Source organism: Nuphar pumila, chromosome 9 (genome assembly GCF_984573655.1).
Source record: "Nuphar pumila chromosome 9, dmNupPumi1.hap1.1, whole genome shotgun sequence".
Classification (NCBI taxonomy): Eukaryota; Viridiplantae; Streptophyta; class Magnoliopsida; order Nymphaeales; family Nymphaeaceae; genus Nuphar; species Nuphar pumila.
Window position 1 is genome coordinate 126,696,957 of NC_143257.1, and position 127,239 is coordinate 126,824,195.

Consider the following 127,239-nt stretch of genomic DNA (forward strand, 5'->3'; position numbering starts at 1 on the left):
CAAGGAGACTGCATGCATGTTGAATGCCTTCAATTTCTTTCCACAGGCCATCACAGATTCATCTCAAGAAGCCCAGGGAAAACTTAGCAGGTGGGGAACCCACCCGACTGCAGTACAACAGTTGGCAAGTCCAAGGCTTGCAATGAATTTGGAAAAGTTGACAGTTTGTACGCCATGCAAAGAGAGAATGTGAGCTGGGAAAATCTAAAAGCACACAAGCATGTGAGACAACTCAGATCTTTCGTTTGACCTGCACCACGTTGAACAAGTAGGTAGAGTTGGTTGGTTTCAACTTGACTTCTTACATCTGACACAACTAACTAGTAATGGCATTTTCTGAAAGTAGCATCACCTTTAAATTAGCACCTTCGAGATTAGCTCCTTCAAGGTTGGCATCTGTAAGATCAGCAGTCTGAAGCAACAAACAGAAGGAAAACACAAGGACGTTCAATATCGTTTTGCACTAACAAATAGAATGATCCGGCACGTCAATTAGTAAAGCAGAACTTTTCAAAAACAAGAAGTATCTAGTATTTCTAAATGTGAAAGCAATACAATAATAGCAAAATTACCATTTAGTATCTGGATGAAGATGTAAATTAAGTTAAGATGGCCCACATGCTATGAAATTTTACAGAGAGACATGGTAGACCGCAGGCTTAAGCCTCTAGAGATTGCCAATTAAAATCCAAAAGCAAGAAACATAGAGAATCATGACATAATGGTATGTATGGTAACAAATTTAAAAAGATGGAAAAATTTTACTCTGGTACCACATGAATCCTCCATGCAATCCAGGAGATCCTTGCCTGGACAACCTCCTGTATGTCCCTACCAAGTTGTGCATATATAACTAGATGCAGAACTTATGCTAGCACATCATTAAGTCATTCCAAATGCCTATTCAGCCAGTAGTAAAAACTGTAACCAGGTTCAGTGGAAACTACTACCATAAAAGATGTTAAGATGAAATATCTTGACATGAAAAGCAATCAAGTTAGCATTTTGCACTTCAGCTTAGAACTTGTGGTCCTATTAGTCCAATAGGAATACCGAATACATAGTATTGAAAATCAGTATTAAGTAAATCAAATTACAATTCATGCCTTTCAGGTGGCATAAATAGAAAGATTTGCAAAACAAACTCTGCAAAATGTAACCAATAAAGCAGTTTTGTTACTCAGAACTAAATGGAAGACATCTTTTTACGTTTTTAATCAAGCATGAAAGAGAGAAAAAGCACCTGCAAGTGTGCACTACGAAGGTTTGCTCCATGGAGGCTACATTGTGTCAAGCAAGCATCTGAAGAAAATAATGAAACATGATTTACTGAGATGAACGAAATGTATTATGTTTACTATCACAAGTATGAACTGAAATAAAAAAAAAATTATTCCTATAAATTGCAAGGAAACCGGATAGGTTTTATGACAATGGAGATGCTTGAAATGAGGTACATGAGATACGACAAAATAGTGAATGCTTAGTAGGGCAATGGACAACCAGAAAGATTATCTTGAGTAGAAATTATCATATCAAGCAGTTTATCACTTATCTGGTTTCCGAAGAGGACATCCAGTGGCACTAAGGGGCTGTTCAATATGCAGGACAAAATCATCTGGGAGATGATTGTGTCCCGCAGACGGGGTTGTCCCACATTTGCAGGCCCCAGGGTGTGCACAAAATGGCCCCCGCTGGGGCCACTTTGTCCCCAAATCATGGGAATAAAAGTTAAACCCCCTTGGGATCTGACTTTTGTGTCCCTGGATGCAGGCGTCCCAGCAGCCTCGGTCCTGTCATGCAAACACCCTCTAAAAAACCCCTATTTAGCAAGTCAGAAATACCAAAAAAACTGACTGATGGATTAGATTGATGCTTAGTTCCATAAAAGTATACTGATGTGATATGCATAATCATAATGCCAATATTGCAAAAATGTACCAAGAGATGGGTCCAGAAGCTTCATGAAATGATAAAAAGTAAAAACCATTTCACTATGAACTAGTAAGAAAACTAAGCCCCCTTTTGGATCCCTTTATAAATGGCTCCATGCCATTTATAGTTATTTTAAATAGCAAGTTTTGGTGTTTGGATCTTCTACTTTTATTTTTTTTTAAAGAGCTTTTATAAATTTAGTAAGAAATCATGTGATGTTTTCAAAAATAGGGAGCGACCTACATTTTTTTTACAATTACTTATTTTCTTACATCTCACCAACATCACCACCACCACCATCATCAATATCACCAACACCACTACCACCACCACCACCATCACCATCGCCACCACCATCACCATGACCACCTCATCACTACCATCACCACCTCCTCCATCATCACCAACATCACCACCACTACCTCCATCACCATCACCACCTCCATCACCATCACTATCATACTTGCCTCTTTTTCTTTTCATTTTAGTTTAAATAATTGGTAATCCAAACATTCACCTGGTTAAAAATAAAGGCAACATTCTTCTTTATGAAATGCGATTTAATTTATGCATGTAAACAATAAATAAAAACAGATCCAAACAGGGAGTAAGAATACCAAACATTTGGAAGCCAAATTGCTGGGAAAGGTGCTTCAACGATTACTACGTATAAATGAGCACTAAAACAAATGTCTACAGCACATTTTACAAAGGGCAATAGATGCTGTTGAGATGACAGTAGCCTGAATACAAGAACCACTGGAGAAGACCAAGACTCGAAAAACCTTATTTGGAAAATGAAAAAAGTCATATTTCATAATTATGATTCTTTTTTATTCTTTGATTGGTTTAGTTTTCCTCAACCATCTTATAACTGAACATTCAAAAATGAACATAATTAAAGGAAATATATTATCAACCATGGTGAAAAAGGATCTGAGCAGCAGGAAGGGTATTGTCATTCATGAAAGTCTCGGTCATGATATCCATCTTTCACAATCAAGGAACCAGCACAAACAGAAATGTATAGGTTCGTTACCTTGCAAATTTGCACTCTGAAGGCAAGCACCAGCTAATACAGCTCCTTGGAGATTCGCTCCAGTAAATTCACACCTACCCTAGGCAACAATATAATTTTTTTAATAATTCTATTTTTGAATGAACATCTATAATGGCAAGTGAAGGAATCTAATCATTGTATCATATTATAAGATGGTACAAGATGTTCAACAGTAACACTCTCAGCAGTAGCCTCATAATTCTGTACTAAGACTTCCAAGAAATTTAGTAGTAATAAATTTATTACATGCATAAATACTGATAACAACAGCTGTTACATGCATAAAGCAAAGAAGATTAGAAGTCAAGGACTCCAAGATAACCAGTGAAGTCAGTATGCTCCTTAGGACAGCCAGTATACTTGGCATCCTCAATCATATCAAGATATGATGCACATCAGCTGCATTCAGATGCCCTAGAATGACAACAGGATTGTTACGAGCAAATGATTGCACACACACACACACACAAGGGTTGCCAATATTAGAGCCATACAAAGCAGCAATTAACATTTTTGTTATTAATCGAAATAAATAAGAGCTTGTTAACACTCGATGGTTTTAATGGAAGTTAACAAGTTCACCAAAACTTTCCCTGTTAACAGCTTTCAAATACCACATGGTGCCCCACAATTAGGGGTGCACACAAGCCGAGCACGAGCCAAGCTTGGGCTCTTCAAGCTCGGCTCGGCCAGAAATATGTCGGATCAAACTCAGCTTGAGCTCAGAGTCGAGCTTGAACAAAATTGTCCAAGCTCGGCTCAGTTCCGAGCTCGAGTTGAGCCGAGCTTGACCGTATTACAAAAAAATGTATTTTAAGGTTTTCAAGGACGGGATTTAACCTGACACCTCTACAAAAAGGTACAAGGCCTCACCACTAGAGTAGGTTGTCCTTTTCTGATACAAAGGACAGAGAAAAAGTACATTAAGTAACGTTATTCACCTTTTTATATAAACGGATACAAGGCCTCGTAGGGTAGGCCTCCTTTTCTGATACAAAGGACAGAGCATTAATTACCTTTTGACAAAAAGCATTAGCCCTGCTCATTAAGGCAAAAATTGATTTTTGTATCACATACACAATACCAGACCAAGCCTAACCGAGCTTTTCGAGCTTAGTGCCTTGATCAAGCTCGGCTCGTTTATCTAGGCCGAGTCTAGTCTGACGTTCAAACTCGGCTCATTTATCTTCACAAACAAGCTCGAGCTGAGCTTAAACAAGCTGAGCTCGGGTTAGATCAGCTCGTTGTGCACCCCTACCCACAATAACTGACACGACCACTGGAATTTCAGTAAGTTTAAAAGAATATAAAATTAGATATCAATTTTCCATAGAGAAACATAAGACCGATTTGTACCGTTGAGAGAAATTAATAAGGGGCCATAAAACTTGAACTTCCTAATGTCCACCAATGACTAAACATTATCCCCAGAACCACACCAAACATAAATACACACATAATCAGTAGTACCATACACTCAAGAAGAGAAACATAGTTGCAAGTGTTATTAACTTATTCAAACCCTGTAGATCTCTGTCACACGGGTACAGGTGCTGGCATGTGATACAACAGAAATATTGCTGGTATGGGACAGTTGTTTTACAAAAAAGGTACAAGGGCATGTCTGAGTTGTGCATATTGCATGCATAATATGTAAATGAAGAGGCCAATCGACATATAAAAAAAATGTAGAACACAAAATATTTACAGAAACATGTAATCCACAGGGCATATTATACAGTACGTCTGTGTAGCAGCACCCAGCACCAGCAGCCAGAAGTACCAGCACTGACACATATAACGGACATTTTTGAAGTACTCATATACACAGCTGTAGATGTGTTTATCAAACACTTCATAGAAGCTATAGATGCGTGCATCACGGATTTTTTACTAAAAAAAAATGCTTTAGATCAAATCATTTCCATGTGAAAACCCCGACTTTTTAATTTTCAATTTTTGGTCAATACCAACCATTCATTTTTAAATTTCTTTAGAGACCTGTCTGAACATCAAATTTCCTGATCTAGTACATGTTTTCCACAAAATAAAATATGGAGATCATATCTATGGGTCCAATTCAGAAGCATGCAATACGGTGTTGGAGAAATAATGGGGCTTACTAGATAACATGGCACTATTAGCAGCATTAAGTCTAAGCCCATAAATAAATAAGTACAGAAATATACAGATGTATAGTCTACATACATATGAAGTGTTTGCTGATATGTAGTGTCAATAATATATCCAGATTCTCAATTTGGAAGTCTGTCAATGAATACTGTACTAGTAAGACAATCATTGTGCATGTTAAAGAGTTGGAAACTCTTGTATATATGGACCCTTTAGTGGGAAATAATTACGTTTGGTTAAAAAGATACATAAGACCTGTCCCATAGCAGTTCCATAACAGCAAAGTGACATTAGCAATTCCTTGAACACAGAGGTGTTTGAAAGCCTAAATGACTGTTTATATAAAGGAGAAGAAATGAACATGGTACTTGTAATGAAAATAGGCAAAAAGTGCAGAAACACAAGTCAACTATGGGAAGTGCACATAAGCCACTAAGGGCAAGAACAATCACTCAAGAGCACACACACAAGCCACTAATGGGCTTAATACACAATATAACAAATATTATTTTATTAACCATAAAATGCTCAAGAGAAGCATGTTATTACAAGGGGGTTTAACCCCATATATATACAAGAAAAGAGAGAGGACTAGACATTGGGCTAGTCCCAACGGCTTAGCCGTTGGCTTGGTCTAGCGGCTAACTAGCTAGTCATTAGACCTAGCCTAATGGCTAGCACATAGTGAGTAAAAATCCCCTAAAAAAGAGGATAAAAAACAAAAATAAAAATAAAAAACAGAAATACATGAGTTCCTAAAATACAATCTACAAGTATATCATATACCAAATATATGTATATATAAGAAAACACACACACACACACACACACACACACACACACACACACATATATATATATATATATATATATATATATATATATATATATATATATATATATATATATATATATATATATATATATATATATATATATATATATATATATATATATAACAATACTACCATCAAATACCTAAAAATATGCCAACCATATCACAGGAATAGTTTCAGGAAATGCAACCCCAGAAAAAGAGCAGAAAATGCCAACATGGACAAGCAAATCATGGCTGTTTCAATGAAACATGATAGAGTGACTACATAAAGTAATGAATATCAAGGGACAACAATATTCTGTACTGTGACTGATTTCCCTACAGAAGACTTACCTGACTAAGAGATCAAACTCATTAATCTAGAGAGAAGAGGGGACCACATGCTATATAATAGATATTGGTAGGGATGACAGTGGACCGGGAGGAACGGGGGCCCGCCTCGCCTCGCCTCGCCCCGTTTGGACCGGGGATGGAGGACATGAAATGGAAAATGGACCAGGGATGGAGGTTAAAATCAAAACTCGTGCGGCGATGGAGGTGAGGATGGACTTACTCTCACCCCCGCCCCATCCCCAATCCCCGTCTTAGTTGTCAAAAGTTGCGCCTAGGCTGGCTAGGCGTAGGGCCACCGCCTAGGCTTATGGGTCTAGGTGGTAGGGCCCTGTTTTTTTTACCTAGGCTGTTCATGCCTAAGCCACAGGGACATGGTAATCTCTCGGTCTGATGTGCAGTTGCACACACATAATGTTTTTTGTGTAATTGCATATAATTATACATATTAATATATCATAAACATATATTATAAATTTACAATATTATATGTTTATATTAGATATATATGCACTTAATTCATATATAATTTAAAAGTGTATGAGTTATCTGTTTGACTATTTTTATGTAATATAATTGTTTTACAGTGTTCGACAACATGTTATTATTTGTCTATTGCTTATTGTTAATTGATTTTATGTTGTATACATGTTACCGCCTAGTCTTTTTAGGGGCTCACCACCTAGGCTCTGCCTAGCACCTATGACAACTAAGATCTCCGTTAAGGAAATTACTATTATACCCTTATACATATTATAAAATCTTATCTATATATATTTTTAACCCTAACGTAAAACCCTTTCTTGAATTTGTCTTCTCTCCTTCTTCTAACGAGCCGTGTGAGCTCACATTTTTCTCCTCTCCCTCTAATGGTGGAAGGCGGAAGGCGGAAACGACGGAAGGACCGGGGAAACGGGGCCCTGCCCCCGCCTCGCCCTGTTTGGACCGAGGATGGAGGACATGAAACGGGGAATGGACCCGGGATGGAGGCTAAAATCAAAATCCAAATGGTGATGAAGGCAGGGATGGAGGGCAAAATTTTGAGGCGGGGCGGGGTGGAGACCTTGTCCCCTGCCCCCACCCTGGTCCCACTGCCATCCCTAGATATTGGGCAGAGTCAACATAACAATATTATTGATGGTGATACATATTCTAATTTATTATCAGTATTGCTGCTGCTGTTATTATTGTTATTGCTAATAATATTGATTCAAACCACAACACACTGTGATTAACCAAATAAAGTGGCATTGTGTAACTTTGGCTATACTAGCACATTCAACTCATGACTGTAATTGTACCATCCCCTGGCACCAGGGGCGTAGCTAGGATTCATGTGAGGGGGGGGGGGGGGGGGGGGGCAAACAGGGGTGTAGCAAAAAAAAATTTATTTGTGCGATAGTCGGGGGTTCAGGGGCAGCGCAGCGCCCCCGAAATTTTTTTTTTTGAGATAAAATAAAAAATGGCTAGAATTATTAATAAAAATCTATTTCATATGGACAAATCAAACTATTTGCTGCAGTCAGGGCTGGGCTAGGACTGGACTGGGCTACAAAAATGGATAAAAATCTATTTCATATGGAATCAGGGCTGGGCTAGGACTGGGCTTTTTAAAAAAAAAAAAAATTAACTGTTTCGGGAGGCAGGACTGGGCTACAGCCCAGTCCTGCCCCCCCCCCTAGCTACGCCCTTGCCTGGCACCTTGCAGTTCTTAACATGAAAGATCTTTACTGGACCTGACTTTCTATTTCAAGTACAAGAAGTCCCTTATTAAGATAATCCGTTTTTAAGATAATGTGTGCATCAGTAGCTAATGATAAAACTATTCTGTCAAATTTGACACAAAAACACAAGTTCATCTTCATAAGCCGTAATGTGTGCATCAGTAGCTAATAATAAAACTATTCTTCAGAATTTCACACAAAAACACAAATTCATCATGATAAACTGTGTGGAAATAAGAGTAATGTTCCATGGGATCAGAACAGAGTCTTACTCACGCAGTGTTGCATTGAGAAAAATGGATCCAGCAGCTTCAACATCCTGTTAAAGACGTGACACAAAATATCAAGTGACTGTATGAGAAATGAATCAAAAAATCATACAATAACAATCTACCTTTTCTGGAAAGAAAACTTTAAATGAAAAGAGAGAGAATTTATGGAAATTTTAATACAAATTAATCTCTTATGATATAAACTAAAGAAGATTATATGGAGCCCTTCTTGGTTAAAGAGAAAGGTGGAATGCTTATATTAACCAACAAACCAACCCGGAATTTAGCCGCTTGCAGGTTGGCATGAGAGAAAAACACATTCTGAAGACATGCAAAACTGAAGTCAACCCCTGAAAGGTCCTGCAGAAGTAGAAAACATTCAACAAATTGAACATTTCTCTTGCAAAGCAGACAGAATTAGTAATCACAGCGAGCAACAGTGTATGAAATCCTGCAAACATTCTTTTATGTACAATTGAAGTCTCTTCAATTGAATTACAAACATCCTCTCATCTTACCAATTTTGAGAGATCAAGCGCAGAAAGATTGACACCTCGCAACCTAACATGATCTGATTGTATACATTTTATAACATCTGTGCGTGTCAAATCAGTTCTGATGGTACCATCCTCTTTCCTTCTATTCAGAAAATCATTTATACTCTCAATAAATCCCTGAAATTGTTAGGATAAAAACTAGTTAAGGAAATCCTTAAGCATCATCTATTTTATATGCTAAACTGATTTCAACATTTAAAAAAGAAAAATTACTTAACGTCAGGCCAGACTAGAAAATGAGAGTATAGATCCAATCCAAAGCCTGAAATATGGACCAAATGTACTCTAGAACATCATAATGCAATGCATATGCTCATATCACAAAACCAGTACACTTTCCTTACCACTCCCAGTATGAAGAGGTAAAAGAATAATCAAAGAATGATCTTAAGAGAAACTACACTTTCTGGGGGTAACCCGTTGACATTTAATGTGTTTCCAAAATATACACCATTAACAAGCGTGCATGCTTTATGCACCTTACATGATCAGAAGCATGAACGCGGACCAAAATGGATTAGACCCGAAACTTATAGTGTATAACTGATGGAAAGTCCATGAGATAATATTACCGATATTTACTTAATAGTACTCCTGAATTGTAAACCAGGAGTCAGTTTTAACCATAGTCACAAACATCGGTCTCAGCTATATCAGCAAGGCAATTTCTCGTGATAATATAAGTTTAGTTGATAAATCATGGGCAAAACTCAATGCTTAAAAATATTAAAATGGCATAAATAAATAAGAAAATAACATGTTTAGATAATAATGTACACATATAATAAAAGAGATGAATAAAAATATAAAAGAAAAAGAACAAATATTTAAGATATAGAAAAAAATTAAAAAAAAGTAAAAATAACAGCTAATATCATGATATTATCGCAATAATATTGTGCTATATATAAATTTCTGATATTTTCAAAATATTGCCAGATTTGGCCTTTAATTAGTGTTATGACTTTACAGCAATATTATCACTATATTTTCAAAATATTGCCCATATCTGTGACTATGGTTTTAATAACTCCATGTGAAAAGTCGGTAAGACTATCAAATACTATAAGATTCATGGAAATTGGAAACTGCAGAACCTTACAGGAACATCTAACTACTTCCATCAAGTCAACCCAGTCTAAAGATTTAGGAAAATGGATTAACTTCCAACAAATTTTTTTATTGGTATCACGAACTTTGCACAGGACTCCAGAGTTTCATCACTGCTTTTGGAAACATACAAGAAAAAATGACAGGACAGCTGTTTTGTTATAATTTTCTTTGTTCTTTTCCTAAAAATGTTGACATTATTTAGAATGTCTTTGTTTCTCTAGAAAAGCAAAAGCAGAACACATGGACAGTCAGCTTTGACTCAAGATATTCCATTATTTCTGCATCATCAAATTTTCTGTGACCATGCAGTTCTACTAAACCCAAGCGAGGTCCAAGACCTCACAAAGAAAAAGGTCCTAGTGACCAAAAATAGACAATGTCAACGTCACATGCGTAAGTAATCAAAAGATTGACAGTCCACAAACCCAAACGATATTAGCAGTATGGCAGCAATATACCACTGTAAATTGTAATTAATAAGTTTTCATGAAGCATCATGTCTGGAATATAACCATGCTAACAAATGACCCAATTACAAAGGGCAAGCATCATTAAAAAGAAATGCCATCTACACATAAAAATTATAAAATAATACTTACAAGCAACTGATAGTATTCAGCTTCTCGAAGAAGCTCTGGATACTCAGAGTCTGCAAGAACAGGAACTACGCCATCCCTCAACCAGTTTAAAATGTGCCTAAAATGGGTCCCATCCCTATCAATGAAGACATAACCCTGCAAAAGATTCAGTAATAATAGAAAAATAAAGGTGCAAGATAGCTATCAATCTCTCTCAATAACCTCAAAAGTGGAAGATTGAAATATTCACAGTACATGCAATGATGCAACCACAGACTCCATTTGAAAAAGGACGTACTCAAATTTACAAAATTAACCAAAATATTTCACAGAGAACTAGTAGAAGCACTTGTCATTACATTTTACACTACAAGAAAGATTTCCAAATTGTGCTAGAGATTTAGTTAAGGAAAAAAAGGCGATTATCTTTTCATTATATGTTTAAAAAATTGCTGCATCAATGGTGCATTTGAATGCACTCCACTGATCCATATAAATGGCATAAGTTATGATATGTTGCTCTCTTACACAAAGCATTTTTTCATGTAAAGGGAGCAGCCAAGAACTAGAACTTAATAAGAAGTGAACAAAATCAGCATTTTCATTACTGACGACTACAATTTATGGACAAAGAGGATGCTGCTGTATAAAACAACAAAACAACCAATAACTGAAAACATAACAATAGACTAATACCTCCCCTGGATCCCTGTTCACAGTATGACGGCCACTAAACATTGCAGCAAGCATCGAGTCCGGTTCATGCTGAGTTAGTGTCTCCATGGTAGTCGAGAATTTCTTCCCTCCTAATTATAAGAAGGACCACCACAAGCTTAACAAAATTGAAGACCGTATCCTTGATCATCACGCAAGCAAAAACTACAACAAACTCAACCAAAACTACCATAATGGCATGTTTGGCCGCACTACTTATCCAAACAAACTGGATAATCTGCGAATTGCAGTATAGTCCATAAAACGATATCCCAACTTATCCCATTCATCTGAGCAAATTGGTACATCTAACCACTCTACTTCTGGCATAAGTCCAGGATATTGCATTATGGAGCAAAACACAAAAACCCAACTTATCCCAGTCTTCTGGATAAGTGGGTACATTGAAGCACCCCATAAATAAGAGAAAAAGAACATGAATTTGAACATCTCAGGCATGTTAAAAACAGACATATGAGTTTCACTTTGATCAATTCAAAGGCTTATGGAATTCTAAATATGGTGCACCCGTATCGATTGCGATTCGTGCATCCAAACGCACCAGCAACATGATTTTTGCAATGCCTGCTCTCCATCAACGAATTTCCTACTAAATAATGCTAGTTTGATATTAAATTCTCAAAATTAAAATTAAGATTAAAAAGAAAAGATCAAATCATCAACATAACATAGAAAAAATGAAACCCCAACTTACCAGAAGTCATGAAATCATCAATGTTTTTTTGAAAAAAAATTATCGAACCATCAAAATAAAATACATGAAAAAGTCGAAACCTAATTCCCAAAAGAAATGAAAATATTGAACGTTAAATGATGGGATTTGACACCGTTAGATTAACTCCACCACACATAAAAAAAATCGGTTTTTCTCAATTTCACTGCAGGTGATTAAAATGCCCCAATTTTTTCCTCGATGAATTCCGAAAAAAAATCACATAAAATGACAAATATTACGAAGAAGGAAATTGGAGAGAAAAGATAGACGATCGAGCGGCGAGCTCACCGATATCCAGACGAATTACCGAAGGGAACCCCGTGGCCATCCTGCACCGTCAATCTCCGACGGCGGACGGGATCTACCGCGAGAAATGGATCCCGAGAAAATCATCAAAAACGGGGAGGCATGCCCTGTTAAGCCCGGAGTTTTCCTGGGGGGGGGGGGGGGGGAGGGAACCACTTAGGCTTCAGCAATCAAGAGCCGTTCATCTCAGAGATGGACCGCGATGGTGGGATCATAGAAGAAAAGGACCAGGAGGGCGTGTTTGATTGCCTCGGACCCGAGACTCGACAGGCCCTTTAACAAATCGTGCTAAGGATTTTATTTTTTTTGAAAGGCAAGTTGGCTGACCCCTACCATATACAACTATATCATTGGGTTTTGAACCTGCAACGTCCCAACCAAGGTGACGTGCACTAGCTGCTCCTACCAGACAAGCGGAGCCTTGTTGGTCATGCTAAGGATTTTCTTAGCAAAAAAAAATCTCCTGACAATTATTTTTTATGATGAAGAAAAACCGTCACTGAGAACCGGGTAACTAATGAGCCTGCCGCCTCCCTTCACTCCGGGTTGAGGACACGACCACCTAGTCTTAGGTCCCCTAAAAAAAACTCATGACGGTTAAAATAATGTGTTTTCTGCAGAAAATATCATTTACAGTTAAATGTTAAAAATATATAAGAAAATAAAAACAATTTTTTTTTAAGTAAGCTGGGGTTGAGATTCCATATCTCATAGCTCGGGTCTTTGTTACGAATTACCCGATGTACTTTTAGGCTATGTTTGGAAACTACCCGTCAGAGGAAGCTGGAGTGGACTTGAGGAATACTCAGTGGCATTTCTGTTTGGGAAGAAAAACAAAATGAGAAAAGAGGAAACTGGGGTGGCATTTCCCAGTTCCTCGTTTCAGCTACCACATCCATGATGTGGTAGTTACACCAATGGGGTCTCCGCTTGTCTGGTAGGAGCAGCAACTGCACGTCGCATTGTGTTGTTAACTTTGCAAGTTCGAATTTCATTAGTAACGTTGTATAACTGGTAGGGGTCTGCCCAACCCCCTGCTTGCCTATCAGAAAAAATGATGTGGTAGTTGTCAACTATTACCCCACTTTCCACTCAAACAGAGCCTTACATTGTTCAAAATGCAGCCTTAAAAAGGAATTCCAAACAAGCAACCGGTTGGAAGTGGTAAATCCCCAGTAGAGTTATACTGGTGGTATAACTATGCACATGGATTTGCTAAAACCATGACTTATGTGGATTGCATTCTTGCATCTTCAACTGCTTTTGAGTGGCAGTTTCCAAATAAAACCTTGTAAATTGCAGAGTAATTGCCCATAAACTAAGTGTATCAGCTTTAACCAACTGGGCTCTGCTTGTCGGGTAGGAGCAGCTAGTGCACGTCACCTTGTGTTGGGACGTTGCATGTTCAAAACCCAATAGTATAGTTGTATAACTGGTAGGGGTCTGCCTAACACCAGCTTTCCTTTCAAAAAAAAGCGTCAGCTTTAAGACTTTTAAACCGAGGACATCGAGAGCTGGATACACAGAATGCACGTCCCTTCCTGCAATGCCAAAGCGATGGAAAGGCCAAACCTGTGGGCAAAGAGAGGGTACCCACTCGAATGTGGTCGATGCAAACGCTGGACAAAGAGACCTTGTCACTGTGCTAGACAGGGTGAAGACAGAACTGGACTGAATATGGTGTCCTTGTCCAGTAGTGTCCGTGAATCAAACACCCCCTTAAAGTTTTACATCCACAAAGAGCGATTGAGGAAGAAACAGTCGGCACCATGAGGCTTTCCCAACTGTCCAGCATGGGTGGTTTTCTTAATGAGCCTCTATCATAATTAAATGTGAGCCCCACTCGAAATAGAAATGTGTACATAAGGTAGAAAACCGCTCCAGACGCAGAGACATAGCGCGCTGGCTCAGCCTGCCGTACCTACGGTCTCTGTCCATGTCAGCGTAAAACGCCTTTCATATTTAGAAAGCGTGAAAGTTCTCAGTTTGTGCATCCAATCTGGTGTGAGACATGTGAAGTGAACCAACGCTAAATTTCATATTTAGAAAACGATGAACTAACATTTATATTTTAGCTTAAATTCAGGTACTTCTAAGTTCTAACTCAGTAAGGGACAAAAAAAGAAAGAGGTGTTTGATTACCTTCAATTTGAGAGTCGAGGTACAGATTTAGTGTGGGGGCCAGCCCATGCAAGATCCTTATTTTCTAGAACAAGGTTGAGAGGTTCAAGGATCTGAGATTAGGGATGAACAGCTCATGGCCCAACTCATGTTTGGATAGCAAAGAGCCCGTTCGAACTCGTAAAGTAAACCCGGCCAGCCCAACATGAATAACCAATGTTCAGTTTGGCTCAGCTCATATAGGCTGGTTATTTAATAATAAATATATATTACATATATTTCACATCATAGAGTGTAGATGGTTGAAGCGTTTGGCTTGCAAGCAATAAGTTTAGAGCTCAAATCCTATTTCTTACAAGATTGAAACAATTATTTATTTTGTAAATGAGCAAGTTGAGATTGGATTAATAGGTTAGAGTCCCAATTTCATCATTTTCAACTCTGAAAAAATATATTTTTTTGTAAATGGGTTGGCTCATGTTTTGCTCATTCAGCTCGGTCTCTTCATGAGCTCAAGCTCGGCTTGGCTCGGTAGAAGAAACAAGCCGAGCTTGAACAACCTCGTTTGGTTCGTTCAGCTTGTTTACCAGCCATATCTGAGATCCTCAAAATGCCCAAAATACATGGATCCATTAAGAACCTGAAAAGTATATTTAATTGTCCTTTTCCATTTTGTTTTCTGAAATAAGTGAATAGATCAAAAGCAACTTTGATAACCTAACGAGTAAGAGCCCTCAAAGAAATTAGACGTTAAGACTAGCACATGCAAAACTTCCATCTTAAATAGAGCTACTACAGCTTGTACATACTATATATGTAAATTAGATTCATACAGCCACCGTGTGCGCTAAATGTTCTAGCTACAAATTTCTGTATTGGTTATATCATGTTTAGGAGCAAAATAAACATTGTTGTTGGCATCCTTTTGTGTACATCTGCTGCTATCTTCATCAAACACCTATGTCAGTCACATATTTGAGCATATCCTCCCAGATCAATCACCTCTTGCCTTCTCCAAATCTGGGAGATCTGTAGAGTAAAATGTGAGCAGGAAATGAGCATAAAGAACAAGTCAATGAAACAAGACGTTCTGTGACCATTGGGTTAATGAAACAGCTGCAGTTGAGTGTGTCAGGAAGACATACGGCAGAAAAATACAGGAATATCATCAGATAGTATAGCATATGGGGGCAATGAATGCCAAGTTCATAAGGATGCTCCAGAATGAACCTTATTACAGTCACCAACAATTATTGTGTTCCGAGTGGTTGAGTGATTATGCAAATATGCTCAATAACGGAATACATGGGCGTGCATTCATACTTAAATAGCAGAATATCAACACAGAAAACATATTAGCATCACAATGGCAGACACATAATTAACATAAACATATGCACCGATGGTCTTTGCTTGGAGATAAGATCTGCGAGTGTGCATGTTCAATGAAACTTGCAACTGCAGATATGCATAAGGCCTGCAACAAAGCCAAGCAATTTCCAATTTGGCATTTTCTTATAGCTCCTGGACATTCTGATGTTTCCACAGTTGTTAAAAACAAATGGACAAAGAGTGCCTTTTCGCATACAAAGCACTATGGCATCTTGAAAAAACAGGTTTCTAAGTGTTTGAAAACAAAAAGACACAAAACTAGTAGCTAGTTTGTATAGCTTGAAAGGGAGCAGAGGGGGAAGAGAGGGTGGTGTTGGGTGCATGCAGACACTCATTGTGGTTGCAAGTATATTTGTGATTGTGCATCATGCAAGGCATCTAGATAGCGTGTGCATCATTAATAATGAGAGCACACTCTGTATAGTGTATAAAAGAATCAACACCATAAAGAAGCTGCTTTGACTTACAGAGCATCCCTTCGTCATCACTATTCTCATCATCCTCGACGTGTTTCTGCATCATGTGTGATGTGTAAGCATATAAAAGTAGCTAATCTTATTACAGAAAGGCAGGAAAAAGTCAAGGAACAACACTCGTACCAGAGAGCCATCACCGTTATCAAGAACAGGAACATCAGCTGCAAGAGAAGATATGCTAAATCAAAACACTGAAAGTGTCGTCAAGCAATGTACTTTGCAACTTCCACAATAACCAAATGTACGTTCAATTTTAAGGTAAGACATGCATGATCAGTTTCAAGGCTAACAAAGTGGAGAGAATTTCAGTAAAACAATCTGCAAACAAAAATCACTATCTAATGATTTGGTTATGCCAAGTACATAAACAGTGAACAAAATTAGGTGCCATGTTTATTAAGATCCAAGGATCCCCTTAAATGATTGCAATATTTAGTCACTTCTTCATGACTGTTTATGACTATTCACCCGGAGGCAGTGATAAATGGGCAAGGGTTGCTAGGTCGTCGCCCGGAAGCGACGCGTCACACCGGCGCCCGGGTGTGGTGTCAAATAGGCAAGGGTTCCCTCACTTTGTTGGACGGGTGGGAGTAAAGAAGTTAGTCCAAGACCATAAAATTAGGTTAGCCACTTGGAACATAGGGTCTTTAACTGGTAAGTTGGTAGAGTTAGTAGATGTTATGTGTAGGAGAAAGATTGATATTTTATGTCTACAAGAGACCAAATGGGTAGGTGAGAAAGCAAAAGTGATAGAACCTTGGGGATATAAGATTTGGTATACAGGAATAAATAGGAATAGGAATGGAATAGGGATTGTTATGAGTCGTGAGATTATAGATAATGTAGTTGAGGTCCGTAGGAAGGGTGATAGGATTTTACTTATTAAATTAGTATTAGGTACGGATATTATTAATATTATTAGTGTTTATGCACCTCAAGTAGGTTTAGATGATTCCACTAAGCGTCAATTTTGGGAAGATTTAGATGGAGTAGTACAAGGGATATCTTATGGAGAAAGGCTTTTCATCGGCGGTGACCTTAATGGGCATGTAGGCATTACTAGGGATGGATTTGAGAGTATCCATGGAGGCTATGGTATAGGAGAAAGAAATGATAGTGGAGAAAGGATTTTAGATTTTTGTTTGTCCTATGATATGATCTTAGCAAACACTTGGTTTAGGAAGAGGGAGTCTCACCTAGTAACATTTAAAAGTGGGGTTAATACGAGTCAGATAGATTTTTTCCTACTTAGAAAGAGAGATAGGGGTTGTTGCATCGATTGTAAGGTTATACCGGGAGAAAGTGTAGCTACACAACATAGAGTCTTAATTTTAGATCTTAGAATTAGACAATGCCGCAAAAGGGATAGACATAGGATAGATCCTAGAATTAAGTGGTGGGCACTGAAAGGAGCTAAACAAGGAATGTTTGTAGAGCGGGTAGTTAAGGAAGTTGATTGGTGTCTCGAGGAGGATTCAGAATCTATGTGGAATAAGATAGCGGGTGACATGAGAAAGGTGGCTAAGGAGGTATTGGGTGAGTCTAAAGGCGGTGCACCGCTAGGTAAGGATACATCGTGGTGGAACGAGGATGTCAAATTAGCTATTAAGGTTAAAAGAGAGTGTTATAAAAATCTAAGTAAGAGTCGTGATAATGAGAATTTGGAGAAGTATATGATAGCAAAGAAGGAAGCTAGAAAAGTAGTTCGGAACACGAGGGATAAGGTATATAAGGAGGTTTATGACAAGTTGGATACCAAAGAGGGTGAGAAGGATATTTATAGGATTGCAAAAATGAGAGATAGGAAATCGAGGGATCTGGGTATGGTTAGATGTATCAAAGATGAAACACAAAGGGTTTTAGTCAAAGATGAGGAGATTAAGGAGAGATGGAAAGATTATTTTGATAAGCTATTTAATGAAAGTCATGCTCAGGATCTTGGAGACTTTTCATTCCTTTTCATGAGATGAATCGTGACTTCATGCGCAAGATTCAAAAGAAAGAAATTGCAGAGACTTTGAAGAAAATGAAATCAAGAAGGGCAGTTGGCTCATATGGTATACCTATCGAGGCTTGGAAATGCTTGGGAGAGAAAGGTTTAGAATGGTTGACAAATCTTTTTAACAAGATTTGGCGGACAAATAAGATGCCTAATGAGTGGAGGAAGAGTACTTTGGTGCCTCTATATAAGAATAAGGGTGATATACAAGATTGCACAAACTATCGTGGTATAAAACTCATGAGTCATACTATGAAACTTTGGGAGAGGGTGATTGAGTCTAGGTTGAGGAAGGTTGTCATGATATCGGAGAATCAATTTGGTTTTATGCCTGAAAGATCAACTATGGAAGTTATACATCTTCTTAGACAACTTATTGAGAGAAATAGAGAGAGGAACAAAGATTTGCATATGCTTTTTATTGATTTGGAGAAGGCTTACGATAGAGTACCTAGGGACGTTCTCTAGTGGACAATGATGAAGAAAGGTGTTTCTCTCAAGTACATTAGTATAATTAAAGATATGTATGAAGGAGTAGTAACCAATGTCCGCACTTGTGGAGGGATAACAACCAATTTTCCTATAACGGTGGGTTACATCAAAGATCTGCTTTAAGCCCTTTCCTATTTGCTATAGTGATGGATGAGCTTACGAGATCAATTCAAGAAAATGTGTCGTGGTGTATGTTGTTTGCTGATGATATTGTTTTGATTGATGAGTCTAGAGCTGGGGTTAATGCTAAGTTAGAATTATGGAGACAGACATTGGAAGCAAGAGGTTTTAAGTTGAGTAAGAGTAAGACAGAATACATGGAATGTCGATTTAGTAAGCAATGAAATAGAGATGGGAGTGTAGTGAAGCTTGGTGAGCAAGAAATACCGGTTGATGATTCTTTCAAATATTTGGGATCTATCATTCAAAAGTATGGAGAAATTGATGGAGATGTAAATCATACGATAAAGGTTGGGTGGATGAAATGGAAGAGGGAAACTGAAGTGTTGTGCGATCGTAGAATGCCATTGCGGTTGAAGGGAAAGTTTTATAGGATGACTATTAGGCCTGCTTTACTATATGGTACGGAATGTTGGGCTGCCAAGAGACATCATATTCAAAAAATGAGTGTAGCTGAGATGCGTATGCTGAGATGGATGTGTGGAAATACAATAAAAGATAAGATTCAGAACGAGGAGATACGTAAGAAGGTAGGTGTTGCACCCATTGAAAATAAGATGAGAGAGAATCGTTTACGGTGGTTTGGACATATTCGACAAAGGCCTAATGATGCTCCAGTTAGAAGGATGGAGAAGTGGGAAAATATATTAGTTAAAAGAGGTTGAGGTAGGCCTAGGAAGACATGGATGGAGGTGATAGGAAAGGATATGAATGCTTTGAACCTCACCGAGGACATGACATTGGATAGAAATGAATGGAAGAGAAGGATTCATGTGGAAGACCCAGAATGATTTTCTTTGTTGGTTCATATCGCCGACCCCAATTGTTTTGGGATGAAGGCGTAGTTGTTGTTGTTGTTGTTGTTAAGCATGCAGACTATACAAGGCAACTCAGAAACATGTGCTCTGTGAATGAAGATATTTCACTCTTAAAAAAAAGGAGATTTTTTCACACGATATTTTTATTCATTCAAAGAAAAAGATAGCAAGATTTCCTCTAGACTTTGGTATTTCCTAAATATATGAGGACAGACCTGTTCTTTCCACAATCTAGAATAGCAGCAACTTGTGCTTGACAAACACCACCGGGGGGTGCAGTGTTAGCAATATTTATGTAAATGCAATTGTTAACAACAACAGTGCTCAGGCACACATGCACGCATTCAGACACGACTTTGTTACAAATCCATCCCTGAAGTCCTGGTACCCCATATCAATATGCTTTTTGTAAGATCCCACAAACTGAGCTTCTAATTGAAGTTCAAAGAGCGTAAATATTTTGCCCATGACCTCAGAAATGCTAGAAAAGCAAACCAACAAAACTGTGCAAATGCATGCATATGCATCAAACACTGAGAATACCAGGAATCCAGAACCAAAATCCACATACAATGAAAAAACGAAAGTTCCATGCAGTGTTATATTTTAGACAAACAAAAGCCTATTTCAACAACTTACACTTTAATGTTTCTTCTTCATCTTCATCACACCATTTGTTCCAGTCAACCTTGATGTAAGGAGGAGGTTTTGCATCCAACTTCACCAACCTCTTCCACCAGCCCTTTTGTTCTTTTGGGATTACGCAGAGTATGTTTCTCAATCCAATGCTTATTTTATTGCTCTGCAAAGAAAGATTATCTTAGTATCAGAGGCAAGATGAAAGCCAGTGTGAAAAGTTGTGAATAGTAAAGAAGATGCATGTTCATTTTGGCATGAGATTCGACTGTCCACCAATAACCGATGACCAAAAGAAAACCATGAAATTCAGCTCTTAGATGACCGTGTTCAATAAATTTGAAAGGAATCATAGTTTCAGAAATATCTGAAACATATGGCACACAATCATATTAATGGGAAGAAGCATAATGCCTTAGTGAGTCTCACTATCAGCTAGGAGTTCCAAGGACTCTAAGCCACGCTTCAGAGATATGACCAGTTCAAGCTTGACAAAGTGATAATTAAAAGTGTTGCTTGATAATTTAATATCATGTACAATGTACATTAAGATTTCTTACCATAATTTCTCTGGTATCATGATAGCCATTTTGGCTCCTTCTAGAAACAAATAAATAACAAGAAATGGCCTTAAATGGGATTCCATACAAAAAGAAATGAATTATCATCAAGCATTCAGGAACTACAATTTAAAAGCACAGAGAATCAAACCTCAGGAACTATTGCTCCATAAAGCTCCAAAGTGAAGTCAAAGGATTCATCATGAGCGCCTAATGCTGAAAAGCTAAATAGTCCATTAGCTTCAGCTTTCACAGAGACATTCTTTGCATCTGGTAAAGCAATTGTCAGGTATACTTTATCAGAACGCTGTGCCCAGAGGACCTCAGGATGGCGACTGTATGACAAAAGTAGAAAAACAACATAATGATGTCAAGAAAAATGGATGTAGTGATATTTCATTGAAAAACAAACAGTCAACTCAATGGCAGCAATATGAGAGTAGAGAGAGGAAATTCTACCACTGCCTAATTCATGCTTTGAAGGCAATTAAGAAAAAAGGGAAATTGACCGTGTGCAAAGTAGTGACAGACAATAGCTAAATTTCTCAATCATATCAAACTTAACATTGCACCGTGCAGGTCTACTCTTTAACCAAATTTATCAATCATATCAAAGTTACTGCAAAGGGGAATTTCAACTTCTAATATAATCCAAGAAAAAATTGGGGAAAAAGCAAAAGTCTGCAAGGCGATGAATGATCAATAATTCCAGGCTCATGATGTATCAGACGCAAGGGAAAACTGTTCCCCATGTTACCACTTGTTGCAGTTCAGTAGTTTGGAACTGGATAGAAAAAGGGAACAGATCCACAGAATTATTTCTGACAAGAATCCGAACAACTTAGTGGCATGCAGAAAGATCAATTATCAAGAGCTAATATTAATTGAGATACAAAAGAAATGACGATACCATTTGAATCCAATAAGAACTACTTCACATGTCCAAGTAAAGAAGCACTAAGGTACCAAAAAACATGAAAAAAAAAATATCATGAAAAGGATAAAAAACAGTTACTGAACTGATCAAAATTAAATATATTAGAAATCATTTATGCACACCACTTTATCCTGTCTAGACATTAGATAGCACATCATTGACAAATGGCATACAGAAGCAGATCCTGGATCAATAATAACAATCATCACACTTGAAAAGGGACCCTAATTCCTAAGAAAGAAAAAAAACATGTTAGAAATCATATAACAACTAGCACAATTGTTTCCAGAACATACCCCTAAATGCAATTATGATTACTAAGGTGACGGTCCGAGTGGTGCAGCCCCATCCAAGGGCCATTCAAATGAACTTTGGCCTCTCTATGGGCTGGTGAGACCGATCAAATACACACGGGCCAAGCTGGGCCCAGGCCAAGTTTTTTGCCCCTCATGAGCCTGGACCGGGCTCAGCCCCGGCCCATTAACAGGTTGATCATGTAATGAAACAAGGTACAATGAAACAATAGTGAAACAAACACAATGCCAACAAAGGGCTTTAATAAACTCACTTAAGGTTGGTCACTAATGGACCAAATACAATCTCAAAAGAGATAAAAATACCAAACAGCACAAGAGGCATACAAGCCTATAAGATGGAAAAAAACTCTAGAGAAAACCCTCAAATGCTTCTAAAAGCATTGAGGAATAACAAGGGAGTGAGGCTTTATTTATAGAGCCTCACTCCAGCACATGGGAGGCAGTCCAGCTCTTTGGACTGCCTTCCAACAGTCATTATTATGACTGTTGGGTGGCAGTCCAACGTCTAGTTGGAATGCCTCCCAACAGTCATATTTTGACTGTTGTGCACAACAGTCATAAATATGACTGTTGTGCCTAACAGTCATAAATATGATTGTTGGGCAGTTTATTTAAAACAATGCTAAATTACATTTCAGTCCCTAGTGGACTGTACTATATAATAAAAGACAAATATACCCTTATCGGGTATTTGAATACAATTTTATTTTTAACACTCCTCCTTAAACTTATGGGGAAATTGCCGAAAGTTGCTAAGAAGATACAAAAATTGAGGCAGTGAAAGAGCTTTGGTGAAGAAGTCTGCAATCTGAAATTCGGACTGGACATATGACAATGTAATAGTCCCCTTCAAATATTCTTCGCGAACATAGTGACAATCCATCTCAATGTGTTTTGTTCGCTCGTGAAATGTATGATTGTTGGTTATATAGATGACATTTTTATTATAACAGCATAGCTTTGAAGGTTCTGAGACATCAACACCCCATATCGAAAAATAGTGCTCTCATCCACACAACTTCAGTGGTTGTAGTAGTCATTGCCCTGTACTCAGCTTCCGTAGAGGATAAAGACACTTTCTGTTGTTTTTTGCATCGCCAAGAAATGAGAGAATCACCTAAAAACACACAAAAAGCCAATAGTTAAGTGACGGTTATTGGGATCTCCTCCCCAGTCATAATCTTAGTAAGAAATAAGACTTAAAGATGAGGAAGAGGATAAGAATAGTCCTTTAGATATAATTTTCTTGATGTATCGAACTATTCTTAATACTGCACTCATGTGGACGGTTGTGGGCGCATGTTGAAATTGACTTTGCAGAATGTACGACATGCACAATATTTGGCTTTGTAATGGACAGGTGCATCAACGATCCAATAAGTTGTCGATAAAGGGTTGGATCATCTAATAATACTCCATCTTCAGCTCACATTTTCGCATTTATTACTTCAGAAGTATCAGCATATTTTGTGTCAGTGATTCCTGAACGCTCAACAATATCAGCTGCAAACTTGATTTGAGATAAAATGTATTCTCTTGGTGAGTAAGCTACTTCAATTCCTAAAAAGTATCCCAAAAAACCAAGATCAGTCATATCAAAGGATTTTTTAAGCAAAATTTTAATATCTTCAATTTCCTTTTGATCATTCTCTGTGATGATCATATCATCAACATACAAAAGAAGAATGATTAATGAGGTACCTGTAGATCTCACAAAAAGAGCAGTGTCAGTGTAACAAGATTTAAATCCAAGTTTTAATATTGTACCACTGAACCGATCATACCATGCTTTAGGGGCTTGTTTAAGCCTGTATACGGCTTTTTGAAGACGAAGGACCATGCCTTTTCAATAGACAGACCAGAGGAAGGATCCATGTATACTTCTTCATTTAAGTTTTCATTCAAGAATGCATTTTTAACATCTAACTGATATATCGGCCATTTTCGAATGGATGCTATAGCAACTAGAGTTCTAACTGTAGTCATACGAGCTACTGGGGCAAAGGTCTTTTCATAATTTATATCATATTCTTGAGAATATCTTTTTGCAATAAGTCTTGCTTTATATCTCTCAGGAGACCCGTCACTTTTTGTTTTAATTTTAAACACCCATCTACACCCTATTGTCTTCTTTCCGATAGGAAGAGGTTGAATTGCTCAAGTGGGAGCCTTGTGTAATGCATCTAATTCAATTTTCATGGTTTCAACCCATTCGTTTATATTTTTGGCTTCGTTATAATTGGATGGTTCATGATAGGAATGAATGACTAAAAGACATGCCCTGTAGTTTGGTAAGAAGGATTTGTATGAGACAAACCTACTTGGAGGCCTATGTGTTCGTTATGACCTTCTAACACTAGTTTCTTCAGTATTTGTTAGTTGATTATATCAGTCAAGGGCACATGGATGCTCCCCAGTATTTCGTCTAGAGTATTGAAGAAGATCTTGAGATGGTTCACTACTTGAGTCATTAATAGACTCGAAGGTTTCAATATCATTACTAATACCTTTATTGGGTAACAAATCAAATAAGAAAGCATACTCGGATTCTTCCTTAGGAACTTCAAAATCAAATCCATTGTCATTTTCTAGAAAGGTAACATTTCTAGAAACATAGAGTTTATCATTTGTTTTATTATAACATCGATAGCCTTTTTTATTATCAGCATAACCAAGAAAGAAACATTTTATGGCTTTAGGAGAGAGTTTGCTATATTTTTCAAGAAGCACGAAGCATTTACAACCAAATACCCTTAGCCTTTTTAAATCAGGAGAAATTTTAAAGAGTTTTTCAATAGGAGACTTATTTTCCAAAGTTTGAGAAGGCATTCTATTTATTAGATAGACTGCGGTTAGAACAGCTTCAGCCCAAAATTGCTTTGGAACTTCTTTTGAAATAAGTAGAGTTCTAGTAGTTTCAATGATATGACGATGTTTTCTTTCAGAAATCCCATTTTGTTGAGGTGTCCTAGGGCATGATTTTTGATGCACAATTTCATGACTTTTTAGATATAATTGAAATTCATTTGAAAGAAACTCTCCCCTAGAGTCGGACCGGAAGACTTTAATATTTGTTTTAAATTGATTTTTAACTAGATTATAAAAGTTTTTAAAACATGAAAAAACTTTGGATTTGAGTTTTAGAAAATAAATCCAAGTATGTCTACTAAAATCATCTATAAATGTAACATAGTACGAATAACCACCTTTTGACATAACAGGAGCGGGACCTCACGCATCCGAATGCACTAATTCAAAAATTTTATGTCATAGAGGTTCTAGACCCAAAAGGTATCATTTGCATTTTTCCAAGTATATAATATTTACATACAGATTTTTTATCTTTACAATTTTTTTCCAAAAATGGAAAAAGAGATAATTTGGATATACTTGGGTGTCCTAATCTTTTATGCCAAAGATCTATATTAATGTCTTTGACATGATTACAAAATGAGTATTTTGGTAAACACAGGAAATCCATGTAGTAAAGGTCTCATCGTCTATGGCCTTGCCCAATCAGCTTCCCTGACTGAAGATCCTGCACCCAACACACCTTAGATGAGAAGAATACTTTACAACCATAGTCAGTAATTTGAGAAACCGAAAAAAGATTTAAATCCAGTTTGGAAATGACTCTCACTTTTGGAACAAAGAATTTTTCTGAAATATCATCAAGGTTTCCTAAGCTTTTGACTTTTAAAGAGGTACCATCGGCAGTTGACACACATGAAAAATATGATTTAGTGCAATCGGATAATAGAGACTCATTATGAGTCATGTGAAAAGAAGCACCTGAGTCTAGAATCCAAGAGGTCTTACCTGGAAGAGACGAGGAAGAGATGGCAGCTCCGGATGTAGAAGGTGTAGCCTTAAGAAGTTGTGAGACAGCTTCTGCTATTTGAGCAAGATTTAATTCATTGAAGCTGCCCCCTTTTCTTGATTCTTGAGGTTCTTCACTTAAGACGGCCACCTTTTTAAATTTGGGACATTCTGGTCTTATATGTCCGGGTTCCTTACAATGATGACAAATAATTTTTCCTTTGTATCTTCCCTTGTATTCTCCTCCATTGTGTCATTCCCCATTGAACTTCTTCTCAAAGTGAGGTGCTTTATATGTTTTCACAAAATTGTCGGGTCTTGCCATGGCAAGGACCTAATCATTAGACTTGTGCATTCCAAGTCTTGTCTCTTCTTGACAAATTTGAGCAAGGGCCTCACTTATAGAAGGAGAAGTGGTCCTATGAAGTAAGGAAGATCTTACTTGCTCAAATTCCGGTCGAAGGCCATAAAGAAAGGAGAAAAGATTTTCTCTTTCGATTTGGGTCCTTCTCATATCAATAGTCGAACCTTCCCATTTTAGTTCCAACATGGCTAATTCATCCCAAATAGGAGATAAAATACTGTAAAAATCTCTTTCACTTTTATCTCCTTGTTTTGAATTACGTACCTTGTCTTTGAGATAATAAAGTCTAGCCATATCCTTTTGGATAAACGTACTTCTTAGAAAGCTCCATGCGTCACATGCCTTCTTGAATTTGATGATATTGGTGGCGATCTTGAACTCCATAGTATTCATAAGCCATGAGAGTATTTGTGCATTGCTTGCCTCCCAATCTTCCAATTTATTTTGGTATTCTTTCAAGGCTTTTTCTTTTTCTTTTTCTTCTTCGGACAAGACTTTGACTTGATCTCCTTTTCTTCTAGTCAATTTGAGTTGTGGTTCACTAGTAGAACCACTAACAAAACCCCACAATTTTTTTCCTTTGATATGATTCTCCATAGTCGTCGCCCACATCAAGTATTTGTTTTCATTGAGTTTGTAGGTGATGACAGTGGCGGACTCTCTTTCTCCCATAATGAATACTTGAGTTTAGAATGGAGGAGATAGAGAATGATCAATGATCGAAGAACACTTCCTTCACGAAATTCTCCTTCTTTTAAGAGCCTAGCTCTCATACCATGTAATGAAACAAGGTACAATGAAACAATAGTGAAACAAACACAATGCCAACAAAGGGCTTTAATAAACTCACTTAAGGTTGGTCACTAATGGACCAAATACAATCTCAAAAGAAATAAAAATACCAAACAGCATAAGAGGCATACAAGCCTATAAGATGGGAAAAAACTCTAGAGAAAACCTTCAAATGCTTCTAAAAGCATTGAGGAATAACAAGGGAGTTCTAGCTCTTTGGACTGCCTTCCAACAGTCATTATTATGACTGTTGGCAACCGTCATATTTTGACTGTTGTACACAAGTCATAAATATGATTGTTGTGCCTAACAGTCATAAATATGATTGTTGGGCAGTTTATTTAAAACAATGCTAAATTGCATTTCAGTTCCTAGTGGACTGTACTATATAATAAAAGACAAAAATACCCTTATCGAGTATTTGAATACAATTTTTTTTTAACAGATCATCCCACCCAAAAAACCAGGCCATGCTGGCCTGCTACCCAGCCCTAATTATTACCACTTTTATGATAAAATGTGTCTTTGACATCGCCGGATCTGGATTGGATCCAGATCCATGCATCTTTCTTTATGTAATGGCAATCCTGTAATTTGTTAGTATTTTAAACCTCTTGTAATACATGTTTCATAATACAACATTAGGGCTAGCCATCTCTTTTGCTGGCTGCCGTTTTTTCTCTCTTAGCATCTCCCTCTCTTTCTCTTTATCCTTCTCTCCATTCACTGCAGAAGCGTAACTCTGGTGCTTCCATAAATCAGATATTTAGATTTCTTACATGGTATCATAGCAGGACTACCGTTTGCTTCCAAAATGTATGCCCAGTAAGATCTAAATTTTGCCTTTTATCTTTTTCTAAGATCTCTCTTCTCCTTTTATCTTTTTCTAAGTCTTCTCCTCTCCTTTCTTCTTTTCCCTGTTATTTCTTTCTTTTTTATTCTCTTTTCTCAAAATAGGGTTTCTTCTTTTGACGTTAAGCTCTCTTTAAACCTTAATTTCTCCTTAACGTCATATCATAAATTTTCTTCATTTTAAATGCCCTAATCTGAAAATCTTATTGTTCCGGTATTAAATCTGTTTTTTCTTTATCTTGAATCTGAAATCTGACCTGAAGCAAGTCACTTTTGTCGGCATTCTCTTTTGTCGACATTCTCTTGTTGTTGAATCCACTATTTTCTTCTCCATTTTCGTATATTTTCAGTCAAATCTTTTATATTGACAGCATATTATTGTGACAGAAGGCCTGGAAACTGAAATCGAATTGAGTTCGGAATAGTGCCTTAATTTTTTTTTAAAAAGGGCACGTTTTATATTATTTTTCCAGTTTCTCTTGCTTGTTCTTAAAATCTGTTTATTGTTACAGAAAATTTATTTTTGACTGGATCGGTTCATATCTTCCTTTTCTTTATTTTTCTTTCTTCTTTCCTTTTATCAATGGATTCTTCTACCGATGCTGGTCTTTCTTCAAATTTTTTGAGTCAGCTTGTTTTTGAAAAGCTCAATCACTCTAATTTTCTAACTTGGAAGAGGCAAATTGCTCCTTTAATAAGGAGTCAAGATCTTTTTGGGCATCTGGATGGATCAATTCCAGTTCCACCACAGTTTGTTTCTCAGAAAACGGAGGATGATAAAGGAGATGCTTCAGTTCAATATGTTCCAAATCCTGATTTTTCAGCATGGATAAAGCGAGATCAGGCCTCGGTTGCCTACATTAATTGCACGCTATCGCAAGAAGTATTGATATCCATACCAGATCATTGTACAACTGGTCAACTATGGAATAAGCTTGCATAAACATATTCTCATATTTCAGAGGCAAGAGTTCTATTTCTAAAAAGGGAGTTCTAGACCCTTAAAAAAAGCTCAATGTCAGTCATGGAGTTCTTAAATAAGGTAAAATCAGTTACAAATCAGCTTGCTATAGTTGGAAGTGCAGTCTCTGACAAAAAAAAGTACAACAAACTCTTAACGGATTGGGTCCAAAATATCATGTTCTCTCCACTTCTTTATCGGTCCTGTCAGTGTTACCTAGCTTTGAAGATCTTCAAAATAAACTTCTTCAGTATGAAATGAGCATAAAACACCTAACAAAAGGTAGTGATCATGCAGATGCACATAATGTTTTGGCATCAGATTTATCTCATGGTTATGGGCGTGGAAGTAACAGTTTTCAAAGTGGTAGAAGTCGAGGTTGCTTTGGTCATGGAGGTCGTGGTATTCTTCCTACTCCGAGCACGCCAGGATTTTTCAATACAGGGAATCAGAAAAGAGTGCCTACATGTTTTCAGTGTAATAAGGACATGTGAAAGTTGACTATTGGTTTAATCCCCAAAACAAAGGAAAGAATAACAAAGCTGGAAACAAAAAGGAATTTGATGGACAAAAATTTTCTAAAGATATGCAACAACTTTTGCTAGCAGCTTCATCTCAGATGAGTATTAAGCAGAATAAGCAAGGAGAATGACATGTGGATTCTAGAGCAGCCACTCATGTTACAAGAAATGTTTGTAAGCTCTCGAATTTATCTCCTTATTTCAGAAAAGATAGTATAGTCACCGAAGATGGTGTACATCATCACATTTCTCATATTGGAAATGCACAAATCCCCTTGTCTAGTACTGCCCTTAGTCTGTCCAATGTTCTTCTTGCTCCTAACATTAAAAAGAATATTGTTTCTATATCCAAACTTGTTGATGATACAAATTCTTCTATCGAATTCACTCCATCTTCTGTGTATATTAAGGATCTTCGAACGAAGGAGACATTCGCTGAAGGAGAGCAACGAGGAAACATGTATATCTTCAAGGAGAATCCCACATCTCATTCATCTTCTACCTTGAAGTCACCTTTTTGGACCCGACATCTCAGAGTCTTAAGTCTTGTCATACAGACATCTATAGTCTTTCTCAATGTAATAAGCCAGATTTGTAGCAGAGTCATTTGGGTCATTGTAGTCATGGTTTTATTAAGAAACTTGTGTCAGAAAATTTGCTTCCAGAGTCTTATCTGCACACTGTTTTAGATGCTAAAAAGTGTTCAAGTTGTCAGTTATGTAAGAGTCATGTTCTTTCCTTTAATCTTGTTAATGAAAGAGCTTCAAAGGCCTTTGAAATTGTGTACTCTGATGTATGGGGACCAGCTCATGTATGTTCTTCATCTGGAAGTTAATATTATGTTTTATTCATAGACATTTATTCTCGTTTTACCTGGATATACTTCATGAAACACAAGTCTAAAGTGTTTTAGATTATTTCAAGATTTTTGTGCTCTTGTTAAGAATCGTTTCTCTTGTAATGTTGTGCATTTCCAATGTGATGGTAGAGGTGAATACTCTTCAAATGACTTTCTTGATTTTCTTTGAAATAATGGGATAAGTAGGCGAGTTTCATGTCCAGATACTCATCAACAAAATAGAGTGGCTGAACAGAAACACTGCTATATCGTTGAGAGTGCTATGAGCATGCTTCATGATAGTAATATTTCTTTTAATCTCTAAACAGAAGCTTTTCATATTGCAGTTCATGTGATTAACTACCTGCCCATGGGAATTTTAGAAGACAAGTCTCCATATTTTACTCTTCTTGGAAAACATCCTGATTATAATGACTTAAACACTTTTGGTTGTGTTTGTTATGTTCATATTGACAAGTCTATGAGGAATAAGTTTCAGGATAAAGCAGTGAAGTGCAGATTTGTTGGATATGCGAATGAATATAAGGGATACAGATGTCATGATCCGCTAACCAAACGTATCAATATTTTCATAAATGTTGTTTTTGATGAACAAAATTTTGAGAGCATGTCATCATCTCAAGAGCAGAACTCATCTCGAAATATTAAAGTTTATGATCCCTGGATGAGTGCAGAATTGTTTGAAAGTGAAGGGAGGTCTTGTCAGCCATTTTGTGAAGAATTGAGATCAAATTGACAAAATCTCGAACCTCCACATTTTTCAGAAAATGAAATGCCTAGAGAATTTCAGAGATTTTATGGTCAAGTTTATGTTAGAAGAGCAAGAGATCAGGTCACGGACAATGTCGAGCAGAATGTGAGTTAGCCTCTATTAAGAAGATCGGAAAGGATACGTCATCCAATTCAAAGATGGGTCAGCTATGATAACTTTAGAAGAGCAAGAGATCAAGTCACGGACAATGTCGAGCAGAATGTGAGTTAGCCTCTATTAAGAAGATCGGAAAGGATACGTCGTCCAATTCAAAGATGGGTCAGCTATGATAACTTTTCCATGGATTTTCAGTTGTTCATGTCACAAGTAGAGAAGCATGATGAACCTGTTAAAATGTAATCTGTAATATATATATATATATATATAATTTAATATTATTATATTTTCTTTTATTATTTTCTTTTTTTATTTTTTTATTTTTCTTTATTTTCTTTTTTGCTGATGATATTGTTTTGATTGATGAGTCTAGAGCTGGGGTTAATGCTAAGTTAGAATTATGGAGACAGACATTGGAAGCTAGAGGTTTTAAGTTGAGTAAGAGTAAGACTGAATATATGGAATGTCGGTTTAGTAAGCAACGAAGTAGTGATGGGAGTGTAGTGAAGCTTGGTGAGCAAGATATACCGGTGAATGATTATTTCAAATATTTGGGATCCATCATTCAAAAGTATGGAGAAATTGATGGAGATGTAAATCATAGGATAAAGGTTGGGTGGATGAAATGGAAAAGTGCTACTGGAGTGCTGTGCGATCGTAGAATGCCATTGCGGTTGAAGGGAAAGTTTTATAGGACGACTATTAGACCCGCTTTACTATATGGTACGGAATGTTGGGCTGCCAAGAGACATCATATTCAAAAAATGAGTGTAGCTGAGATGCGGATGCTTAGATGGATGTGTGGAAATACAATAAAAGATAAGATTCGGAACGAAGAGATACGTAAGAAGGTAGGTGTTGCACCCATTGAAAATAAGATGCGAGAGAATCGTTTACGGTGGTTTGGACATATTCGGCGAAGGCCTAATGATGCTCCAGTTAGAAGGTTGGAGAAATGGGAAAATATATTAGTTAAAAGAGGTCGGGGTAGGCCTAGGAAGACTTGGATGGAGATGATAGGAAAGGATATGAATGCTTTGAACCTCACCGAGGACATGGCGTTGGATAGAAATGATTGGAGGAAAATGATTCATGTGGAAGACCCAAAATGAATTTCTTTTTTGGTTCATATCGCTGACCCCAATTGTTTTGGGATGAAGGCGTAGTTGTTGTTGTTGTTGTTGTTTATTTTCTTTTTTAGCATCTAGTTCAATAGAAACTAGATATTTGATCCAGTCAAGTTCCTGTTGAAACTTGACTGTGCAAATAGCTGTTGGACTGTAGTCCAACAACTATAATAAATGTTGTTGGACTACAGTCCAACAGCTATAATAATAAATGTTGTTGGACTGTAGTCCAACAGCTATATTAAGAGACGTTGGAATCCAACGTCTCTTTTGGAGAGCTCAAAATGAGCTCTCCTCTCTCCCACTTTTTTGTATATATAGGGGTGAACCCCTTCAAGGTATATTACTATGCTTCTTAAGCATTTTGTTCATGAATAAAGTATTATTTATTTTTCAAGTGTTCTTCCTTTTATACCCTTTCAAGGGTCATGCTTGTAGTGTCTCCAATAGACACTTGTTTGTGAGTTATTTGTGCATTTGTTGAAGACCACCATTTCATTACATGGTATCAGAGCTACGAAATCCTTAGATCTTGAAGTGCTTCCGCCTCGATTTCCGTGCCACATTTACAAAAAGTGTTTCATCACCTTGTTCTTGGCTCAAGAAGATTTGTTTGAAGAAAGGCGAACTTGTGCTACAAAAAAAAATGGTTTTGTATCCTCTCTTATTCTTTTGTCTACTCTTTTTCTTTTCTTTTTATTTTTCTCTCTCTCTCCTCCTATTTATTCCTCTCTTACCCTTGTAAAAGATGGATGACAATGATAAGATCACCATCATTCCTATGAAGCTAAATGATACTAACTATGTAATATGGGCTTCGATTATGAAGCACCACATTTGGGGAAAAGGTTTATGGGGTATAGTGGATGGTTCCTATTTGGAACCTAAACTATCTCTTACCAAGAAAGAGGGTGATAAAGAGGTTCCTCTAACGGAAGAAGAGAAGAGTAAGGCGTTAGCCACTTATGAAAAGAAATGGAAATAATGGAGGATAGGGCATGCAAAAATTATGTCATGGCTCATCAATATCATAGACATTAAAAAATGCTCTAGTCTAGCTAAGTTTGAGCATGCCGATAAGGCTTGGGAATACCTCAAAAACATGTATTCCCTTAAAGATATTGCACATATATGCAATTTACAAGATAAAGTTCGGACAATGACTCAAAAAGATAAAACTATTCGAGAATATTATAATGAGTTGTCCGAACTTTGGGAAGAGTTGGCTCTTCTTGAGCCCAAATGGCATTGTGCCGAAGACATCGAGCTTCGCCAAAAGCAACTCGATATGGAACATTTCTATCAATTTGTGAATGGTCTAAAGCCGGAGTTTGAATCCACCAAATCGGCCCTTTTACATCGTGGAAAAATTCCTTCTATTGTTGATACTATAGAAGAGCTCACTATGGAGGAAAATAGACTTAGAAAAAGTACTCCAAAAGTTGATGATGACTCCGTTTTAGCTGTATCTAGATCGGGGAATCATACTCGTACTTACAAGCCGCCTCATTTTGGAAGGCAAAACGGCGACTTTGATAAAAGAAAAGTTATTTGTCATCATTGTCATGAACCGGGGCACTATAGGCCTCAATGTCCAAAGTTAAAAAGAAGAGAAGAAAAAAGAGTTGCATCTGTTGAATCTGAGTCAAAAGATCAAGATGCACCTGTGTCTATGGCTCAACTGATGGAAATCCTTCAACCTCTTCTCAAAGGGGTATCCTCCTCAACCGAAGCCTCAACTGGAGCGGCAGTTGCATCTTTCTCCGGTCCAGGTAACTTTCCTTGGCTTTTAGATTCTGGTGCTTCTTTTCATATGACCCCAAATGTTAATAGTCTATCCGAATGTCTTAAAAATAACTCAAGTGTGTCAAAGGTTTTTACAGCCGATGGCACATCTCTCGAAGTAAAAGGAATAGGATGTTTTGAAAATCTTCAAAAATCCAAAAGATTTTTTATCCCAGAAGTTAGATATATCCCTAAACTTAATTTGAATCTCTTATCTGTCTCGCAAATATTTGATTATGGATGTAATATCTCCTTCTCTTCTCATGGTTGTTGGGTACAGGATCGCCAGTCAGGGAAGCTGATTGGGGAAGGCCATAGAGAAGGAGGACTTTATTACATGGACTTTTTGGAATTACCCAAGAATGCATTTTGTTATAATATTCAGAAATTAGAATTGGATTTATGGCACAAAAGGCTTGGCCATCCTCATATGTCTAAAATTCAATATTTTCCAAGTTTGGAAAAAATTTGTAATTCTGAAAATTTTTCTTGTAAAGACTGCATTCTTGGCAAAATGAAAAGGTTATCATTTCTTAGTAGAACTTTTGTTTCCTCACGACCACTTGAGTTAATACATTCGGATGTTTGGGGCCCCGCACCAGTAATTTCCAAAGGTGGTTATACATATTATGTCATTTTTGTTGATGACTTTTCTAGACATACTTGGATTTATTTTCTTAAACATAAATCTAATGTCTTTGCCAACTTCCAAATATTTCATAAAATGGTTAAAAATAAGTTTCAAAATGATATTTCTATTTTTCGCACTGATTCAGGGGGAGAATTTATGTCCAACGAATTCAAAGACTATCTCAATTTACATGGTATTACACATCAAAGATCATGTCCACACACTCCACAACAGAATGGCCTAGCCGAACGCAAACATCGGCACATTATGGAAACTACTAGGACATTGCTAATTGCAAATCAAGTTCCAAAAAGTTTTTGGGCTGAAGCGGTCCTAACTGCCACCTACCTCATTAATAGGATGCCATCTTCCTCATTAAAGAATACAACTCCAATAGAAAAACTTGTTAACTTAACTCCAGATTATTCTAGATTAAGAGTCTTTGGATGCAAATGTTTTGTTTTCACCAACAGAAATGACAAACTCTCTCCTCGTGCAATCCCATGTGCCTTTTTAGGATATGATGATAATCAAAAAGGCTACAGGTGTTTCGATTTTCAAAATGACAAATTATATGTGTCAAGAAATGTATCTTTTTTGGAAAAAGAAAGCTTCTTTGAATTTGAAAAATCCAAGGATGTCACTGAATACTCGTTTTTAATTGATCCAATTTCAAAATCCAATGAATGCGATGTTGGATGTGACCTTGACAATGATCAAAGTCCTATTGTTGTTGAAAATGATGATAATGAAGAGCAAATCCATAGGGATGTTAGTCTACAATATTCAAGACGTAGAGAGCAAAATCTTCCATGTGCATTACAAAAATACTCTGAAGTCTCACCTAGAAGAACGTCTAGAATCTCTAAACCTCCAGAAAAATTTGTGTCTTATGAATCTTTTTCACCCACGTATAGGGCCGCCATTACATTAATACAATCATATGTTGAACCATCATCCTATTCTCAAGCAAAAAATCATATAGAATGGATAGAAGCCATGAAAATAGAATTGGATGCACTAGAAAAGGCAAATACTTGGACGATACAAGATATTCCTCCGGGTAAGAAACCTATAGGTTGTAGGTGGGTATACAAAGTCAAAACCAAAAGTGATGGGACCCTGGAAAGATATAAGGCCCGTTTAGTAGCAAAAGGATATGCCCAAGAGTATGGCATCGATTATGAAGAAACATTTGCTCCTGTGGCCCGTATGACCACTGTTAGAACTTTAATAGCCTTGGCCTCCATTAGAACATGGCCTATCTTTCAATTAGATGTTAAAAATGCTTTCCTGAATGAGAATCTCGTTGAAGAAGTATACATGGAAGCCCCACCTGGTATTAGTATCCCTAAGGGTAAAGCTTTTCGTCTAGAAAAAGCTCTTTATGGTCTTAAACAGGCTCCAAAAGCCTGGTATGACCGATTTAGTCATGTTATGCTTGATATTGGTTTTCAACCTTGTTTAACTGACACTGCTTTGTTTGTTAAGAAATCTGATGCAGGCATCATTATTCTTCTTATCTATGTGGACGATATGATCATCACCGGAGGCGACAAACAGGGAGTTGCAAATATCAAATCTCTTCTTAAAACTCACTTTGAAATGACTGACTTAGGTTTATTAAGATATTTTTTAGGCATTGAAGTTGCTTATTCCCCTCGGGGGTATTTGATATCTCAATCTAAATTTGCTCTTGATATCGTTTCCAGGACTGGAATTACAGATGATAAGAAAGTAGACACTCCAGAAGTTGTCAATGTTAAAATGAAAATTGATGATGGAGAACTTCTTGATGATCCTACTCCTTATAGACAGCTTGTTGGAGCTCTTTCTTATCTTTCCATTACTAGGCCAGATATAACTCATGCAGTTCATACAGTCAGTCAGTTTCAGCATGCTCCCACCTCCGTGCACATGGGAGCGATTTTGCGTATTATTAGATACTTAAAATCCTCTCTTTCACGAGGACTCTTCTTGTCTGCTTCATCTTCATTAAATTTAATTGCATATACTGATGCTGACTGGGGAGGTGATCCCAATAATAGACACTCAACTACTGGTTTTTGTGTGTTCCTAGGTGAAACCTTAATTTCGTGGAGGTGCAAGAAGCAGCAGAAAGTCTCTCTTTCCTCCACCGAAGCTGAATACAGAGCCATGGCAACTACCACTATGGAGGTTGTTTGGCTCAGACGATTGCTAGCGGATATGAGAGCTAAAGCAACGCAAGCTTCAAAGATGTGTTGTGACAACAAAAGTGCGATCTACATTGCAAGCAACCGGACATTCCATGAGCGCACTAAACACATTGAGATGGACTGTCACTATGTCAGAGAGAAATACTTACATGGAACCATTGATCTGCCATATGTTACATCAGAATATCAATTAGCATACTTCTTCACCAAGCCTCTCGCTGCTCCCAGATTTCACTTCCTCTTAGACAAACTTTCGCTCATTGTACCGTAAGTTTGAGGGGGAGTGTTAAAATGTAATCTGTAATATATATATATATATATATATAATTTAATATTATTATATTTTCTTTTATTTTTTTCTTTTTTTCTTTTTTTATTTTTCTTTATTTTCTTTTTTAGCATCTAGTTCAATAGAAACTAGATATTTGATCCAGTCAAGTTCCTGTTGAAACTTGATTGTGCAAATAGTTGTTGGACTGTAGTCCAACAACTATAATAAATGTTGTTGGACTACAGTCCAACAGCTATAATAATAAATGTTGTTGGACTGTAGTCCAACAGCTATATTAAGAGACGTTGGAATCCAACGTCTCTTTTGGAGAGCTCAAAATGAGCTCTCCTCTCTCCCACTTTTTTGTATATATAGGGGTGAACCCCTTCAATGTATATTACTATGCTTCTTAAGCATTTTGTTCATGAATAAAGTATTATTTATTTTTCAAGTGTTCTTCCTTTTATACCCTTTCAAGGGTCATGCTTGTAGCGTCTCCAATAGACACTTGTTTATGAGTTATTTGTGCATTTGTTGAAGACCACCATTTCATTACAGAACCCGTCAACTTTTATCAAAGCATTAAATCACATAAATTGATAGAGGCTATGAATGAGGAGATGGAAGCTCTTCATGAATGTCAAACCTGGGAGATTGTTCCTAGACCTGAGAAGAAAAATGTTGTTGGGTGCAAATGAGTTTATAAGATTAAGTATAAACCTAATGGATGTATTTAAAGATATAAAGCAAGACTTGTGGCATGAGGTTTTACTCAAGAATATGAGCAAGATTATGATGAAACTTTCAGTCTTGTTGTTAAGATGGGAACAATATGGATTGTTATATCTTTAGTTGTTGATTATGGATGGTAGTTGGGTCAGTTAGATGTTAAAAATGTCTTGTTACATGGAGATTTGAAAGAAAAAGTTTTCATGAAGCAACCCCCTGGATATGTTGAAGGAGAACCCAAGAATTATTTTTGTAAACTGAATAGAGCTCTTTATGAATTGAAGCAAGCCTCTCGCTCTTGGTTTGAGAGTTTTTCTCTCAAAATTTGATGTTCTCTTGATCATTCACTCTTTATTTTCAAGGATAAGGATGTTACTATATTATAACTTATATATGTTGATGACATAATTCTTACAGGCAATTCCAACCGTCATATATAAATAGTGAAGAAATGAATGATCTTGGTGACCTAATGTATTTTTTCAGGGTTGAAGTAGATAAAAGAGATGATGTTTTAACTCTTACTCAACATAAATATACTCTCGATCTTTTGAGCAGGGCAGGGATGTCATATTGTAAGCCCCTAAACACACCTTGTATTCTGTATCGAAAAATGAGTTCTAATGATGGAGACTTATATAGTGTGTTACGACAATGAAGCCGTACACGATACTTCAAGTACAAGGTTTTGATGATGAACAAGTGAATCAACTGCATTTCAGCTAAGGCAATGAAGAAAGATGACAAGAATTGAAGAATTCGATGAAGAATCTTTGAAAACTAGTGTGCAAATGTAAAATTCATTAAATGTAGATTCTTGTAAGAGTCTTACTTAGACTGCATATTTCGATTGCATTTCACCTAAAAAGTCTTTAGAAAAGCTTTTCTAAAAGAACCCTTGATGAAAATCATTTTAGAAAACTCTTTACTTAATTTTTCATGTTTATTAGTCGACCAACAGACTCATCAGTCGACCAACTTTCTCGCGCCAATTTTTCAAAGCTAAAACGTCAACTGTCTGAATTAGTCGACTAATCGACTCTTAGTCGTTCGGACAGAATGTCTGTTTTCTGAAAACTTTAGCAGCAATCGACTGAAAGTTTTATCAGTCAACCGGACAGAACGTGTGTTTTCAAAAAAATTTAGCAGCAGTCGACTGAAAGATTTTTCAGTCTACTGATGATATTATCAGTCGACTAACTTTTTCTTTAGTCGACTAAGTTTCAAACTTCATATTTTCAAACGGCTTTGTTAAACACATTAGTCGACCGACGATAACTGTCAGTCTGCTAATATTTGATTTCAGACGACTAACTACTGTTCCAGTCGACTAATTTTGTCATTTTTCCTGAAACTTTTAAAAGGCGTGTCTTTCCATTTTTTAAACATTTTGATAGTTCAAAATAGACTGTTTTGACACTCTTTCATACCCTCAATGTATGGAATCTTTCAACTATAAATATGAGTGCATTCCACACTAAAAAACATCGAATCATATCGAATTACATTGAATTACAAAGATCGAATTCTTTGCTTTTCACTCCTATTCATTCAAGTATTTGTTTTCTCACTCACTTGATATTTTCACTTCAGTTTTTCACTCAAATTCTTTTGAGAGAGTGAATTTGTGAGTTGAGTATTTCAACAATCTCAAAACCCAATTGCATTCTATTTGCATTCATAAGAAGGGCTTGTAGGTTGATTGTAAGTTGATTATTTCTTTTTTCTGTAAAAGAAAAGGACTCCTTGGTTTAAAGGAGTTGTTTGCTTTCAGTTGGTTTGTTACCGAAAATGGGATCGGATTTGATCTGTATGTTCTTGTGTTTACATAAGGTTGATAGTGAAAATCTAAAACAGGTTTTGCTTGGGGACTGGATGTAGGTCTGGAAGACCGAACCAGGATAAATTCTTGTGTTCTTTGTGTGATTGCTTTGCGTATATCAAAATCCTTCAAAATTCCAAAGACGATATTTAAAAGTACTATTCACCTCCCCTCTAGTGCTCGTTGCCTCGATCCTATTGCACTTTCATAGTGATCTGAACAAATATTGGAGCATCGTTGGAATGCTCCAGTATCTTACTTTTAGTAGGCCAGAAATTGTATATTCTGTTAATCAGGTATCTCAATTCATGCATGAACCAAGAACTAGTCATGTTGAAGCCGTAAAAAGAATTTTAATTAAAGGAACCAGAGGTGATAGTCTTCTCTATCAAAGAAATTGGATTAACAATAAGGGACATGAGATCATCACTTATACTGATGCGGATTGAGCAGGAGATCCAGATGAGCGGTGATCTGTTTTTGGCTATTGTATATTCATTGGAAAAAAATTGGTGTCATAGAGTAGCAGAAAACAAAGAGCTATTGCTAGGTCCAGTACTGAAGCTGAATATAGGTCCATGGCTGTTAGGACTGCTAAAGCTACATGGGTCAGACATCTTCTTGCAGATCTTGGAGAAGAAATGCCACAATCATTTTTGTTGTGTGATAATCAGAGTACTATTAGCATTGTTATAATCTATGTCACATGGGTGCGGGTGCGGGTGCGGGTGCGGGTGCGGGTGCGGGAGCAGGTGCGACACGGGTGCAGCGCAATTCCAAAAAATTTGGACACAAGGACTCGGCTATATATATATATTTTTTAAATATATATAACAATAAATTAACACATAAAGATTGTAAATTTTAAAGCAAAAATAAAAAAAAAAATTTAACAACACAAACTTATCAAAATATAACACATAAAGAAGCTTGTGAGTGTGATAAACAACAAAACTTATCATAAATCTGCCTCATCGTCTAAATTAGAGGGAAGAACAGGATCGAGGTAGTCCATGTTGAGAGTATGCAAATTATGTTCTCCCTCCAAGTCAAAATATTCTGGATTTACATCTCAATTCTAGGATGGTCCACAACTGCATCAAAAAATGACTATATTAGTATCTAACTTAAAACTTTGAATACAAATATTTAAATACAAACTTTAAATACAAAGAAAAAAAAGTACCTATAATCTTCTTTGGTGCGGCGAGAAATTAATCGTAGATTTGAGTGAACATAAACCAAATTCTCTGCTCTTTTACTAGTGAGTTTGTTTCTTTTAATGTTGTGAATTTGAGCATATGTACTCCAATTTCTTTCACAACAAGACGATGTAGCAGGTTGGGATAACAACTTCATTTCAAGACGTTGCAGATTTGGTGTCTGATCCATATGTTGCCCACCAATTAAAGGGATCTTCCCCGTCCCTTGCCACGAGTGCTGCTAAAGAATTAAATCTCCCAGTAGAAAACTTGTCAAACTCACTATTTACAGCCTTAAACATGTGAGGATCATTAAAAAGTCTTCCCAAACATATCATTTTATTTCTTGATATCTCAGAATCTTCATTTGGAGAAACATGACCAACACCTGCAGTCAACCATTTTTTTGCATAGTATTTTGGATTGAGAGAGTGTGTCATGCAATACAAAGGTGTATTACTTTTATCCCATCTTCTCACTAAAATTAAATGTACATGATTGTAAAATTCTGAATCATCAAGTGCAATATCTTTCTTCTAATGTTTAAAAATGATACTTTGAACTTTTTTAATCATATTATCCCACATTTCATAAATTCTATGAAGCATGAGTACATCTCTGTCAACTTCTCTCAACATTTCTCAAATAGGCTATGTAAATTCAACGTAAATTCAACAAAATATGTAATTTTATCACACGAAAAATCATTACAGATGCATTTTTTGATAGCTTGAGCCTTGACATCATCTTCAGTACGATAAAAATTTCAATCTTGATCAGCCACCATCATCATCAATGCATTCTTGAGTTGCTTAATTCTTTTTATCATAACAATGAGATAAGCAAAACGAGTTTCAGCAACTTTCAGTAACTTGAGATCAGAATGCCTATTAAATATAAAAAGGGCATGATGATGGTTTACAACAAAAATTCTAATATTTCGAACATCAGGCTCTATTTCCTCAATCCATAAGCACATTTCATGTACATGTGCATCATCTTTTGATAGATTGCATATACTCTTAAGTGATAAATTTAAACTGTGTGCTGCACAAGAAGTCCAAAAAATATGTGAATATGTATCTTCACTTGCCAAATTCATTCATGCATGACTGCAAACTGGAGCATTGTCAGTAATGATTTGCACCACACTTTCTTCACCCACTTCTTTTATCACTTTGACAAATAATCTCTTTAAATATTCAGCATCTTTATACTCTTCAGATCCATCATCAGTCTTTAAAAAGATTGGCCCATTAAGTGAGAAAGCAATGAAGTTTATCAGTGGTCGCCTTTGTGTATCAGTCCACCCATCAAAAATAATCGACATTCTATGTCGTTTTCATGCAAATTTTTTGGTCTCTAACAAGTCTTCAATTCTATTTTTTTCCTCTGCAAGAATGATTGTTCTTAGTTTTTCTGAACTAGGAGGCACATAACCACTCAAATTACAATTAGCCAAATATGTAATCATATCTTTCCAATATGAACTTCTAGCTACATTAAAAGGAATTGAGCTTGAGTAAAAGAATCGACCAATCTTTTTATCAATTTCTGCTCTTGCCATGTTTTTGAATTACGCTTGTATTGTTTTATTGCTTTCCATCTTTCTTTTCTTTAAAAGCTCTTCTTGTATATCACTAGCAATAGGAAAAGACAAATTAATCGAATCGCTTCTCATCTCTGCAATTTTCTTCTTTTTAGCTTCCTCTTGTTCTTTTTTAATTGCTTTAATATGTCTTTGTCAACCCCAAAACAAGCCCTAATTCCTTGACCACGAATATGCAAAAGATGTACTTTCACACGCGTATAAAAACCTGTGAAAACGGTCTTACATAGATTACAATGAAACTGCAGATTCCCACCACCACCACTACTAGCTTTTACCCCTTTTGTCACAAGCCTCCAAAGTGGTTGAGAAACTTCTAATTCAGGGTTAGAACTTGAACAAAATGTATTGACACTACCGCTAGAACTCACCATTATATCTGAAAAGTGAAAACTGAAAAGAAAATAAGTAAATAAAATAAAGTTAATAAACACTTCAAAATAATAGTAATAGGAGCTCCAGGTTCGTTCCCCATGTTCAAACCAAGCCCTCCTCTGCAAACCAGGTTCGAGATAGGGAGCCTACCCCCTATCTGACGCAAAAAGGAGGGGCAGAGCAAGCTCCTGCTGAACCTTATCAGTGGCAGGGGCTTCGCCCTTGCCAAAAAGCCAAAGGCAGCAGGGGAAACGAGGAGGGGCTGTTTGTCTTTTAGTGTAATAGAGGGAACGTCACTCATATAGTGTTGTAACCTCTCATTACGAATTCTCTCTTTGAGTGCCTCTCATCCTCTTCTCTCTCGTGCTTCTTCTTTAATGGCTGATATGGTATCAGTCATATCTCCCTTTGAAAGAGGAATTAGGGTGTGGTCTGGAGATAGAGAAAGCTTCATTCAGCTGCTCGATGGAGGCTGCATCGTTGCCTACTCTCGAAAATGCTGACATCAGCAAGGTCAATACAGTCAGTGAGATTTGGGTTAATTGATGTGGGGATTTAAGAGTTCTTGATTTTAGAATTTATGTAAATCAAGAATTGGGTTGAATTTTCTTAAAATTTCTGGAAATAGCGATAAAGTGTGACCAGTTTTGTTTCTTCCACTCAATCTGATTTGATAGATGGGTTTTGATCTCTGCAAATTGCTGTGTGGAGGTTTTTTTTTATATAAGAATGTCATGCAAGTGGACTGGTGAGAGTTTTTGATATGTTTGGTAAGATGTGTCATCATTTTGGAGGGTTCCCATCTGATGGTAAGGTAAATCTTGCCTATTAGTAGCATCGATTTCCTTATTTTGGTGTGATTTTGGTCAGATTGTTCTCTGGCTGATATTGGGTGTGAACAACAATGTTTTCCTTTTATCTGATTGCTCACTGGTTTGTGTTGGGTGTGAGCTAACTGCCATTCTCTTGATTTTAGATATCAACATGGTAGCAATTGGTTGAGTATGCTGAAGTAGTTCCTGAGGCATTGTTGTTACCATTGATTGGCTTGGTTACATGTCTATGCACAGCATATCTGACTGATATAGCAGATGTTCTTGATTTTCTTGATATCGGTTCATTGATGGGCGTGTTTCTTGAAGTGTTCTGATGTGTAGTGTCCTGAAGCATATTATTGCTGATATACACTTTCTTATATTATTCTGAAGTGTAGTGTGTTGAAGCATATTACTGCTGAGATACATGTTCTTGTGTTCTTGTTTTGCTGTTGTTAATTTTGTGCAGGGCATCTTAATATTGTAGTAGGGGGTGTAGTAGGGGGTTGTGGAGAGTATGGAAAAGAAAAACTCCATTCATATCATTCCCATCAAATTAGATGGGACTAATTACTTTTATTGGGCAAAATATGTGAGAACAGTGGTAAAAGAGCTTGGATAAGGTGGATACTTGGACGGGTCTAAAAGAAAACCAGAGAGCAATGATGAGGGTTATGAAGCTGCATTTGACAAGTGGGATAAGGACAATACTAAGGTAAAATCGTGGTTGTTGAGCTCAGTAGAGCAAAATATTGCCTTAAATATAGTAAAGTTCGAGGAAGCAAGAAAGTGCTGAGAATACTTGAAGCAGGTATATGAACAATCTAATTGGGCGTGTAATGTAGGTATCAATTGTCTCAAAATATCAAAACCTTGAGAAGAGGGTGAATCAATTCAGAACTTCTTTGCAAAATTTCAGCAACTTTGGGATGCTCTCACTCCTATGCTTTCTAACGTGAAATGTGCAAAATGTAAGAAATGTGTAGAATGTAAAAAGCTTGAAACTGAAGCCAAAGAAGAACAGCAGGTCATAGATCTATTGGTGGCTCTACGCACTGAGTTTGATAGTGTGCATAATGAGATCCTTCATCGAGCCTCTCTTCCCACTCTGGTGCAGGCTCTAGGTGAGTTTATGACAAAGGAAACCAAGAACAAGTCTCTTGGTATTCGACCCTCTGCAGAGACTGCTCTCGTCATTGTTAGGCAGCAAGGTGGCAGGAGAGGAGGTAGAAGTGGTGGAAGGTCTTGAAGTTTGAGAGGAGATATGAGCTCAGTAAGATGTCACTATCGCAAGGAGCTTAGGCACATAAAGAATACATGACCAGCTCTCAAGAAGAAGAAAGAATAAGCTTTTGGTAGACTCCTCCAAAGAAGAGGATGTGAAACCCAAGGGAGTGCAGGCAGTTGGTGGTGCTCAGTCACCTTCTTCTATCGTGAGTGGCATCTCTCAGACCTTGTCAGGTGGTCAAACACAGGCACTCAAGCATATTGAACAGGAGATCCAGCAAATCTTAGCTTAATCAGTTGTTGTGTCTCACACCTCTGTTCTCTCTTCTTCCGCTAGTACTGCCTTTGCAAGTGTCTTTGATAGTTCTCCTGATTGGATAATAAATTCAGGGGAATCATGCCATATGACTGCTCATGCATCTATCATACTCAATTGTCTTCCTTGTAGTGATTTTATTCTCACTACAGATGACTCTTGTAGGTCCATTTCAAAGATTGGGTAAGTTACTCCTGTTCCTTGTCCAAGGAGTAAATTGAATCTCTCTCAAGTTCGTCATGTGTCATCCTATGTTATAAATTTCATTTTTGTTGACCAATTGACCAAACAAAATTGTAGTGTCATCTTTTCTTATCTTGACAGAGTTGTGAAGAATCAACTATCAAGGAGAAGGATTGGGATTGGCCATAGGATAGGTTCCTGTATTACCTGGATTGGTTGGACATAGAGTAGCAAAGAGAATCAGAAGTCAGTCTGGGACTAGCAGTTTTAGATGATTTCATGTTATGGCATCAATAGTTTGATCATATCTCTAGTTCTAAGCTTTAATATCTTGTATCTTCAAATAGTTTTAGAGAGTCTAAAGTGTCTATTTCTGATCATGTTAAAGAGTGTGAGAGTTGCAAGTTAACTTAAGAGTCATGTTTGGCCTTCTGGGTCTAGGGTAGTGAAATCTGTCAGGAATTTTAATCTTATGCACCTGGATGTTTGGGGACTTTCACCAGTTCTATCTAAGAGGGGCTCAGCTTATTTTGTTATTTTCATTAATGATTGTACAAGATACACTTGGATTTACTTTATGAGGAATATAAATGAACTTTTCAAAATCTTCAGGAAATATTGTGTAATGATTGAAACACAATTATGTTCTAATATTAAGATTCTCCGTTCGGATTCAAGGGGAGAATATATTAGTCATATGTTTGATAACTTTTGCAAGAAAGAGGTATTGCTCATGAAAAATCATGTCCTTACACACCTGAGTAAAATAGTGTTGCAAAAAGGAAGAATAGACATATACTGGAAACCACCAGGGCTCTTTTGTTTGCAAGTCATGTACCCAAAGTTCATTGGGCTCTTGTTACTTGTATAGTTGTATGGCAATTTATCAGAATAACTGTGTAACATCAAGAGTGTTAAAAGGTATATCTCCTTATCAAAAGTTGTATTGTGTAACACTCAATTATAACATATTGAAGATTTTTTGTGGTACATGTTTTGTATTGTTGCCTGAGAGGTATAGAGATGAGTTCTCTCCTCGTGTTGTGTAATATTTTTTTTTCAGGATTTTTTGATGGACAAAAAGGTTATAAATGCTATGATCCTGTTGGTAAGAAAATCTGGATTTTCAGGCACATAGAGTTTTTAGAGCATATTCGATATTTTGAGCAAAATGGTGGTGAAAGAGAAAGTGAGGAAGATATATCATTTTTATGTCATAACCTAAGCTATGTAGTAAAAAGCGCTAGGTGGTGCCTAGTCGATGGACCCCTAAAAAGCCTGGTCGGAGACTAGGTAGGACTAGGCAGATTAGTCGGCACCTTAATTAAAAAATAAAAAAATATGCAAATGAACTGCTAGAATTAGTAACAAACATGTATGCAACATAAAATCAATCAACAATAAGCAATAGACCAAAAAAAACATGTTGATCATTACAAAACCTACCCAAATATTAAAAACAATTGAATAAGCAACCTAAATTCTTAAAATAAAGTGTTAAAACTAATAGCAAATGTATCCAACACAAAATTAATCAACAACCAATGCATGAAGCAGAAGATATTGCTATCGTCAAGCATAGTAAACATGTTATATTACAAAACCTGCCCAAATATTATTAAGACTAACAACAAAGATGTATCGAACATAAAATTAATCAACAAATGCACAAAGTACAAAATACCACTATCATACAGCATACCTTTATAATAAACCTGTTATATTACAAAACCTGACCAAAAATTAAGACATCTACATACATAAACAAGTACACAAGAAAGGACAATACCTAAACACATCTACATAGTAAAAACATGCAATCATAGACAAGATAAAATGTCCACCAATGAGAGTCTTCAGTTACGAACAAGCATGTCCATCAATAATGGACAATTACTAAAGTAAACCACGAGGGAAAACACAAAGAAGGTTCTCATAATTCTAAAATTAATATTTTATTAAAACTAAGTATGAAAAATAGCTTAATATTTAAATCCCATGCAAAATATGTAAGATAATGTTCATTAAAAAGCCATGAGAATAAAAAACAACACAATCACAAGGATCCCAAAAGGGCCAACAAGAGAAACACCCAAATAACATAACTATTTTTAATCATTTTTAAAAATGAACGTATTTAAAAGGCATTCATAAAAGTGAATGATTCCCATAAGAAATCATGCTCAATATCTTATGCACAAATAGATAATCGCATTCATCATGTAAGACAATCACAAGTGCACAAGGGTCATATATCAATATAAAAATAATTTATTCAAAATTCAAAAATAGCAAGGTATTCCTGATCACTAAGATCCTAACCACATAATTTTTAATACTTCATAATCTATTTTAGGTTTCACATAATAATACATCAAGAGTAAAGAAAAGAAAAACACAAGTTAAGCAAAATCTCATAAGATCATACTTGTGAATGACACACAACACCATTTCAAATTATTTTAAAATATTTGACAATTTTTCAAAAAGAAACAAACAAAGTTCAATAATAAATATGAACATGATTTGACATGTATAACCATGAAGTGTTCAAATAAAACATCTAAATGCCAACAATACATGCTCAAGAATACTATATCATATACATACATATTAAATAAAGCGAGTTCGAAAAACTAAGATTCAAACTAGATCTCGTAAAAGCATGCACATATATAATTTCACAAGATCATTATTTATAAGGGTATTCTTGTACTCTTACCTTGGTTGGTTGTTGAGCCAAAGCTTTTTGTCTTTTATTGTAATACAAGGCACATCTCTCTTATAGCGGTGTAACCTCTCATTGTAGAATGAACGAAGTTCTCTCTTTGAGCGCCTCTCATCCTCTTCTCTCTCGTGCTTCTTCTTAAATGGCTGATAAGGTTTACACTAATACAAGTGCTCACTGTAATGAAATATGCGGAAAAGAAAAGTATGTCCTACAATGGACATTCACACATAGAAATCAAAGAACAAGTCCAAAAGAGGACATACACAAAAGCCAATAATGGCTAGAAAGCATGAAATCTTATAAATGCACAAAAGGGCTTGAAGAAGTCACCCATTACAAAAGGGGGAGACCCCACTTATTTATAGGCAAGAGAGGAGTGAGGGAGAGTTAGAGAAAAGCAAGAGAGAGGGACCATTGGGAGTCCCAACAAGGAGTCGTTTGGCTCCCAACGGTCACAATTGTGACCGTTGGGGGCCCAACGACTCTTTGTTGGGGGCCCCAATGGTTGTGCATTAAATGCACAAAAAGGACAATAAAAAAAACAGAAAAAAGAAATAAGGAAAAAAGAAAAAGGAAAAATAGAAGAAAAAGAAAAAGACTAAAATGCCCCTATTGGGCAAGTTTACAGAACTACCCCTTATCGGGTAGTGTATGATAAATATATATATATATATATATATATTACATATATTTTAACACCCTCCCTCAAGCTTTGCGGGGATGCAACGGAAAGCTTGTTGAGAAGAAACATGAAGCGAGGAGCAGCAAGAGCTTTGGTGAAGAAATCCGCCAACTGGTACTCGGATGTGACGTAGGGTAGTGCTATGGTTCCTTTTAGGTACTCATCTCGAACATAGTGGCAATCCATCTCAATGTGTTTAGTACGCTCATCGAAGGTGTGGTTGCTTGCAATATAGATAGCACTCTTGTTATCGCAACACATCTTCGAAGGATTTGAGATGACAATGCCCATATCACAAAGGAGACTTCTAAGCCACACAAGCTCCATGGTTGTAGTGGTCATTGCACGATATTCCGCTTCAGTTGAGGATAATGATACTTTATGTTGCTTCTTGCATCTCCAAGAAATCATAGTCACCTAAGAAAACACAAAAACCAGTAGTTGAGACTCTATCATTGGGATTTCATCCCCAATCAGCATCTGTATAAGCAATCAAATCAAGGGATGATGAAGAGGAAAGAAAAACTCCCTTAGTTATGGTGTTTTTAATATATCTGACAATCCTTAAGACTGCACTCATGTGCACAGTTGTAGGTGCATGTTGAAACTGACTGACGGAGTGAACTGCATGAGCTATGTCTGGCCGAGTGATGGATAAGTATGTCAGAGACCCAACGAGTTGATGGTAGGGAGTAGGGTTCTCGAGAAGTGTCTCATCTTCCAGCCTTAGCTTTGCATTGATAACCTCAAGAGTTTCAGTCTTCTTATCATCCAAAATTCCAGACTTGGAGCAAATGTCAGCAGCAAGTTTCATCTGAGAGAGAATATATCCTCGGGGAGAATATGCAACTTCAATACCTAGAAAATATCTTAAGAAACCAAGGTCAGACATGTCAAAATTTTCTTTTAAAATTTTCTTAATATCATGAATTCCTTGCTCATCATTTCCAGTGATAATCATATCATCAACATATAGTAGTAGAATAACTACAGAAGACCCTGCACTTTTCACAAATAATGCAGTGTCAGTATAACATGAACGAAAATTTAAGCTAGTCATTACATTGCTAAATCTGTCATGCCAAGCCTTTGGAGCTTGTTTTAACCCATATAGAGCCTTTTTTAGTTTAAGAATTTTGTTTTCTCCAATAGATACTCCTGGCGGAGGATCCATATAGACCTCTTCACTTAGTTCGCCATTAAGAAATGCATTTTTAACATCCAATTGATAGATAGGCCATTTTTTAACAGATGCAACCGCAATAAGAGTCCTAACACTAGTCATTCTGGCTACGGGAGCAAAGGTTTCTTCATAGTCTATTCCGTACTCTTGAGCATATCCTTTGGCTACCAACCTGGCTTTATAACGTTCTAATGACCCATCACTTTTAGTTTTAATCTTGAAGACCCATCTACATCCAATGGACTTCTTCCCAGCGGGTAATGAAGTTATTCCCAAGTTTTAGCCTTTTCAAGAGCACTAAGTTCTAGTTTCATGGCCTCAATCCATTGAAGAATGTTTTTTGCTTCATTATAGTGTGATGGTTCATGATAAGAGTGTAATGCAATTAGGCATGCCCTATATTTAGGTGTTAGTGACTCATAGGAAACAAACCTATTAGGAGGATTGGAGATTCGGCTAGATCTCCTTAAAGAGGTTTCTTCTATGTTGGAATTTTGAGAATATTTTTTTAAAGCGCTTATGGGAGTTTCTTGACCACGCCTAGCATAGGTTTGAATAGACCTATTTTCAAAATCATTACTTCCATTTTCAACATTACTAAGAGGAGTATCCTCTAAATCATTAGGAACATCCTCTACGTGAGGAGTCACATCTTCTTGAGAGAGAAGATCAAATAAGAACGCATATTCGCTTTCATCAATATCTTTATTTTTCTCAAAACCATTCTCATTTTCTAAAAAGGTAACATCTTTGGATACATATAGTTTGTTGCTTTTGGGGTCGAAGCACCTAAAACCTTTTTTATTTTCTCTGTATCCTAAAAACACACATTCGACAGCTTTGGGAGACAACTTATCTCTTTTATGTGTGAGGACAAAACACTTACACCCAAAAATTCTTAATCTATTAAAATCGGGTGTTCTTTCAAAGAGTTTTTCATATGGAGATATATTTTGTAAGGATGAGGATATCATTCTATTTATCAAGTAAGTGGAAGTTAAGGCGGCTTCGGCCCAATAGCATTTTGGAATTTCTTTGGAAATGAGAAGAGTCCTAGTGGTTTCCAAGATGTGTCTATGCTTTCTTTCGGCTAGACCGTTTTGTTGGGGAGTCCTAGGACATGACCTTTGATGACAAATGCCATTGGTTTCTAAGTATTCTTGAAATTCATTTGATAGATATTCTCCACCGAAATCGGATCGAAGAATGGAAATATTAGTTGAAAATTGATTTTTGACAATCATATGAAATTTCTTAAAAAAATTAAAAACTTCGGATTTTAGGTTAAGAAAATAGATCCACACATATCCAGTGAAATCATCAATGAAAGCAACATAGTAAGAATATCCTCCTTTTGATATGACCGGAGAAGGACCCCAAACATCCGAATGAACTAATTCAAAGGGTCTTTTGGACACAAATGTTCTCTTTGGAAAAGGGGTGGATTTCATTTTTCCAAAAATACAACTCTTGCAAACAAAATGTTTCTCATTACAAAATTTCTTTTCAAAAGGAAAGGAGTACATTTTTTTGAAGCTTGGATGTCCAAGTCTTTGATGCCAAGTTTCTATATTTTTATCTTGGACATGATTATAAAATGAGTTTATGGGAAGTTTCAAATGGTTCATGTAGTAGAGATCTCCCCTCTTATGGCCTTGCCCAATCCGCTTCCCGGACTGGAGATCCTGTATAGAGCAACCCTTGGTTGAGAAGGAGATTTCACATCCATGATCACATATTTGAGAGACGGATAAAAGATTTAAATTAAGTTGAGGTACAACTCTTACATTTGGCACAAAAAAATCTTTTGAAAAGTCTAAGGTTCCAAAACTTTTAACTTGTAAAGAGGTACCAACGGCGGTTGAAACAAAAGAATTTTTGGAGTTGCTACATACATTGGATAGTCCATTTTCAATAGGGGTCATATGAAAAGATGCTCCAGAATCAAGAATCCAAGAGGGCGTACCTGGAGGAGAAGAAGAGGCAATGGCGGCTCCCGAAGTTGATGGCGATTTGAGTAGAATTTGAAGTGCTTCGGATAGTTGAGCAAGGGAAAAGGACTCTTTCCCTTTCATTGGCTCCTCCTTCTTTTATGGGATTTCTTCAATAATAGCAACTTTTCCTTTTGGAGGTTCATTTATCTTTGGACAATTAGGTCTTATATGACCCGGTTCTTGACAATGATGGCAAATGGCTTTCCTATAATTGCCATTATAGTTGTTTTGCCTCCCAAAGTGTGGAGGCTTATATGCTTTCATATGATTGTCGGGTTTAGATACGGCAAGAACTTCATCTCCTCCTTTAATCATGCCAAGACGTGTTTCTTTTTGGCATATTTCGGCTATGGCATCTTCCAATGGAAGCGGTTTTGACCTATGAAGAAGGGAGGACCTAACTTGTTCATATTCGGGCCTAAGCCCATGTAAAAATTGGAAAAAGTGTTCTTTTTTCATTTGTTCTCTTCGCATCTCCACATCTTCACTAGATACTCATTTGGGTTCAAGAAGGGATAGCTCATCCCATAAAGGTCCAAGAGTGCTATAGTAATCTCTTACACTCATTTCACCTTGCTTAATGGTACGGATTTTTTCCTGGATAAAAAATTGACGAGCAAGGTCTTTTTGGGTATACATACCTTTCATAAAGAACCATGCTTCATTTGCTAGGCGGAATTTAGCAATGTTGGCGCAAATCTTTAGCTCCACGTTGTTCATGAACCATGCAAGAATTTTTGCATGCTTACTTTCCCAATCTTCTACCTTGGATTGGTGATCTTCAATAGCCTTCATGCGAGCATTTCCTTCTAGAGCTTTTTCTTGATCACCATCAATTTTTGTAAGTTGAAGTTGAGGTTCCCTAATGGTGCCCATAACATATCCCCAAAGCTTTTTACCTTTGAGATTGTTCTCCATGGCGGCGGCCCACATCATGTAGTTAGTACCATTAAGCTTGAAGGAGAGATCAATCTTTTGTTCTCCTTCCATTATATAATCAAGAATGGAGGACAAACAAAGAGAGAGATAAAACAAGACAACTAGCTATATGAATCAAGAGCACAACCAAGGCTCTGATACCATGTAATGAAATATGCGGAAAAGAAAAGTATGTCCTACAATGGACATTCACACATAGAAATCAAAGAACAAGTCCAAAAGAGGACATACACAAAAGCCAATAATGGCTAGAAAGCATGAAATCTTATAAATGCACAAAAGGGCTTGAAGAAGCCACCCATTACAAAGGGGGAGACCCCACTTATTTATAGGCAAGAGAGGAGTGAGGGAGAGTTAGAGAAAAGCAAGAGAGAGGGACCATTGGGAGTCCCAACAAGGAGTCGTTGGGCTCCCAACGGTCACAATTGTGACCGTTGGGGGCCCAACGACTCTTTGTTGGGGCCCCCAATGGATGTGCATTAAATGCACAAAAAGGACAATAAAAAAAACAGAAAAAAGAAATAAGGAAAAAAGAAAAAAGAAAAATAGAAGAAAAAGACTAAAATGCCCCTAATGGGCGAGTTTACAGAACTACCCCTTATCGGGTAGTGTATGATAAATATATTTATAGATATATATATATATAAATATATATATTACATATATTTTAACACTCACAACTCCAGTAATCTTTGGTGGTTGTTGCCCATTTGGATAAATTTAATGTTCTGCCAGTTGAGTCCTTCAATTCCTAGCTCATTTTACTTATTCACTATTGCACATGTGGTGATTGTGTTATCGATGCTTCTCTTGTGCACTCTGAGTTTGTGACTATTGTCTATGACATGCATGTGCCTCACTCCATATCCAACTAAGGCTTGTTTCAACTTTAAATGGACTATACCACCTGAAAGCTGCATAGTCACTTAACATCGTTTTGGCTCATCGCACATGGCTCACACATGGACAACACCTTTCACTTAGACAAAAGCATAAATGCATACACCTGTTAAAATATTGTGTACATATTCACTGATATACATATATTTATAAATATATGTATATCAAGGGTATTCTGGTTATTTCATGTAATACATTTTAGCACAGTCCATTAGGGACTGAAGAGTCATTTTTATTTTCTTTCTTTTTATTTTTTTTTTGTCTTTTTGTATAAGTGACTATTGGAGGTCAGTCCAACTAGTCGTTGGAATGCCTCCAACGGTCATAGCAATCCTCCTTTTATGTAAAGTGAGGCTCTATAAATAGAGCCCCACCCTCTCTTGTATCTTAATGCTTTATAGAGCAATTGTTGTGCCTTAATTCAAATATCGTTTTTGTTATGCACTTGTGAGCTTTATGCTTTTGTGCTCTTGTGGATTTCATATTATTGTATCTCTTCTATGAGATTGTTGTCGGTCCATTAGAGATCATATTCTTATTTGTGCACTTGTGTAGCCCTTTGTTGGCATTGTATTTGCGTATTCTTGTTTCATTACATAGCATCAGAGCTTGGCTCTTAAAGTAGTGAAAGCTTCCTTGGAATATCCTACTTGTGGTGGTGCTCTTCAATCTCTAGTCTTCATCCAATCCTTCTACACAAGAATTCTTCATTGTGGGAGAAAGAGATTTTGCCTCTGTCATCTCCTACAAGCTCAATGAAAACAACTATTTAATGTAGACAACCGCGATAGAGAATCACATAAAAGGTAAAAAGCTATGGGGTTTTGTTAGTGAAACCACTAATGAACATCAACTCAAATTGACAAGAAGAGAAGGAGATCAAGTCAAAACTTTATCCGAAGAAGAAAAAGAAAAAGCTTTGCAAGAATATCAAAACAAATTAGAAGATTGGGAAGCTAGCAATGCTCAAATTCTCTCATGGTTCATGAATACCATGGAGTTCAAAATTGCCACTAACATCATCAAGTTTAAAAAGGCATGTGATGCATGAATTTTTTTAAAGAATACCTTCGTCTAAAAAGATATGGCTAGGCTATACTATCTTCAAGATAAGGTACGTAATACCAAGCAAGGATATAAAAGTGTAAGAGACTTTTATGGTATTTTATCTCCTATTTGGGACGAACTAACCATGTTAGAACCAAAATGGGAAGGTTCATCTATTGAAATGCGAAGATCACAAATAGAACGAGAATATCTTTTCTCTTTTCTTTATGGTCTCCGGTCGGAATTTAAGCAAGTTAAATCCTCCTTGCTTCATAGGATCTCGACTCCTTCTATAAGTGAGGCTCTTGCTCAAATTTGCCAAGAAAAAACAAGACTTGGAATGCTCAAGCCTAATGATGAGGTCCTTGCCGTGTCAAGACCCAAAAATTTTGTAAAAAAATATAAATCACCTCATTTTGAAAGGAAATTCAATGAAGGACACAATGGAGGATGATACAAAGGTAAAATTATTTGTCATCGTTGTAAGGAATCGAGACATATAAGACCGGATTATGGCAATTTTAAGAAAGTGACCGCATTAAGTGAAGAACCTCAAGAATCAAAAAAAGGAAGCAACTTCAATGACTTGACCATTGCCCAAATAGCAGAGGCCGTCTCACAAATTCTTAAAGTCACTCCCTCTACATCCGGTGTCGCCATCTCCTCTTCCTCTCCTCCAGGTAAGTTTTCTTGGATTTTGGATTCGAGAGTCTCTTTTTATATAACTCATAATGAGTCCCTATTATCTGATTGCACTAATTCATATTTTTCATGTGTATCAACCGCCGATGGTACTTCTTTAAAAGTTAAAAATATAGCAAACCTCAATAGTATCTCAAAAAACGTTTTTGTTACAAATGTAAGTGTTATTACAAAATTGGACTTAAATCTTTTTTCAATTTCTCAAATTTTTTATTATGGATGTAAAGTATTCTTCTCATCTAAGGCTTGTTGGGTGCAGGATCTCCAGTCAGAGAAGCTGATTGGACAATGTCATAGAAGAGGAGATCTTTACTATATAGATTTCTTATGTTTACCAAAAAATTCTTTTTGTAATCATGTCAAAGACATTAATTTAGATTTTTGGCATAAAAGATTAGGACACACAAGTATATCCAAATTATCTCATTTTTTTTTTAAATTTCATAAAGATAACGATTTTGTATGTGAATATTCTATACTTGAAAAAATGCAAATGATACCTTTTAGATCTAAAACCTCCTTGTCTAATGAAAATTTTAAATTAGTGTATTCAGATGCATGGGATCCCGCTCCCGTTATGTCAAAAGGTGGTTATTCATACTATGTTACATTCATGGATGATTTTAGTAGACATACTTGGATATAATTTTTCAAACTCAAATCTAAAGTCTTCTCGTGTTTTAAAAACTTTCATAATCTTGTTAAAAATCAATTTTAATCAAATATTAAAGTCTTTCGCTTCGACTCAGGGGGAGAGTTTCTTTCAAATGGATTTCAATTATATCTAAAAACTCATAGAATTGTCTACCAAAGATATTGTGCTAGGACCCCTCAACAAAATGGGATTTTCAAAAGAAAGCATCGTCACATTATTGAAACTACTAGAACCTTACTTATTTTAAAAGAAATTCTAAAAAAATTGAGCCGAAGCTGCCCTCACAGCAGTATACCTAATAAATAGAATGCCTTTTCAAACATTGGAAAACAAATCTCCAGTTGAAAAACTTTTTAAAACTTCTCCCGACTTGAAAAGACTAAGGGTATTTGGATGTAAATGTTTTGTGCTTCTTGAAAAATATAACAAACTCTCTCCTAAAGCTATAAAAGGTGTTTTTTCTTAAATATGCCGAAAATCAAAAAGGCTATTGATGTTATAATTAAACAAATGACAAATTTTATGTTTCTAGAAATGTTACTTTTCTTGAAAATGAAAATGGATTTGATTATGAAAAACCTAAGGAAGAATCTGAGTATGCCTTCTTATTTGATTTGTTACTTAAATCAAATAATAAAATTATTGATAATAATAACATTGGTAATTTCGTGCCTATTAATGTCACAATTGAAGAAAGAGAACCAACTCATAATGGCTTACAATACTCTAGACGAGATAATGGGGAGCATCCATGTGCTTTTGAAGATTTAATCAATCAACAAATGTTGAAGAAACTAGTGCTGGAATATCTGAACGAATGCATAGGCCTCCAAATAGATTTGCCTCCTATGAATCTTTTTTTCCAAACTATAGGGCTTGTCTTTTAGCCATTCATTCATATCATGAACCATCTAACTACAATGAAGCTAAAAACATAAAAGAATGGGTTGAAGCTATGAAAATAGAATTAGATGCATTAAACAAAGCCCATGCTTGGGCAATTCAACCTCTTCACAAGAAAAAGAAGGCAATAGGGTGTGGATGGGTCTTTAAAATTAAAACAAAAATTGACGGATCCCTAAAAAGATATAAAGCGAGATTAGTTGCAAAAGGATACTCTCAGGAATATGGAATAGATTATGAGGAAATATTTGCCCCAGTAGCTCGCATGACCACATTTAGGGCTCTAGTTGCAGTAGCATCCATTAGAAAATGACTTATATATTAGTTAGACATTAAAAATACATTCTTAAATGGGAATTTAAATGAAGAAGTGTACATGGATCCTCCCTCTGGTTTGACTATTGAAAATGGTATGGTTTTTCGCCTTCAAAAAGCTTTATATGGGCTTAAACAAGCCCCTAAAGCATGGTATGATTGGTTTAGTGGTATTGTGTTGAACCTTGGATTTAAATTTTTTTACACTAACACGGATCTTTTTGTAAGATCTACAGGTACCTCACTTATCATTCTCCTTTTGTATGTTAATAATATAATCATCATCGGGAATGATCAAAAGGAAATTTAAGAAATTAAAATTATGCTTAAAAAATCTTTTGATATGACTGACCTTGATTTTTTGAGATATTTTTTAGGAACTACTCGCCAAGAGGATATATTTATTAAGTGTCGTATGCTGGACTCAGTTTGGGTCTGACCCAGACCCAAACTGGGAAATCCTATTGACGTGTTTACTGGGGCACGCATGTAATTTGTAGATTGTTAAATTGTAACCTAATACCTAATGCTTAAATACATTAAACCAGGCCACGATAACACATTGAAAAGAAAAATATCGTCAGCCTGTGTGCAGTAAAATCGACTCAGCGTCTCATCTTCTTTCTCCCTTTTTTCTTCTCAGCTTTCCCTCTTTTGCAGATCAGCCCAGGAGAAAACTGAAGTTCTAACATGGTATCAGAGCGTGGTTGGACCTAGGGCTCGGTGTTGATTCCAAAAAGGTATGACCTTAGAGATCATCTAATTTCAGCCAGGAAACTTTCCTTCTTCCCAATCTGGGTTATCGTTTTCTCTCTCAAACCACGATCTCTTCTTCTATTCCAGTTTTTTTTTAAAGCATTGTCGTGTTTTTCATCTGAAACCCTCTCTTCTTCTCTTCCAGTTTTTTTTTTAAAGCACTGTCGTGTTTTTCATCTGAAACCCTATCTTGAAACTCGTGATTTCCTCTTTCTTCCTTCATCTGAAAACACGATTTCTTCTTTCTTCCTTCTCTAAAATTTGTTTTCTCATTTCTTTATTGCTGATTAATATGCAAATACGATTAATCAATATCTCTTGAATGGTTGCTCGTACTTTCCTTTCTTCTCTTTCTGTTGGATCTGTTTTCCCATTCCTTTATCTGAATATTCATCGTTGATTAATCTGAAAACTCAGTTAATCAACGTGATCTGGCCCTTGTTCATGTGATCCGATATCTTGAATATGCACAACGTTGATTAGTTGTGCTTTGGCTTGATTCATAAATATTGAGTTGATAATTTGAGTATTCTCGTGATCTGAAAAAAAAAAAAAGGGATCCGAGTTCTGTTATAGTGAGTTCTCTTCTGGACTGATTTTGAACAGTTACATTATCTTGAGTTTAAAGTAATCATTTGATTGCCTTTTCTTAGAGTGTTTTCCATTTTATATTCTTGTGTCTCGTTACCATGGATTCTTTTCCATCCCAGTCTGGTTTGTCATCAAACTTCCTTAGTCAACTTGTTTCTGAAAAATTAAATAACTCCAATTTCATGACTTGGAAGAGGCAAATAGTTCCTTTTATCAGGAGCCAAGATCTCTTTGGTCATCTAGATGGATCAATTCCAGTCCCACCAGAGTTCATTGCAAAGGAGGAAACAAACGCTCATGAGGCTGCATCTACTCACCGTGTTCGCAACCCGGATTATGTCTCTTGGATGAGAAAAGATCAGGCATTAATTGCCTACATCACCTCTACCTTATCTCAGGAAGTACTAGTTGCTATCCCCGACGACTGCACAGCGATGGAATTGTGGAACAAGTTGACACAGACATACTCTCAGATATCTGAGACAAGAGTTTTATTCCTCAAGCGAGAATTCCAGCTTCTTAAGAAAGGTGGTCTATCTATCATGGATTACTTGAATAAGATGAAGACCATTACAGATCAATTAGCCATTATTGGATGTGAAGTGTCGGACAAGGATAAAATGCAACAGACATTGAATGGTTTAGGCCCAGATTATCATGTATTGGTGACATCATTATTGTGCTTGCCCGTGCTTCCCACATTTGAAGACCTCCGAGCAAAACTTCTACAATACGAAATGTCATTGAAAGGCATCGCTGAAGATTCTAGTGCTCAATCTGACTCCCAAGATGTCTTAGCCACTGGGTTCTCCTTTGGTCGTGGACGTGGAGGAAATGGCTTCAGAGGAGGAAGAGATCGTGGCAGATTTGCAGGTCCAGGTTTGCTTCCCACACCCAATATGTCGTTCAACTCTAATGCAAAGAACCAAACTCAAAGAGTTGTCCCGACATGTTACCTGTGCAATAAAAATGGACATATTAAGGCAAATTGCTGGTTTAATCCTCAAAATAAAGGCAAATTGCAAAACACTGAGAGCAAGAAGGAAGATAATGTTACCAAGTCTGATGGGGAGGTGAAACAACTTTTGTTGGCCGCCCTGTTTGGGTTACACTTGAAATAGAATGATCAAGGATCATGATATGTTGATTCAGGAGCAGCGACCCATGTTACAGGCGATGTTGGTAAGCTCTCGAACTCGGTTTCTTACTTTGGTAAAAATAGTATTGTTACTGGAGATGGATCTCACCATCACATTTCTCACATTGGTAATGCAATCATTCCTTTGTCAAAATCATCTCTCAATTTGTCAAATGTTGTTCATGCTCCTAACATAAAAAAGAACATCATCTATGTGTCTAAACTTATTGATGATACACATTCTTATGTTGAATACACTCTCTCTTCTGTGTATGTCAAGGATCTTCAAACGAGGGAGACATTCGCTGAAGGGGAGCGAAAAGGAAATATGTACATCTTCAAGGAAGATCCACTTGCGCGTACCAGTCCCGTCTTGAATCCCTTATTGAAGTCTAAGTCTTTTCAGTCTGAGTTATCTAAGTCAGGTCCTGAGACTGTTTTTAGTCTTTCCAAATGTAATAAGCCAAGTCTTTGGCATGATCGTCTTGGTCATTGCAGTTATTCTTTTCTTGAGAAACTTGTATCAAGCAAATTAATTCCTAAATCAAGCTTAGCCCTTGAGGTCAGTAATAAAAAATGTCTCAGTTGTCAGATGCGTAAGAGTCATGTACTTCCTTTTGATTCTATAAATAAAAGAGCTTCAAGATCCTTTGAAATTGTTTATTCAGATGTTTGGGGTCCTGCGCCCGTATGCTCTTCTTCTGGCAGCAGATATTATCTCATCTTTATTGACAGCTACTCTCGTTATACTTGGATATTCTTTATGAAGCATAAGTCTGAAACCTTTTCCATATTTCGCAACTTTCATGCCTTTGTTCGAAACCATTTCTCTACCAATATTTTGCATTTTCATTGTGATGGAGGTGGTGAGTATATATCGAAGGATTTTACTGATTTTCTCCAAAGTAATGGAATAAAGCGTAGAGTGTCTTGTCCACATACGCCACAACAAAATGGGGTCGCTGAGAGAAAGCACAGGCATATTGTTGAAACGGCCATGAGCATGATGCACGACAGTAATCTTCCCATTAGTTTGTGGACAGAAGCATTTCATTCAACTGTCTATATTATAAATCGTTTGCCTATGACAGTTTTGCAAAATAGTTCACCATTTTGTTCTCTTTTCGGCATTCAACCCGATTATAATGCTCTGTGGGTGTTTTGATGCATTTGTTATGTTCATATTGATGATTCTCTCAGGAACAAATTCCAACCAAAGGCTTCCAAGTGTAGATTTGTGGGATATGCTGATAATTATAAAGGCTATCGGTGCTATGACCCCATGACTAAGCGTATTAAGATTTCCAGGAATGTTGTGTTTGACGAGAATAATCTTGAAGATGTATCATTTAATACTAGTCAAAGGATTCCCAGAGAAGAAGTTTATCATCCGTGGATGAATGCAGAATTATTTGCAGATACTTATAGTGATTGCTCACCTCAGTGTACTCAAGAAACAAACTCGGCTGACCAAAATAATATTGACTCAGGCCAAGCATGCTTACCTCAATCTGGGGATCAAGTCGGTGGAGCTTCATACACTGAAGAAGGGGCAGACCCACAATCGCATCCTATTGAAAAATTTAAAGGGTATGTGTATGTGCGAAGAGAAAAAGGTACTCCCCCAGCTCCTCACATTGGATCAGATACTTATATGCCTGTTGGAAACCTGAGGAGTTCGAATAGAATCAGACATCCTATTGACAGATGGGTCAGCTACAATAATTTTTCTATGGATCTTCAACTTTTTTTGTCTCAAGTTGATAAGCATGATGAACCTATAGGGTTTCATCATGCTGTAAAATCAAACAAATGGATTGAGGCCATGAATGAAGAAGTGGAAGCGCTTCATAAATGTCAGACATGGGAAATTGTTGTCAGACCTCCTAACAGAAATGTTGTTGATTCCAAGTGGGTTTATAAAATCAAATACAGACCCGATGGCACTATAGAACGATACAAAGCAAGACTTGTTGCAAAGGGGTTTACACAGGAATATGGTCAGGACTATGATGAGACTTTCAGTCCAGTGGTCAAAATGGGGACAATAAGAATTATATTGTCTTTAGCCGTCAAACATGGATGGACATTGAGTCAGTTAGATGTCAAAAATGCATTTCTTCATAGAGACTTGAAAGAAGAAGTTTATATGCAACAACCTCCAGGATATGCTGAGGGAGACCCGAGCACATATGTATGCAGATTAAAAAGAGCCATATATGGTTTGAAGCAGGCCTCACGCTCGTGGTTTGACAGTTTCTCCTTAAAAATACAGAGGCATGGGTTCTGTAAATCTCTCTTAGACCACTCCTTATTCATCTTCAAGGATAAAGGCATAACCACCTTGTTGTTGATATACGTTGATGATATTATAGTTACAGGGAACTCCATGAATCACATTGAAGAAATAAAAGGACTATTAAGTCAAAGGTTTAAGATGAAAGATTTGGGAGATTTGCGTTATTTCCTTGGAGTCGAGGTAGACAGGAAGGATGGCTACCTGACCTTGACACAACATAAATACACACTAGATTTATTGAAGAAATTTGGTATGCAAGACTGCAAGCCTTTTTCTACACTGAGTGTCTTACATCAAAAGCTCAGTTAACAGGATGGAGATTTGTACCCGGATCCTACAAGATATTGAAGTGTAGTTGGCATGCTTCAATAGCTTACCTTTACTCGCCCTGACATTGTTTATTTTGTCAATCAAGTGTCGCAGTTCATGCATGAGCCACGAACAGGGCATATAGATGCAGTCAAGAGGGTGTTGAGATACTTAAAAGGTACTATTGGAGATGGGTTGGTGTATCAGAAAAGTTGGAAAAAAGGAAGCATGCATGATGTCATGGTCTACAGTGATGCAGACTGGGCAGGAGATCCTGATGAAAGGAGGTCGGTTTCCGGATATTGCATCTTTCTCGGGGAGAACCTAGTATCCTGGAGCAGTAGAAAATAAAAAGCAGTGGCTAGATCAAGTACTAAGGCTGAATATCGATCAATGGCTGCTGCAACTGCTGAAGCTACTTGGACGAGACATTTGTTGAATGAATTGGAAGAACAGATTTCCAAGCCTATTTTATTGTGTGACAATCAAAGTGCCATTAACATATCCTTTAATCTTATTTTCCACAGTAAGACAAAGCACATTGAGATAGATCAGCATTTCATTCGACAGAAGGTTGAAGACAAAGAGATTGAACCTCATTTCATTTCTACATAAGACTAAGTGGCGGATTTGTTTACAAAGGGTTTGACGAAAAACAGATTTTGGTTCCTGAAGAACAAGTTGTCCATGGTTCAAGACCATGCACAACTTGAGGGAGAGTATTAAGTGTCGTATGCTGGACCCAGTTTGGGTCTAACCCAGACCCAAACTGGGAAATCCTATTGACGTGTTTACTGGGGCACGCATGTAATTTGTAGATTGTTAAATTGTAACCTAATACCTAATGCTTAAATACATTAAACCAGGCCACGATAACACATTGAAAAGAAAAATATCGTCAGCCTGTGTGCAGTAAAATCGACTCAGCGTCTCATCTTCTTTCTCCCTTTTTTCTTCTCACCTTTCCCTCTTTTGCAGATCAGCCCAGGAGGAAACTGAAGTTCTAACAATATTTTCTCAAATCAAGTTTACAACTGATATTATTGAGCGTTCGGGAATCACTGACACAAAATATGTCGATACTCCTAAAGTGATAAATGCAAAAATGAGAGTTGAAGATGGAGTGTTATTAGATGATCCAACTCCTTATAGGCAACTTATCGGATCATTAATGTACTTGTCTATTATCAGGCTTGTTGAGATTAAGAGGTTTTAAGTTTAAGGTTTCTTAAAAGTAGGTTATTTGATATTTCTTGCTTAATGAGGGACTTGTATGCAATTTTTTATATTGGCCTCTCTCTATTTAACATAGAGATTATCCCTAATCAAGGTTAACGAGTTCTCTCTCTCTCTCTCTCTCTCTCTCTCTCTCTCTCTCTCTCTCTCTCTCTCTCTCTCTCTCTCTTGGTTCCTGTGCATCTCATTGGAACTTCTACATGGTATCAGAGTTGTAGATCTCGAGAGCGTGATCGATCTACACCAACAAAAGGCAGAAAAAAAGGGTTGGAAACAGGTGTGCACATTTATTTATTTTTTGCATAGATTTGATAACAGATCTGGTGTCTGACTAAGGTCATGACACAGATCTGTCATCAGATCTAAGGGACACGATGACTGTGTGTCATCAGGATCGGGATATGGCAGAGCTGAATGGTGCGCAGAAGAAACAAAAGTTTTTTTTTGTGGAAGTAAAGAAAACCTATAGTGATAAGCAGCAGTTTTGGATCTGGATGTGAAAGTTGTTCTCTTGCCGTAAATCCTGTGTTGTGGAGTTTTTTTTTGCCATGATTTCTGGGTCTGGGAGCAGTTGTCGTGATTTCTGGGTTTTTTTTTGTGCTCATATTATCTTTGGTTGTGAATCTGGATGTCGAGTTCGACGTGGTTCTGTTCTTCTCAGATCTCATTTCCTGTGCTATTTTTTTTATATTATTTGTGGTCGTGAACCTGGATGCCGAGTTCGACGTGGTTCAGTTTTTTTTTCAGATCTCATTGCCTGATCTGATCTCTGTTTTGGGTTAAATAACCCTGTGTAGTTGTGAAAGAGGCCGTCGTATGAGGGTGAAATACATTATTTTTCTTTGCTGGCGTGATTTTATCCTTGATGTGGGTTGAACAGCTTTGGGTGGTCGTGGAAATTGACTGACACAAGATTATGAAATATGTTGCTCCTGTGTTAGTTGGCTTGTGGTTGATGAACATTAAAATTTTAATCATAAGTGATTAAGAAAGTGAATCTGTTTTTTTTTTTTGCAGCAGTATTAGCATCAAATATCTCTCATTCCCTGTTAGTATTATTCATTATGGGTGACGTTTCGAAATTTGATTCCAAAAATGAGAATATTGGGGAATATAAGGCATTTGCAAATCCCTTTGCGTATGGTTCTTCTGTGAGATTGAATGAAACAAACTATGTCAGGTGGTACAGAACGTTTATGATGTTGGTATCTAGACCAAGGTTTTAAAACCCGTGACTCGGAACTCGACTCATTCTTTATTGACTCGTGACTCGGCCGGTCAACTCGGTGACTTGGACCGGGTTTTGTTAACTTTTGATTTTAAAAGAAAAACAATATATAATTTGTCTGAAATCATGTTTTTGATTAAACATAGTCTCCAAATGTCTGTAAGAATATAAAAACAACTGCAAAGAGTTATAGAGGTTTGCTTGAATAATTGAATTTGATATCTATACAAGCACTTTGACTAATTCATGACTTGAATTAGAGGATTTGGTCACCATGAGTTCAGTCTGCTACTACCTAAGGTTCCTAAAATGGCCAATCATATATGCTAGCTTGTTTTAAAAGTTTTAATTCCCTCTCTAACAAATCCATAAATGTAAAATAGGGATATATGTGCATATTGAAAGTTTACAGAATGCCCAATATCAACATAAATAAGCAATTTTCTCATGTATAAAACTATGCATGAAATATATTAATGGCACAACTATAAAAAGACTACTAATATTTGAATATGTACAATGCTTGTTCACATAACAAATGGATGATGAAACCTAAATGTGACTTCTCATAGGCACAGTTGACCCTACATATATAGTGAGAATCATTTCTTTAAAATATTTTGCTAGAATAAGTTGATAACACAGGGTGAACAGTAGTTCAAACAACATGGCGATTTTATTCTATGGATTTAAATGCTTTTTTATCTTTAAATGATTTTTATTTTCTTTTTTATACAAAATCTGGGGGTAACCCTTGTTAAAATATATGTACTTATATATTTCGAAACTGTAATTTGAAACTCAAAAAACAAATTTCAAACATCCCAAAACTCGCCCGAGTCAGGCCGAGTCAAGCCGAGTCAGCCCGAGTCAAGCCGAGTCAGCCCGAGTCAAGCTCGAGTTTTGGCAAACCGAGTTTGCCTTGCCAGGTTGACTCGCTGGAGGGCTGAGCCAAGCCGAGTCAGCCGAGTTGACTCGGCGAGTTTTAAAACACTGATCTGGACATCGTAGAAAACATATTTTGTTGAAAACTGAACCAAATGAAAAGGTGGGAAAATATATTACTTGGGACGAAGATAATGACATTATTATGTCATGGATCATGAATAGTGTCGAACCTCATATTGCAGATGGTTTAATTTACTATAATACAGCCAAACAGATGTGGGACAATCTTCGAGATACGTACTCACAAGAGACTAATGTGAGTTGTATCTTGCAAGTGGAACAGGAAATATATAATTTACAGCAAGGAGATCAGACCTTGGCCCAGTACTATGCCTCCGTCAAAGCTGTTTTTGAAAGACTCAATGCTCACACACCTCTTTGTTGTTCGAAACACAAGGATCATCAAGAACAAACTATGGTTGCTCGGTTTCTCACTGGTTTATCTTCAGAATTCTCTGATGCAAAAGTCCAAATGCTGACTGGATCCGATGTACCTACTCTTGTTGATGCATACAATCGTCTGAGTAGACTTGCGATCTCTCTTCCACAATCTCATCTTGTGTCTCAGTCATCTGCTCTCGCTGTCTCATCTAGTTATGGGCGTGGAAATATTCAGAATATCAAAGGACGAGGTCGTGGCAGAGGTATAGGAGGCAAAGGAAAACTTCAATGTACATTCTATGGAAAATCTGGACATTTAGAAGATCGTTGCTTACTCAAGAAAGGTGGAACTCTGGAGATAGTGGCTTACTCTGATGCTGACTATGCAGGATCTGTAGTGGATAGAACATCTACCACAGGATTCTGTGTGTTTTTGGGAGATAACCTAATATCATGAAGAAGTAAGAAGCAAAATGTGGTTGCTAGGTCGAGTGCAGAATCAGAATATAGGGCTATGGCCCAAACAGCTGCTGAATTAATGTGGGTTCGTACAGTTCTGAATGATCTTCAGGTGAAGGTTTCCTCTCCTATGACCATGATGTGTGATAACAAGGCTGCCACATATATAGCGAACAATCCTGTCTTTCATGAGAGGACAAAGCATATTGAGGTTGATTGTCACTATGTAAGAGATATGGTTCAAGCTGGTCATATCACTACCAAATATCTAAAGTCTGAGGACCAAGTTGTAGATATGTTTACAAAGCCTCTTGCTAGACCAAATTTCTCAAAATGCTGTGACAAGCTGAGCATGATCGATATCTATGCTCCAGCTTGAGGGGGAGTGTTGAGATTAAGAGGTTTTAAGTTTAAGGTTTCTTAAAAGTAGGTTATTTGATATTTCTTGCTTAATGAGGGACTTATATGTAATTTTTTATATTGGCCTCTCTCTATTTAACATAGAGATTGGCCCTAATCAAGGTTAACGAGTTTTCTCATCTCATTGCTCTCTCTCTCTCTCTCTCTCTCTCTCTCTCTCTCTCTCTCTCTCTCTCTCTCTCTCTCTCTCTCTCTCTCTCTCTCTCTGTGTGTGTGTGTTCCTGTGCATCTCATTGGAACTTCTACAAGGCCAGACATTGCACATGCAGTACACGTTGCAAGTCAATTTCAACATGCGCCCACATCGGTTCACATGAGTGCAGTATTAAGAATAATTCAATACATCAAGCAAACTATATCTAAAAGGTTATTCTTATCCTCTTCATCATCTTTAAACCTTATTGCTTATACTAATTCTGACTGAGGAGAAGATCTCAATAATCGTCACTCAACTATAGGTTTTTGTGTATTTGTAGGTGATTCCATCATTTCTTAGCAATGCAAAAACAACAAAAAGTGTCTTTATCTTCCACGGAAGTTGAGTACAGGGCGATGGCTATAACAACCACCGAGGTCGTGTGGATAGGAGTACTACTTTCAGATATGGGTGTGGATGTTTCAGAACCTTAAAAACTATGTTGCGATAACAAAAGCGCCATATATATAGCTAGCAATCACACATTTTATGAGCGAACGGAACATATTGAGATAGATTGTCACTATGTTCGCAAAGAATATTCGAAGGGAACAATTACTTTTCCCTACGTTCAGTCTGAGTTTCAGATTGCGAACTTCTTCACCAAAGCTCTTCCTCTACCAAGATTTTTGTATCTTCTGAGCAAACTTTCGATGATTTCACTATAAGTTTGAGGGAGAGTGTTAAAATACTTGTACATATTCATTGGTATACATATATTCATAAATATACATATATCAAGGGTATTCTGGTCGTTTCATGTAATATATTTTAGCACAGTCCATTAGAGACTAAAGAGTAATTTTTATTTTCTTTCTTTTTATTATTTTTTTGTCTTTTTGTACAAGTGATTATTGCCTCCTTTTATGTAAAATGAGGCTTTATAAATAAAGCCTCACCCTCTCTTGTATCTTAATGCTTTCTAGAGCATTTGTTGTGCCTTAATACAAATATCTGTTTTGTTATGCTCTTGTCAGCTTTATGCTTTTGTGCTCTTGTGGATTTCATATTCTTGTATCTCTTCTATGAGATTGTTGTCGGTCCATTAGATACCATATTCTTATTTGTGCACTTGTGTAGCCCGTTGTTGGCATTGTATTTGCCCACTCTTGTTTCATTACAACACCAATATTTATATGGCTCCTGCTATTTGAAAATAAAGCAAAAGCTATCACGGTAACTGTCATAAGGTTGTATGCACTTTGCAGCTCCATCAATCACGATTTCATTCTTGTTTGATAAGCATACCTATAATGATGTTATTCCATCACAATACATTCTAGATTCAGCCAAATTCCATCGGTCTAGCCTATTTTGTATATATACTTATTATAACTAGTCACTATGAATTATCCCTTCCAAGCTGAAGATAGTGATATTTTAGTCCAATGAGGATTCCCTTGAATTTCACTTTCCATGAAAACAATTGCAGCCTTGGTATCTTGTTGTCTCAATAACTATGATGTGAGCTGTCATTTACAGCTAATTCATTCTTTTATGAAGTGGCTCACGTAAATAATATTTTATAGTTAAGATATCACATGCAACAAGCTTTGTCTCTGGGGAATATTGGATAACGCAACCCTGGTTCTTGCTCATTCAATAAACAACAGTTCCTTAAAAGGAACCTGTTTTTGGAAGTCAACATGTGGGCCTGACCCCTATACCTGAAATCAGAAATCTGTTTTCAGAAGTAGATCTGTTGTAGGGCTGAACACTATACCTCAAAACAAGAATCTGTTTTTAGAAATCAACTAGGTGTAGGTCTCTCAAGTATACCTCAAAGCAACCTTCATTATCTCGTGTTTTCATTATATCGGTATCTAGTAAAGTTTTTGGTTTTTACATAAACAAAATTATTGAGCATACTTTCAATTGATTTAGAGCTTTTTCAGAGATTTATATTGTTTTAATAAGGTTGTGACTGTAAGCTTGTTGAGCTCTTACAAGTATAAGGTGACCAAAAGAGAAACCAAGATTCAAGCAAATAATGAAGCATATAGGAAACCACTTGAATCCATGCCCGGCAGACTCTCGATCCAACAAGGACCAAACAGCTCTCGTATTGTCATTTTCCATCTAGTCCATCCATGTCCCTACCACGGCGTTTCTCATAAAGGGCACTTCTAACGATCCCCATGACCGTGGTTACACCTAATTAGAAAGAAAAAATCCACAAGCTAGATATGAAGCCCCAAATAAAACCAAAAACTGATTCTCAATCATGCTTCAACTGCACCAACAGCAAGCGAACTCATAATCTTCAGCAAAGCTACAGCTATGCTCAAAGATGGGAAGCACATACATCCATTCAATGATGAAGTAGCTAAAACCACGTCCTCGTGAAGCCCAATAATTTCAAAATAAATAAAACAGAAACAAGGAATACATATTCATACTTCATTCAGAACATAAAATTTCACCATAAACAACAAAAGTGCGCACAGATAACTAATTTCTGAAGAAGAAAACAGAACCCAATCAATGATAAAACATGCAAATTAATAAACAATTTGCTATCGAGATAGAGAGAGAGAGACCTCATCGCAGCCTAAGGGCCGAGCTCCTACTATTTTTCTCGTCGAACCCTTGATCGATATTCTCCGAAGAAAGACGACGATCTGTGGGACGATCAACGATACAATTCTCCAAATAAATTACCCCAAAAAAAACCAAAAAGGGGTTCGTTTCCCAAACTTAATCTCTTCAAACAGCATCACGGAAGCAAACCAAGAAAGAAAACGACATCAATGAAACACCATATTCGACCTACCTATGGTTCCGTCGAGAATCACGCCGGAGACGAACGCCAGAGAGAAAGTCCGGTACCGAAAATTCAGAGAGAGAGACCGGGCTTCTCTTTTCCTTCGTGATTCTTTTGATTTTTTCTTCTAAAAAGGCGCGAAAAAGGAAGAGGTGAAAAGGGAAAAAAAGAACCAGTTCGCATCGTTTTTCTAACCGTATTGACCTACGCGGGATGAATCGGAGACTCGGGTGAGTCGGGAGAACGGGTCGGGTTCGGGTAGAATGCGGGCACTGTCGAAATCTTACATAGTTGGCTGTAGTTGAACTGCCGAACGACAGCCAAAGTCGAAGTTGGATTCAGGTGCGGATAGGAGAACCTTTACCAAACAAGGATCCGGTTAGCTGTATATTTTCCCTTAAAGGATGCAATTTTAATTGCAGTTGGTGTCACGGGCCTATTTCCTTCAATGGGCCAGCGTGGCGCGACGGTCCTTCCTTACCGCCGCAAGCCTACTCGTCAGTTTGCTTGCCGGTCGCGGAAGCTTGTAATCAGAGTGCAAGAGAGCAAGAGAGAATGGAGGGAGAGAAATTGCAATCACAAGAAGCAATCACAACGAGGGTGAACAAAAGAAAGCTCAACGCATTTAATTCATTCACAATTTTGCCCGCAGGCGATTACAGTTCAAGTATACGGGCTGCTCCTTCGGGGTATTGATTCACCTGAACCGGGCAGTTTACATCAGACTCAACAAAAGCAAAACAGACTCTAGCGCAACTGTACACTGTAAGTCGCAAGGGAACATGCTCCCCCTTTCAAATCATGCGCCGTCCACGGCGCCATCTGTTTCGTGGTAAGCCCTGACTTCAGTCGGGTAGCGGCTGTTCATTCGAAATGCAGGCTCCCACGTTGGTTCTGTTGTTTCCTCCCACTGCACCAAGTATTTCTTCGCTTGCCCCAAGTAATTGACCTTGTGGCGAAGGATCTGACTGAGGTGTTTTTCGGCCCGTTGTGCTGTCGGGGCCCTTTGCATGATGAGAGCGCGTTGTGGCACACTGCGTTCTGGGTCTCCATCATCCTGATGGAACTGCTTGAGGTTGCACACGTGGAACACCGGGTGCACCTTGAAGTCTGGGGGCAACTCCAACTTGTATGCCAGCTTACCCACCTTCTTTGTGATGGTGAAGGGTCCCTCATACTTTCTGAGTAGTCCGCGGTGCCGCCCGCGGAAGATGCCTTTGCGACCAGGATATAGCTTCACCAACACTTGGTCCCCGACTTGGAACCCTGCGGGCCGACGGTGTTTGTCCGCCCACTTCTTCATTCTCTTCGCCGCTTTGTGTAAGAATGCCTTCGCCAACTCATTCTGCTCGTGCCAGTCGCGAACAAACTGATAGGCGAAGGATGACCTTCCCTTTTCTTGTGCGGCAAGAGTGTGCGGGGTCAGTGGCTGCTGCCCCGTGGCTATCTCAAACGGGCTGTGGCCTAAAGATTTGCTCTTCTGCAGATTATAACAAAACTGTGCCACATCAAGGAGCTTCACCCAATTTTTCTGATTGGCACTAACAAAGTGCCTAAGGTACTGCTCCAGTATCCCGTTGATGCGCTCTGTCTGCCCATCTGTCTGCGGATGGAAGCTTGTTGAAAACAGCAAATCAAAGCCAAGTAGCCGAAATACTTTACGTCAGAACTTGCCCGTGAAGCGAGAATCGCGATCACTCACAATGCTCTTTGGTATGCCCCAGTGCTTCACCACATGTTTTACGAACAACTTTGCAGTCTTCTCTGCAGGACACTCCTTGGAAGCTGAGATGAAGGTGGCATACTTTGAGAAATGATCCACCACGACCAAAATAGAACTGAGGCCCTCTACCTTTGGCAGACTAACAATAAAGTCCATAGAGATGCTTTCCCAATGACGTTCTGGAATTGGTAGAGGTTCAAGGAGACCGGCAGCATTCTGGTTTGTCCCCTTATCTTGCTGGCAGATGAGGCATGTCCGCACATACCCCTCAACGTCGTCTCTCATCTGCGGCCAATAGTAGCCGCGCTCAAGGAGTGCTAAGGTCCGCTCCTGGCCAGGATAGCCGACCCATAGTGTATCATGGCACTCCTTGAGTAGCTCTCGGCAAAGGCTTCCCCACCGTGGCACAAAGATGCGTCCCCCTTTTGTTACGAGGAGACCATCTTGTAGCCAAAATCGCCGAGTCTTTCCTGCCTGCGCCAGAGAAACAAGATGTTGTGCGTTCGGATCTTGCTGCATACCTTCGCGAATGCGGCTCAGCAATGCACCCTCCAAATGCACTTCAGAAGGCTCCGCGCGCGTAGCTGTCAGTTCAGCCCTACGGCTCAAGGCATCCGCCACAACATTGGTCTTTCCAACCTTGTACTCTAAGGAGAAGTCGAACTCGGCCAAAAACATCTGCCATCGAGCTTGTTTGAGCGTCAACTTCTTCTGCGTCTGAAAATAGTTCATAGCCACATTGTCCGTCTTGACGACGAACTCAGCACCCAAAAGGTAGTGCCGCCAGGTCCTGAGGCAATACACAATGGCGGTCATCTCACGTTCATGCACTGTGTAACGCCTCTCTGCATCTTTCAGCTTGCGATTCTCATATGCAATCGGATGACCATCTTGCATAATAACTCCGTCAATGGCAAAGTCTGAGGCATCCGTGTGGACTTCGAAGGGTCTCGAATGATCAGGCAGTCGCAGCACTGGCTCCCTCACTAAGGCTTTCTTCAAGCCATCGAAGGCATCTTGGCACGCTCCTGTCCAGAGCCATACCCGATTCTTCTTCAACAAATCTGTGAGGGGCGCAGCAATGAGGGAATAACCTTCGATGAAACGCCGATAATAGTTTGCCAAGCCAAGGAATGACCGCAATTCTGGCACTTTGCTTGGCGGAACCCATTCCTGGATGACCCTTATTTTCTGCCCATCCATACGCAGCACACCACGCCCCACAACGTGACAAAGGAAGCTGATCTCCTCCTGCCCGAAGAGACACTTCTCTCGTTTGACATAGAGGTCATTCTCCTTCAGCACCTGAAACACTGTTCGCAAGTGCCCGACATGTTCCTCCATGTTACTGCTGTAGATCACGATATCATCCAGATAGACTACCACAAACTTGTCTAAGTAAGGATAGAAGATCTGGTTCATTAAAGTCGTGAACGTGGCTGGAGCATTTGTCAACCCGAATGGCATTACTAGAAATTTGTAAGCACCATAGCGGGTGACACAAGTTGTTTTCGGCTCATCACCTTCAGCAATCCTCACCTGCCAGTAACCCGATCGCAGATCTAACTTGGAAAAGATACGGGCACTGCCTAGCTGATCGAACAAGTCCGCTATCAATGACAATGAGTACTTGTTCTTCACCGTGACCTTGTTCAAAGCACAGTAATCCACACATAACCGTTTAGAGCCATTATGTTTCATCTGGAAAAGGACCGGGGCACCAAATGAGGATTTTGATGGATGAACAATGTCTGCGTCCAACATCTCGTCTAGCTGCCTGCGCAGCTCCTTCAACTCTGCTGGCCCCATACGGTATGGAATCATTGCGGAAGGCTTTGCTCCCGGGGTCAACTCAATCTTATGGTCGACCTCGCGTCTTGGCGGAAGACGCTTTGGCAATTCCGGAGGCATCACCCCCCGAAACTCCTCCAATAAGGGTGTTAGGGTCGGCGGCACTGCTGCTTCTACCTTCCCTTCATATGCCCGCACTGCAACTAAGAATGTCTGCTCCCAATGCTTGACACCCTTCTTCAGTTGCATTGCTGATAACACTGAAGACTTGTCTTTCTGCGTAAGGCACTGCACTGTGTGGGACAGGTCTGATCCCATGATCGTCAACGTGTTAAACTTTGGCAGCATCATCACATTCTGGCTTCGCAGAAACTCCATACCCAGAATCACCTTGAAATCGTCCAGAGGCACCACAGAGAAGTTGGCTTTACCGACTCAACTCTCCACTTGAGTAGCCACATCTCTTGCTTCACCAAGGATGGGCTTGGCCTCAGAGTTTACTGTTTTGATAGTCCTCTGCTTTGGCCCAGTTTTCAAGCCCAACCGCTCTGCCTCTTTCCGCGAGACAAAGTTGTGTGTGGCCCCGGAGTCTACCATTGTTGAAGTAGACTTTCCATTCATAATGACTTCTACGTACATAAGTTCCTTACTGACCTGCATGTTCTTAGCTGCGCAACTTTTAACTGCGTTAATCGATCGCATGGCCCCCATCCTTGGTTGCATGGTCTTAGTGTCACTGCATTCAGTATCGCTGCATTCCTCCCGTGCAACATTGGCTTGCCCGTCGTCCTTTACAAGGCGCTTTGGGCACTGCCTGACGATATGTCTATCGCCGCAGAACCAACATGTCGCAACCGCACCCTTGTTGCTGTTGTTATGCTTTGTGAAGTTCTGCTTCTTTTCGGATTGATGGCGTGTCGACGCCTCACCTTTATCATTGCGCTGCTCATCCTTCTTGCCTCCGTGGTCAGGCTTCTTCCCAACTTTGGTTGATGGGGTGAAAGGCTTGCGCTGAGTGTCAACTAAGCGCTCTGCCGCCACATATGCATCCTCCAAAATATGGGGGTTACTCCTTTCCACTTCAGCCTGTGCCCATGGCTGAAGTCTCACAATGAACCAGTTGAGCATGTCGTCTTCTGGCATGTTAGGTATCTCCAGCATAAGCTTCTGGAACGTTCTGACATAGTCTTGCAACGAACCAGTGTGTTTGAGCTCACGAACCATCCAGTAAGTCTGTCTCTGCGCATTTCTTGGCATGAAGTAGTTGCGCAACTCTAATTTGAAGTCATCAAAGGTGTCTATCACACATTGACCCCTCTCCATGTCATTGCGCTTCCGCCTCCACCAAGCAATAGCATCACCATCAAGTAAGGCCGTTGCAGCCTTTATCCTCAGATCTTCGAGGGTCACATTCTGGATATCCAAGTAGTCTTCTACTTGGAACAAGAAGTTCTCAATGGCCTTGCTGTCGCGAGAACCATTGAATTTTGCGGGTCTAGGTACATCAATCCTTGATGGTCTCTCACCATTTCCGCCATTCAGGGTCACCGTCCGCTGCAACGTATGGTTCCTCAACTCAAGATCGGTCACTGTAGTCGTCAACGAAGTGACCTGCCCCATTAGTAAGTTCACCTGCTCTTGCAGGCTCGCCACCACATCATTCAATCCATTGAATGATTCACATGCGCGTGAAATCGCTTCATCATGCGAAGTCACATCTTCCACCAGCTTGTTAACAGTTGCAGCCAACTCTTCTTGGCCTCGAGGTGAACCCATCTCCTTAGCTTCGGCAACTGCCTTGCCTTTGGTGTTGCGCAAGTGTTGATAAGGCGCCACGATGTCTTGCTCACAAATCGCAGCCTGTCGGCGTGTCTGTCGACACCGACTCCGGAGTCCCTTCCCCAGCACGAGAACGGGCTCTGGTACCACTTGTCACAGGCCTATTTCCTTCAATGGGCCAACGCGGCGCGACGGTCCTTCCTTACCGCCGCAAGCCTACTCGTCAGCTCGCTTGCCGGTCGCGGAAGCTTGCAATCAGAGTGCAAGAGAGAATGGAGGGAGAGAAATTGCAATCACAAGAAGCAATCACAACGAGGGTGAACAAAAGAAAACTCAACGCATTTAATTCATTCACAATTTTGCCCGCAGGCGATTACAGTTCAAGTATACGGGCTGCCCCTTCGGGGTATTGATTCACCTGAACCGGGCAGCTTACATCAGACTCAACAAAAGCAAAACAGACTCTAGCGCAACTGTACACTGTAAGTCGCAAGGGAACAGTTGGATTCATTCTAATAATTCCGGGTTCAGATTTGAACAACCCAACCGGATCCAAAAAAGTTAATGATTACAAAAATCAGTGGATTTTCTCGGTATGGGAAATTTTCAGAATGAAAATAAAAATATTGTTTTCCAGAAAAATCTTCGTAAAACATTGGCAAATATAAGGTTAAAAAATCTCAGATAATGTATATATATAAGTGGATTTTCTCGGCATGGAAAATTTTCAGAATGGAAATAAAAATATTGTTTTCCAGAAAAATCTTCTTAAAACATTGGCAAATATAAGGTTAAAAAATCTCAGATAATGTATATATATATATATATATAAGAAAACACGTGTGTTCAAATGTTTTTTTCTTCAAACTCGGTTGAACGTGCGGCGTAGTGCTGCCGTTCTTTCTTTTTTTTTAATGTTAATGGTGGTTTTGAACTGCGGCTAATTCTCATTTTTCTGCCCAGAGATTTAGCGGCAGTCAAGACCACCCTAAATCTTGTGAGCACACACAAAAAAAAGATGAATTGTCACCATTTGATTACACGGTGATGCTTCGTCCGACGTATCATCAAACACTTTACGGGTTAATATATATAATTTATTTATTTATGTGAATGTATGAAGGTTTGCAAACGGTAAAAATGTCTTAAAAAGTTGAAAATCATGGAGAGTACGTCAAAAGAAGTTTGAAAATTTGTGAGGCATTTTCGAAAACGCTTCATCTTACAAGGACAGTACAGTCATTTTTTGTATAGTATTTGATAACTACGTGTGGGTGAGAAGTGAAGTGTGAAACTGGACATGTCAAATACCATCATAGTTTCATCAATTTCCTATAACTCCATCCATCCAACAAGACTTTGGCATTGGGTATTCCCCACTACCCTCTCCAGCTACCTCAGCTAGTTTCTAAACAGGGCCTAAAGGAAAATGAGTTTTTCATATTTAGGAAACTAGTTTCCTAAATCCTCCCCTCATTTTCCAAGAAGCAAGTTCCCCCGTATGTCTAGAAGCTTTTGTTAACTATGGTGTCAATTTCCCACTTCATGGTTGTTTGCAACCGTGCCCTGTAGTTCTTTTGGATGGCTTGATCCTCTGAATTCCTTGACATGTTTACATTATTGAGACGATGGTAACTCCTAAAAATCAAACCGATGTTGTGTTTTTCCGACACTTTTATCCTCATCCAGTGCAGGGACGGTTAGATCCAAATAACTACTACGATCAATTAGAGATACAACAGACCCCATACATTCATATCCTTGATAAACATTCTTAGTACCCAAAATTTTATATCAATGCCCCTTCCCCACGCACCAAGTTTGAATCTGAAGTAGCGAGGGGTGTGCTAATGTGGTGCAGACCTCATGCCAAGATTTGAGTCGTGTCAAACTGGATCTCAGATCGGAAGTACAAAGGAGAGGAGTGGATTTGAGATCTACCTGGAAAGGGGGGGTTGGGTGCCAGACTTCAGATCCTCGGGTTTTTTTGGGTGTTGGACTTCAGATCCTCGGGTCTTTTTAACTGAGTAGATCCCTCTGATCTGAAACAGACCCCAAGTAAAAAACTGAACCAAACCACAAATTTTTTTGGATTTATAACCCGAAGAAACCACACCCAGCATGAAGACCTGGTCGCAGTGGCTCAGCCTGCCATACCTACGGTCATCATGCCGGCAGCATAAAACTCTGAGGCTACGACCCCTGCCCTCAGGGCCTATGCTACGCATTGGCTTGCACAGAGGAACGACGCCCATGAGAATCGAACCTTGACTGCATGTCTAGCAGCCAAGGCCCCACTACGCCAACCACCCTTGGGCTGATCCGAACAACGGGTCAACATTAATTTGTAACCCTCCGCATATAATAAGCCATTTTTGTAACCCTTTTAACCAATGGACCAAATTCATCCTAAACTCCATTCCTTCCAAGGATTTATCATTGTAAATTTTTTATTAAACCTTCCATTCATGTACAAGTTGAACCACAGATGAACACTGCAAAAAATTTAGTAACAGTTCGCATAAACTTCTTGCAGGAATCCCTATCAGCATTAAACAGCTAGCGTTTTGTAGTTGATTCATTATAAATAATAAATAATCATCACAGTTAATGACACGAACACCTTCACTTTATGTATGTACATACATCAGATTAGGCATGGGTTTACATGCAGACATACATCAGATTAGGCATGCCTGAAACCATGCTGACATGACTGCCTGAAAAATGAAATGATTCTTTGTTAACTACTTAACTCAAATTTCCCCAATAACATACTCGTATACAGGATGCCCGTCTGTCAATCCAAAAACCAATTCTCTTTATGACAGTCCTCCAATCCCTTGTCCCACAGCCATCTCAGATATTGGTGATTGTAACTAGCCCAACTAGATTGCCCCTGTGGTATTGAAATCACCACTCCACACGTATCAGAATTGCTAGAATGAGAAACAAGGTTGTGGAGTTCTATGCTGAAGATGGCAATGGTAGTAAGCCAACTGCATCTTTGCAGATGAAGCAAACATCAACCAAAATTTTCATCCTCGTACAAAATATTTTCAACTTGATCGGCGCTTTGATCGCCTCCGCTTGCCGAGAAGTTTGAGCATGTTGTCAGTGACATCAGGTGGTGAATCATCATCATCGTCATTCCTGGTATTAGAAGTTTGCGTCAACCATCCCAAAGCCTCTATCGCAGCATCCTTCTCCGCAAGCTGTTTGCTCCTCTTGGGTTTTCCTACAAACTGCATTCCCTTGAACTCCACCAAAGCCCTGAATTCGTTGGTCTTGAGATGCTTAGTTTTGTATTTAGGGGGACTATGCCCAGCTCTCATTAGGAGGGTTTGAATTAAGATCTTAGGATTTGTGTGATCCTTGATGCTAGAATTGCCACTGGAAACCTTTGTTTTCTTGATTTCACGGCCAAACACAAACCGTCCTTCACATTGATCAGCTGATACCAACTCTTCCACAGCAAGCATAAGGTACTTCCCCACTTTGTGAATGTCCATGGTTGGATCTTGAAGCTGCAATTGCAAAACAAATCAGGGAGAGAAGTTGGGGGGTGTGGTCACAAAAGTTTTTCTTTTCACAATTTTTAAGAGAAGAATTCTGAAGCAATGCACAGACTTTAGCCTGACTACTGACGCAAATAAGCGCCAAAGACCAAGTTACTTTTCAGAAAGGTTCAGGCTCACCTTCCTTTGGATAAGTTTATCCAACTCCTCCTTCAGGTTCCAATACAATTCTGTCAAACTTGTTTCCATGAAGAAATCAATATAGCCTTCCAACATTTTCAGGTGTCCAGCCTGCATATAAATCATACCATTTACGTCCAGTTCAAAACAGGGTAAAAAAATGATAATGCTGATAAAACATGGTAATATAGTTTTACCATGGCTCCACGAGCAAGAATTCCACCAAAAAGGATCAATATAGAGTCAGAAATCCCAGTAGAATCACGTATAAACACAGCATTGACCTTAACTTTCTCACTGAAAACCAGCCACGGGTATGGGATTGTTTGATATCTGGAATTTACAGAGTTCTGAAATATTGATATACTGCTTGTTAGCAAGCATTCAGAAATAACCATTTCAACGTTTCAATTTCAAACTAGCACAAGGGCCATTATAAATGTTGCTGCCTCATAGTGGTCTCGTGATACTCACAGCATAAAGTAGAACTTGACCATCATCCATTGTCTTGAATGACATGGACTTTTCTCTGTGCTGCAGGTAAGGATTCCAACACAGCAATGAATAAATAAGACAACTTTGATAATCAACATATTCGCAGATTAACGAGATAACTCCCTTACCACAACAGATACTATGCCAGGAAACAGGCCAGAACAGATGATGGCACGAACTAGCGACTGGTTATGACTTGAACTGTTACAGATGTTAGCATCGCCATCTAATAACCCAGCTTCCTTTAAAATAAAATTAAATTGCTTTCGAAGAGAATGGATGGCCTGAAATGTCTGAGGTGACAAAAAATTCCTCCAACAATATTCATAAGCTGAACCTTCTCTGTCTGCATCTTTCCACCCCTCATAAGCACGAACAAGAGCCATATGATCACTGTAGTCTTTTGCAGAGAATCTAGCTTTTGCTGTTCCTGCTAGCTAAACAAAGGAAACCAGAATATGTCACTACTTGTTCTTATCAGTTGTATACGTAGAGGATGATAGTTAGCCCTTTTGAAGATGATAGTAGAAAACCAAGGTCATCTTAACAATGTACTCTTGGATGTGAAATTATATGAGAATCATACATCATAGACAACTAGAAGCAAAAGCTGCATATATTGTCCATCAATACAATCTACTTCCAATTGGTGCTAAAAATGCAAGACAAGAATTGGAAACTGAGAAATGAGCAACCATAAGAATCCATGATCTCAGAAGCAACTCAAAAGTGGACAATTACAAATACTTGCTTTTTCTTTATTTTCTCTTTTGAAATTGGACATTGTCTTTTGCAATATAGATTCAAAGAATATTTTAAAATTCAGTTTTCCAATAAATTGCTGTAACTAAGACACAAGCATCTAAAAGATTTTGGGAGGAGCAACAAGAATACTATGTAGAAATTCACACAGCCATTGCAAGATTGACTTCCTTACTACCTTTTCTTTGTTGCTATATTTATTTTCCTGTCAACAGGTTAATGAGCTAATTTAGTTTGCAAAGGAAGTGTCAAATCACATTAATGTTTCTCTTGTTCATCAAAGCACCAACCAGAAGTTAGTCAGCATAAACATGACATAATAGCTGTAAACTTAATTACCATGGTACCCGACACTCCATTTTGCCCTCCATACCAGTGTCGATTGTATTTAATTTAGAATTTATAATTCTATTTTCAGTTTATAACTTTATATTTTCAGTATATAATATATATTTTAGATATAGCATATATATTTAGATTATATTAAGTTTATTTTGAATTTATTTTATATTTATGTGATATTTAATATATATATAGCTGTGTCCCCGTACCCATATTTTTTTGAATTGTCGTGTTGTACGCTCTGTACCCGCACTCGTACACAGGTGACATAGCTTAATTAAATGATGCCACCAACCATGAAAATCAAAGAAACACTAATATCGTGCAAGAATCACACCCAACCAGTTCACTACACTAATCAGCGCCTGACTTCTCAATTATGCTTGTCTAAAATGAGAAACAACCATTAACATGAAGAATCAAGGGCATATTTTTCAAGTCTATCAGAGAAACAAGACAAAGAAACTAATAAAAGATCAGAATTCTAAAACTTAAGTTCGAAACCAAACAGACTCACCTCCTTCTTGTCTTGAGGTAACAAAAATGGATCCCTCATGCTCAATCCAGAAACAATAGTAAGAATAGGATCAAGACATCGGAATACAGCACCCATTATAAGCATCTTGCCAAGCTTTGGATCAACAGGAAGCATTGATAAATACCGCCCTTTCAAGTATAAAAGTAAAAGTAAAACATCCAAGCATCCAAAAACTTATTGGATTTGAAAACAATAGCACTTGGTGGAAACCAATTAATAATTAAAACTCACCAAGATTTGTTAAGTTCTCTTTCACATCCAGAGCTCCAATCATCTTCAAAAAATCAATTGCATTTTGGACCTGAATGAAACTAGGCAGTTATTTTCTTGGTGAATAGCATGAATCATGGAAACAAAGATTCACAATACATATTATCAAATTTAATATTTAAAATGTGATGTTTTTTAGGATGAATAAGAATCTGTAATGAGCAATTAAGTACTCACAAAAGGATAGATTGAAAATGTAGAATTCACAAATTTAATGTTTGAAGCTTCCAGTAACCAAAGTAAACTGCTTGCTGGCTTATATTTCAAAGACAGGAGTCTTTACTGAAAGGATTGGTGAAAACAGCGGAAAAAAACTTTCTCAATTCCAAACGTGAATGAAATAATCAAGAAAACTCACAGTAAGTGGCTCTGGAGGCTGTAAAGCAGCTGACAAGAACTCAGCTATACTCCCGACCTGCAAACTTTTTATTTGCAAGCAAAGAGAATTTAAAGGAGTTCTGAGAAGCTCTGGGAGTTGATATTCTGCAAATGCATCATATACACATCTTGGATATAAATGGTAGCATTCTCCTGGTTGAACACGACCAGCTCTACCCCTTCTCTGTTTACCATAAAAAAAATCCACAAACATAATATCAGTAAAACCTGAAGTAAAATTACAAAAATGTTATCTGAAGGGTAATGGACTTCTGTTATCAGTCATTGAATAGATTGCTTTACAGGCATGTACCCCATATAAAATCCGACTCTGTTTGCAGTGAAATAAATAATTATAGGACAACTTGTAAAGTTTTAGCAAACAGCTAGCACTGATCTTACCTGACGTGCTGAAGCTTTAGATATCCAGGAAGGCAGCAAACAGGGAGTATTGTTTAAAGCATCATAAGAGGTCTCTTTCGCTTTTCCACAATCAATTACGAAAACAATATCATTGATAGTTATGCTTGCCTCTGCCATGTTTGTAGCCAGAACTATCTTACGTATATTAGATGGAGGTTTCTCAAAGATGACTCTCTGCATTTAGACATCAATAAGGACTATCAAATGCAAAAAAATACACCTCAACATAACAACAAAATGTTCTATGCTAATATAATATATTTTCTTAATAAATAGTTTCCTTGATAAAATCTCCCTAAAACTAGAAAGAGCGGCACTTGCGGCCAATCTCGAAACAATAGCCACCACAGGCCACCAAGTGTCAAGCAGGGAGAAGTGAAGGAAGCAGAATAATCACCCTGCTCTTTATGAATCTTTTTCAGGCTATTTGTGTTGGATTGAAACAAGAAAGCAATGAACAGCATGCAAGTTCTGCAACCAAGATATGACACAAACAAGCAGTATCCACTTACAAACCCGATAGCCTAATTTCATCCTTTATGAAGAAATTCAAACAGATAAAAGGCAGATCTGAGACAGAAATAGCTTGAGCAGAAAAATAACATAATGGAAGTAGCAAAAGAAAGAAACCATAATAGGGGATGTTATAATTTCTAATGGAAGACAAGGTTTATTCAAGGTGCGGGAAAAAAAGAAAGAAAAGAAAATAAAGCACAAAAAACAGAACAGATGTACAATTTTCAGCTACCTGCTCCGAAGTAGTCATTGAACCATGGCATGTGAGTAGAAGAACCCTGTTTGGATCTCCTAATAAAGGATGAGCTTTCAGCTGATCCCTCAAAGAATTGATATCATCCCATCCAGTCATAAACACTAAAACAGCCCCAGGTCTTTCCTTTCTGCATATATGACAGAGAACAGCCTCAATGAGATTGAATCCAATACAATCCGGAGTCCAAGAAGCTAATGAGTCCCGTGTTCTTGAACTATAATTTTCAAAACTAGCCTTTGAAAAAGCATCCTGCATTTCAGACATCAAAAAAGAGTCAAATCATAGAGATGACCATGACATTTCCTGTAAAACTTGCAGAACTAGAAATACCTCAGCTAGTGAACTAAGATGAGTTTTCTTCCTCCGTGTCAATAGCTGCTTCTGTGTTTTCCACAACTTATCTTGGCCATAATCATCAACTTGGTTAAATGAAGTCAGCCTGTACCCAGTTTTCTCTAATACATCTTCCAAAAAATGTGTCTTTACAGGATAGGTAAAACCCTGCATAATAAAACATGAAAATTTCAGAATTATCCAGTTCCCAGAAGTTAGTCCAAATAATTCAAGGTCAATCCCAATGGATTGGCATTTTGCTTGAGTGATGGAAAAAATTTGCAAGGCTGCTGGTTAGTGCTGAATGACTTGACCTGTTGAGCCTCACCATAAATGTTCTGGAGTACAACAGATATACACTTTGACAGCAAAAAGCAAATGACAAAGACTCTGCTAAGGATGCACAGGGGCTGGGCTTGAGCTAGGTTCTCAATGGCTCAATAGACCTGAAAGAAAATCAAGGTCAAGCCTGACATGGCTTGGCTTGGGTCAATCTTTAAAGAGCCAGGCCAGGGCCCGGTCTAGTACAGGTCTTTCCTAGTGTAGGCCCAATCATGTCTGGCTGAGCAGATAAAATGAGAATTAGAAAATAAAGACCCCAAAGGATAGAAAAAGAGAAAGTGTTTTCACATTTGCAAGCATAAGAAAAGAAATCAGCCCTTTTCCCTCTAATTCTACGCTTTGCAGTGTTACTTAAGAGCAAATATTTTCAGTGATGTGGCAAGGCATTCTGTTTTACAAGACAAATGTACATATTGTCCTTACCACATATATGATATTTATTCAATATATACGATAATGAATGTAAGGACATAAAATCCCAATGGGCGCAATGAGCAAGACCAAAACCCAGCATAGTTCTCTCATCTCTGTAGGTTGAAGTTTGAACCAAGGCCTAGGTCTGTCAAGCTTGATTCTTGGGCCAAGAACTAAGCCTAAGCCTCAACGAATCCAGTCTAGGTCCTCCAGGACATCAACTCAACCATGCCCGATGCCACTGGTAGCCTCCACTCGCCCATCATCTTTGGATTCAGTCAAGGGAAGAAGCATGAATATCACCAAACACCCTTCCAATGAACCAGAACTCTAAAAGTTTATCTTTTTCTTGAGAGAAAAATTAGAAGGGCATGTTTGCTTTGGTCACAGGTGAGAAAGTAGAAGCTGAGAAAGTAGAAGCTGTGATTGTGAATCACAAGGTCAACCTTATGATCAACTTTCATAAGATTCAAGGCAAAAACAACCACAACTGGCAATCACAATCACAACTTTCACTATTTCATGTTCCACTAACCTTGAGAAAGTATAGTGATTGTGATTTAGAATCACAGTATCCAATAATCACAGGGCATTGTGAACATGCCCTAAGAGCGAAAATGAACGGGAATATCAATCCAACATGCAACATTAGTGCATCCTCCATGCTATTTTTGACCCAAAAAATATAGAGCTAACTATGGAGACTTCAAATGTACCCAGACATGTACAGAAGTACTTGATTTGCCGTCCAAACCTTTCAATCCAATAGTTGACTTTTATGGTAGATCTAACCAAGAAATCCTGAAAAGGCTTCCTATTGGTTGGTAAGGGAAAGAAGACACAAGGACCATGTTCGCTATATGAGGATTTATGTTTATTAGAGCATTTCAACACTGCATTCTTCACATTGAGATTTGACTCTTCATATGGCATGTTAGGCTGTTGAATGAGCTAGTGTATTGTGCTTTCAGGAAAAAAAAAGCGAAGCCTAGGAAAGCAAATTGTAGGTTGAGAAAATAAACAAGATTATTTTTTAATCAAAGTGCACACATCAATATTTCAGCCACGTAAATTCATGTATTTAACTTTGTTTATTAGTTAGGTATTGGGACCTGAGAAATTACTAATCCCCCTTTGTAACTTTTTGTGCTTAAAAAATAATCCAGCTATAGACCTTTACAAAACAAAAAGATTTTTCGGCAGTATCAGCTTACAGGAATGTGAATCATCGGCGCTCCATGAAAGTAACTTGAGAATAGCTCCGCATTAAGAGTCGCACTCATTAAGATCAATCTCAAGTCCCTCCGGCGTGGAAGAAGATCCTTCAGCACAATCAGCAAGAAATCTGAAAAAAAAAGAAAGAAAACCACAAGTATTTGGGATGTCACGTCTCAAAGAACCATCAGAATTTGAACAAACCTTCATTCATTCCTCGCTCATGGATTTCATCCACAAAGACATGTGTGATGCCATTCAGATTATGATCGACCAGCAAGCGCCTCAGCAAAATACCACTGGTACAAAAAAGCAGGTGTGTGTTTTTTCCTTTCATCCCCTCCAATCGAACTTTATAACCAATCTATCACAAAAGCTTTAGTATGTGTCCAAAGTTCCAAACCAGAATGCTATGCTCCACAGAACCCCAAAAAAGAAAAACTTTTTTTTCTTTAAAGAAAGAGCAACCATATGAAAAAAAAATCTGTTTATAAAGAAGCAAATAGATTATTAGAAAAAATATGAAAATAAGGAATTTTCATAAATGTGCTTACAGATTCTCCCAGCCGCTCCCCTCTTTCTGTAGCAACTCTTTCTGCAACTGCCATGGCAGATATTCTTCGAGGTTGTGTGCAGATAATGCTACAGAATGCTCCCCGACCTGATTCAACCTCAGATTCTAGAATGTATTGAGGAAGTTGAGTTGTTTTTCCACACCCAGTCTCTCCAGAAATCACAATAACCTGCAATTGGAAACAGCGCAGATTCACAGTCAAAAAATGCAATTCATTGTGCATATAATAAAGAACTTTGATCTATTGAAGCTTCTTCTAATGCTCACACTTCCAACAACATATCACCCATAATGAATATAACAGAGATTATATATGATATTTACTTCATAAAACAAAAGTATATATCCAGAAAACCAGGTAAGTTACAATCCAGACTTTAATTATAAAGTCATAGTGAGTTTGGAGATAAACGTCCAATAAATATTGTCGCAATCTACATCATAAAGAGTCTCCACTCATTCATCACCAAAAGATAGCACAACCTGCGCTGACCATATGATCAAATCTCAGACTTGAGTACCAACTCTTCAAAGAGTTCCCATTCATTCATCATCAAAAGACAGTAAAGCATAATGTCAGCTGACAGTGTGATCAAATCTCAAAGACTCATACCAGTAAAAGTGACATCATGTAAGCTAGCTAGCATTGCAAGAAGAGAAAAGAATTAAAGGAGCAAGTTCAGCCTCATGAAGCCTTGCTGAATACATGTGCTGGACATGCTGAATAAGAGGAACTATCTATTCCCATAAACTTGTGTAACTATCAAATTTAGGGTAATTTTCATGTGGATCTCAAACATAACATATCCAGGGAACACACCTTATTTATAATGTGGATATTCTTGAGAAGATGGGAATGTCTTCCACACATACAGAACAACAGAAGTTTTTAAACGCAAGCATGTGATGGGCTTACAAAACAGACTCCATGTTGAAGAAGAACTTCAATCAAATGGTTTTGACACAATAGGCTTACAATCAAGAACGTGGAACTAGATCACATTCTATTGTGCAGACTAGAAGAAAATCACCAGATGCAGCAGAATATGGGTTCCATTTCATAGAATTCTTTAGTACTCTTTTGCAGTTTCAGACTTTCAGTCAGCCAAAATTATATAGAACACGTGTTATAGTATTAAGCATGTCACACTGTTATCCTCAACTCAGCGTTCTTGCAAAAATTCTGAAACAACATAACATACTCGGCTGAAAACATCCTGTTAGGTAAGGATCATGGCTAAAAAAAACCTGATTACGTGCAATGGCAGAGAGTAATCTTTCTTTATCCTTGTAAGCAGGAAGAGATTTCCTGAAAGCCAGCATCTTCATGCCCTCAGGTGATTCCTATAGAATGGAAATTTGTGAAGTTAGAGGGACATGTATATCCATTAGTTATGTCAACCAGTATTGCAAATGGAGTCATTCTAAACCTGCCACGATCTTTGAAGGTTGCGCATTCTCACACTTCTTCTCTGCAATATTTTTTCCATAATTGACGCATCCAGCATAGGGTCTTCATTCTCTTCAGGTGAAACATCTTCTTCAAATTTTTCGGTTACAGTTTCAACTTTATCTGCATTACCACCACAAATACCTAAAGGGAACTGCATCCTGTCAATGTGTTCCTGAAGCAAACCCTCTACTCTCCTCTGCAAGCTAAGCGGAATTACAACCTGAGAAAAGAGTTGAAATATTAAAATTAAACTACTCATTGCCTTGACCAGTAGTTAGGTATCAAATGGTATATCATTACCTCTCTTTGTGGTCTCTTCTCATCCAGGTCAGGCCTATAATTAGGCAAGGGAACCTTACTTGCAACTACCACCTTTCCATACTGTTCACTGCACAAACACTAAAACTAGTAAATGAAAAAATACATGAAAATTTGAAGGGATAAATTACTATCAATCCCTTATATTCTAGCATTAACTTTTCAGAGCAATGTGGCTTGAGAAATAGATATGATTCTCCTAGGAACTGGAAAATCAAGAACCATAGGTGTAATGAAATATGCGGAAAAGCAAAGAGTGCACTAATCACTTACAGCATCCACTAATGAGCAAACAAAAAGGGCTAATACCCAAACCCACAAGAGACAACACAACATAAAAATATAAATGTCTCTTATTGAAAGAGAGAGAGCTCTCAAGAGTGAAGAATACAAGAGGGGTTCACCCCTATTTATACACAAGAGAGGGAGAGGGAGAATGGCCAAGAGGCCTTAAAAGGAGAGCCACCTAGGGGCTCCCCATGTAGTCGTTGGGAGCCCCCAACGGTCACAAATGTGACCGTTGGGAGCCCCATCGACTACATGGTGGGGCCCCTTTTGTGTGAGCAAAAAAACATAAAAATAAAAAATATGTTTTACAAAAAATAAATGGGAAAATAAAAGAGGAAAAACAAGTACCCCTATCGGGTACTTGTGAAATGACTAAAATACCCCTATCGGGTATTACATATATATATATATATATATATATATATGAATTACATGTATTTTAACACCCTCCCTCAAGCTTTACGGGGATATAACCGAAAGCTTGTTAAGGAGAAACAAAAACCGAGGAGCCGCAAGAGCCTTAGTGAAGAAGTCCGCCAACTGGTATTCTGATGTGACGTAAGGTAGTGCTATGGTTCCTCTTAGGTATTCATCACGAACGTAATGGCAGTCCATCTCAATATGCTTAGTACGCTCATGGAAGGTGTGATTGCTTGCAATATAGATTGCGCTTTTGTTGTCGCAACACATCTTCGAAGGAGTAGAGATGACAATGCCCATATCACTGAGGAGGCTTCTTAGCCACACAAGTTCCATGGTTGTAGTGGCCATAGCACGATATTCTGCTTCCGTCGATGACAAGGATACTTTGTGTTGTTTCTTGCATCTCCAAGAAATCATAAAGTCACCTAAGAAAACACAAAATCCGGTAGTTGAGACTCGGTCATTGGGATTTCCTCCCCAATCTGCATCAGTATACGCAATTAAATCAAGTGACGAGGCAGAGGAAAGAAAAACTCCCTTAGTTATTGTATTTTTGATGTATCTGACGATCCTTAAGACTGCACTCATGTGCACGGTTGTAGGTGCATGTTGAAACTGACTGACAGAGTGGACGGCATGAGCAATGTCTGGCCGTGTGATAGATAAGTAGGTTAGAGACCCAACAAGTTGCCGGTAGAGAGTAGGATCCTCGAGAGGTGTTCCATCTTCCAACCTTAATTTTGCATTGATGACTTCTGGGGTTTCTGTCTTCTTATCATCGGAGATACCAGATTTGGAACAGATGTCAGCAGCAAGTTTCATCTGAGAGAGAATGTACCCTCGAGGAGAGTACGCAACTTCAATTCCTAAAAAATATCTTAAGAAACCAAGGTCAGACATATCAAAATTTTCTTTCAAAACCTTTTTAATATCATTAATGCATTGCTCATCACTTCCTGTGATGATCATATCATCAACATAAAGTAGTAAAATAACTACTGAAGACCCTGCACTTTTCACAAACAAAGCAGTGTCAGTATAACATGAACGAAAATTCAAACTTGTCATTACATTACTAAATCTATCATGCCAAACTTGTCATTCCACTTTTAAACCATATAATGCCTTTTTAAGTTTGAGAATCTTATTTTTACCAATACATACTCCTGGTGGGGGATCCATGTAAACTTCTTCGTTTAATTCGCCATTTAAAAATGCATTCTTAACATCGAGTTGATAGATAGGCCATTTTTTCACTGACGCAATAGCAATAAGAGTCCTAACACTAGTCATTCTAGCAACAGGTGTGAAGGTTTCTTCATAATCTAAATTATATTCCTGAGCATATCCTTTAGCAACTAATTGTGCTTTATAATGTTCTAATGAACCATCACTCTTGGTTTTAATTTTGAAGACCCATCTACATCCTATTGATTTCTTTCCAGTGGGTAACGAAGTTATTTCCCAAGTTTTTGCTTTTTCAAGGGCACTAAGCTCTAAGTTCATGGCTTCAACCCATTGGGGAATATCTTTGGCCTCATTATAGTGTGAGGGTTCATGAAATGAATGCAACGCAATTAGACATGCTCTATATCTTGGAGTTAGGGACTCATAGGAAACAAACCTATTAGGAGGATTGGAGATCCGACTGGATCTCCTTAAAGAGGTTTCTTCTATGTTGGATCCTTGAGAGTATTTTTCTAAGGCGCTCATCTGAGTTTGTTGACCACGACTAACATATGTTTGGATTGGTCTATTATCTTCATCTATAACATTATCAAGAGGAATTTCCTCTAGGTCATTCAAAGACTCATTAGAGATTTCCTCTTCTTGAGGAGTCTCATCTTCTTGAGATAGAAGATCAAACAAAAAAGTATATTCACTTTTATCAATATCTTTAGTTTTCACAAAACCATTTTCATTTTCCAAAAATGTTACATCTTTGGATACATAGAGTTTGTTATTTTTCAAGTCAAAACATCTAAAACCCTTTTGATTTTCTCCATAACCCAAGAAAATGCATTCAATAGCTTTAGGAGATAATTTGTCCCGTTTATGAGTAAGGACAAAACATTTACATCCAAAAACTCTTAATCTATTGAACTCGGGTGTTCTTTCAAATAGTTTTTCGTATGGAGATGTATTTTGTAAGGATGAAGATATCATTCTATTTATTAAGTAAGTTGAGGTTAAGGCCGCTTCGGCCCAAAAATTCTTTGGAATTTCTTTGAAAATAAAGAGTGTCCTAGTGGTTTCCATGATGTGTCTATGCTTTCTTTCGGCCAAGCCGTTTTGTTGAGGAGTCCTAGGACACGATCTTTGATGACAAATTCCATTTACTTCTAAATAGTTTTGAAATTCATTTGATAAATATTCTCCACCCGAATCGGATCTAAGAGTAGAGATATTACTTGAAAATTGATTTTTAACTATCATATGAAATTTTTTGAAAAAATCAAAGACTTCGGATTTTAAATTGAGAAAGTAGAGCCATACATACCTAGTGTAGTCATCGATGAAAGTGACGTAATAGGAGTACCCTCCTTTAGACATGACGAGGGAAGGACCCCAAACATCCGAATGGACTAACTCAAAAGGTCTTTTGGACACAAAACTTCGGTTTGGAAAAGGAGTAGATTTCATTTTGCCAAAAATACAATTCTTGCAAACAAAATGTTTCTCATTACAAAATTTCTTTCCAAATGGAAAGGAGTACATTTTTGAGAAACTTGGGTGTCCAAGTCTTTGATGCCAAATATCAATATTTTTATCTTGGACATGGTTACAAAAAGAGTTAGTGGGGAGTTTCAAGTTGCTCATGTAATAGAGATCTCCCCTCCTATGGCCTTGCCCAATCAGCTTCCCGGACCGGAGATCCTGTATAGAGCAATCCTTAGTTGAGAAGGAGATTTTACATCCATGATCACATATTTGAGCAACAGAGAGGAGATTTAAATTAAGTTGAGGTACAACTCTCACGTTTGGCACAAAGAAATCTTTTGAAAAGTTTAAGGTTCCAAAACTTTTTACTTGTAAGGATGTACCATCGGCAGTTGAAACATAGGAGTTTTTATAATTATTACATAAATCGGAAAGCTCATTTTCAAGGGGGTCATATGAAAGGAAGCTCCAGAGTCAAGGATCCAAGACGACATACCTGGAGGAGAGGAGGAAGCTACGGCGGCACCCGAAGTTGATGGAATCTTGAGTAGAGTTTGTAGTGCTTCCGATAGTTGAGCAAGAGAAAAAGAGTCATTTCCTTTGATTGTTTCCTCTTTCTTTTGAGTAGCTTCTTCAACGGAAGCAACCTTATTTTTTGGTGCTTCATTCAACTTAGGGCAATTAGGTCTTATATGACCCGGTTCTTGACAATGATGGCAAATGGCTTTTCTATAGTTGCCATTATAGTTATTTTGTCTTCCAAAATGTGGAGGTTTGTAAGTTTTCATATGGTTGCCGGGTTTTGATACGGCCAAGACATCATCTCCTCCTTTAATCATGTCAAGACGGGTTTCTTCTTGGCATATTTCGGCTATGGCATCTTCCAAGGGAAGAGGCTTTGATCTATGTAGGAGGGAGGATCTAACTTGTTCATATTCGGGCCTAAGCCCATGTAAAAATTGGAAAAAGTGTTTTTTTTCCATTTGTTCTCTCCTTAACTCCACATCTATACTAGAAACCCATTTTGGTTCTAGTAAAGATAGCTCATCCCATAGAGAGCCAAGAGTGCTAAAGTAGTCCCTAACACTCATTTCTCCTTGCTTGATAGTCCGGATTTTTTCTTGAAGAAAGAATTGACGAGCAAGGTCTTTTTGGGTAAACATACCTTTCATGAAGAACCATGCTTCATTTGCCATCCGAAATTTGGCAATGTTGGCGCAAATCTTGAGCTCCACATTGTTCATGAACCAAGCAAGAATCTTGGCATGCTTACTTTCTCAATCTTCTATTTTAGATTGGTGATCTTCAATGGCCTTCATGCGGGCATCTCCTTCAAGAGCTTTTTCTTGATCACCTTTCATCTTAGTTAGTTGGAGTTGTGGTTCCGGAATGGTGCCCATAACGTATCCCCAAAGCTTTTTCCCTTTGAGGTTGTTTTCCATGGCGGCGGCCCACATCATGTAGTTGGAGCCATTGAGCTTGAAGGAGAGATCAATCTTTTGTTCTCCTTCCATAATAATCACTCACAAGAGGATAAAAGAAGAGAGATACAACACGAAAAAAATATAGCTACACAACTAGCTATATTAAGAAGAAGAGCATACACAAGGCTTTGATACTATGTAATGAAATATGCGGAAAAGCAAAGAGTGCACTAAGTACTTACAACATCCACTAATGAGCAAACAAAAAGGGCTAATACCCAAACCCACAAGAGACAACACAACATAAAAATATAAATGTCTCTTATTGAAAGAGAGAGAGCTCTCAAGAGTGAAGAATACAAGAGGGGTTCACCCCTATTTATACACAAGAGAGGGAGAGGGAGAATGGCCAAGAGGCCTTAAAAGGAGAGCCACCTAGGGGCTCCCCATGTAGTCGTTGGGAGCCCCCAACGGTCACAAATGTGACCGTTGGGAGCCCCATCGACTACATGGTGGGGCCCCTTTTGTGTGAGCAAAAAAACATAAAAATAAAAAATATGTTTTACAAAAAATAAAAGGGAAAATAAAAGAGGAAAAACAAGTACCCCTATCGGGTACTTGTGAAATGACTAAAATACCCCTATCGGGTATTACATATATATAAATATATATATATATATATATATATATGAATTACATGTATTTTAACAATAGGTTCCCTTGTTTTAGAATAATTTTATTCTATCATGACTGATGTAGAACTGTCCTATTTCAACTACAGTAAATGAAAATTAAAAACAAGATGAAAAGTGTTCTCTACAACGCATTGTTCACCTTCCAAAGACATCCAGCACTAAAATAATATACCACTTTGGAAGATTAAGACAGCTAGTCAAGAGGGGTCTAGTTACATGCGTTATACCAACGCAGCAGACACATGATTATTGTCATGCTCAGAACCACCTATCACTGTGATGGATGAAAATGAGTGCTGCCTCCCCTATACAAAGTTATATGTCAGAACCACCTATCAGTGAGATGGATGCAAATGAGCATTGTCCCTGTATACCAAATTAGACAACCCATTTTGTGAGCGGAACAGATGCTTCAGAGCAGCCCCAACCATAAGAACAACCATGAATTGCAACTTTTCCTGGACGACACTGTTATGTAGTGTCTGTTGCCATAACCAACATCAGCAGAAGTGAGAGATAACATGATACAACACCGTACTAGTCTATCTCCTGTGAAAATTCACAATCTTGCTTCTATGCCACGGTGCATTGGTAACTTCACAGTACTTGCAAGGCTACACTCAAGGCATTGTTGTCTTAACAGAGACTATGTTGTTCAAGTAAAAAGAGTGAAAAAAGTAAAGCATCTTCCTTACCTGTAGAGACCCATCCTTTTTGCCAGATTGGAGATCTGTTCATAGTCTCGTCTGTCCCTTTTATCTCTCGACATAATCTCCTGTTCGTCTTGGTTCCGTAAAAACATGCTGAGTTTCCATCTCCACTCGTCTATGTTGGCCACAGAAGAAGACGCCTACATTCAACAAAACTTTTGAGAGAGTCAAGTTTTGTGCACATAACCAAACAAATATCCTTTCTTCACAGTCCTCAAAAGATATCATGGCTTCTTACTAGATTTTGCACACGAAGATCACATACATCTTATGCGCAACAAAAATCATATATCCTCCACTTTTTTTGAAAATACTATGATGATGGAGTTCGTGAACTTTTTACAGAGAACAGAAGATATTATGATACATAATGTATACAATTTTAGCATTTTCATGATTGTCTCAGACATATCATTTTTTAATAAAACCGAAAATGTGATTCAAGATAATTTACACCCAAATTCAACAACCAATTCATTATTTGCATTTGCCAAAAATTCTGAATGCTATCAATATTTTTTTCCAGAGAATCCAAACAAAATCCACGCAACTGAAAACCCATAGTGTTTTTCGCATTTATGTAATTGTGAACAATTCTGTAAGAAAATTCAAACATTTAAGTGGATGTAATCCAATGTTTGCATTTTGTAGCCATTATTCAATTTGTCACAGTGACTTCATTGTATTATTACTCCAATAGTTTCTCTGTATCTTCTGCTATAAGTTTCTCTCCAAATATCAAAATTTTCTCCTTTTCCAGTATTTGCTGGGAATTTCCCGATACTCACACAAAAGAGCCATTTTCGGGGAAATTACTCCGCCAATATCGTCCCAAAACCCACACTTCTTACTAGACATATAAATCGCAATCTTCAAACATCGAGAAAAGTTTGTCATACCTCCAAGGAAGGAAAAACGCAAAATTCTCCCGTACCTTTTGATTCTCAAAATCACACTCATACTCGTCGTCCGAGAACTGCTCGACGGCATAGCTGCAGTAACTCCTGCTCCTCGAGTTGAGTCTCGATCCAATCGCGAACCCGAGGCCGAAAACCCTGATTCTGGAGCGAATGAGCACGCAGGAGAGCGGCATAGCATCGTCGCTCGATCGAAGGCGAAGAAGGAGACACTGGACTGAGGGTTTTTAAGGGAGTCGAAGATGAACCCTAAGAGTGCAAGCGCAGAGAGAGGGAAGAACCGCCATGACCGTTGCCCTAGGGTTTGCTGAAGAAGCGAAGAGAACGAGAGAGACCTCTGAAGGGCACGGGCCTCATATGGATCGGATCATAGTTGATCCAAAATAGATCCAGTTTTAGTAATCGGTTCCACTCGAGCATAGTGTTCAAGAAGCGAACTAGATAGGAAGCAATGTGTGAAGCGAACACGCGGGAAGGAAGTGTTAAAAACTACTATGAAGCGTGAAGCAAGATTTATTTTGAAAGCGTGCTTCCTCTCTTATGGAGGCATGGTCTCTAGTCCTCATTATGGGTGTCAATGGGTCGGATATCACTTGGTCCTAAATTGTACCAAATCTAGTAGGGCCTAGGTTTGGTAACACAAAGGGACCCGATTAACAATTTGGGTCGGACCTATGAGGTCTGGTTAGCATAAGGACCTAGGTATTGTTTATGAAAATTTCATGCCAAATTTAAGTCTGACCTGGATTAAGGGCATCAATTTTTCCATGTAAATAACATAGAAAATATTGTTTTACTGGGTATGGATCAGTCCGGTTTACATAATCCTCATGGGACTTGAGTATGGATTTCATATGGAAGATCAATCGAATTCAGGTGTAGACCCAAACACCTCCTAGTGAGAGCTCTCACTATATCTGTACCTGCTAAACTCTAGTGGAGGTCTGACCTGTTGACACTTGTAGTTGCGACCCTGAACTTTAGATGTTACGTCCTGTAAAAATGGCTAGGAACTATGTTGAATCCATCATTCTTGGGTCATCAAGAAGATCAAGCGTCAAATTGAAATATAAAAATACATATAAATAGGTATAAAAAGCTAAAAATGATTGTATTGCCCTTGCAAAATGTCATGCTTCTTCAAATACCTAGCAATTTGACAAAATCTCATGCAAATCCATAATTGTTATGCTTGACTTTTTTAAGACATTTTTGAATTTTGCACATGTAAACATGTTGAAGTTCACGCGACATATAGGTATCTTATCGAAAGTTTGCAACCTTTCAATAAAAAAGAGATTTTGAAAACATATGCAAATACAATACAACAATCAAAAATAGAGTACGACCTTCATGAATATAACCTGTGAACCTCACTTAAGTAAATACTCCGCAAATATTGTGACATTCGCAAATACCACTTACGAAAGTCTCTGACTTTCTCTATGATGAAACCTCTGCAAATTAATTATGATATTCTCAAATACAGTACGACCTTCGCAAATATAATATGTGCACCTCTTTTAACTAAATACTCTTCGAAGAGGTATGCAAATATCTATTGACATTCTGAAATACCTGTTGTGAATGTACCTGATGTTCACACTTTGATGAGACTTCCGTAAATATAGTATGACCTTCACAAATATAACTTGTGAACCTCCTTTAAGTAAATACTCTTGAAGGAGGTCCACAAATGTCTGCTGACATTCGTAAATACTTATTGTAAATGTTCCCGATGTTCGCACTCTAATGAGACTTTCACAAATATAATATGATATTTATGAATATAATATGTGAACCTCCTTTAACTAAATATTCATCAAGGAGGTCCGCAAATGCCTGTTGACATAAGTAAAAACCTCATAAGAATGTCCTCGTCTTTTAAATGTTTGTTGATTCATATATAAAGTCATTGCATTATTTTTTTATTTTTTTTTGTTTGTTTCTCATTAGAACACTAACCATTTTTTTCTCTGGAACCACAACCCTTTTTCTCTCTTCTAACTTTTTTGCAGTGATTCCTATGAATTCATCTAGCAACATTTCGACGTGGTTGCAACATTGTTTGGTCAACTTCTCCATCTTTTGGTTAGATCGTAAAGTGAGTTTATATATATATATATATGGCATTGTATTATTTATGTTTGGTTGTTACCATGGAAGATTTATATATGTTTGCTTATGTTTTATTTAATATTTAAAACTAGATTTTTTGCTTAAGATCTACTATTTTTAGGTTATATATATGGTGGTGGTATAAATGATTTATGTTTATTTTTTTATCTTTTATTTAATATTGGTAGTTTTGTCTTAGGGTAATATAATTAAAGTTGACTATGCATAAGGATTCAATTAATGTGATGGGGTTGTATGTGCACAAGCATTCAGTAAGAGCTAGTTTTTTTTTAAGTAGTTGGTTTTGAGAGTGGTTGTTGCATATAGCTTTGTTAATTGAATGTATGAAAGATATATGGATGACCTTTTTGTCACAAGTTATTTTTATTATATAAACAATATATTGTATAATTAGTGTAGATAATTAATGATGACCAATGGTTAAAGTACACTACTGTGGCACTGATCACAGGAATTGGAGATCTATAGTGGTCGTAAAAAATAGTAGCTTTAAGGAATTTATGGTTTTGATGTCTCGTAAAACTGAATATGTAGAAGAGTTATTGAGCTTTTGGTATAGTTATTCTTCAAACATACATAGACAACAAATATTGATGATTTTTTTGGATAATGATAATGTAGAAATGGGAAAATATATTAGTTAAAAGAGGTCGGGGTAGGCCTAGGAAGACATGGATGGAGGTGATAGGAAAGGATATGAATGCTTTGAACCTCACCGAGGACATGGCATTGGATAAAAATGAATGGAGGAGAAGGATTCATGTGGAAGACCCAGAATGATTTTCTTTGTTGGTTCATATCGCCGACCCCAATTGTTTTGGGATGAAGGCGTAGTTGTTGTTGTTGTTGTGATAATGTAGAATCAATATTATTTAGTAGTGATGTTTACTTTAAGGCTCACAAAGTTAAATAAGAAGCAGTTGAAAGTGATGCAGAATAAACAATTGATGATGAGAATCCTGTGAAGAATGTGCATCTATCTCTGGCACCAACAAGTGAAATCAATTCTTCTGTAAACATCAAATTGTCTCAAACAATGGGCAATATTAATGTTCTTAACATGCACGTGAAGGTCACCCAAATCAATTAGGTATATAGATGTTCGACGTGAAAATAATGAAAAACATTCACGAACAATTGATGTCGTATATAATTAGATGACTACGGAGGATGTGAAACTACATCAATAAACCAGTGCTATTGATTATCACCACAATAATTTTGATAGCATTAATACTTCTAGAGTAGATGATATAACTAGGTACAAGTTATTGAATTTTATAATTTATGCTTGAAATGTAGGTGTGATGATGGAGGTATTATTTTTATGGTCAATCGTGAGATTATAAAATGTTGGAATGTTGCATGCACGAAAGCAAAAAATTTAATAAATACAATGACTTTTGATTTAATTTGTGCATTTGAACAATCAATTAGTCGTAGCAACAATCACATTGACGGTGAAGAATTGGATGATGATGATAATTCTACCAAGTCAAATGATGATGATTCAAAAAGGATAAGAGAAGACGAAGGCACTAATGACATGGGACAATTAATAACATATACAAATGATGCACAAATGATAATTGAAAAGCCGAATACTTGGTATGTTGTACAAGCTATATGAATATTTATTGGGCGATAGAATTTTTTTTTTTTATATACTAATGAGACATGCATGGTTGAATATGTTCTCATTCAACGAATTCTCATACAATGATGAGCAATTGAAAAACTTTGAATGTGGAGGCATCTCAATTGATTGATGAGTTGCGTAATAAAAAATTTAATGATCGAGATTCTTTTCAAAAGCATCAGTCCTTGGTATCAAATATTCACTATTTGGACCAAAAAACTTCTCTTTGGTCGAGGCCTACAAATGTATGGTCAAAGGCAAGTGTTTTTTTTTTGTTACCTAGCTAAAAATGAAAAAAAAATGCCTCGAATTGGACCAAATACTCAAAAGATGTTAGTAAATAAATATAGTTTATCAATCAAAACAATTAAATCCAAAACGTGTCATCTATTAAGCAAGCAATAACAAACTTATATATAGAATCACATTAAGCATTTAACACATGCACCTATAACTTTTTAAAATAGTCCATAAAGGACCATAACTAAACTATATATATATATATATATATATATATATATATATATATATATATATATATATATATATAGAGAGAGAGAGAGAGAGAGAGAGAGAGAGAGAGAGAGAGAGAGAGAGAGAGAGATGCGTGTTTGGGAGTAGTCGACTGCAATGACTTGGAAATATGAAAGAAATTGAGAGAACCCATTTGGTTGGTAGCACCTAGGTGAAGGATTTCTAAAGAAATCGGATGAAGGAATGATTTGGCAATTATCTCTTTACTGTAACCAAACAAGGAATTTAAAAAAATTGACTGGTGTAAATTCCTTATCTGTTTTCATGATTACATTTTGTCTAAATATAATGCAATTATTGGAAACCTTGATCTTCATAACTACCTCAATTTGCTCCTATTTTTCCTGGGTTCCTATTTCCCCAGTAGACATATATCAGTGAGAAGGCAAGCTAAAAATCCTGTCTTTACCTTTGTCTTACAAGTTGTCACTCAAAAAGGCTTGGGAGCATATAGTGATTTCTAGCAATGGAATGATGAAGCAATGACCCACTTGTTCCCTCCACTGTCTGTCGGTGGTTGTGCTTAGGGGTGTCAACGGGTTGGGTTTGGACCCAGGTAGAACCAAACTTGGACTAGATTTTTGGGTATGATATCGGGTTTGAACCCTTGTTTAATCGGGTCTACTATAAGAGAAACCATACCCAAACCCAAACCCAATAAGAACTACATGAACCGGACCCGGACTATACCCAATAAAATAATATTTTTAATCATTTTTATATTGAAAATTTGTGGGTCTTAATCGGAACTCGGGTCGGGTTCAGGTCTGGTATAAAATTTCACAAACTATACCCGGGTCTATGTATTAATCGGGCCTTCGAGTCCGTACCTGGGTCTTAATCGGATTTTCTTATTTGTCATCATACCCGCACCCTATAAGGTTTGGTTCGGGTAAATCAGTCCGGTTGACATCCCTAGTTATGGTCAGCAATGCACGTTGGCGTTAATCACGGAGACCATGTGTGTATGGAGGCTGGATATCAGGTTGGCTAAGACAGACAAAAGAGGGTCAGAGGTTGGTGAATACATAAATTATGACTATTATGAAATGATTTGCTGTACTTAATATTTGTATCACATGTCGGTGAAATCTATATGGTCACTTTCTCTTTCATTTTTCCTTGTATTATCTACATACTTCAAAAGACCTGATACATCACAAATTTTTATATCACAATTTTAAGATCAACACTGATCCCATAATTTGAAATAGGATAGGTTTCATCATACATTCACTTCTAGCCATCCAATCAATGGCTCAATGGTTCTGCTGGATGGCTAAGATTGAATGCATGATATATGAAACCATCCTATTTCAAATGATGGGATCCGTTTTCCAATTTTAATACGTATGAGAGAGAGAGAGAAGGCAGGCGGGGGTTGGGAGATAATTTACAATCACATTGCACACTTTACTGTGCGGCTGCACCTGATCTGGCCTCCGTCTTTTGTTAGCCTCCACCGACCGGCTGTACCTAAGAGATAGAAGGCAGCCTGGTGCAGGGCATACATGTGCAATGTGAATGCACCTGATCCATCCTAGGGGATTGTGGTTAGGGATGGCAGTGGGGCGTGGACAAGGTCTCCACCCCCGCCCCGCCTCAAGATTTTATCCTCCACCCCCGCCTTCATCCCCGTTTCATGTCCTCCATCCCCGGTTCAAACGGGGATGAGGCGGGGCGGGGCAGGGATATTGCGGGTAAAAGTGGTCGGGACGGGGATGAGATGGGGATCGGGGCGGGGAAAAGTGCACGTCCATCCCCGCCTCCACTCCCGGACGGGGATGAATTTTAACCTTCGTCCCTGTCTCCATCCCCGTTTCATACCCTTCATCCCCGGTCCAAACGGGGCGGGGCCACGATTCCCCGGTCCACTGCCATCCCTAATTGTGGCGGAGAAGAATCAACCGACAAATTGCCTGTCACTGTTTCTACTAAAATCTGGTCCAATCATTTCTTAGATCAACCATAACAGTTGAAGGCATCTTTAACAGTGGAAACAAGAGAAAAGAGAAGTACACTCGATGACAGTTAAGACCTACCCACTTCTCGAAGCTATCTCAATCCATCAGTTACCAAAAGCAGGTTATATGTTCCCCCCCCCCCCCCCCCCGAACAGAGCAGTTAGCTACATCTCATGTTCGGAGGTCCCAAAGAGCACCACGTATGTAAGCATGTGTGTCTCATATCCCCATGTTTGTCAGCATTAATTAGCGTTGGAGTTTGATGCGATTGCAAAGACTTAAGTACCCTCTCGTCCATTGGTGCAAAAAAATGACGATTCTTGAAAAGAAGTGGTTGTAAAGACTTAAGTGCCCTGAAAATGATTATTAAAGACCCAGTCTCTGCACTGCAGGATTATCTGAGAAAGAAATCTCCCCTGGAGGAGGCCATGAACATCAACCCTCTCACACTCTCTCTCTCCCTTCTATTTCTGCTTCTATGCACATCCAACAGAAGATCTTACATTGCTCCATCAAGCACTGGCTGACCTGCACATTGACTGTTATGGAGCCTGATTCAGAGTTTTTACCCTTACAGGAGGAGGGTTTGGGGGTTCATCCCAGCGTGGGTAGCATCATTCAACTAAATGAGTTGTAGATCCTGATTCAGAGTTTTTACCCTTATAGGAGAGGGGTCTGGGGGCTCCTCCCAACGTGGGTAGCATCATTCAACTTGAAGAGTTGTGGAGTCTGATTCAAAGTTTTTACCCTTACAGAAAAGGTGGGTCTGAGGGCTCCTCCCAGCGTGGGTAGCATCACTCAACTTGAAGAGTTGTGGAGTCTGATTCAGAGTTTTTACCCTTACAGAAGGGGGGTCTGAGGGCTCCTTTTAGCGTGGGTAGCATCATTGAACTTGATGAGTTATGGAGTCTGATTCACAGTTTTACCCTTATAGGAGGAGGGCTTGGGGGCTCCTCCCAATGTGGATAGCATCGTTCAACTTGATTTGCTGTGGAGCCTGATTCAGAGTTTTTGCCCTTATAGGAGAAGGGTTTGGGGGCTCCTCCCGATGGCCATCCGACGAAACAAACCTGAGCCATCAAAAATGTTTGTTTGAACTTTTCATCGTCATCTTCTTCTTCTTCCTTCTCCGTAAAACACTGTAAAACCCCCTCTCTCTCTCTAGAGAAGAAATCAAGTGAGGCAAAAAGTTCCCCCTAAAGAAGGCCATGAACATCAACCATCTCACTCTCTCTCCCTTCTCTCTCTACTTCTGTGCACATCCAATAAATGATCCTACATTTCTCCATCAAACACCGACTGACCTGCACACGAACTGTAGCATCAATCAACTTGATGAGTTGTGGAGCCTGATTTAGAGTTTTTGCCCTTACAGGAGGGGGGTTTGGGGGCTCCTCCCAGCGTGGGTAGCATCATTCAACTTGAAAAGTTGTTGAGTCTGATTCAAAGTTTTTACCCATTCGTGTTTTAAGGCATTAGATCTCATGTTTGAACATTCACGCATGTGCAGTTTGCTTTCATCATGTTCAGTTGCTTTCTAGATTATACTTTGAATTCTGTTGCATTTTAGATCTATCGATTTGTATGTAACCAGATCTTATTTTAATATGAATTTTTTACTGTAACTTCATGCATATGTTTTCATGCTCTCCACCAAAAATCAGATCATTCTGAGTTTGTTTGACCCACTTTAAAAATCGAGATTCAGAACCTGTTATTTTGCACCGTCAGGATTTTAGCAGAATCAGAACCAACTTGCGGGAGTAATTTCTCCCTAACCAGAGATGATTTTTCCGATCCGTAAAAAAGGTTGTTTTTTAAATTGAATCTAGCTTTTTCATACCAAATTTCAGCAATTTCTATGTTGTTTCATACCAGTTTTGGGTCAAAAACCATAACCCTACCACCCTGTGTCATTTTAATGACTCATATTTTGATCCATTTTGTTTGAATTGTATTTCCCTAATGGTAGATAATTTTTCAATTCTGTAAAATGGGTTCTCTTTGTTTTTGTGTCTAGTTCATCCCTGTAAATTTTCAGAATTTTTTATGGTCAATTACTATTTTATTTTGATTAAATATCAGAACCTTGTATCCAAATTTTATAAATGTTCTCATTTTGGCCCCCATATCATGACTGTTATAGTACTTCTTCAACAAATCGCTATTTGATTGGCAATATTCTTCAGCAAATCGTTGTTATGATTTATTTGGGTCTCTAATGAGTCCCTACTATGATTTGTAGTATTTTTGGGTCTCCAACGAGCCTCACAATAATTTATAGTGTTGTCTGGTCTTTTAACTATGATTTATAGTGTTTTGGGGTCTCCAACGAGCCCCACAATGATTTGTAGTGTTTTTCGGTCTTTTAACTATGATTTATAGTGTTTTCGGATCTCTAACGAGACCCACAGCGATTTATAGTGTTGTTGGACTTCGCTATAGCGATTTGTAGTATTTCTCGCTAAACACTACAGCGATTTGTGATACAAATCGCTATCTGAATCAGGACCAACTTGTCAGGGCCATATCTAAATAACTAGAGATCGGATTTCAAATCCGTAAAAAATGGTGTCTTTGTTATAAAGTCTAGTTTATTCTTATAAATTTTCAGCGATTTATATGGTCATTTAACACCCTATTTGGATCTAAAACCAGACCCCTATTAGTCTACCTTATTTGAGTGACATAAGTTTTTATTTCATTTTGTAAGAGTCATATCTCCCTAACGAAAGATCATTTTCCAAATCTGTAAAAAGGGTTTTCTTCCTCTATGTGTATAGTTTATATCTGAAAAGTTTTATAACTTTCTATGCTCATTTGATATTTCAAACCTGTTAAAAACCGAGACATATCTCCAACAAGTTATAATTAACTTCCATACACTCAGTTAAAAGGGAATAATAACATATCTCGGTTTTTAACAGGTTTGAAATATCAAATGAGCATAGAAAGTTATAAAACTTTCCAGATATAAACTAGACACATAGAGAAAGAAAACCCTTTTTACGAATTTTGAAAATGATCTTTTGTTGGGTAGATATGACTCTTAAAAAATGAAATAAAAACCTATGTCACTCAAATAAGGTAGACTAATAGAGGTCTAGTTTTAGATCCAAATGGGGTATTAAATGACCATATAAATCACTGAAAATTTACAAGAATAAACTAGACTTTATAACGAAGACACCATTTTTTACGAATTTGAAATCCGATCTCTAGTTATTTAGATATGGCCCTGACAAGTTGGTCCTGATTCAGATAGCGATTTGTATCACAAATCGCTGTAGTGTTTAGCGAGAAACACTACAAATCGCTATAGCGAAGTCCAACAACACTATAAATCGCTGTGGGTCTCGTTAGAGATCCGAAAACACTATAAATCATAGTTAAAAGACCGAAAAATACTACAAATCATTGTGGGGCTCGTTGGAGACCCCAAAACACTATAAATCATAATTAAAAGACCAGACAACACTATAAATCATTGTGAGGCTCGTTGGAGACCCAAAAATACTACAAATCATAGTAGGGACTCATTAAAGACCCCAAAAAATTATAACAATGATTTGCTGAAGAAATTTGCCAATCAAATAGCGATTTGTTGAAGAAGTGCTATAACAGTCATGATATGGGGGCAAAATCAGAATATTTATAAAATCTGGATACAAGGTTCTGGTATTTAATCAAAATAAAATAGTAATTGACCATGAAAAATTCTGAAAATTTACAGGGATGAACTAGACACATATACAAAGAGAACCCGTTTTATAGAATTGAAAAATGATCTCCCATTAGGGAAATAAAATTCAAACAAAATGGATCAAAATATGAGTTATTAAAATGACACAGGGTGATAGAGTTATGGTTTTTAACCCAAAACTGGTATGAAAACAACATAGAAATTGCAGAAATTTGGTATGAAAAAACTAGATTCAATTTAGAAAATAACCTTTTTTATGGATTGGAAAAATCATCTCTGGTTAGGGAGAAATTACTCCCGCAAGTTGGTTCTGATTCTGCTAAAATCCTGAAGGTGCAAAATAACAGGTTCTGAATCTCGATTTTTAAAGTGATCTGATTTTTGGTGGAGAGCATAAAGACATATGCATGAAGTTGCAGTAAAAAATTCAGATTAAAATAAGCTCTGGTTACATACAAATCGATAGATCTAAAATGCACCAAAATTCAAAGTATAATCTAGAAAGCAACTGAACATGATGAAAGCAAACTGCACATGCGTGGATGTTCAAACATGAGATCTAATGCCTTAAAACACGAATGGGTAAAAACTTTGAATCAGACTCAACAACTCTTCAAGTTGAATGATGCTACCCACGCATGGAGGAGCCCCCAAACCCCCCTCCTGTAAGGGCAAAAACTCTAAATGAGGCTCCACAACTCATCAAGTTGAACGATGCTACAGTCAGTGTGCAGGTCAGTCGGTGTTTGATGGAAAAATGTTGGATCGTTTGTTGGATGTTCACAAAAGTAGAGAGATAAGGGAGAGAGAGTGAGATGGTTGATGTTCATGGCCTTCTTTAGGGGGAACTTTTTGCCTCACTTGATTTCTTCTCTAGAGAGAGAGAGGGTTTTACAGTGTTTTACGGAGAAGGAAGAATAAGAAGATGACGATGAAAAGTTCAAACAAACATTTTTGATGGCTCAGGTTTGTTTCGTCGGATGACCATCGGGAGGAGCCCCCAAACCCTTCTCCTGATTCAGATAGCGATTTGTATCACAAATCGTTGTAGTGTTTAGCGAGAAACACTACAAATCGCTATAGCGAAGTCCAACAACACTATAAATCGCTGTGGGTCTCGTTAGAGATTCGAAAACACTATAAATCATAGTTAAAAGACCGAAAAGCACTACAAATCATTGTGGGGCTCGTTGGAGACCCCAAAACACTATAAATCATAGTTAAAAAACCAGACAACACTATAAATCATTGTGAGGCTCGTTGGAGACCCAAAAATACTACAAATCATAGTAGGGACTCATTAGAGACCCAAAAAAATCATAACAATGATTTGCTGAAGAATATTGCCAATCAAATAGCGATTTGTTGAAGAAGTACTATAACAGTCATGATATGGGGGCCAAAATGAGAACATTTATAAAATTTGGATACAAGGTTCTGATATTTAATCAAAATAAAATAGTAATTGACCATGAAAAATTCTGAAAATTTACAAGAATGAACTAGACACAAAAACAAAGAGAACCCATTTTACAGAATTGAAAAATTATCTACCATTAGGGAAATACAATTCAAACAAAATGGATCAAAATATGAGTCATTAAAATGACACAGGGTGGTAGGGTTATGGTTTTTGACCCAAAACTGGTATGAAACAACATAGAAATTGCTGAAATTTGGTATGAAAAAGCTAGATTCAATTTAAAAAACAACCTTTTTTACGGATCGGAAAAATCATCTCTGGTTAGGGAGAAATTACTCCCGCAAGTTGGTTCTGATTCTGCTAAAATCCTGACGGTGCAAAATAACAGGTTCTGAATCTCGATTTTTAAAGTGGGTCAAACAAACTCAGAATGATCTGATTTTTGGTGGAGAGCATGAAAACATATGCATGAAGTTACAGTAAAAAATTCATATTAAAATAAGATCTGGTTACATACAAATCGATAGATCTAAAATGCAACAGAATTCAAAGTATAATCTAGAAAGCAACTGAACATGATGAAAGCAAACTGCACATGCGTGGATGTTCAAACATGAGATCTAATGCCTTAAAACACGAATGGGTAAAAACTTTGAATCAGACTCAACAACTCTTTAAGTTGAATGATGCTACCCACGCTTGGAGGAGCCCCCAAACCCCCCTCCTGTAAGGGCAAAAACTCTAAATGAGGCTCCACAACTCATCAAGTTGAACGATGCTACAGTCAGTGTGCAGGTCAGTCGGTGTTTGATGGAAAAATGTTGGATCGTTTGTTGGATGTTCACAAAAGTAGAGAGATAAGGGAGAGAGAGTGAGATGGTTGATGTTCATGGCCTTCTTTAGGGGGAACTTTTTGCCTCACTTGATTTCTTCTTTAGAGAGAGAGAGGGTTTACAGTGTTTTACGGAGAAGGAAGAATAAGAGGATGACGATGAAAAGTTCAAACAAACATTTTTGATGGCGCAGGTTTGTTTCGTCGGATGACCATCGGGAGGAGCCCCCAAACCCTTCTCCTGATTCAGATAGCGATTTGTATCACAAATCGCTGTAGTGTTTAGCGAGAAACACTACAAATCGCTATAGCGAAGTCCAACAACACTATAAATCGCTGTGGGTCTCGTTAGAGATCCGAAAACACTATAAATCATAGTTAAAATACCGAAAAACACTACAAATCATTGTGGGGCTCGTTGGAGACCCCAAAACACTATAAATCATAGTTAAAAGACCAGACAACACTATAAATTATTGTGAGGCTCGTTGGAGACCCAAAAATACTACAAATCATAGTAGGGACTCATTAGAGACCCAAATAAATCATAACAACGATTTGCTGAAGAATATTGCCAATCAAATAGCGATTTGTTGAAGAAGTACTATAACAGTCATGATATGGGGGCCAAAATGAGAACATTTATAAAATTTGGATACAAGGTTCTGATATTTAATCAAAATAAAATAGTAATTGACCATGAAAAATTCTGAAAATTTACAGGGATGAACTAGACACAAAAACAAAGAGAACCCATTTTACAGAATTGAAAAATGATCTACCGTTAGGGAAATAAAATTCAAACAAAATGGATCAAAATATGAGTCATTAAAATGACACAGGGTGGTAAGGTTATGGTTTTTGACCCAAAACTGATATGAAAACAACATAAAAATTGCTGAAATTTGGTATGAAAAAACTAGATTCAATTTAAAAAACAACCTTTTTTATGGATTGGAAAAATCATCTCTGGTTAGGGAGAAATTACTCCCGCAAGTTGGTTCTGATTCTGCTAAAATCCTGACGGTGCAAAATAACAGGTTCTGAATCTCGATTTTTAAAGTGCGTCAAACAAACTCAGAATGATCTGATTTTTGGTGGAGAGCATGAAGACATATGCATGAAGTTACAGTAAAAAATTTAGATTAAAATAAGCTCTGGTTACATACAAATTGATAGATTTAAAATGCACCAGAATTCAAAGTATAATCTAGAAAGCAATTAAATATGATGAAAGCAAACTGCACATGCGTGGATGTTCAAACATGAGATCTAATGCCTTAAAACACAAATGAGTAAAAACTTTGAATCAGACTCAACAACTCTTCAAGTTGAATGATGCTACCCACGCTTGGAGGAGCCCCCAAACCCCCCTCCTATAAGGGCAAAAACTCTAAATGAGGCTCCCCAACTCATCAAGTTGAACGATGCTACAGTCAGTGTGCAGGTCAGTCGGTGTTTGATGGAAAAATGTTGGATCGTTTGTTGGATGTTCACAAAAGTAGAGAGATAAGGGAGAGAGAGTGAGATGTGGTTTTACCCCTCTCCTGTAAGGGTAAAAACTCTGAATCAGGATCTACAACTCATTTAGTTGAATGATGCTACCCACGCTGGGAGGAGCCCCCAAACCCTTCTCCTGTAAGGGTAAAAACTCTGAATCAGGCTCCACAACAGTCAGTGTGCAGGTCAGTCGGTGCTTGATGGAGCAATGTAGGATCTTCTGCTGGATGTGCACAGAAGCAGAAAGAGAAGGGAGAAAGAGAGTGAGAGGGTTGATGTTCATGGCCTCCTTCAGGAGAGATTTCTTTCTCGGATAATCCTGCAGTGCAAAGACTGGGTCTTAAATAATCATATTTAGGGAACTTAAGTTTTTTCAAGAATCCTCCATTGATTTCTTCTCTAGAGAGAGAGAGGGTTTTATAGTGTTTTACGGAGAAAGAAGAAGAAGACTTTGAAGAGTCAACATCGTCCTCGACTTTCTTGATGGAGGACATGTTTGTCCTTTTTTTGAACTGTTTGTTTTTTCTTTTTTGAATAAAGTACATTTTTGTCATTTTCTCAAACCATCACTTTATGAGAAGAATAGCAAGAAAGGGTACTTAAGTCTTTGCAACAACACCAGAGTCCGATGCAAAGTTATGTCAACATACACGGGAATACGAGCCCCATGTGCTTGTATACGTGGTGCTCATTCAAAGCCCCAAACACATACGTGGGATTCAGTGAATCATCGAGGGGGAACATACACCACCCTCTCATCAGTTACACGTTTTAACATGAAGTAATAAGGCACCGACTTTTGCAGACCAGGTCTCTCCATTTGCCATGTGGGTTCCTCGGTTTTACCGGTTGAGGCCTGTTTCCACTGAAAAAATAAACTTTCCAATTAATTTTCTCATTAACGAAGATCTATCTCTGCCGGTTTCCATTAAAAAAAACTCAATTAAATTTTGTTAGATTTTATCTCATTTCCTAACTATTTTGTTTCCTATTTACCTTCTCTTTACGTGTGGTAAATATGGAAAGATATTTACATTTTTCCAACTTAGGTAAGTTTCAAATTAGGATTTCGAATCCCTTAATTCAAGGAGGAGATAGGGAAAGAGTTATAAAGATACGACAGAGGTCGGTTGCTGCAGTTTTGCTGCAATGTATATATTCAGTATTTTTTTTCAAGATTGAATATATAGAGAAACAAAGATCTTCTCCATTGTGTTTCCGATATGATCTCTTAACATGGTATCGAAGTTGTATGATCTATAGGGAGCCCTGCGAAGGAATGACAATCTGACAAAGTTGCATCCGTTCTTCATCAACTATCATCATCGCATCAACTCGGTTTTCTGTTTCCAGCATGACCAAAGCTGCATCCTCTTTATCGTTGTTGTTTTTTTTCATCATCAACCATGTAGTCCAATAAAAACGCTGATCAACTACAAAACAACGCATCTGGTGACTGAGAATGTTTCGAACACATACTTTTTACATCATTCAAACGACCATGGAACCTATCTAGTTTCCCAACCACTAATCGGAGACAACTTCTCGACGTGGAATTGTGTTGTGCATAGCACTTAAGTGCCAAAACAAAATGGGTTTTGTAGACGGGTTAATTCCAAAGCCCGATGAGCCACCAGCGTTGGTTGCCTATTGGCAACCACACAATAACATGATCCAATTGTGGATCTTGAACTATCACGAAGACCTCGCTGCAAGCATCATATATGTTGAAGTTTGAGAAGAAGTGCAAGAACGATTTTCACAATAGGATGCCACAAGAATTTACCAAATTCAATGGGACATCATTTACCACAAACAATTTCAAAATTTTGTGGCAATTTACTGTACCAAGTTGAAGGGATTGTGGAATGAGTTGGCCACATACATTAACATCGCCTCATATTGTGGGGGTAATGAAGGCTATTCAAGAACTGCAGCAACACAGACAACTCATGCAATTTTTAGTGGGGCTCAACGACTTTACACTTCTATCATAAGTCAAATAATATTAGTGAGTCTGCTTCCTACAGTCACAAAAGCTTATGCCCTTGTCACACAAGAAGAGAAGCATCGAGACCTCAAGTCTTGCAGTCTCTAGAGCCACAGATCGATGCTGCAGCAAAATTTAGCTTTCAACCCAAGGAAGATTTCTCAGGGGGACGTCAAGCTCGGAATTGCCTTAAGTGCAAGCACAATGTGAAGGTTGGTCATATCAAGGCAAAGTGTTTTTATCTTCATGGTTTTCCAAATGGTCAAGGGGCGTCCTTTGGTGCTCGAATAAGTGGTCAAGCAAATGTCAACGTTATTGTTGAAGAAACTAATTTCCATGCTTCTATTGTTCCTCGTACTTCTAACTCCATGATTTTGGTATCCCAATTCACTCGTGATAAATATAAAAAACTAAGGTCATTTATCTATCAATGTGACCCACAAGTTAAATTGAGAGGTAATTTATTCACCCATACTCGTTTTTATCTTTTCTCAATGTTGGGTCATAGATACAGGTGCTACCGACTATATGAACAATAAATTGTCAAACCTATATAATATGTTTATGGTTTCTTATCCACCCGTTAGTCTACCAAATGAAGTATCTACTTGTGTGACCTATATAGAAAATGTCAATGTCTCTCGTAATCTCGTCTTTAAAAATATTTTATGTATTTTTTTTATTTCATATTCAATCTCATATCTATTAATAAACTTGTTCAAAACTTAAATTGTGAAGTTGTTTTTAAAAATGATTGTTGTTGGTTACAAGACCCGCACTCAAAGACGAAGATTGGGGTTGGTCGGCTAGATAATGTTTTATATTTTCTCAAGATGGATGGTATTTTTGCACTCAATGTCTCTTCAAACTCCTTTTCTTCTTTAGGATATTCTATGACATTTATCCAACACTAGACTTGAAACATTGATAAACCCCAAGATGATTAATTGTTATTTATTTCATGACGAGTGTTCTATTTGTCATATGGCTAAATAAACATGATCTTTGTTTCTGAATACCTCTATATCCACATCTACTTCATTCAATTAATTCACTATGACGTATGAAGCGGTTATCAAACCCTTTCATTATTATGAGTGCATTATTTTCTCACCATTATTGATGATTATAGTGGTTACACACGGGTGCATTTAATGCGATACAAATTTGAAACTCAAAATATTTTTCACAAATTTATCACCCTGGTTTATAACCAATTTAACTCTTGTGTTTTGAGCAACATATCTGATAATACATTTGATTTTTTTTTCAAATAAAATATGATCATACCATAGTGAAAAGGGAATAAATTAACAACATATTTGCATTGAAATGTCACAACAAAATGTCATTTTCAAATGCAAACACAAAGACCTCCTTAATATTGCTCGTGCACTTAGATTTCATGTCAATTTGCCCATACGGTTTTGGGGAGAATGTTTGTTTATGTTTGTCTATCTCATAAACCATCCTCTCTTCAAACTGTTATCAGAAAAAACTCTCTTCAAGGTTCTTTACAACAAAAAATCTTGGTACAATCATATTAAGGTATTTAAATGTATTTATTATGCCTATAGTATGCATCGTTTACAAAAGTTTGATAACAGGGCTCACAAATGTATTTTTGTTGGTTATTCTCATGGTCAAACTGCCTACAAAGTATATGATATTGAAAAATAGCAAATATTTTTTAGCAGAGATGCACATTTTTATGAAAACCATCATTTTCAAAGTTAATGCGACAAGGGCAATGATGAAAATAGTGTCATTCCACTATTTCTAAAATCAGTTGAAATAGATCTAAATGTGGAATTAGCCTCGAATTTTGTTCAATAACTTGAAGGTCAAAATATTTCAGAAATCCCAAATCCTAATAATCAAGAACATGACAATCAAATGCAACCTAGCCAAGAATCCCAAAACCACTATGAGAAGTCGAGAAGAAAATCTCAATGGATTCATACCCAATAATTTTATCTTAGAGATTATCATTGCTATGTTACAACCCTCGTTCTCCAATTAATGGGGCAAAGAGCTCACGACATCATCTATCTCAATATTTGAGTTATGAGTCTTTTTCAGTAACACATAGCATTTCTTATTGCCATTACTCAAGTCCTTGAATCTGAGTCTTTTAATCGAGCTATGGAGCACAAACATTGACAAGATATGACTACTGAAATTCGAGCACTAGAGGAAAGTGATACCTAGACGATTACACATCTCCTAGAAGAAAAAAAGGTTATTGGTTGCAAATGGGTCTATAAGACTAAGTACACATCTGATAGTTTTATTGAGAGGTACGAAGCTCACCTCATTGTAAAAAGATATACACAAGTTGAGGGACTTGATTACAATGAAACTTTTTCCCCTATTATTAAGCTTTTTAAAGTTAGATGTGCAATCACAACTACTCAAGATTGACATCTCTACCAAGTAGATATAAACAATGCCTTCCTTTATAAGAATCTAGGTGAGGAAGTATACATGCATTTGCCACTAGGTCAAGATAATTGGGGAGCGAGTGTTGCTTGTCAGCTAAACAAGTTCATTTATGGACTAAAACAATCTTTACATAATTGATTTTCTAAGTTAAACCTTATATTTAACAAAATTGGGGTATGTGCAATCAAAGGCAAATTATTCTTTGTTTTCAAACATGTGAGTGGCCTGTTGTGTATTCATGTTAGTCTATATTGATGATATAGTCTTAGAAGGAAACAACATTCACAACATTAAAAGGTTGAAGGCAAATCTCAATGCTAAATTCAAATTGAAGGATTTGGGCCAACTAAAATATTTTCTTAGAATTGAGGTGGCCATATCCAAACAATGAATATTCTCCTCCCAGCGAAAGTGAGCTCTTGGTATTTTGAATGACATGAGATATCCAAGAGCACAACCATGCAATTTTTCAATGGGGCAACTATTGAAGTTAAATAATGAGGATGGAGAAATCCTAGATGATGAGACATTGTATTGAAGACTTGTTGGATGCCTTATATATCTTACTATCACTCGCCCAAATATTGTATATTCGATCAATATCCTCAGCCAGTTTATGAGCTAACCACGACAACCACATCTAGAAGTTGCCTTACGTTTATTGAGGTACATTAATGAAAACAACTCCCAAACAAGGTATTTTAATGTCAACCTCAAGTGAGGTCCAAGTAAGAGATTATTGCGATGTGAATTGGGAAACGTGTCTCATAAGCCAAAGATGTAGATCGGGTCACTGCATTATAATGGAAGACAACCCGATATCATGAAAAATAAAACAAAGTATTGTGTCTCAATTTTCAGCATAAGCAGAGTATAGATCCATGACAATAGCCAAATGACATGGATAAGATATATCCTTGATGATTTTGGCATCAAACATCAAGAACCAATAATCTTGTATTGTATCAATCAAAGAGCAATTCACATAGTTGTGAACCCTGTTTACCATGAACGTACAAAACACATAGAGGTGAATTGTCATATGGTTCACGAAAAGATCCAAATGAGAATGATCCATACCCAGTATATCCATGCCAAAAAATCAATGTGTTGGCATCTTCACCAAGGCTTTAAGTTGAGATCAGTTTATTCAATTAAAAGACAAGTTAGGCGTGATAAATCCATATGCTCCAACTTGAGGGGGAGTGTAAGATTTTCTCATTTCCTAATTATTTTGTTTCCTACATTCTCTTTATGTGTGGTAAATATGAAAAGATGGATGTACACTGTTGTAACTTAGATAAGTGTCAAATTAGGATTTTAAATTCCTTAATTCAGTGAGGAGATAGGGAAAGGGTCATTGTAAATCCCTTGAGTCAAGGATACACTAGAGGTCACTTGTGGTCGGTTGCTACTGTTATGTTGTAATGTATATATTCTGTATTTTTTTTCTCAAGATTGAATGTATAGAAAACAAAGATATTCTCCATTGTGTTTCAAACATCATCTTTTAACAATTTTCCTTTAATAAATCTTTCGCTTTCTCGTGCTACTCACAGAAAGCTTTCTCTTTGTTGATTAATAATAAGTATGCTTTTATTGTTTTGCATACAGAGCACCCTCCAACTACTCAACCCATCTTAACTTAAGTGTGAAACTAATAACAAAGAAAGTTGAAATATTATGGTTGTTCTAGATTTAAGTTCAGAAATAGTAAATTAGATTAGATTGGATTCAATTGGGATCTCCAACCCAAACTTGTAGTTTTTTCTTTTTGTGAGATCCAGTGAGTAATTGGAGTGCACTTTATTAATCACATTTATTGAGATCAGGATCGAGACAACAATATCAACAGTACCCAATTTTAATAACTAGACTCTTAGGGCATGTTTGACACGCTGTTCCCAACGGGATTCAGACGAAAATCCCACTGGGAACAACCAAATTCGACAAATGTTGGACGCGGCGGAAGGCGTTCCGCGCATCCATAAATGTTTGTAATTTTCGATCCACCTCCCCCCCGTTACAAAAAGAAACAGGAACAAAGGAGACGAAAAAATGCATCGACGGGCGTGCCGCACCCGTGAATGCGTCTCTCTCTCTCTCTCTCTCTGTGTGTGTGTGTGTGTGCAAGGGCTCCGTTGGAGCGGCGGGTGGTGGCACCACCACCTCCGGCGCCAAAAGGGGGCATCCCTTCGACAGCGGGGGCAGCCGACCCTCTCTCTCGCGCCTGACCCTCTCTCTTAAAAGTTAAAACTCTCTCTCTCCTATGTAGCAGCCGGAGGGGCGAAGCACTCTCTCTCGGCGAAGGGGCGCGACCGGCGGACGCGAGGCCACTTGGCCCCCTTCCTCTTCTTCTCTTCTTCTTCTTCTTATTCCTCTTATTCTTCTTCTCTTGTTCGTTCTTTTTCTTTTTTTGATTTTTGCTTAATTAGGTTTTTTTTTCTAATTTCTTTGATGATCTTCTTCTTCATTATTCTTCTTTCTTTTTGTATCTTCTTCTTGATTAGCGCTTTCAAGAATTCTTGTGGCAGGAATTTTGTGGATATTATTCATGCTCATTGTGTTATTATTTAAGTCTAGTCATGCCAATTGTCTGTGGCTTCATTTTCAGGTGGGCTTTTGGAATTATCCCATCTAAATTGTTTGTTAATTATTTCTTGGTCATGATTTTTTATGAGGCATTCAGAATCAGAGCAACCACAGAAGTGGCAGTTTTTCTTCTGTTGGTTGTTTGATAACATGATTTCTGATAGAGGCATATGCCAAATAGTCTGTGTTAGTTTTGGATGACTTGCATTGATAAATGTATCATTTTTGTGATTTTTATGAACTTATACAGGGATTTGTGGTTTTTATGAACTTATTTTTGTGTTAGTTTTTTTTTATATATGCTTTCTGTATCATAAATATTCATCAATTGAAGGTGAAAGTTTACTCTTTTACGTCTAAACTTGTGCTCATTTCTGTCAAAACATTGCTAGATCATGAACTTGCTATGAGCCTGTAACTTTTTGCATTTTCTGTTGCAATTGGTAACATAGCATCAGAGTACATCATCGTCAAACAACGAACATTTGGAACATGGCATCTGAGTACAGTTCAAGCAAACGTTGGACTTGGAACAGTTGTTACAAAACGAACATAACCAATGTTCAGTTTCGTCTCTTTTGTTCATTTCGTTCAACCCTGGACAAGCCATCAAACATTCCCGTACATTTGGTTATGTTTTTGAAAAGTGAAAATATTATTCAAAAGAGATTTGCTTTCAAAATCTCATAAGATTTCAAATCTCGAGACAAATGAGATTTACTTTTGAGTGTTATTTTAACTTACTTTTTATGAGTCCTGTTTTTGGGGTTATGTGCCAAATTTTTTTTTTTATGTTTGATTGCTTTTGGGGTATTGCTCAAATGAGATCCACTTTCTAAAGTGCATTAAGAAGTAAATCTTATGTAATCGATCCAAACGTACCCTTAGACTCATGCTTTTCGACATGAGTGTCATGATTTTAGACCTGTAAATGGGATGGATGCATGATACCATTTTTTTTTAATGGCGAGCTTAGGCAGAACCCCACCAATTATTATTGCCCCCATTGGTTATGCATGCTAAAGTTTTGATAAATAGATTCTCTTTAAACTTGTTCCTTTGGACACGAGTGATCCAATCATAGTCCTCTAAGTGAAGCATTAACCAAAGAGAGGTAGAGATGCAAAAATGGAAGGCAATACATGATATTTATTGAAAAGAGATGATACTTTAGAAAGAAGCCTCAAACAGGGAGAGTCGGTCCCTCCTATTGAGGGCATCAACGTGTAGGCATGCAAGTGTTGGTCAGCATAAATCGGACCCCAAGGGGTCTGCGTAGCATTACTCAAGTAATAATATGGTAAATACTAAAAATGTGTGCATTCACAGATTTATTCCTTATGGGTGTGTATGATTGTTTGTTCAAGATTGGATGAAACAACATAACATAACACATGTTTTGTTTGTTCTGTAACAATTGTATCACGTCCAATGTTTGTTTCAACTGAAAAAGAAAAAGTGTTCTTTGTGTTTGGTGTTTGATTTTTATGTTGTGCGGGTAACTTGGACACATATCAATAATGGGTTGGATAACTTCGTTTTGGATCATACAACTTAATTGACCCACCATATGAGTATTTTAACATGTTTACTATGGATTTAAGCTTTCGATATGGATTTAGAATTGGATTTAAATAGCAAAAAATGTTTAAAATTTGGGTAATTTGAGAAAAAAATAAAAATTGTTAATTTTGATATATAAATGCTTTAATTGGTGTCATATTGGATCTAATTATGAAATTTTATCAGAAAAAATGGATTTTAGCCCCAAATATGGATCTCAAACTGGATTCAAGTATAAAAAATGTTTTTTTTTTGATAATTTAAGAAAAAATAAGAATTCATATTTTTTATATACAAATGCAAAAATCATAAAACTCATTAAAAAAATAAATCATAAATAAACAAAAAAAAACTAAACTAAAGAAAAATAAACCATAAAATTAAATATAAAAAACCTTAATAAAAAAGTAAAAAACAACAACCTTAATCAAATACAGGAAAAGTTCTAATCAAATTAATTATAAGAAGCCCTAATTAAAAAAAATTGATTAAAAGCTCTAACCAAAGAAAAAACCAAATCAAATCAAAGAAAATCCCTAATCAAATTAAATATCAAAAGTCATAAGTAAAAATATTTGATTTAAAGCCCTGGTCAAAGAAAAAAAACCTTAATCAAATCAAAGGAAAGTTATAATCAAATTAAATATCAAAAGCCCTAATTAAATATATTTAATTCAAAGCCCTAATCAATGAAAATTAAAGAAAAAAACCTTACTCAGAGAAAGTTAAAGAAAAAAAAAGCCTAATCAAAACAACAAAAAAACCTAATCAAACTAAATATAGAAAAACATAATTAAAGAAATTTGATTCAAAGCACTAATAAAAGAAATTTTTTATTCGGAGCCCTAATCAAAGAGGGAGAGAGAGAGAGAAGAAGAATAACTAAGAAGCAGGAGAGAGAGAGAAAGCAGGCTCTTCGCTGCTAGCCTCTCGATGCCTAATCACTTGGGGTTTCAACGGGTCGGGTTTACCCAGACCCGACCTGTCCCTATAGGGTTCAAGTATGACAATAAATAAGAAGACGCGTGTTCGGACCCAAAGGTTCGATTAATACATGAATCTGGGTATAGTTTGTGAAATTTTATACCAGACTCGGGTCCGACCCGAGTTTCGATTAAGACCTGCAATTTTTCAATGTATGAAAATTATTATTTTATCAAGTATGGCCTAGTTTGGTTCATGTAGTTTTTTATCTGGTCCAGGTATGGTTTCTGTTATGGTGGGTTTGATTAGACCCGGGTCCAGACTCGATACCATACCCAAAAATTGGGGTCAAGTGTGGTTCCACCTGAGTCCAACCAAGCCTGGCACCCCTACTGACAGCGGCACAGGAGAGAGAGAGGAGTGTCGGGGTTAGCACCCCCATCTCCGCTTGAGTTTTTTTTTTTTAAGCAGTGTTACCGCCATCCCTGTTCCCAGTGTAACAGTGGGGTTGACAGTTCCACAGATGCGGCGTCCCTGTTCCCAGTGTAACAGTGAGGTTTGCAGTTCCACAGATGCGGCAGACACACGTTCAGTGTTTGATGGGTGTGACGTCCTTGCGATGCACCATCAAACAAGGCTGCAAGTGGGTTGCCCACCTAGGCACTGGTCATGTGGTAGGGACGACTCGTGAATGTTCGAAACTCACAGATGCTCATCCCTGGCCCTGAGGCTGAAGCTGGGTGTGCTCCGTGAGAGGCAAAGGGGACCTAGCGTTTTATCTCATTGAATTGGAAGAGCAAGGCAGTTTTTCCTCGATTATCCCCCCCAAAAAAATTGCAACTGGATTTGATATTTTTGTGATTCCATCTCGTCGGACTGATATTGTCCATTAAAATGAGGTCTGTTTGATAAATAGGTCAGATTAATTCAAAACAAGAAGTAATGCTAATTTCATTGGGACCTGGGTTAGAATTGGATAATTGGATAGATCCAGAATCCGCTGTGACCCAACTTATTTATATGCTTTACAAAAACCACTTGACCTCTTTTCCGCAGATCCACATATATCCAGATCTTAAACTCTACCATGTGTTTCTTGTTTTTGCATGGACAGTTTTTCCACCGACAATGTGATCCAAGTGCATTATTTTGACGTCCAGTAGGTGTTATCTTGACCTAACTGATGGTGAAAACGGGTTGGTTCTGAGTTGATCCGATTTTTTTAGTAAGTCTAGTTCTGGATCTAAATTGTAGGCGTTCACTTCACACACTAAAACCCTTAAAAGTGGAACGCTGACGTTTACCAGCTGTATTAAGGGCGTTTAAAAGGGAAAAAGAGAAGGAAAACGACACTACATACTAGTAGCAGTGGACCAGTTGTCATGAAAAGTTTGTCGAAGAAAAAGCCAAAACGGAGCACGATTTTAATAATATCTAGGAAATCTAACCTTCATATGGTAGTGAAAAGAGATTGCATAGATATTTGTGCATTATGCACCTGATCACCCTTCATCTTGCTGTGTCAGTTCTTGGGCCCAAGGCCTGATGGATGGCAATCAGGTGCTTAATACACAAATTTTGTGCCATTGCACCCGATCGGGACTCATAGTAAAGCCAGCCAATCAAATGCAATGATTCCTTTTTATAAGGGACAACCATTGACTATATATATAACATTTACTAATGTCGACTTGACCGTTCGAACGAGCTGAAAATCATGTGTGGGTTGACCCAATCAGACCTCATGGATGGATTCAGCATGGTCCAAATGTTCCTTTGTTTAGAAAATCCTGATAACAAGATTAGTGACTATTGACTATGCTCTGACCCATGAGAGATCATTGAGTGGGCACTTGCATGAGAATTTGGTAGGGAAAATGCTTGAGCATGAGGAAAATATCCATTAAATTGAGAAAAGCATAGATTGAGCACATTTGTTAGTGTTACTAAGTTGATTGCAATGTTGTCAGCATCGGTATCGGCCCTGAATCGTTTGGCTAACGATTCAGGTGAATCGGCTGCAAAATAATTAAAATTCCATGCCAATCAGAAAGTGGTAAGTGTTAAAACCATTAAAACAATGTTAAAATATTATTAAAAATTAATTTTAAGCATTTTTTTTCATATTTATTAAAAAATAGCAGATTGCCGATACTGCCAACATTGGTTGATTGGACGTCGTTAGTACAAAACTCACAGCTGCAAATCCTTTGTCGCAAGGTCAAAGTTGGGTGGCCAAAAGAAGCTTGGGGCTTCATGCTAACAAGCTCAGTGAGCAACCCATTTTTTTTCGGTTATTAAAAAAAACGAAAAAAGAGATTGAGGGTCCAAACCCAGATAGCGATCCAAGACCAACATAGTTAAAATCCGATAAGCGTCCCTCCGGGTCCCTCCGATCGGACCTACATATCAGGCAAGAGGCAACCCAAGTTTACTTCACTGCCTTCATTGCGCACTTAATAACTAGATATCTGGTCCTGTTGATTCGGACCCTGGACTGGACCAAGATCCATACCTCTTGACAGTGCCACAAGTGCAAGTGCACCTGCGCATGACGGACAGACAGAAGCGTATCACACGTGGTCTAATTGACACGTGTAAACTAGAAGAAGGATAACAAACCAAATAAGCAAGTAAACCGAGTCCTGATCGGGTGCTATCACATGGCACAAAATTTGTGCATCATGCACCTGATTGCCCTCCATCAGGCCTGGGGCCCCACAACTGACAGGCCTGTCCTTAAAATGGAGGGTGATAGGTGCTTAATGCACAAATATTTGTGCAATCATATTGCACCTGATCTTTTCACAAGTAGATCAACACACAAATCAAGCTCAAAAGAGCCATGATCATGGGAGCAAGCAACTCATGAATTAAAAATTAAGAAAATAATTAAATACACAGTAAGTGAAAAGAACAGGCAAGTGCCAATTTAAATATAATATTAAACCAAGAGACAAAAAAAAAGAGAGAAAAGAATGGACCAGCAGTAACTTATATATAATATAATTTTCTTTTCTTTTTTTTTTACCATTTTTTTAAATCTTGGGGTTGGAAAATGGCAGCCTCCTTAGACTTGAAGTTGCTTAGGTCGTGCTCATTTGTATGTGTGTGGTGGAGTAGCAAAATGTAGCCATCATGGTAGGTGAGGGCCCCTACCAATACCAACCCTCCCTCACTCACCAATAGCATTCCTAGTCGGTAGCAGCCCCACAAAGATGATTCCTTTTGGCACATGTCACCATCAATCTTGGTGTAACACTTTCCACAAATCTCGAAATTGGGATTTTCGTGGTGAAGAAAAAATTTCACAATAAATTAAAAAAATTGGATTTTAGAAAAATCATGAGAAAGATATTGACATATGTAAATTTTAAAGATTTAAAAAAGTTGCAAATTGTAAAGATCCTAACATCGTTATAAGATCTTGATATTCTAAAAATAGGTGATATTTCAGAAATATTACAAGTTTTTAAGAATTTATCTATTTATTTAATGTCTTGTGATATTTTAAAATACTTGACAATATTTGTGACTGTGGTATAACATCACCTGATTGGGCATGGGACTGAATTATTTGTAAAAATGTAGAATTGATGTGACAATTTTGGGGGTGAAGGGTGGTCAGTGTGTTGATCCCTACCCTTACAAATCGTGATATGTGAGACTCTCACCTACTCCTTGTAAATGGCAGTTAACCAAAGTGAAAAGGCCTAAATCTTTATTGAAAAATAGCCTTGGTTGAATGAAATTGATCTAGACATGAAATCTAACTAATGTTTGGTTTGTTATCTTGATGACTTTAAACCAAGAAAGAAACTATTATGTACGAGTGCAAGAAATACTAGCTAGCAGGGTTTTATTAGAAGTTGCTTTCATGTGATTGAGGAGTTTGAGCAGATTGTCAAGTAAGTTAGGTGGTTTCCTCTAATCCAAGGACTTGGGGAAGAGTCAGTTTGGACTGGCAACCAAAATATGGTAGATTTGCCACCTAACCATTTTCTGTAACTTCATTGGCTTGCCTACTTATTGGGTCCCAATTTGACTAAAAGGATTGAGAAAGCACTACTAGACTAAAATGAGGAATCTATGACATGAAAATGACTACTTGGTTTGCATTCCAATACCTTACTCTCAGTTCAATTTGCTGCTTTGTCTAACTTGACTGTTGGTTTGGTTGACTCTCCAATTTGTGCTCTAGTGAAAGTTCATGCACATCATATAGCATGCACTAAGTGTTGGTATCAAAGCATGGAAGCAACAAAAATAAATTTGGACATGCTAAAAACTTCATCCTTTCTCTTTGGTTTAACAACAATATTAGGCTAAATATTCGACCAAGGCACTCATTCTCCAAAACCTATAAAGAAAATAGCTAGAGTTAGCAGTAGACAGAATCATGGAAATTGATGGGCAAATATTACCCATACATTCAATTCCATGTGCATGCTCTAAAGGCTTGCTAATTGATAGAAAAGTGCTTCAAATACTTAACTTGAAAGAGTCTAAGCAGGAAAAATGGAAAAGATATGCAAGTTCTTATGAAGGGTGCTAAATGGCAGCTTGGCAATGGCAAGTCGATTTCCTTTTGGTTTGATCCTTGGGCATTTCATCAACCTCTGTGTTCATATCTTAATTTGCACATTGATAACAACAAACAACAACAACTACGTCTTCATATCCCAAAACAATTGGGGTCGGCGATATGAACCAAAAAAGAAAATCATTTTGGGTCTTCCACATGAATCCTTCTCCTCCAATCATTTCTATCCAATGCCATGTCCTCGGTGAGGTTCAAAGCATTCATATCCTTTCCTATCACTTCCATCCATGTCTTCCTAGGCCTACCCCGACCACTTTTAACTAATATATTTTCTCATTTCTCTATCCTTCTAACTGGAGCATCATTAGGCCTTCGCCGAATATGTCCAAACCACCGTAAACGATTCTCTCTCATCTTATTTTCAATGGGTGCAAATTTGCACATTGATACTTCAATTTAATTATAGGAATCTCAACGATACCTCTGTTGCTGACATGTTGGAGTACTCCACCACCTTGCTTGATTGCAGTATATCCAATTATTCAATACATCTGTATCCTGCAGTATCTCACATTTTGCAACAAATTAGTTGGGATCCTTATAAACCTTCCATTTGGTTCTTCTTGTAATACCTTGTTCTCTCCTCTGTACTTGGCGTGGTGGGGGTGTGACTAACACCAGCTTGCCAATAAAAAAAAGTTGTTCCCAACGGATCTAAGACCTTGTTTGGAATCTCAGCCCGGTGGTAGCTAAGGATGCAGTTAAGGAATCTTCAAAATTTGTGGTTTTAGCAAATCCACATGGTTGTTTGGAATAGTGAAAGAGTATACAACGAGCTTCTCATTGCTAAACGATCGAGTTTGCAGCACCAGCTAATTAAGTGGCATAACCTCAGTATACATAATCGGGTTGGGTTTAATTAGTCGGATTTGTGTTTGAATGCAAACTCATTACCGAACCCAAACCCGACTATTAATCAAAACCAAATCCGGCTACCAAACCCAAATCATTAGATTCGGATTCAGGTTACATCTGACCTGTTGACATCCCTAGATTCAGATCAATTTGAATTAAAATATGATGAAACAAGCTAGCGCCAGGGTTGCAAAATGGTCAGATTCAAGAAGCCAAATTTGCAAAATTTTGCAGTGAGAGCGGATCCTATGAAATGCTGTCATCCAGCCTCCATAACCACTAACCCTGCCTCTCATGGGTCCCGCTTTGTACTGAACTACAGTGGAGGGAGGGCGGTGTTAGTGGTTGTGTAAGCTAAAGTCACCCAGCGTTTCATACGATCGGCTCTCCATCACGGTACTCGCTGATGGACAAGGGAACCTCAGAGGATTAACCAACCGAGGGCCAGCCAATGTGCAGTGGGTGATTGAAATATTTCTCCCTTAGCAATTGGGGGCCCCACCACCGAGGTGGTATCCCATGTGGTAAGCCGGGTCCTGTGCCAAGCTGAAGGCCCATGTTTGAATCTCTCTGTCACATGGGGGGGGGCTTAAGAGATATCTGGCAGGTTGACAAATATCGCAAGATTTATGAAAATCTCGCTATAATATCGCGAGAAATTGCCTGAAAGTTTAAAATGGCAGTTTCTCATGAGATTTTCAAAATATCCCAAGATTTATGAAAAAAACATAAATACCGCGATTTAAACGCGAAATTTACATTTTAAACGACTATTTATAGCAAAAAAAAATCATGTACTTTTATTTTTAAATGAATTTTATTAATATTTTCTTAAAAAAAGTAATTTTTATATATTTTAAATTTATTTTTTTATTGCCGAGATTTTGCCAAAAAAATGCGAGATTTATGAATTTTTTTTTTCAATTTCTCGAGAGTTTTTTGAAAAACGAGTACTTGCCGATAAAAACGTTTGTCACTATGATATTAAAAAAAAAAGAAAGATTGGGGACCTCTATTTCAAGAGGAGAGGAAACAAGACGATCCTTTGGCTTTTTTGGCAATCCAACTTGCATGCCATCACGAAACAAAGCTACAAGCCAAAAGAATTGAAACTTTACAAATATTGGGTTATGCTTAAGAGGTAAATGGTAATGAAAGCATTAGAAGACAAGGACATCGGGGCAACCAAAAGTCCACGAATTCCATCCTCTATCTCATAGAAACACCAAGGATCCAATGCCATGAATTAATGCAAAAATGGTCAGTAACACCAGTGTAACGTGCCCAAGTTTGTGAAATCAAGCACAACCAAACACTAATTAACGCTCATGGTCAACCAGAAATACTGAAATTTGTGAACTTGGTCGCAAACTACAGGACGCCCAAACGCTTAGCCTTAGTTATGTCATCTCATAATTCATTTTTCTTCGTAAAAAGCACCTTTTAATGGCGGCATAAGATGCCACTAAGTTTGGTGGTGACCTAAGGACCTTTGAAGCGAAAATTAAATTATTGATTTACAGACAATCTAAGCTCCATATATAACCACAAAAATCAAACCATGGGCCCACCGTTGTCACCAACAATTTGGTGTGTCAACTGGTAGGGGTTGGTTCGAACCTAAGTAGAACCAGACCCATACCTGATTTGAGATACTGGTACTGAGTCTGGATCAGGGTTCAATCAGACCCACCATAAGAGAAACCATACCAGATAAAAATAAATTTATTTATCCTCTTTACAATGAAAAATAGTGTATCTTTGTCGAAACTCGGGTCGGTTTTGAGTCTGGTATGAAATTTCACAAACCATACCTGGCTCCATATATTGATCGGACCTTTCTGGTTCGACTCGAATTCTAATCGAACCTTCTTATTTATCACCAAATGTAATGTTTGGTAGGGGTTGGGTCCGGGGTCAAACCCGACCCATTGACACTCCTACCAACAATCTCCCTGCAGCAGGGATCCCATGCAATGTAATTGCACAAAAAAAGTGTGCTACCCCATCTTCTTGGGCAACAATTGACCCATTTTAGATGTGGGTCCCACAAAAGCTAACCCATGTATAGGGTTGGGCAACGGGCCGGGCAGCCCGATGGGCTAAGCCAACCCAGCCCGCCATGGGTCAGGTTCAGGTCAAGGTTTTAGGCCTGGGCCTGTTAGCTACAAAGCCGAAACTCGACATGTTATATACATGATCAGGTCCGGGTCAGCCCACAGGCTACTTGGCTTGAGCTATTTATTAATTTTTAGTAATATTAAAAATAAAAAATTTAATTAATTGCATTGTAACTTGATAACTATTATTATTTACCTAATTAGTTGCATTAATTTTATGAAAACTAAAAAGATAATTAGTTGGGTGCCTGAGAACTTATTAATTATTTATTACTTACCTAATTAGTTGCACTAATTAGTTTGGTCTGCGGTGGGCCGGGCCGGTTTAGACCCGGCCCGCTTTACATTGGCCCATTGGGCCAGTGACCAAGCCATGGGCTGCCCTTCAAACCCAAGCCTGTTAAAGAACCGGGCCAAAGTTAGTAAATGGGCCAGACCATCTCCGGGCCAGGCAACACTTAAAGTGGGCTGAGCTACACCTACCCAAGTTATCGAATAAAAAACATGTACCACTCTCTGAAAACTTGCAACATTTTTTTTTTCGAAAAATAAATGACAGGGGAAAAGAAATTCGATAGGTGTGTAATTAAAAAAAACTATACTAAAAAATAAAAAAACTGTAAAAAAAAATCAATATTTTTGAAACTTTAGCACTCTTGGTAATATAGTGATAAGATTATGACAAGTAATATAATGCAAATAGGAGAGATTTTGAAACTTTTGCGGTATTATAGGAATTTTAACAGTTTGTGAACATCTCCTGTGATAATAAAGATTTATAAAAAATCTTTGCCGATATTTGAGACTATATCTGCATTAGGTAGGTAAGTTCAGAACGGGTCCAGATCTCCTCACGTTTAATTCTCATCCGGATCTGGCTGTTAGCGAAAACACATCTGTAACTTATTGGGATCCAGATCTAAAAGTATATACCCAGATCCATGACTAGCATAAGCTGGGTAATCTCAAACGGGCTAAAGTGAATTGGATGTGGGTCAGTATCTTTCTTTTTGCCCCGAATATGTAGAAGTGGGTCGGATCCAACAAATGCACTGACGTGACTCTTCGTCTCATGGAAACTTAGTAGACCCGGTCCAAATTCAAGCATAGTATAGACATGTATCTCATTTTGGGATTATATCCATTAATAAAAGACTGATGCGGGTCGGCGCTTCAATTTTCTCACAACTCATCTGATTTACCTTCTATTTATTTCTTTTCATTTATCCTATAATGGGTCGGATCTTACCATGGATCTGAATCAAACACTGACTTGATGCGGAGTTTATGTATTACTGGGTCTGATAGACCAGATTCAAGCTCCACCGGAATATGCATGGAATCGGCCC

General features: G+C 37.6%; 3 protein-coding genes across 5 annotated transcripts in view; all 3 read right to left on the minus strand.

The window, feature by feature from the left end:
- LOC149829365 (FH protein interacting protein FIP2-like) overlaps positions 1–12,411 on the minus strand; it is a 13,020-nt gene extending 609 nt beyond the window's left edge. The window contains exons 1-10 of one of the 2 annotated variants that reach the window (XM_090017355.1): positions 12,279–12,312; positions 11,817–11,864; positions 11,237–11,346; positions 10,562–10,696; positions 8,811–8,966; positions 8,569–8,652; positions 8,293–8,339; positions 2,975–3,048; positions 1,244–1,302; positions 353–412 (exon numbers count right to left, since the gene is read on the minus strand). In XM_090017355.1, the coding sequence (XP_089873481.1) occupies positions 353–412; positions 1,244–1,302; positions 2,975–3,048; positions 8,293–8,339; positions 8,569–8,652; positions 8,811–8,966; positions 10,562–10,696; positions 11,237–11,346; positions 11,817–11,850 (759 nt within the window). In that variant the 5' untranslated portion in view covers positions 11,851–11,864; positions 12,279–12,312. Of the gene's footprint in view, positions 1–352; positions 413–1,243; positions 1,303–2,974; positions 3,049–8,292; positions 8,340–8,568; positions 8,653–8,810; positions 8,967–10,561; positions 10,697–11,236; positions 11,347–11,816; positions 11,865–12,278 lie in introns of both variants that reach the window. The other variant, XM_090017354.1, reaches the window with a different exon arrangement.
- Positions 12,412–15,181: 2,770 nt separating this feature from the next.
- LOC149829366 (co-chaperone protein p23-2-like) lies at positions 15,182–70,425 on the minus strand. 2 transcript variants are annotated; one of them, XM_090018068.1, is made up of 7 exons: positions 70,336–70,413; positions 70,103–70,183; positions 21,122–21,305; positions 20,414–20,576; positions 16,409–16,446; positions 16,277–16,322; positions 15,182–15,446 (listed from the first exon to the last, which is right to left on the minus strand). In XM_090018068.1, exons 2-7 carry the CDS (start codon positions 70,105–70,107, stop codon positions 15,412–15,414), a joined length of 471 nt encoding a protein of 156 aa, XP_089874194.1. In that variant the 5' UTR covers positions 70,108–70,183; positions 70,336–70,413; the 3' UTR covers positions 15,182–15,411. The 2 variants fall into 2 exon arrangements, with proteins under 2 accessions (XP_089874194.1, XP_089874195.1); XM_090018069.1 differs by lacking the exon at positions 16,277–16,322 and having other exon boundaries at positions 70,336–70,425.
- A 7,759-nt stretch (positions 70,426–78,184) lies between these two features.
- On the minus strand, positions 78,185–95,423 carry ABO6 (DEA(D/H)-box RNA helicase family protein). Its single transcript, XM_090018070.1, has 19 exons — positions 95,082–95,423; positions 94,133–94,287; positions 87,929–88,016; positions 87,606–87,848; positions 87,424–87,519; positions 86,156–86,344; positions 85,806–85,965; positions 85,601–85,731; positions 83,628–83,798; positions 83,274–83,546; positions 82,505–82,699; positions 82,083–82,286; positions 81,686–81,755; positions 81,434–81,582; positions 79,941–80,249; positions 79,792–79,851; positions 79,515–79,667; positions 79,318–79,428; positions 78,185–79,146 (listed from the first exon to the last, which is right to left on the minus strand). Exons 1-19 carry the CDS (start codon positions 95,238–95,240, stop codon positions 78,679–78,681), a joined length of 3,384 nt encoding a protein of 1,127 aa, XP_089874196.1. The 5' UTR covers positions 95,241–95,423; the 3' UTR covers positions 78,185–78,678.
- Positions 95,424–127,239: the final 31,816 nt, after the last annotated feature.

Excerpts from the sequence above, each read along its gene's own strand:
- LOC149829366 (XM_090018068.1), bottom strand. Across the intron at positions 20,577-21,121 it reads ATGGAGCAATAGTTCCTGAG|AGCAATAAAATAAGCATTGG; the intron begins GTTTGATTCTCT and ends CTTTCTTTGCAG. Across the intron at positions 15,447-16,276 it reads TGATGACGAAGGGATGCTCT|ATCTCCCAGATTTGGAGAAG; the intron begins GTAAGTCAAAGC and ends TTTACTCTACAG.
- ABO6 (XM_090018070.1), bottom strand. The coding sequence starts at position 95,240 with ATGCCGCTCTCCTGCGTGCTCATTCGCTCCAGAATCAGGGTTTTCGGC. Across the intron at positions 85,732-85,805 it reads TGAGCGAGGAATGAATGAAG|ATTTCTTGCTGATTGTGCTG; the intron begins GTTTGTTCAAAT and ends TTTTTTTTTCAG. Across the intron at positions 83,547-83,627 it reads ATCTTAGTTCACTAGCTGAG|GATGCTTTTTCAAAGGCTAG; the intron begins GTATTTCTAGTT and ends TCTGAAATGCAG.